This window comes from Giraffa tippelskirchi, chromosome 6 (assembly GCF_054371585.1).
Source record: "Giraffa tippelskirchi isolate mGirTip1 chromosome 6, T2T-mGirTip1v1.2.pri, whole genome shotgun sequence".
Classification (NCBI taxonomy): domain Eukaryota; kingdom Metazoa; phylum Chordata; class Mammalia; order Artiodactyla; family Giraffidae; genus Giraffa; species Giraffa tippelskirchi.
Window position 1 is genome coordinate 36,730,850 of NC_137280.1, and position 144,179 is coordinate 36,875,028.

At 37.5% G+C, this 144,179-nt stretch overlaps 1 protein-coding gene across 7 annotated transcripts; it reads right to left on the reverse strand.

The window, feature by feature from the left end:
• Window positions 1–4,599: 4,599 nt before the first annotated feature.
• On the reverse strand, window positions 4,600–102,936 carry PKIA (cAMP-dependent protein kinase inhibitor alpha). Of its 7 annotated transcripts, XM_081503778.1 has the most exons (5): window positions 102,778–102,909; window positions 51,801–51,919; window positions 42,635–42,761; window positions 12,325–12,502; window positions 4,600–6,047 (listed from the first exon to the last, which is right to left on the reverse strand). In XM_081503778.1, the coding sequence occupies exons 4-5, from the start codon at window positions 12,473–12,475 to the stop codon at window positions 5,968–5,970; spliced, it is 231 nt and encodes a 76-aa protein (XP_081359904.1). In that variant the 5' UTR covers window positions 12,476–12,502; window positions 42,635–42,761; window positions 51,801–51,919; window positions 102,778–102,909; the 3' UTR covers window positions 4,600–5,967. The 7 variants fall into 7 exon arrangements, 4 of the variants coding, with proteins under 4 accessions (XP_081359904.1, XP_081359903.1, XP_081359902.1 ...); XM_081503777.1 differs by lacking the exon at window positions 51,801–51,919; XR_014057521.1 differs by lacking the exons at window positions 4,600–6,047; window positions 51,801–51,919 and adding an exon at window positions 31,483–31,544 and having other exon boundaries at window positions 12,482–12,502; window positions 102,778–102,936.
• Window positions 102,937–144,179: the final 41,243 nt, after the last annotated feature.

Below are 144,179 nucleotides of genomic sequence, written 5' to 3' on the forward strand. Positions count from 1 at the left end.
GGACTGATCTCCTTTAGGATGGACTGGTTGGATCTCCTTGCAGTCCAAGGGACTCTCAAGAGTCTTCTCCAACACCACAGTTCAAAAGCATCAATTCTTCGGCGCTCAGCTTTCTTTACCGTCCAACTCTCACATCCATACAGGCTATCCAATAAGTCAGGTGATTAGGAGTGACCTCTGGGCCAGGGATGAGGACATGGGAATCATCATGGCTATTATGGTGACTAATGATGTTGGAGTGGAAGAGGAGTGTAGAGTGGGGTTAGGTAAGAGGAGTAAAGATGGAATTCTAGGGAGGTAGTGGGGACATAGAAAAGAAAAGAACTCATCAAAGAGAGTAAGGAATTGCCAGAGAGAAAAGGACAAAAGATAACTAAATTAAATACTCCTGGGGAAAAAAAGGAAGGCAAATGAGACGTCTCAAAAAAAAACCCAAAAAAAACATGGTGAATAAGATTAAATTCCATAGGGTTGGCTAATAAAATGTACATAAACTATCCATTATATTTAAACATTTGGATTGATATATTTGTTTAGGAGGTCTAATTCAGAGGACTAGGATGGGACTGGGTACAAAGATGTTAAGTGTTTTTGCATGTATGTGACTGCTGTTGGAGGAACTGGTAATATCACTGACAGTCATCCCAGGGTATAATGAAACAGAGAACTCCAAAATATCACAGGATAATATTGCCCATCTCTGGATGCATGGGCCCCAGGTTAGTGCCTTAAAGTAACAACCACTCCTCTGAAAAAATGGACACTGTAGGATTGGAGGATGTAGCTGAGAAACATGGAGAGAATATGGTCAGAAAGAAAAGACATATACATACGAAGATATGAACCTGGTGGAGAAAACAGACTTTTTTTTGGGATGTGTAGATTCCATCCTCAAGAAGACTTGTATTATATAGCTATAGTGTGCCATGCTAATATCAACCAAAATTATAAAATCATTAATTTTGGTTTTAGATGAAGCTTGAGATCTCTGTAACATCATCACTTTTTAATTTTCACATTGTCCAGGGCTTCTTTGACAGTTACTGAGAGGTCAGATGTCATTAGTAATGAAAAAAACACCAAAGAGCTGGAAGTCAAACTGCAAGAGAATAAGAAATGAGGAGAAGCATGAAAACAGGGAGTGTAGATTGCTATTTTAGGAAACAAGCAGTTAAGGAAAGAGAATTGGAGAACCTGAGCACCTTTGTGGAAAAGCGTAAAGTTGGTGAAAAGGATAACTAACAGACTTCCTGTTAAAGTCAGAAAGAAAATAGTTTAAAAACCTCCGATGAAGGAATAATCTTAGGAAATGGGAAACTTCCTCTGTCCCAGGGACAGGAAAAAAGAGCTGTGCAGTACTCTGTCTAAACTGAGGTTGCAAACAATGAATAAACATTGTTATAAACTTTTCACCGTCATCCAGAAGATAAGCAGAGAGAAGAGATGGTTTGGTTGTATTGGATTGGGCAGGAGAGAAAGACAAGAAAGCAGGAAAATTGAAAACATTGAAGAGAAAGATTGACAGGCATTCCAGGCTAAGAGAAGAGTTGCTGAGAAAATATCCATCTTGATATGATCGGAAAGTAGGTGTGGTACAAATTAGAAAGGTAATGAGTGATAGTCAGATGGTTGTTAATTACAACTTTACAAATGAGATGGCCAGGACTCCAAATCCCCATATCCTGGACTAGACAGATGCAAAACATTTACAAGAGACATGAGAGATTAACGCAAACCGGTTGCACTGTTTGTTAGTATTTTGTCCCAAATTCCTATGTAGTATTTTATCCTGGTGACCTGAGTAAGAAAAACTTAAAGATATACATCCTTTATTGCCTCTTTAGCTTATATCCTTGCCTGAATTCAGGCTGAGTGCTATTTGGTGCTTGTTTTCTCCAAAGCCCTGCCATGTTCTCTGTATGTGGGAAAAATACTTTGAAAAGAAAGCAACACTAAGATAAGAGTTATCCATAATATAGTAAAATCCTGTGTGTCTGTGAGCATTCCTTCTTCCTTCTTGTTGATTCATTTTACTTTTTCAGTGAACAGGGTGGGTTCATCAGAAAACCTTGAACTTCTTCTAGATAAGTGGTTCTTAAGGTGTGGAGGTGGGGGTGGGAGGGAAGCAAAAAGATATGAAACTCTCACAGGGAATGTTCCCAAGGAGAAGAGGGTGTTTGTGCATGAATGTATCTGTGTGTGCGCAGATAGAGGAGGGAGCACTGTAAAAACTTTCAGGAGATTCTGATAAACACCTGTGTTTCTTCTGATTGAAAATCACTGTCCTGCAGGTGAGCAAGTAAGAAGACAGCAGTGATACTGGAGTTTAATATTTGGAGAGGTGGGATGTCTCCGGTAGGTGATAAAGTCCAGAAAGTGGGCTACCAGCATGGGATGGAGGTGAAAATTATTGGCATAGAGGCCAGGAAAAGTGAGGCTGGAATTCTGGGTACATCCACCATAGGATGACTGAGCTTTGGCCTTCTCCTCTGTCACCCGCAGCACTTTCTGGAGCATCATGTACATAACGTGTGTTCAATAAATACTCTTAATAGACTGCGTACATTTCAGAAAAATGTATTATTTTTAATATCAAGTATGTGAGCATGCAACATCGCTAAATACAAGTCATACAAGCTCACAAATGACTTCAGAGACTGCCACTCATAATTAAAGAACAATTTAGGGCCTATTAAGACATCATAACCATAGATCCTTTCCTGTTTTCACTTGATGATTGGACATTTCCACCCTATTACTAGTGACTTCAGTCAGAAACCACTGCCTGCAGTTACATTTCTTTACCTCTTATTGCTTCTCTGAAGAGAACAATATCCTTTCTGTTCTAAACCAGTGCATTTCCACTGTGTCTGAGTAAGACACAGGTGTTGAGCATTTAGTGCACAGCTCTGGGGGTGCTACCTAAAAATTGAAGGCTTCCTGCCTCTTATCTGCTGAAAAACATTTCTATGAATTTATGATATCAATATGTCAGCACAGGATGCTTAAAACTAACAAAAGGTAAATTTGAAAAGTTTACACTTGTTGCACATCAGTTGAAAACCTGAAATTTTCGCATTTCTAGTTAAACAAAATGAATAGCATGGGACATAAAAAAACTAAACCATGCTAAGTTAGCAGACTTCATTTCAGAAAAATGTCTTTTGGGAAGTATAACGCAAAAAATGTTTTAATTAAATTTATTATTTTTAAAAAATACAATTGCTACTCACATCTATGTTATTGCTCATCTAGGTAACCTTGAGAAAAACAAATGCCCTTTTCAGGACTATTTCCCCCTCTAAAATATGGAGACTGATCTAGTCCATCCCTAAAAGTTCCCTTGCAGATAAACATGCTCTGTAACTGGCTTCAGAATTATAGCATGTGTAGCAGAAAACTCCCAGAAGTCAGATAAAAACAGGTTCAATTTTTATTTCATCATTTATTAGCTTTTTAAGCTTGTAAAACTTATACCTTATTCAGTCTTAATTTCCTGATTTGTGAAATGGAATAACAGTACCTCTTTAACTGAATTGTTTGAGGGTTAAATGGGAGAATATGTGCTGTGAAGTGAATAGCATAAAGTCAGTTGGTTAACAGGCATTCAATGTGTATTATCAAATCAATGTCTTAGTTTTCTACTCTTTCCTTCTCTCCTTAAAAAATCAATTCCATGTTTGACTTTCAAGTAAAAGATATTATGATAAAATTTGGAAGATACTATGAACTTTTGCTGAGCAACATTTTAGGATGTGAATCTTTTGGTAATTTTCTGGCTTGGGAATATTTCTGGGTTTGAATATAGCAGACAAAGTAGCAGTAAGAGGTCAAAAATAATTCAAAAGCTCCATATGACTTCACAATTTAGCAACTATAGATATTCAAAGACGAGCATGATACCACATGCATTAATAATAATATATCACACAGGAATATAAATCCTCCACATATACTCAGCACTAGTTCTAAACTTTACAAAATCACATGAAATCAATTTGGAATTCCACAAATTTTAAGAATGAAGAGAACTTTACCTACATTCACCAAAAAGCTATGAGTATAATAAATAAGGATACTGTAAAAGTGATTCTATGGGTTGAATGTGTTAAACGGACTACCAGAAATTGTCTACTATAGCCTCAGGAGCTTCTTTTCCCACATGTGAGTATAATAATAGGTGGATTTGTTTGAATATTAACTGGATATTTTGGATCTTACTGGGTTAAGCAGAAGGAAGTACTCTAAAATTTAATCTTTCCTATTTTCTCAAAGACTTACACTGTTAATTTTTTTCTTTTCTTCTTTTTTTTTTTTTACTATATGCATGAGGACCAAGTGATATCCATGCCCCTATCCCACTCATTCAGAAAGTACTGTAAGGAGAGATGAGGGCAAACTTACCTTTCATCCTTCATGTAACTACAAAGGAGGGCTGAGTTCCTGGTGTATCCAGGTAGATGACCCGTTGAAATGCTGCTTAAACTACTTCATATGGAATGGTATCTAAGACCTTGAGGACAGTTAAGTGGGGTCTTTATTGTAAAGGGTCTTCCTTTTGCCTGCTATGTGTCCAGTAATTCATGAGCCACTGGCATATCACTGGCGCCTTATTTATTACCACTGAGAAATGATTTCATAATACTGACCAGAGGGATTACACAGCTCATAGAAACTTTCCATATAAGAACCACGATGTCAAAACACAGCAGAGGCCATCAACCATATTAATAAGGATTTTGTCAGCTTCTAATGATGATGATTATTGTATCAGAATGCAATTCACACTAATTATTAGTAAAAGTTTACAAACATTAAAAAGTGCATAATAACATTTGGATCTGATAGGGCTGAAAAAAGACATGAAAAATACAACACATGGGCTTTACTTTTGTGATTGGTGTCCACATGATTGCAAGGTTATTTTCTCCATCTTTTTTAGCTCCGTGGAGATAAGCTGTCCTCCAAATGTTAGTAGTATCATACAACACTGTGAGAAAATTGATTCCAGAGAAGAAAATATTTCCAGTATTTAGTATTATTTTCTATTTTCTTTCCCAAGTCCCCAGTTCTCAAAAATTCTCACAATTGGAAATAAAAACATTAGTCGGAAAAAGTTCTCCGTTTGGGAATAAGACAAAATTTGCAGACTGAACTCTGGTCTGTGCAGACACCAAACAGACTGAATTCAGGTAATATTCACATTAATGGATATTTTCAAATGTCTGTATGATAAGCAAAGGAGTCCTGATGAATCTGTTAGACTTAATTCATCAGCAGTGAATTAAGGGGACAGATTGTTTTAAAAAAAAGTGTGTCCTATCTTGTGTACACCACCACACTATGGAGCAGAATTTTTAGGCAGCCCTTTAAAAAAATGAGTGGTATAAAAATTCACAGTAATGTGCATCATTTTTCTTTTTCATAAGCATTCGAAGAAGAGGGGGCAGTGCTGAGCATCTATATTGTACAATACAAAACAGTGTAAATAACAAAGCAGGAACGCACAGATACATAATGCTAAAAACAGTACTTTCTGGATGGTTCTTTTACTGGGTGAATACTCAGGCCAGAGATATTTAAACTCTGGGGTTCAACCAACCCTTTGCTATTAGACACAATTAAATCCTCTGACATTGTGAGGGGCCAGATGCTACAGGAAGAATCATCATCTAGATCACTGCTACTCTCTACAAGCGTTTCATCATATGGTCAAGTGAAAGGATCCGTACAAAAATGACATCCAAACACAAGCCACATGATTTCAACCATTGCTAATGCCAGAGGTAGAGAAAAGTCTGTCTGCAGCCACAGCCTCTGCCCTCACTTTTAAAATAACGAGCAGGTTCCTGCAAAGCAGTACAGCCATTTTCTTCTTCCCCTTTTCACTCTTGGAAACAAACGCATTCCAGCCAGGCCTGGAGATTGGAGACATCGTCAGGTGTTGATGAAGGTCAAAGTGGAGTGTTAACTTTCAGATTTTGCTGCTTCTCCCTGGGCTTCCCCACTTTGTTCTGTTGAATTTCGCTGTGCATCTTCTTCCCCTTCTGTTAGAGACATAAACAAGGATAGAGGCAAAATAAAAACGATTGCTTATATTTACTGACTCTCAACATATCTTATTGGAAATTTTAGAAATCCTCTATTCTGAAATCCTCATACAGACAAGTACATTTTCTTGGTAATCAACGCCCCATCAAGAAAATAGCTTACGACTTCCCTTAGGACTTAGCCACTGGTGGCTCAGTGGCTAAGACTCCATGCTCCCAATGCAGGGGACTCGGGTTCAATCCTTGGTCCAATCCCTGGGCATGTAGCAACTAAAGATCCCACATGCCTCAAATAAGACCTGGCATAACCAAAATATACAAATAAATAAATAAATATTAAAAAGAAAGAAAACAGCTTAAATGTTTCAGTGCCAGTGCTAAGCCGCTTCAGTCGTGTCCGACTGCGACCCCATGGACTGGGGCCCACCATGCTCCTCTGTCCATGGGATTCTCCAGGCAAGAATACTGGAGTGTGTTGCCATGCCCTCCTCCAGGGGATCTTCCTGACCCAGGGATTGAATCCATGTCTCTTACGTCTCCTGCATTAGCAGGCAAGTTCTTTACCACTAGCGCCACCTCAGAACCCCTAAATGTTTCAAGGGCAGACTAGTTCTGGTTCTGGGAGAACATGGCTCAAAAAGGCAAAAAATAACTAAGTTTTTAAAGTGGTTAGTGATGTTCTATGCTTTTGATAAATAGCTGGGAAATCTCATGGCCAGGTCATGGCATGGCACTTGTAATTTCACCGGTTACAGAAAACAAATGTGTCTTTAGGCAGAAATCAGAAGTAGGGAACAAGCTATAACCTTTTGATGTTTGACTGATTTATTTTAAGAAATATTTTAAGATCGTGTTTTACATTATTTTGAACACATGATGATAACCTAGCTGACCTCTCAGAGGTTTAATTAATTAATTTAAATTAAAAACAACAGTGGAAGGACATTATGTCAGGTGGTTACCCCCTAGTTGGATATGATGGCCTCTGGAGATATTCCCATCTGAATGCAGAGTTTCAAAGAATAGCAAGGAGAGATAAGAAAACCTTCCTCAGCGATCAAAGGAAAACAATAGAATGGGAAAGACTAGAGATCTCTTCAAGAAAATTGGAGATAAGAAGGGAACATTTCATGCAAAAATGGACACAATAAAGGACAGAAATGGCATGGACCTAACAGAAGCAGAAGATATTAAGAAGAGGTGGCAAGAATACACAGAAGAACTGTACAAAAAAGTTCTTCACGACCCAGATAATCACGATGCTGTGATCGCTCACCCAGAGCCAGACATCCTGGAATGTGAAGTCAAGGGGCCTTAGAAAGCATCACTACGAACAACGCTAGTAGAGGTGATGGAATTCCAGTTGAGCTATTTCAAATACTGAAAGATGATGCCGTGAAAGTGCTGCACTCAATATGCCAGGTAATCTGGAAAATGCAGCAGTGGCCACAGGACTGGAAAAGGTCAGTTTTCACTCCAATCCCAAAGAAGGCAATACCAAAGAATGCTCGAACTACCACACAATTGCACTCATCTCACACACTAGTAAAGTAATGCTCAAAATTCTCCAAGCCAGGCTTCAGCAATACGTGTACCGTGAACTTCCAGATGTTCAAGCTGGTTTTAGAAAAGGCAGAGGAACCAGAGATCAAATTGCCAACATCCGCTGGATCATCAAAAAAGCAAGAGAGTACCAGAAAAACATCTACTTCTGCTTTATTGACTATGCCAAAGCCTTTGATTGTGTGGATCACAATAAACTATGGAAAATTCTTAAAGAGATGGGAATACCAGACCATCTGACCTGTCTCTTGAGAAACCTGTATGCAGGTCAGGAAGCAACAGTTAGAACTGCACATGGAACAACAGACTGGTTACAAATGGGAAAAGGAGTACGTCAAGGCTGTATATTGTCACCTTGCTTATTTAACTTATATGCAGAGTACATCATGAGAAACGCTGGGCTGGAAGAAGCACAGGCTGGAGTCAAGATTGCCAGGAGAAATATCAATAACCTCAGATATGCAGATGACACCACCCTTATGGCAGAAAGCGAAGAAGAGCTAAAGAGCCTCTTGATGAAAGTGAAAGAGGAGAGTGAAAAAGTTGGCTTAAAGCTCAACATTCAGAAAACTAAGATCATGGCATCTGGTCCCATCACTTCATGGGAAATAGATGGGGAAACAGTGGAAACAGTAGCAGACTTTATTTTTTTGGACTCCAAAATCACTGCAGATGGTGATTGCAGCCATGAAATTAAAAGACACTTACTCCTTGGAAGGAAGGTTATGACCAACCTAGATAGCATATTGAAAAGCAGAGACATTACTTTGCCAACAAGTTCCGTCTAGTCAAGGCTATGGTTTTTCCAGTAGTCATGTATGGATGTGAGAGTTGGACGGTGAAGAAAGCTGAGCACTGCAGAATTGATGCTTTTGAACTGTGGTGTAGGAGAAGACTCTTGAGAGTCCCTTGGACTGCAAGGAGATCCAACCAGTCCATCCTAAAGGAAATCAGTCCTAGGTGTTCATTGGAAGGACTGATGTTGAAGCTGAAACTCCAATCCTTTGGCCACCTCATGCGAAGAGTTGACTCATTGGAAAAGACCCTAATGCTAGGAAGGACTGGGGGCAGGAGGAGAAGGGGACAACAGAGGATGAGATGGTTGGATGGCATCACCGACTCGATGGACATGCGTTGGGGAGACTCTGGGAGTTGGTGATGGACAGGGAGGCCTGGCGCGCTACGATTCATGGGGTTGCAAATAGTTGGACACGACTGATCGACTGAACTGAACTGAACTGAACTGGCCTGCTCTGATGGAACTTATAGAACTGTTCAATTTCAGCTTCTTTAGCGTTACTGGTTGGGGCATAGTCTTGGATTACCGTGATATTGAATGGTTTGCCTTGGAAACGAACAGAGATCATTCTGTCGTTTTTGAGATTGCATCCAACTACTGCATTTCAGACTCTTTTGTTGACCATGATGGCTACTCCATTTCTTCGAAGGGATTCCTGCCCACAGTAGTAGATATAATGGTCATCTGAGTTAAATTCACTCATTCCAGTCCATCTTAGTTCCCTGCTTCCTAGAATGTCGACATTCACTCTTGCCATCTCCTGTTTGACCATTTCCAATTCATAGACCTAACATTCCAGGTTCCTATGCAATATTGCTCTTTACAGCATCGGACTTTGCTTCTATCACCAGTCACATCCACAGCTGGGGATAGTTTTTGCTTTGGCTCTATCCCATCATTCTTTCTGGAGTTATTTCTCCACTGATCTCCAGTAGCATACTGGGCACCTACCGACCTAGGGAGTTCATCTTTCAGTGTCCTATCTTTTTGCCTTTTCATACTGTTCATGGGGTTCTCAAGACAAGAATACCGAAGTGATTTGCCATGCCCTTCTCCAGTGGACCACATTCTGTCATGACTGAGCGACTGAACTGATGGAACTTATGTACAAATCCAATAAAACCACCTTCATAATTGCACCCTTAGCAACAATCTAAACACTAAAATGAAAAAATGCTTTCTCTCCATATTGGGTTACTTTACCTGGGTGCAAGCTGCAGGCAATTCTTGATTCAAAGATTTAAATATTTACATGTGTTTACTAAGCAACCAATATGGCTTAGTAGACAAAATATTTGGAGATCTTGCAAATTTTTCCTAAGAATTTGTTACCATCACTCAAATTTCATAGAGGTAAGTAGGCTGTCCATTATTTAGCTGGAAACGTTGAGGGCAATTTCTTCTTTACGCTTAGCAAGTACATATAAGACACCTCACCATATACCATACTTTGTGATGTGCTTAGTCGCTCAGTCGTGTCTGACTCTTTGTAACCTCATGAACTGTAGCCCGCCAGGCTCCTCTATCCATGGCATTCTCCAGACAAGAATACTGGAGTGGGTAGCCATTCCCTTCTCCAGGGGATCTTCCCGACTCAGGGATGGAACCCAGTCTTCTGAATTGAGGCGGCTTCTCTCTACCATCTGAGGCACCACGGAAGCCCACAGCATACTTTAGGGAAATTTAAAGCAGTTTTTCCACATAAAAATCATATTCTGTTCTAAAGGGGTTTCAAAAATATAATGACACATTATATAGAATGTTCATGTGCTATTTTCATTATTAGAGCAACGAGCAAGCCCCCAAGGTATGCAGATAGCTGAATCTGAGATGTGTAGATCAGCATATGAAATAAGAACTTGATAAACAGGAGAAGCTCTTGGCAGCCAAAAGAATGAAGTCATATTAGGGCAGATGCAAGACAGTAAAATATTAAAGATGAAAGTGACTGCATAAATACAAGATGAGGATCTTGACTCCATGGGGCTTGGGACTTTCTGGGTATCCAGGGACACTACTCAAGGCTCAGCATAATGCTGCAGACACAGAGCTGTGACTAAATAGATGCTTGTTAACAAATCAAGATAAACATGAGACAATAATATTGTTGAACACAAACTTAAAAAGAAGCCGAAATATTCAGAAACTACAAAGGAAGTCCTATACTATTCTCAGCTAGTAACCTTTAATTTGTCACTGTACAGTTGTCATTTTTTTAATATTTTAGACTTTTGGTCATAGTTATATTTTTAATTCTTTGTACTTAGAATAATAAAGTTAGTGCTATTTATGCTTTGCCTTAGTCTGGACTTTGTGACTTTTAAGAGAAACAAAATTCTTTCAGAGCCCACTGAATTGCAATTAACATGTAGAAATATTTTAATATCTGGAAGCATAAGGATTTCTGAGTTAAATTATTAATATTCAATTACAGTATATTAACATCAAGTATAAATGTATTTATGTGTTAATATAAAATTTCAATTTATTTAAATTTTAACATAGTCTATATAGATTATATTGAGACTATAATCTCTGGTATAAGAAAGGTCTTGTGGCTAATGGGTCTTAATTTCAGTGAAAACAACAAAAACAAAAATAGACTACACTATGAATAAAAATATCCTCATGTTAAGGGTGGCTAAATTAATGTAGATTATTTAAAATAGAATATTTATATTGAATACAAATTTAATGAAAAAGATTAGCAAATTCTCAAAGATTGCTGGAAAAAATATATCTACTTCTTTATGCCACCAAATTGGAATGATTCCCTACAGGCTTTCTCAGAGTTAGCAGTTAATTTTGAAAATTAACTCCCAGTAGTAATGATAGAGAAACAATGAAAACTAAAATATACTTCAGTCTGTACGCTCCACAGAAGTGATTGTTATGGTTTTATTTTCAACCTGAATTTAAAAAGACCAATGTATAACTTGCTGACCTGTGATCACTGAATAAAGTTCTGTCCCTAAGCATTTTAAGATAATGTTGCTGAGCTATTTCATTCATATATGTATACTCTGACTCAGTTTTCCAATACTGTAACCAGAAGGCTTTGCATAAAAATTCTAATAGCATAGAAGTTACAACAACAATATCAAGTTGTTATCACGAGTCAGAAATTGATCAGTGTTTTTCATATGTATAACACTGTGGTTCCTTAATCATGAACTGCTTTTTACTTTTAAAGATTTTTTGTACAAGGTTTTTTTTTTTCCCCAGAGAAATAGATTCAGCTTTGATACTTGCAAAAGCTATGGATGGAAGAACTATCAGGGGATTCAGAATTATTTTGACGTGTCAAACTTGTTTTACTTTTTCATTGGTAAAGTTAGATTTGGTGGGTAGGACTTTGGGGCCCAGTAATAAGAAAGCTTTTCAAACTCAGTCTATGATTCAAGGAAAACTAAAAGAACTTCACACCTAAGACTTACTTATGTAACCGACTATTTTACTTCTATTCTCAACAAAAATGGTCCTGGAGACCCTTTTATTTTGAAACGGTTCTTGAAATTGAGGTTGGTCAGACTCAACTGTGAATCTTGTTAAACATCTAATGTTGTTAAATGTTAGAGGTGGCCAGTATTGTCCTAGCTCCAGCTTTGTTAAATATTCTTCATAAGATATTTCAGAGCTTTTATAGAAATGAGGATTTTTTAAAAAACTCGTGTGTTTCATTGATTGCATTAGTAAAATCAGATTAAGGTATCTGCATCTGAGTAGGAAACTCTGTAAAGCAGAGTGGGAGTGTTAAGAGATTAGTACCTGCCTTTCTTACCTTACCTTATATATAAAACTGTTTATGACTCTATTAGGTTACTTCCAAAGGTGTTTTTTTCATGTCTTAATCCTACTTAGTGAAATGCTGCAAATCACTCCATTTTCACAGAGAGATGTCAAACAACTCACCTGTCTTGTTGATATCAAGACCTGCTAATTTCAAGGCTAATTCATTGCTATTGCCACTTGCAGAGGAAACCAGGATATCATGTATTGCATTTCTTCTACCCGTTCTTCCTGAAGCAATAAAATCTGCATATGTAGTTTCCACATCAGTCATTGCTAACAAATATCCACATAGCAGGGGCTACAAAAAAGAGAAAAATTGATAGGTAAATATAATGATGGCCAATGGTAAACACTTACTAAAAACACTTGTTAATTTACTGGCCTATAATATGAATGTGAAATAACTGTCTTGCTTACATGTCCACAAAGCAAGTAATACTTTGATTACTGATAGGGAACATTTTCTGTGAAGAGCCTGATAGTAAGTATTCTAGGTGTGGAGAGTATATTGTCTTTATCCAACTACTCAACTCTGTAGTTGTAGTGCAAAAGCAGTCAGAGAGAATACATTAAATAAAAGTAATAAACAAACTGTATTCATAAAACTAGGCATACAGCCAGATTTGGCCTGCATGCCATAGTTGGTGTTCCCTGGAGTAGGAAATGGCAACCCACTCCAGTATTCTTGCCTGGAAAATCCCATGGAAAGAAGAGCCTGGTGTGCTACAGTCCATGGGGTCACAAACAGTTGGACACGATTGAGCAACTGAGCACACAGTTTGTGGATACCTGGTTTAGATCATAAAATTCTCCTTCTCTAATATCATTTTAGTCAGTCTTCAACCCCAGAGAGAAGAACTTGAGGTCAGTAGCATACCAAGGTAGTGGGGGTGGAGCGGAAGGGTTCCATCCTAGAGGTAAGTAGTGGCAAGGGTGTTGTTTGCAGAGAATCTAAGAATAATGAGACTGGCCAAAATCCAGTTTGCTTTTTATTATCACCACGCACCAGCGATTCTAAACTATGCCAGTGATGAAATACTTCTCCCACCCAATGCAGGAGGATAGCTCCCTGTTGCCTCCTTGGTAAGTCATTCCTTGAGAAGAATAATAATCTTTCTTGATTGAATCTTTTAAACAAAATCTTCAAATTTAAAAAGGAGTCAATGAAAGTGACTTTTCCCAAACAGACATGGTAACACACATACTTAAAATATTTAATGAAAAAATATTTTCAAGGTAGAATATGAGATACATGTAATTACAAAAGATCATGAAATGTAAGTCTTTAAGTTCATTTTCTCTGTAAAAAACCCATATCTTTTCCTGAAGGTCAATGGCAGATGAATATTAAGATATGAATAAAGAATTTGTTGGATTAATTTTGTTTAAACAGAAATTTAAAATAACACAATTTCTCTCCTACTCCTAGAGATTCAAATTACATCTGGCCATAGTTTAAAATTAAAAACACATAACCAATAATCAAGAGAAAGGAAACTTTTCAAAATATATGAAATGTAGAAGAAGCTAAAATTGTGGAACCCATCATAGACATGCACACTGTCACTCAAATAAATTGATGCCATTTACAGTGCAATTCAGGATGGCAGTCAAGCACCTTCCTTAAGACTTAGTTCTTCTTCCAGTGTGTAACTAGAGAGCTATTAATTTAATCTGGGGAAATCTTTTATACTCTCCTGTAAGAGCAAACTGAAAGAGGAAAAAGGGAAGAGCATAATACAAGCTTTGAAATAGGTAATATATGGATACTGTACGCTTTACTCTGACTATATTATGGATAACATTGGTTTCCAATCGCTTGACTATATTTATTATTCTTTTTTATGGCAATGTGATTTAATGGAGATTTAATAAAATCTCCAAATGCTTCTCAGAAGATCCTAGGTTTAGTCCTGGCTTTGCCATTGGGTCATGGAGTGACAGTCAAAAAATGACTTGACCTTCTGGCCTTCCATTTTCTAATAAGTAAAGCAGGATAGTTGGATGACATAATCATTAATGACACTTTAAGTGAGAGTTTACAAAAAATGATCATTCAAAACTATCATTTCTAGAATCTTGAATTTTGAATTCCCTTCTGTGAGCATTACCACGTTTTTGTTTTTTTTTTTCTTTCCCTCTTACTTTCAATGAATCTATTCTTCACACTGGTCATATCTTTAATTTCTTTAACCCTTTTTCCTCTTAGTTTCCTCTTAGCCCAGTGTGGATCAATTGCCCACCACTTCATGTAGCGTCTTATTAGCATCAAGAAATGCCTTTGCTTTACTGTCACCTTGACTTTCCTAAACATCACCCGGAAAACAGCACAGTGCACTTTCTTTGATCTCATTACTGAGTGGCTGAATGTTACCAGAAAAAGCCACAAAATTGTGCCAATTGGCCCAACTAAACATTTTTTACTCAATTATTCGTATACCTTATGAGTTGTACAGAAATTCTTTTGTTTCACTGTAGTTGACTCTTCACTATGCTGCTCTCTGCGGGAAGCATTTCAAACCCTTTCTACGCCACACAACCAGATACTACCTGCCTTAAGAGACGACTGAATCTTTCTTCTTGGAAAAGATTAGGATATCTGTTACAAGTTCTCTTAAATTTTTTCCTATCTCAAATATATTTCTCTGCAAATCACTATTTTTTTTTCCTAGATAAACTAGCTGCTTTCTTTTTTAAGGCATGCTACTGATTCTATGAAATTAAAAGATGTTTGCTCCTTGGAAGGAAAGCTATGACAAACCTAGACAGCATATTAAAAAGAAGAGACATCACTTTGCTGACAAAGATGTGTATAGTCAAAGCTATGGTTTTTCAGGTAGTCATGTACAGATGTGCGAGTTGGAACATAAACAAGGCTGAGCACTAAAGAATGGATGCTTTTGAATGGTGATGCTGAAGACTCTCAAGAGTCCCCTGAACTTCAAGGAGACAAAACAAGTCAATCCTAAGGGAAATCAAACCTGAATAATCATTGGAAGGACTGATGCTGAAGCTAAAGCTCCAATACTTTGGCCACCTGATGTGAAAAACTGACTCATTGGAAAAGACCCTGATGCTGGAAAAGATTGAAGGCAGGAGGAGAAGAGGGCGACAGAGCATGACATGGTTGGATGGCATCACTGACTCAAGGGTCATGAATTTGAGCAAACTCCAGGAGACAGTGGAGAACAGAGGAACCTGGAGTGCTACAGTCCATGGAGTCACAGAGTCAGACACGACTTAGCAACTGAACAACAACAACGACAAATTGATTCTATTTCTTATTACCTCCGATAGGACCTTGCTGAATCCATTTTTTTTTTCCCCCTCAGTAATTTGTGTCTTGTTTCTCCTCTGGATTTCTTCTTTAAGTTTATAAGCATGTTCAAGTGTTACCTTACTTAAAAAACTGAACCAACCATTCAACCCAATACCCTTTCCTCAACCTTCATACATCTTTGCACTACCTTCTCTTTCCTTCATTAAAGTTTTCAGAAGGGTTCAGCTCCTTTTATTTTCCCATTTTTCTTGAACCAACCTTTAGAATTTTTCTATTTTATTGGCCTTTGTATAGGATTTTTTTTTTTACAGAGACTACTTTCTTACAGATCACTAAATGATCTGTATTAACATTAAATAACTGCTTAAAGGTTCTTGTGAGGGTCCATCCTGTTTGAGCTCTCTGTGACATGATACTGCTAGTTACATCCTCCTTGAAACTCTCCCCTAGCACAAATTAAAAGGTATAGGGGCAAAATAGGAATCAGATGTATCTGTATTTGAATCTAGAGTTTCCATTTACTTGTTATGTCATGTCTAATCCCTCTGTACTCAGTTCTTTATTTATAGATATCTATATACTTAGTTCCCAAGAGGATCATGAAAATTTACTTGGATCATGTATCTCAAGAGCCTAACACACTGTTTGGCACATGGTGGGAAAGTGCTGATTAAAAAAGAAAAAAACAACAGCTGTGACTTAGCTTTCATGATACATTGTGGTCCTGGTTCCATCCCATTTGACCTTTGTATTCTTTACAGATTTCCCTTTCTAGGGTCATTTTTAGAAATAAGGACACATTTTGTGGAGATTTAGAATCAGTCATCGACCTTGTTTACTTACTGACTTGAATAACTCATCTAATTTCAATGCTTCTAATTTCTCACTATGGCTAATACAAAAGTAGACATCTCCTATATAGAATGTTCTCCCAAGTTCCTCACACACAAGAGGAAATGGCTGCTGAATAGGGACTTCCACTTGGTTTTGCAAACATTTCAAATTCAATAAGGGAGAGGGCAATGGCACTCCACTCCAGTCCTCTTGCCTGGAAAATCCCATGGGGTCGCTAAGAGTCAGACACGACTGAGCGACTTCACTTTCACTTTTCACTTTCATGCATTGGATAAGGACATGGCAACCCACTCCAGTGTTCTTGCCTGGAGAATCCCAGGGACCGGGGAGTCTGGTGGGCTGCCGTCTATGGGGTTGCACAGAGTCGGACACGACTGAAGCGACTTAGCAGCAGCAGCAATTCAATAAAAAAAAGTTAGACAATAATAAAACACACAAATAGAGAAAATCTCCTTCATTAATACACCATGTTGACCATGTGCTCTGCTGTGCTTAGCTGCTCAGTCATGTCCGACTTTTTGCTACCCCAATTTTGTAGTTATTTCTTTACTTAGTATCTATGTCTAATCATTTGCCAAGTCATGTTGGTTTTTATTTGATGTCACTCATATGTATTCTCTGTAAAACATAAGAAAAACTCTCACCAGGATTAGTGCTGAGTTTTCCCATAATCTGGGAAGAACCCCCTTCTGGTGCATTAACTTTAACCACTCACTCTCACACTTTGTATGTTACAGAATAATAATACATATATCTTCCCAGATCTTCTCTGATGGTGCATTTGTTCAAGTCTGTTAGTCTGCCTTTTTTTTTTTTTTTGGCGGGGGAGGGGGCAGCATGCATGGTCTTAATCATCCTGACCTGGGACCATTGGACCACCAGGGAAGTCCCCAAACTTGCCTGTTGAAATAGATTTAGCCATCAAAATTCAGCCAAATCCCATCTTTTCTTTGTCTTCTTTCCCCTATCTCATCAGTTAGCATTCCCAAGGGCCCTGATTTGTGCCTGTAAGAGCATTAACATTCTAACTAGCATTATGGTTGAGTCATCTTCTAGACAGACGACAAGTTCTGACAAGACAGGAACTGCATTTTGTTAATATTTTAACTGCAAAGTATTCCTAGTAGAGCCATTAGCACATAATCAGTGCTGAATAAAAATATGTTGAAAAGAACTGAACAATGAGGAAGATACATATTGATAACCTTTCATCAGTAGCCACAGAGCATATCCCTACTCCTGATGGAACCTAGGTCTTCTGCATTGCAGGTAGATTCTTTACTGTCTGAGCCACCAGGGAAGCCCTATACTAAATTACCAAATTCTAAGACTCTGGAAAATTTTATAGATGAAGAATTTGAGGACCAGAGAGTTCAAGTAATCTGCCAATTTTCACATAATTAATATTTTGGAATGAAGGTCTGCAAATTCCCAGTCCACTCTTTCTGTTCTACCAGGTTGCTTGTCTATGGGTAAGCTATGAATTTGGATAGTTTTTGACCTTGAAGTAATTCAGTACCATTAAATATAACAATATTTTCATTACTTACTTCACCACCATTAACAAACACAGTACTTAGTTTCTATGTTACTTTAAAGATTTATAAATGGATATCTTTACAGATATCTTTCTATGGTCATGTTTTGAAATAAGGACACATGCTGTAGAAATTAAATCAGTCATTGATCTTCTTATATCCAGCAAGTATATCTGATAAAAAAGAGTTACAGGAATAAGTTAATCTCACATCCATTGTTACTGTCTGTCATTCTTAGTCTCTTTATGACTTTTTAAAACATAGGCTTTAAAAATAGCACAACTGCTATTACTTAACATCTAATAACAATGCTAAGAAGCAGGCAAAAAAATCTTTTTTTAATTGATGAAAGTAAGTTTCAGGGATGTTAAGTGACTGCTAAATGGAGCACAGAACTATGACTTAAACCTAGGTCTGTGAGTTCTGCATAAAGAGTATTGTATTCTGTAATAAAGTTCCTTGTTTTTGTCATTATCATTTTTTCAAATATAGACTGTCATAATAATACTCATGTATGTGGAAGTTTACTTCTAATTCACATTGCTGATAACAGATTTAACAAGATTTGAAATATCAGAGTCAGACACAAAAAAGTGGTGACATTTTCCGTGAGAAGATATGAATTAAAAGGTATACTGTGCTATGATTTATATATCTGGGGATGTTAATTCCTAGGGATGGTGGTAATTCTACTTGTAAGAGGGAAGCCAGTGACTTAATTTGAATTTTCATTAGGGTACCCCTAAAAAATTGAGCTCATGGAAGAAGAAACAGGGTTATGAGAGATGTACTGATACACGTATATTGTGTTCACCTTTGAAATGTGTATGCCTAGTTTTCAATTGGATTGAGTAAAGACAATAATGAGAATTGTAAGAGAGTACTTCTGTAAACTTCTTTTCTCCTTAAGCATTTATGAAATATACTTGCTAGACTGATATGCATCCAATTATAAATCTCAGAAACTAAGTACTGGGCATTCAATTATGGCACCCATTATAATTATTATTATAATAGTTATTATTGTAAAGTAGTATTCCACTCTTCTTACATTTGCTTTCTCTAGACAATAAACTTATTTTTCACTAAAAGAACAACAGCTGACAAATAATGTATATGTAAATATATGAAGGAAGAATATAATTACATTTTGAAATAAAACATATAGATGTTATAAACTGGATCTTTTTTTTCCTCTCTCCACTTCCTTAGTGAGTTCCCATTAGGTGCTCAAAACAGTAATTTTTACATACATAGCAGCTATCTTTTCCACGTCCAACTAAACATTTAGACACAGCTCTTAAATTTATTGATATGACTACCAGAGACTGGAAATAACTTTTACAGCATTATAATCACTGTATAATGACTTCTTGTTTGCTTAGACATTCTGGGGCAACTGTTGCCAAATGTTTTGTCTGACAGATATTCACCCAAAAATGACAACAAAAAATATCTAATAAGTGTCAGCAGCTGGTAGAAGTTTAATAGAGTAGCAATTAGCACATATTCTGGCCTTATGTAAAATAAACTAATTAGAAGAAAATTTGGAAAATTTACCAAAGGTGGGCCTTGATTCTCCATTAGAGCTTCCTGTTTATTTGCTATAATTAGAATTTTCTAGACATGAAAAAATCATAGTATTTTGTCATGTCTAGAAAAGATAATATTCTTTTATTTAATATCTAGAAAAATATAATATGCTTTTTTCTAGTTATACACAAAAGCTAATTATACTAATATCCAAAGTCTGATTAGAGAAAGGAAAAGACATTTTATTATTTAAGTATTGTACTGTTTAAAATTAGATTAAATTTTAAAGCATGTCTCTAAATATTGATATCTAAAAATCCAATCAAAACTCATGACTAAGAAATAATCTTGTTTTCTTTTCCCCCTTCTTAAAAAAGTCTCACTCTCCCTTTTTAACAAAGGAAACAGTATATTGGTATTCTAAATTTTATTTTGTTTGTCTAATGGATTTCTAAAGTGAGATAATTCATGTTGGACTTTCCCTTATTTATGCCCTTTATCCCTTTAAATATCATTTACACAAATTGAGAGAATAAACCGGAAGATTTCATCCTAGTAGAATTTATAGATTTAAATAGATTGTACTTACGTCTCCTATATTAACCAAATTAAAGGCTCCACACAGATGTATCCTAAGAGAAGTTGGGTCTATGAAGCTGCTTAAATGATTTTTATAGTGACATTGAGTCATGAGCCAAATGGTGACCGGATAACATGCTAATTTTACTCCTGTAAATGGGGACACATGAAATGAGACTCACAGACTTGGAAGAAAGAATGGAGAGAATGTCATCACAGGCACTGAGTCTTCTAATATAAATGGTATGATTGCTTTTAAAACAGAAGGAAAATACTTCCTATCTATCATTTATAAATGCAATTCCATGACTTCCCAATTGTTACTTTATAAAATAACATTAAATTTGTTAAAAATTCTTGAGTAGTTTACTATGTGCTTAGGGCTTGGTCTATACATTAGTGTTTCTGAAACATTTTGGTCTCAGATATCCATTATATTCTCAAAAATTATTGAGAACGCCAATGAGATTTTGTATATATGGTTATATGTGCCAACATTTACTACATGAGAAATTAAGACTGAAAATTTTAAATATTTATTAATTGACTTAAAATATAAATAACAAGCCCATTACATGTTTCCATAAATAATATATTTTTAGTGAAATAAAATATATTTTCCAAAGCCAGAAAAAAGTGACAAGAATGGCATTATTTTACATTATGAAATTCTCTGGCTTAGTTTTGCAAATGTCTGGGTTAATAAAAGACATCTGGTTTCTCATATCTGCTTCTGCATTCAATCTGTCTCAATATGTTGTTTTAGTTGAAGTATATGAAGAAAATCTGGCATCACACAGATTTCTCAGTTGGAAAAGTGAGGAGAACTTTAATAGCTTTTTCAGATAATTGTCGATTTTTAAATTTTGCATTGGGGAATCTAAAAACCATATCAATATGCTTCCCATACTGCTTTATTAAAATCTATTGTCTACTTTGCACTTTAAATGGATCTTTTGACCACATATATGTTTTAAAAAATATCAAGCATCTGTCATTTGGAAAAATGTTGGTTCACTGGGTTACGCAAAATTGTCATTATACAATATTTCATTTGTTAGTAATGTCATCTATCTCATCAGAAAAGTTTTTAAGAATTGGGAAACTGACAAGTTCACAAGAGCAGGTAACATATTTTCCGAAATTGTAATTTTTGTTTGAAAGTTCAGCTTTTATCATTGGCAACAGATACAGTTGGATTTTGCCTCTTTTGAAGTGACAAGTTCACTCTGTTCATTTTCAAGAAAGTCTCTGCCAAATACCCAAGTTTGAAAATCCACAGTTTGCTTGTCAGTTCTTCTTTCAAGTAAAAATTGTGATTCATGAGAAAAGTTGCAAATTCAGCTCTTGACCCAAGCAGTGATACAAGTACTTTCCTTAAGACAACCATGAAGTTGGTACCTGCTTCAGTGATGTACCAGTTCATCACACAGAATATTAAAAAGACCCCTACTCAAGGGTGGAGATTGTATATATTTTTAATATATTAATATATCTTTACTGTTTGATCATGTACATTCTTAAGTAAATCTTGCATTTTAAAAATATTAACTCTGAGTGTGTGGTGGTGAAGAATACCAGGCTTACTAGCAGAGTTTGCTGCTGCTGACTTGATTCATGCTAAGGTGTCAGCAGTTTTCCCCACTCACTATGGTTCTGCATCATTACTGTGAATGAACGTCAGTCAGTTAAGTGAAAAAGACAAATGGCATCAGTATTATTATGAAAATTATTTTGAACTTGTGAATCCACTGGAAGTATCTCAGGGAATGACTGAAAGGGTTTGTGGGACATGCAGGAGTTGGGGGACCAAATTTTGAGAACTGCTGATCTACACAGCAACAGAAAGCTGTCCAACCAACACTACAGATTACAGAAGGGAACCCTTTAGTAAAGAACTTAACTAAGCAAGTTTTTGATTGCTAAAATATTTTGGAAATATCAGCTATTTCCTTGCTAAGCACTATCTTTTTTTCTTTTCCTGTATAAGGATATTACTTATTTATCTAATTCAGGCTTATGAAGACTCTAGTAACTTTTTCTAAAAACAACCCCTCAGTCTCACATATCAGAGGGTTTCAAACTAAGTCTCAGGAGCTCAGAACAGGGTGCCAGAACTTGAGGCTACTTTAATTCCCCCTTTTTCTTGAATGGATTTATTTCCCCATGACACTTTGGAGTGAGTGACAGTAAAGAAATCAAGAACAGCACTCTATTAATAGCAACAATTTGAAAATTTCCACAAAAGTCTCCTCTGCTAAAGCATAATTATAATTCCTGCACTCGATTATGACACTGCATACTTTGGAATACCATTTACTATAATGGGACCCTTATTGTTATAAGATTTTGGATGGTGTCCTATCAAAAGTACACTTTAAAAAAGCAATCTCATACACTGAGTTGTAACACACAGTGATGCCGACACCTATTAATGCTGCCAGGTCAAAACCTCTTTTGTTCTAAATCCAAGGCACTGACTTTTTTTAATGACAAAGTATTGGCAGAATGAATTTTGCCTAACATGAGGAAAAAACAGCCAGTCTTTGATGGTTTTTCACAGTAACTTTTTGACTAATACTACTAGAAATACTAACCCATCTACATTTGTTGGGGGGAGGTCTTCACATCGTCCCTGATCTTCAGTGTATAATAAAAATTCTCAAGTTCAAGAATTTCCAACATTTGATACTAACGATTATTCTGTTTTCCCTCTATTCATCAAGTCATCTCTGATCTCCAGTCATGTGATAATTGTGATCCTTATGCCTTCATTTAAGATTATATATATATTTCCTTAAATGACATGGGCATATCTTCATATTGTTTTTGTAAATTCATGACCTAGTTCATTGTATTATTACTTAACTTCTTCTCTCTTCCTTTAGCCAGATTCAAATCCTTTTTGTTTTCTTTCCACAGTACTTAACAAATCAAAACTTTGTAATGAGAAATTTGAGCCTAAAAATGTTAAAAAGCCAGAAACACAGGCTACCTTGCTTGAGGAAACATTTACAGTATCTAATTAGGCAGCAAGTGACCTCAAAGCTACTCATGAATTTCTTTGTTCCTTTCTAGCTGACCTGTTTACCATTCCTAAAAGCAGCAATTTATTGTTTTGCACTTCTTAACTCTTATTTCATCTTCTCACTCTCCACAGAAAATCTTGCCTATTGATTTTATGGAGAATGTCAAGGTCATCCTACATAAATTCCTTCAGTTTCTCTTTCTTTATCATCACATCAAAACTACCATCTCTTTATCTGAGTCCTTTTGCCAACACGAATACTCGACTAGTGCCCTAATATTGTTCCTTGAATCCTCCCTTGCCCTCCTGCCTTTTCTCTACTTCGCCAATGCCTATAAAGTTGCTTACATTTTACCTGTTATAAAATATATTTCATCTTTTAACTCTGTATGTTCTTACAACACTCACCTTTTACTTTCATTTATTCGTAAACTTACAAGAGGTAGATACTAATTTTCCTGCATCCTTTACATTAGCAGTACCCAACCTTTTTGGCACCTTTTTAGTTTTGTAGAAGACAATTTTTCCACAGACCAGTGTGGGGGTTAGGGGGAGAGATGGTTTCGGGACGGTTCAAGCACATAACAATTATTATGCACTTTATTTCTATTATTATTACATTGTGATATATAATGAAAGAATTGTAAAACTCATCATAATGCAGAATCAGTGGTAGCTCTGAGCTTGTTTTTCTACAGGTAGACTGTCCCATCTAGGGGTGATAGGAGTCAGTGACACCTAAAGCATATTGCTTATGTCCAGTCTACTCCATAATCTTGTTTTGGTTACTGTCACTTTGGTAACACGAGTCTTGGGAAGGGGCTGTGCAGCTTGGTTCCAAACAGGTCACAGACTGCTACTAGTCTGTGGCCCGGGGGTTGAGAATCTCTTCTTTACATTGCTTTATTTTAATTCCTCTGAAGTTTAACTTACATATCTATCAATTTACCAGAACTAATCACAAAATTACAGATTAATCACAAAATTCAATGGGCTTTCATAATAATCATCTACATTAAATTACATATAACATTTTACATTGTTATTCCTCTCTCCTTGAAACCTCTTTCTCCCTTGGCTCTGATTGTGATTGTACTCTTGATTCCCTCATAGTCTCCTTATAGTTCTTCTTGCTCTTTCCCTCCCTTATCTATTAAATAGTAGTTATTCTCTTTTTTTTTGTTCTTTATATTCGTTTGGTAATTGCATTTGTCCCAATTGTCTTAATTTTCAACTGTGTATAGATGGCTATGAAATCTATAATTTGGGGGCAACATATTTTTTTGAAGCGTAGCTTGGGAATTTTTACTGCCTATTGGGTATTCCCCCATGGATGTCCTTAAAAACTCAAATTCATTAAGTTCAAATGGAATTGGTTTCCTGCATCTCTACCTCTACTCCCAAAGCTATTTATTATCCTCATCATTTTGGCTCAGACAGTAAAGAATTTGCTTGCAATGCAGAAGACCCGGGTTCAGTCCTTGGGTTGGGAAGATTCCCTGAAGAAGAGGATGTCAACCCATTCCAGTATTCTAGCCTAGAAAATTCCACAGACAGAGGAGCCTGATAGGCTACAGTCCATGGGATCGCAGAGTTGGACACAACTGAATGACTGAACTGAACTGAACTTCCATCTCACTAGTTCTTCCCATTCAATCAATTCTCAAACCTCCTTATTTTAATTTTATCCATTCACTGTTTCTTAAATATTCTTCATTTCCATTCTTTCTTTGGTCACTCCCTTTATCGTTTCTCTTGACTATTGCAATTACAGGCTAACTACTTAGTTATCTAAACTTATTCTTCTCCAACTTACCCTTTACACTATCACCAGAATTAACTTTCTAAAACATAAAATACTCAAAAATCTTCAGTGGTTCCTAGGAACCCACAAAATATAGTTTTAGGTTTTTTGCATGGCCCTCTGAAATTTGCAGCCAGCCTAATTTACTTGCTTTTTTCTCCTATACTACCTCTCCCAAGCATACAAATTTAGATCACAGTAAACACTTGCAATATCGTTGGTGTTCTCTTACTGGTCTTCCCAAGCTGTCTTCTCAACCTGGAGTGACCTTCTCTCCCAATGACAAAATCCTCCTCATCTTTCAAGCCTAGTTTATAAGCCACCCCACTTCCCCATCTCCAGATATTATATAATGAATAATTTTATTATAATATTTATTTGGCTATGGACTGAAGTAACAACACACACATGGAAGCATTAATTATCTTCATGGTGCTCTTCTTATATATTCTTTGAACTCTGAGTCCTTTGAGTCCCTCAGAATGCTTGGCACAAGATTTTGTATATTGTTCTTATATCTGCCAAAAGTATATTGTAGATTTATTTTTAATTATCTTACTCTAGATCTTAATTGTTAAAGTAAAATTGTCAAGGTTATACCACTGTCAATGGTAAAGGCAGCTCAGAAAGCACGTTTCTTTATTCGTATTTATTTCATTTCCTTGTCTCACAATACTTTTCATCAATATAAAGAGATGAACTGTTATTTCCTCTAATATGCTTTTTCTTCTGTGTATTCTTAATTATGACAAGATTCTTAAAAATAAGAGCAGCAAAAAGCACTCCAGAATTGCAAGTAATCTATTCTATTTTCACTTTATGGAAGGCTACTTCTTTTTACATTATTTTATATAAAATATATCAGTTCAGTTCAGTTCAGTCGCTTAGTCATGTCCGACTCTTTGCGACCCCATGAAGTGCAGCACGTCAGGCCTCCCTGTCCATCACCAACCCCCGGAGTTTACCCAAACCCATGTCCATCGAGTCAGTGATGCCATCCAAACATCTCATCCTCTGTCGTCCCCTTCTCCTCCCGCCCCTAATCCTTCCCAGCATTAGGGTCTTTTCCAATGAGTCAACTCTTCGCATGAGGTGGCCAAAGTATTGGAGTTTCAGCCTCAACATCAGTCCTTCCAATGAACACCCAGGACTGATCTCCTTTAGGATGGATTGATTGGATCTCCTTGCAGTCCAAGGGACTCTCAAGAGTCTTCTCCAACACCACAGTTCAAAAGCATCAATTCTTAGGTGCTCAGCTTTCTTCACCATCCAATTCTCACATCCATACATGACCACTGGAAAAACCATAGCCTTAACTAGATGGACTTTTGTTGGCAAAGTAATTTCTCTGCTTTAAAATATGCTATCTAGGTTGGCCATAACCTTCTAAGTAAATGATGGGCAAACAGTGGAAACAGTGTCAGACTTTATTTTTTGGGGCTCCAAAATCACTGCTGATGGTGATTGCAGCCATGAAATTGAAAGACGCTTACTCCTTGGAAGGAAGGTTATGACCAACCTAGATAGCATATTGAAAAGCAGAGACATTACTTTGACAACAAAGGTCCATCTAGTCAAGGCTATGGTGTTTCCAGTAGTCACGTATGGATGTGAGAGTTGGACTATAAAGAAAGCTGAGTGCCATAGAATTGATGCTTTTAAACTGTGGTGTTGGAGAAGACTCTTGAGAGTCCCTTGGACTGCAAGGAGATCCAACCAGTCCATCCTAAAGGAGATCAGTCCTGGGTGTTCATTGGAAGGACTGATGTTGAGGCTGAAGCTCCAATACTTCGGCCACCTCATGCGAAGAGTTGACTCACTGGAAAAGACCCTAATGCTAGGAAGGATTGGGGGCGGGAGGAGAAGGGGACGACAGAGGATGAGATGGTTGGATGGCATCACCGACTCGATGGACATGGGTTTGGGTAAACTCTGGGAGTTGGTGATGGACAGGGAGGCCTGGCGTGCTGCGATTCATGGGGTGGCAAAGAGTCAGACACGACTGAGCGACTGAACTGAACTGAAGTAAATTACTGCATGGAATGATTTGTTCTGTCCTTTTGTTAAGGTTTTTGACATCATTTAATATTTCAATAGGTTTATAAGTCATTTCTTAGCTGATCTTTGAGACATCCCTGCTGAGATAGTCAATTAGCTGAAGAAGTACTGCCGGTTGGCAAGTGACAAGTAATATGACTTGCACATTACAGACGAAGAAACTAAAGCAGAGAGAGGTTAATCGACTTGCCCGTATCTTACACAGTGAGTGGTAGTACTGATGTCAGAATGGGGCCCTGGAGTTATTCACGTCAAAACCACAAAAGCATCAACAGTCTGGTGCTGGTGCTGTTCTTTATTATATAATACTCTCTAAAGCCTTTGTTTAATATCCTTTTCTGGCTCTTTATGAGTCCAAAGAGGAAATATACTTTTAAAGTCTGTACCTTCTCATTAAACTAAGACTATTTTTCTACATTAAATAAATATTTAGCTTTTGAAAGGATGTTTGAACATCAACACATTTCTTCTCAAAATAACTCATTATTAACTTTTCCATCTGATCAAATCAATCTCAGTAATATTGTCTGTTCTGTTCCAAGTTGTAACTATGACCATAACAAAACAGATATTGTTTACTAATTATTTATCAATAATAATAACAAAAATATCAAATATTTGCCAGAAAGGTCACTAAGACATTTATGTGAATTGCATAAATTTATCAACAAGTGTATCAAATAGGAATGCTCATTAACTCAGTTTTAAAGATAGAATAATAAAGGTTTAGAAACACTGTTATGAAACTGACAGGTGATTTAACCAGTTACAAAACCAATTGCCATTTTCCAACATTCATTTTGGAGCACACTATACTTAATTTTTTATTGATGGCTTGCCATCAGCATTTATTTTAAATATGTAAGCAGTTCACATACTGTGTTGAGACTTACTATGTAGGGTGATATTTTATTGACATCCCTATAGAACCCAACTTTTTAATATTATCATCAGATACTCATCATATTCATTGACACTGCAATTCACTTCTTGATTTCTATATTTTTTTTCTGCAAACATTTTGCATTCCCACTTCCACATATCTGGTCTACTTATCCATGTGATGGTCTTTATCTTCAGACATCTTGCTGTAGTGGCTATTCAGCGCTGTGACAGTAAAAGCACATTCACTAGGGGACAGGAGTTTGAGAAGGACTTAGAAAGTTGTTTGACAGCTGAAAATGCCTCTGAAATATGAATAAAAATCTACAAAACTGTGATAAAAACTTGTTTAATTGATATTTCCAACTAATATTACTACAACTCATCAATGGTAATGTTACTTTCATATAGTTATCTATAATTATATAGAATATGAGATTTGGTCACCTCTAACAAAAATAAGGATGATTTTTAGTTTGTATTGGAGTATAGCAGATTAACAAAGTTGTGATAGTTTCGGGTGAACAGTGAAAGAACTCAGCCATACATACACATGTATCCATTCTCCCTCAAACTCTCCTCCCATCCAGATCACTTCATAACCCTGAGCAGAGTCCCATGTGCTATACAGTATATCCTCGCTGGTTATCCATTTAAAATACAGCAGTGTGTACATGTCCATCTGAGACTCCCTAACTATCCTTCCCCATATAGTACCTGCCCCCTCAGCAACCATAAATTCATTCTCTTAAGTCTGTGAGTCTCTTAATGTTTTTAAAGTTCATTTGCATCATTTCTTTTTAGATTCTACTTTCAAGGGATGTCATATTACTCCTTCTCTGTCTGACTTACTTCACTCAGTATGACAGTCTCTAGATCTACCCAGGTTGCTGCTAATGGCATTATTTCATTCTTTTGAATGGCTAATATTCCACTGTATATATATGTGTGCGTGCACGTGTGTGTGTGTCATATCTTCTTATCCATTCCTCTGTCGATGGGCATTTAGGTTGATTCCATGCCTTGGCTATTGTAAACAGTGTGGCAATGAATACTGGGGTGCATTTATCCTTTGGGGCCATGTTTTTCTCCCACATATTTTAATGCATTTGATAACATTTAGGGTGAAGCTTCTAAAAGTACAATTACCTAGGACTGAGAAGGGTTTAAAAGCGGCCCTGCACACACTGAACTAGAAGTGACTTCACTAGGATGCTGAGGCAGAGATGCTGGCCCTGGAGAGTGACAGAGTAAGTGTGCATTAGAGAGAGCTTTCCTATATAGGAAAGTCAGGGATTATTATTGAGTGGGGAGCATGAAGGCAGGGGACTCTATAATGAGAATCCTAGGATTGCTTCCAAATTTCTAATTTGATAAATGACAGGATAGTATTCTTTGGTGAATATTGAAGTCTGCCTGCCAATGCAGGAGGCTCAAGTTGACAGGGGTTCAATCCCTGTGTTGGGAAGATCCCCTGGAGTAGGAAATGGTAACCTGCTCCAGTATTCTTGCTTGGAAAATTCCACAGACTGAGGAGCCTAGTGGGTTGCAGTCCATAGGGTAGTAAAGAGTCAGACGAGACTGAGTGACTGAACACACACAAAGGAACAGCAGTCAAAGTCTGAGAGTGGAACTTCAGCTTATCACAATGCCACATTTAAAGCAAACTTATCATTCTTTTCCCTTCTGAATGAATGAAAATGCATTAATTAAAAGCACACATATTCACACAAATGCTAATATCTGCTCTTTTACAATCATGTACTTTCTGCATAGTGTCTATCTATTCCAGTTGAAGTAGTGCTTGAATACTTCAATATGCCTCTTTTCTGCCAAAAAGAAAACTGTTTTTATGACTGTGTTTCAACATATTTTAAATATATGCATAATCACTGCCAATTTATCTGCTTTGCAGATACTAGTTTCCTATACAATATTCAATAGCTCCCTTTATTGAAAATGTCATCGCTCAGAATTATGATTAATGTTTTTCCCTTTTATTATATGTCTGAATGTTAGGGTTATTGATTAATCTCTTTATTAATGGAATTATCTTCAGCACAATGTTTAATACTCTTCTTATTACATGTTATCTTGAAAATTTTTCATACATTTACTTTAAATGGGATTTTCAGATTTTTCAGGCATTTTGAAATCAGTAGGATAGGCTTCAGTGAGAAAATGAAATGCTGAAGGACAATGTAAATTAAACAAACTTAAGCAGTTAAAAAAGCCATTTTTTATCTAGCCATTGAAAAATACATATTAATATTTATATAATGTATATAAATCAACAGTTTCCAGAGAGATAACTGAACAAAATACCTTAAAATATGAATTAAAGAATGTTGTAAAACTTGTATATGAATAAAGTAAGACAGTTTTTATAAGCTTAGACGATAAATAATAAGTGCATTTTTGCATAGGAGAGAAGTCGTTACCTGGGAAACCTCATGACATTTTGTAGATTATCAAAATCGCTTTCCGATTATTCTATCAACTGTATTATTAGCATTGGAAGTTACAATTATGACTGTATTTCATTAACAGGAACACTGAAGAAACTATTTAAGGTGCTAAAGATTGGTTTTAACAAAGAAAACCGATAAAGATATTACAGTGAACTGAGGAATTAAAAAAATCTCAAAGTAGAGAAGTTTAATTGACTACAGTATAGATAACTTGAAGGTAGAGAGCTTCTGTTTTTCTTGTTTGTCCTCCAAATTTCCAAAGTTTTATATGCGCAGTGCAGGTACTAGGCACATATTTAACAAATGAAAAGTACTGAATTCATTACCTTGTGGTACAAATTAGGATTTCTTTTGTACTGACGTAAGTAGAAGATTTTAATTTCAGCATTATGATTTATTAATGTCTTTACTTGGCTTCCCTGGTGGCTCAGGGGTAAAGATTCTTCCTGCAATGTGGGAGCTGCAGGAGATGTGGGTTCGATTCCTAGGTTGGAAAGATCCCCTGAAGGAGGGCATGGCAATCCATTCCAGTATTCTTGCCGGGGAAATCCCATGCACAGAGGAGCCTGGCAGGCTACAGTGCATAGGATCGCAAAGAGTTGGACATGACTGAAGTGACTTAGGATGCATATAATGTCTTTATTTAATTTCCAGTTTTGTGTCAACCAAACTTATTTGCATGACAATTAGAGAACTTCGTGTTTACCTTATCTTCCAGTATTTCACTTTTACATATCAGTTCATTAATTCACGATTCTGATATTTTTATAGCACAACAAAGACTACAGAAACAGAACAAGCCAAAGAACTCTAAATAAAGCAGATTTCAGGTATGAAGTTAGAGCCATGCTTAGTCATACTTGCATTTAAGTACTTCATCTAAAGAGAGACCTGCAGTCCTGCTACATGTATTAATCACCCAGGGTGACTTTTAAACTTATCAGTGGCTGGCCCCTCTATCGTATCTGATTTTAGTCTAGATGATAATAATTATTTGATCAAGAATTTTATTTTACTGGCTGTAAAGTTATGCACGCAAGCACACACACACACACTCACAAAATCACTAGTACATTTAAAAACTGTGAGACAGAATTAATTATATAACTATTGAATTTAAATGTCATTTACCAACTTATTAAAGTGCAAGGAAGCAGGTAAAATAAGTTAAAAATAAGACTTCTATTTTTTTTAATTTAGTTTTACAGTCTTATAGAAATCTTTATGAAATTAATGTAAAATTATGGTACACAAAAATCTCTTTGCTGTGTTTATTTTCTTGTCTGTGGCAATGCAAACAATAGAAGTTAACCTGGGATTTAAATTAAGGAAAATATATTGTATTAAGTTTAGACGTTGTCTAACTTGCCATTATATTTTTTTCAAACAAATACATTTTTCTTCTCTTCCCCCTCTTCCCATCTCCCGTTAAGGTATGACAGCTCTAACCTCCCCCTGCCTCCCATCCTCTCCACACACATTTTGTTGCCTCTGATACTTATCTCCTCTACTCTATGTGTTTTTTTACTTACTGCTACACAATAATTTAAAAATAAAAGATGGTAAATGCAGGAAGAGGTGTTTCAAGAAGGAAGTAAATTGTCCTCACACATTTTTAACACAGAAATACAATTTTTCAAAAATGAATTACAAAACAGCAAAATTTTAAAAAAATTATTTGTAACTAAAGCTTGCTGATAATATTATCATCCCTCTTAAAGAAGCAAGAGTGATAAGGCACAGAAGGAATGTGGTGTTGAGGGCAATGAAAATAAGCAGTTATAGCAAACTATTATATGCTGCATTCAATGGATTCAGAAGATAGAGGCTTGAGTGCTGTCATTATTTCTTGTCTGCTGTTTGATGCCAGGCGAAATATTTAATTTCACTGGACTTCAGTTTTTATGCCTCTAAAATGTGAGTTCCCAGGCTAAGAAAATATTTCAAATCTTTTTTATGTCTAAAAGTCACTGACTTTAGTGTCTGTATCCTCTTTAAAGGCTACATTTTCACAAAGGTAGCATTCTTGTAAAATGCCTTTGTGGAAAGGAAAAGCTATATTTAGAAAGTCCACTCTGTGTCCAGGGTGTTCTCAAGTCATGCTGCTATTTATAACCAGGTGCAGGCCAGTAGGACAACACATCTGCTTTAACTAATAACCGCCCAGGTTTCTTAGAATGAAAGATAAGCTTTTCATTATTCTAAGTGTTGACCTTAGAAAGTATTGAAAGCAAGAATTGTTTTAATTTACTTCCTGAATTGTCCAGTTACATGGACTGATATGAAATGTGATTTAAAAGGTTGCATGTAAGTTTGAACATATAGCTCCTGTTTCACCACAGACCTCTTAACAGACAAACGTATGCAACCATCTTGAGTTTCTGCACGGGAGTGCTCTGTATAGTTTTTTTCCCTTATAAATTTCATGCCAATTTACTCCATTTCTAAAGGCAGGTAGACATTCTTACATTTCTCTAAGAACTTATTTTCATTTCTATGAATCTTTATTTTACTTTAATACTGATGACTTCACCAAATTCATAGACATTTGATAGAGTGAAAAACAAAATGCATAATTAGGGGAAAATAAAAAAATCTCAAATAGAAAATAAGATATTATGCTGTTAATAACAGAAATCAACACAAATAGACTGAAAAGTTGACCACAATTTTTACAATGGTATAAATGAGCTTTTTAACTTTGCAATTCGCCAAGGAAAAGGATTACCTAACTTAGGGATCTTTTCCTCTGATTTTGTATTTTTTAACAATCTCAAAAATTATACAAAATTTAAAAAGGCAATAAAAACAATTTATTTCCCAAACCATTTGAGAATAGCTGCCAACACAATGCAATGTCTCCCCCAAATCCTCTAGTCTTTCCTACAAACATATATTCAGTATATTCAAATATAATCATAGAAATCAGGAAATTAACACTGACTCATTACTACATGCCCGTCTAATGTTGAGTCCCCTTTCCGTTTTGTCAGTTGTCCCAGTCAAGCCATTCATAATAAAGTGATCAGCCCAGAATAACACATTGCATTTAGTTGGCCTGTCTCTTTAGTATTAATCTCAAAAATTTTCTCAGGCTTCCACTAAATTTCATTAACTAGAAAATTTTAATGACTATAAATCAGTTATTTTATAAGATTTAGTTTGTATTTATCTCATTGGATTCAAGATATGTGTAATGGCAGGAATACACAGTGGTGAAGCTCTTGTTCTTCTAACTGAATCCTATCAAACAATTTTGGCAAACTTTTAACTTGTAACCTTACTGGAATATTATTTTACTCATCTGAGTAAGGGGTATCAGTCAGTCTTCTCCATTGAAAAGTTATTTTTTTCTCCTTCAATATTAATAATTTTGTGGTAAATTACTTTGTAATTATCTAAATATCCTGTTCCTCATCAAACATAATTTGATCCTCTTTCTCTTTTGTCACTTGATCCTGTTTCATCTCATTGGTGAGTTGCATGATAATTAGTACTGAATCTGATCTCCTTTTATCTCAGCAAATACACCAGCCTGTTGTTCAGTCACTAAGTCATGTCTGACTCTTTGCAACCCCGTGAACTGGAGCCTGCCAGACTTCTCTGTCTTTGGGATTTCCCAGGCAAGAATACTGGAGTGGGTTGCCATTTCCTCCTCAAGGGGATATTCCCCACCGAGGAATCAAACCTGCGTCTCCTGCACTGGCAGCTTATTCTTTACTGCTGTGCCCCCAGCTTGGTGTCTCTTAAAGGACTGAATACCATCTGCAACAGAATCAACTGAGGTACTTGCTAAAATTCAGATCCATGGACCCTGTCATATCTGTTCAGAAGTTCTGTAGCGGGTAATGGGTATTTGGAAAAGACCTTAGCTAATTCTCTTTCATGAATTAAATATTGATACTGAAACTATGTCTAATCACTCAAAGTTCACAGTTTAAAACACATAGGTCTCATCAATTACAGTTCTTTTTTGTTTTAGCTTTATCAATTCACATTTGCTATTTAACCAACCTGTAAACTGCTACATGTGTGAACAGTCTCCAAAGTAAAATGTATCTATCTTTTGCAAAAATATCTTCTATCAAACAACTCTCCAAAATGAAATGTAAACACCACCTATGATCTCTGTTGGGAGGATTCTTACCAATTTTCATAATCTTCCAGGTTTTAGGGAATAGCAAGTGCAAAAGCCCTAATACTGGGAAGGCCATTGCAGAAGGAAATTCTGGGTGTGGTTATGTGAGACAATAGTAGCAGTAGATGAATTTGCTGGGTAGGGCAGGAGAAATACTGAATAAAGGAAGTAAACAGGTAAAAATAGTTAAGTTTCTATTCTAAGAGTCATGGTAACAGGTTTTGAGAAATAATATGATATGGTTTTTGCTTTTTAAAGATTATTCTGGCTATTTTACTGGTTAAAGACTATAACGATTGGGATAAGGGGGAAGCAGGGAGATTGTTGAAGAGGCTACCTATTGGATTAGATGAGGCTAGTAGTGATGGCTTGGAGTAAGGTGAAGATGGCAATAGTAAGGTGAGAGGTAGATAGATTCAGACTGTATTTTCAAGTTAGAGCTGACAAGGATTTCTAATAAACTGGATGTAGGAATTGTGGGAAAATGAGAGTTTAAGGATGGATCTAACATTTTTGGCCTGAACAACTGGATGAGTTATGGGGGGAAACTAGAGTGCAGTGGGTGGATCAAAGCAAAATATTTTGCTTTATTTGCTAAGTTTGAAATGTCTATTGTGCATAGAATAGATGCACATGTGCATGCGAAATTGAAATTAGGAGTCTGGAGGCTGGGTGAATGGTTAGGCCTAGAAGTATGAATTTGGGATTCACAGTCACCTTCTCATTAATGTAATGGAACTAGAGTAAAACTTATAAATAGTGACGGTAGGTGGACAGTGATAAGGGCTGGGAATGATCATTAGGGCATTTTAACAGACATTGAGGAGTAGGATGTTCAGTCACTAAGTCATGTCCAACTCTTTACGACCCCATGGACTACAGCTTGCCAGGCTTCCCAGTCCTTCACTATCTCCTGGAATATGCTCAAACTCACGTCTATTGAGTTAGTGATTATCTAACCATCTCATCCTCTGTCACCCCTTTTTCCTTTTGCCCTCAGTCTTTCCCAGCATCAGGGTTTTTTCTAATGAGTCAGCTCTTTGCATCAGGTGGTCACAGTATTGGAGCTTCAACTTTAGCATCAGTCCTTCCAGTGAATATTCAGGGTCGATTTTCTTTAGGATGGACTGGTTTGATTTCTTTTAGGACTGACTAGTTTGATCTCCTTGCTGTCCAAGGGACCTTCAAGAGTCTTCTCCAGCACCACAGTGCAAAAGCATCAATTATTTGGGCTCAGCCTTATTTATGGGCCAACTCTCACATCTGCACGTGACTACTGGAAAAACCTTAGCTTTGACTATATCAACCTTTGTTGGCAAAGTGATGTATGTCTCTTTTTTTAATATGCTGTCTAGGTTTGTCACAGGTTTTCTTCCAAGGAGCAAGTGTCTTTGAATTTCGTGAGGGGTAGAAGGCATCACAAAGGAGATTGCGAATGGCAAGTGAGGAGGGGAGAAATCTAGGAAAGGATGGTGTCCTGATAGCCAATGAAACAACACATTAATGCTGGGAATTCTGAGGCTCATTTTCCAATGTTTCCTAAATTGATGATAGTTTGAAACATATTTTTAAAAAAGAATTAGCAAACCAAAAAAAAGGAATAATTTTCTATCACAAGTGATTGATTGTAGTAGCATGGAGAATAGAAAAAGTTGTGAAAGGGGAATTAAGAATTTAGGTTATAAGAATTTTAAACAAAAGTATTCATTTTAAAAAAAGTACACAATATTTACATTATATTTTGTCTTTGTGTCAACTGCAGCTAAAGCATGCTGTAAGTGAAAGATGAAGGAGTACAGGTTAATGTCAAATAAGGGAAAAAGGTAAAATACTTGAATTCTTTATAGATTCTTTAAATAGATTTCAAACCTTTATTGGTTTTGAATCTTATCATATTTCAAACATAATTTTCTAAATAATCATAACAATTTTAGAATCAGAATAAATCTTATGTACCTTATATAAACCTTACTTGAATACATAGAATTCATTCTTATGGGTGAAATATGACTTGGGTCTTTTGATTACCAAGTATTATTTCTTATTGCAACACATTGTTTAAATGTATAGATGATTGAAAATAAAAGAGCTTACCAGTGACCTCTTATTTTTTTTTTTTTTACAAACTATTTATAGTAAGTATTTAAAGTTAGGGGAAAATTAGGACTGTAGCCTGCCAGGCTCCTCTGTCCATGGGATTCTCCAGGCCAGAATACCGGAGTGGCTAGCTCTTCCTTCTCCAGGGGATCTTCCCAACCCAGGGATCCAACCCAGGCCTCCCACATTGCAGGTGGATTCTTTAGCATCTGAGCCACAGGGAAGCCCAAGAATATTAGAGTGGGTAGCCTATCCCTTCTCCAGCGGATCTTCCCAACCCAGGAATCGAATGGGGTTTTCCTGCATTGCAGGCAGATTCTTTACCAGCTGAGCTACCAGGGAAGCCCAAATAATCATAACAATTTTAGAATGAGAATAAATCTTATATACCTTATATAAACCTTACTTGAATGCATATAAAGTTCATTTTTATGGGTAAAACTACAACTTGGGTCTTTTATTACTACGTATTATTTCTTATTGCAACACACTGTTTAAATGTATAGATGATTGAAAAAAAGAGCTTACCAATGATCTCTTAAATTCTTTTACAAACTACTAATATTAAGTATTTAACATTAGAGGATATAAGCTCATGAGGATTAAAATCCAGGAAGAGCTTACAAGAGGGCAAAAAGGTACGAAATACATTTCCACATGGTTATACAAATATGATATTTCAGGGGAAAATGATCAAAATTGCATTTATAGGGTCATGAATCAAGTGAACACTTGATTCAAGAAGTAGTTTAGAAACATAAATATGGTTCAAGAAATTCATGGGTGGTGAAAGCTGCATGTTGGATTATTTCAAAAAGTTAGAGATGACTGTTAAGTAACTTCTCTTTTTAATAACAGAATAATAGGCACATGAAAAGATCTCATTATGCCACTGACAAAGATAAAATCCCAGGACTGCATGGCTCCACAGTCTAATAGTCTAGAGCCAAATGTCCAATATAGCGTCCCTTATTAACAAGTGGCTATTAAATACCTGAAATGTGGGCAAGTGTGACTCAAGAACTGAATTTTGAATTTTGTTGAATTTTATTTAATTTATGTTAAAATTTTTTTAAAACATATGTGACTAATGGCTAGAGATAAGAACCTGCAATGCAGGAGACCTGGGTTCAATCCCTGGGTTGGGAAGATTTGGAGCAGGGCCTGGCAACCCACTCCAGTATTCTTGTCTGGAGAATCCCATGGACAGAGGAGGGCGGGCTACAGTCCATGGGATCGCACAGAGTCAGACATGACTGAGCAACTAAGCACAAGGACAGCACAAGAACTTTTCCATTATCACAGAGAGTTCTATTATTGACCAGAGCTGACCCATAACATTTTCATTTAATTTTACATTTATTCCTTTTGGCTAAGAAACTTCTCTCTCTTACTAAGAAGCAATATTAGCAAGATGGATAGATGTAAGCTCAAGATACAAAAACCTATTGGATTCTCTAATCCAGCAAAAAGAAAGAGCTTAAAAATTATTTAAAATAGAAAAAAGTTGCCTAGGAATAAATCTAAATAAAGATGTGTGAGACATTTATGGATAAAATGCAAACCCTTATTGAAACATAAATAAATGGAGAAATACATTTTATTTATGGATACAGAGACCAGCATAATGATGTAAAATTTCCCCAGCTTCATTTAAACATTCAATATATTTACAATAAAAATATTTAACAGAGGTTTAGCATACCAGCTTATTATGAAATTCATATGAATGGTCAAAGGTCCAAGAATAGCTCAGACATACCTAAAAAAAAATTATTCCAAAGTGATCCTGGAAAACTTACTTATTCATAAGAAAACAAAGAAATTGGGAAATATGTATATAAGCCAGATAACATTAAAAAAGTAAGAAGGCAAGACATAACTTATTTGTGTCAGATATAGCTGACAAAGGATTATTTGCTTGTATTTGAAGAACAATATCAGGGCTTCCCTGGTGGCTCAGTTGGTAAGGAATCCGTCTGCAAAGTGGGAAACCTGGGTTCAATCCTTGGGTTGGGAAGATCCCTGGAGGAGGGCATGGCAACCCACTCCAGGATTCTTGCCTGGAGAATCCTCATGGACAGAGAAGCCTGGCAGGCTACAGTTCATAAGGTCTTGGAGTTGGACACGACTGAATGACTAAGCACAAAGAACAATATGAAATAAATAAGAAAAAGATAAACAACAGAATAATGGAGAAAAGACATTTTCTGGAATTTCACAGAATAGGAAACACAGGCAACTATTTAAACAAATGAAGGATTCTCAACCTAATATGACCAGTATCCTAAGAAGAGGAAGAGACACCAAAGACGCATATACACAGGAAAAGGACATGTGAAGACATAGCCAGAAGGCAGTGGCCATCTGCAACTCAAGGAAAGAGACCTCAGAAAGACCCCAAACTGCCAACACCTTGATCCTGGAATTCCAGCCTCCAGAACTGGGAGAAGATAAATCTCTTTTTTTAAAAACCATTAAGTCTGTGGTATATTTTTTTAGGGGAAACCGAGCAAACTAATACAAAAACCGGAAGAGAATTTATACTGACTAGATTGCCCATTCTTACTGGTGAGGCTATAGAACGGAAGGACTAAAAACAGACTCTATAGCTTTGGAAAACATTTGGCATAATATTTTAAAGTTGAATATTTGAATTTTCAGCAATTCCACTTTTAGTGGTGTGCTCTTTTTCTTAACGTTAAATAAAATCTTGCACATGTGTACCAGGAAACATTAAAATAGATGTTCATGGAAGTACTGTTCATAATAGGTCCCAATATCATTAACAGACCAATAAATATATTTTCTTATATTTATACAATATGGAATTTTCTCCTCTGCCCATGGGATTCTCCAGGCAAGAATACCGGAGGGGGTTGCCATTCCCTTCTCCAGTAAAATGAAGGAACATGAGTTAAAACAAAATGTACGAACCTTAGAAACATGATGTTAAGTAAAAAAGCAAGCACAGAAGACTAACGTATGATATCAATTTTATAAATCTCAATAACAAGCAAAATCACATAAAGATTAAATGAATGCTGAATAGAAAGCCAAAATGAGAGTGGTTTCTTTGGTGAAAGGAAGGTGAAACCAGGGTAGAGAACAGAGAGAAGGTTCAACAATTTTGATTCTAGTTCTTAATTTTGGTGGTGTGTTTGAAGGAGTTTATTTTATAATTTCTCATAATTTACACCCAATTTAATATATTCTTTGGTATATTACCTAATAATACTTTAAAATCAAAATCCATTAGGTACCAAAGATAAGTCCCAGACATTTAATTATAAAGAGAGTCCACTTTGAAACAACATACATATTTACTCACAAATCTTTTGCAATTGAAGCCTATGAAATTCTTCCCCTTTACTATGAGGACTTTATGTTCCATAATGAAGCCTCCTACTTTGGGATAATTTGCCTTCTTTATTTAAGTGATATTAGTCCTCTGGCTATCTAGAAATTTTACAAACAACTGATAACTACATCTCCTGCCCATAAGATATTACAGGAAAAGGATGGAGTGGAGGAGGCAATCTCATACATTATTGATAACACAGGCAAAGACAATATTGGTACAAAGTTATTTTTCCACGTAGCAACTCTGAATGTTATTAATATATATCTATATAAATATCAAACATTAATCAAAGAAAATCATCAAATATGAGTACATCAGCTATTTTGCAATGAGTTCCAGGGTCCTATTTTAGATTATTACTTCATATCTGAGAGAGTTTGTATATGTGTGTGTGTATCTGTATATCTGTGTGTTTGGTTTTGTGGAAATGGCATTGTGCTAAATTTTACATTTCTTTCTTGAATTGCATGGCTTTTTGTTATCCCTTGGGAATAAAGAAGCAAAGCAACAGCAGTTTACTACCTACCTGTGGAGAAGTATAAACAGCAATTTTAGCTGCTAGTGATTCTGAAATTGACCTTAACTTTGTAAAAATGCTCCAAGAATCATGTTTTGCACATCCAGGGATGTGCTATCTATATTCAAGTCATTTATGTGGACAAAGATGTCACCTGTCATATCAGTAACAAAGGATGTTATAGTCATCAAGCCGCCAGCCACTACAGCCACCCCCAAAGCTGCACCCTGAGGGGACTCAAGATGAAAAAAACAGAATACTGGCCCTAGATACTTAAACTGCATATCAATGGAATGATTCCAATGAGCTCAGATTCTTGCATCTTACCAGATATTGAGAGGTGCTAAATTCATTAACTTGAGATGTCTAATTCTTTAATTTCTTTAATTTAATGTCTAATTTCTTTAATTAACAGTGATCTTTTGATGTTCCAACTACCTGTTTTTTTTTTGCAAAATGCCCTAAATATCCTGGCTTCTTCCTTACCTCTTCAAAACAGTCCCTCAGAGCTATCTGAGAAGCTGTCTTCTGACTTAAGTCTTCAGTATGTCTGCTGAATAAAACAGAATTCTCAACTTTTAGGTTGTGCATTTTTTTTCCAGTCAACATGTGATTGTATGGCTCATGTAGGTAAATGCCTAAATGTAATGGGATGAATTGTAAATTATTAAAACTTGATAGATTCTGTTAACTCTATCAGCAGCTGAGATCCAGGCTTTCATCTCTGGATATTTCTGTCATAGACTGTGACAAATATGAGGTCTGTACTGGTCTTAAAATTATTCTTAGAATTGTGGGGTCTCATTCTTTCAACAAATTGTTCTATGTGTCAGTAATAGCGCTGGGTCCTGAAATACAGAAGTCAACACACAAGAAAATACAAGGATCAAACACAGTTTCTACTATATTAACTTTTTTCCATTCATTAATTCATCCTTAAGTCATTCAACATGGTTTTCTTATTGAATACTGGTAAGGAGTCAAATACACTCAGCTAAACACTGAGTCTATAACTGCAGATGAGACAGATAGGCCCTGCTTTTGATGTCACTACTATCTTTTGTCCTGCCATATAATGGGACATCTTCATTATTCCTTTTACTGTAAGATTTTATCACAAACTCTGAAAAATGGAAAATTTCTTGCATATCAGTAGACAAAGGATGTGACAGTCATCAGTGATTGCAGGCATCACTGATGGTAAACTGGTGAGCCCTGAGGGAACTCAGGAAAGAAAGACTATCTACAATCTAGCAGCCATCAGACTGCAGCCACTCTCGATGGGCAGCCCTGAGGCAGCTCAAGATATGAAAACACAGGATAGTGGTTCCATATAGCTGAGGTGCATATCAAAGGAATGATTTCAATGAGCCCAGACTCTCGAATCTTTACAGGATAGTGGTTCCATATAGCTGAGGTGCATATCAAAGGAATGATTTCAATGAGCCCAGACTCTTGTATCTTCCCATACATGGAAAAGTGCTAAACTACTTAACTTGAAATATCTGGTTTTTCTTTAATTAACAATGATCTTCTGACTTTCTGACTACCTGCCCTTTGTTGCAAAACTTCTATAAAACCTGGCTCCCCATCTCACCTCCTTGGAGTAGTTCTCTCAGGGTTACTTGAGATGCTGCCTCCTGATCTTGAAGTCCTAAAAATTCCCACCAAATAAAACACAACTCTCAACCTTTAGGTTGTGAATATTTTTTAAGTTGACATTGCTAATGAAAATACAATTTTCAGAGGAGTTCTGATGTACCCAGGGAACAATGAACTCCTCTTTCCCATGTCCCATTCTCCTCCTTGTAACTCCTTATGTGAACTCACTTTGTGCCAAGACCAAGAAGATGTGTCCCAATAAGAACCAAGCTGATTTCCTTAGAATGACTGGAACTACACCTCATTTCGGAGACTTGATGCTTAATTGTGATAAGCAACTAGAAGATCATGGAAACAACCTATAAAGACGATTTGTCTTGGGAGAAAATACTAAAAAGGGTTAACTGCTGTTCCACATACCTAAGCTCATGGGACTAAATCACAGGCACCAAGATCACCAAGTGTACTTGTCAACAATGAGCTAAAAATGGAAAAAAGCATCATACTGTTGTTGTACTCATTTTCCCCCAAGGTACTCTCTGATAAACACCACAACCTCCAAGGGAACTGGGGATAGTTTCCTTGTAGAGTAGGTTATAAATCCATCTTTTCCAAGCAGTTGTATCATATCCAGCTAACAGCACACTTTATTTAAGGTGATTGTATGAGATTAAGTGTTCCTACCTGATTGGAAACCTTCTTGTCCTCAATTCATTGGCTATCCTGGATTATTTTTTCTTGAATCAGACCTCCAGACTTCTACTAGAAACTGTTCCTTTGGAGACACTGGCCTTCCCAGAAACTCAGGAAACTGAAATGGATACAGAAAAAGAAATTATTTGTACATATAGACTTCATTTTTTAGTAAGTAAACATCCAAGCATATATCTTCTAAACAGTATAATAGTTTTCAAAACATTCATGCTTTCTAAGTTTGCATGTGGCACTAGTGGTAAAGAACCTGCCAGTGCAGGAGATGAAAACGTTCACAAACTCACAAACGTAACATAAGAGTACAGGTTGCGTCTTGTGTTTTCAACCCAAGCAAAGACTTCAAAAAAAGTCCCTGTTATCCTTTGTTAATTAAGGCACAAAGTGAGGGCAAAAAGGCAGGTTTCTAAGTTGTTTTCTTTAGAATTTTCTTTCTTTGGTTTTCATCAAGATCTTTAGGAAATTATTAATTTTACTAAACTCAATTATTCACAAAACGAACATAGAAACCTGCAGAAGAGTATTTCATGGAGACCTGTAATTTACAGTATCCACTGCATACATTACCATGAGCTTGTCTGTTTTAGCGCTGGCATACACATAAGTGTGCACGTGTAGGTGTTGTACACATGTGTGTCTCTTTGTGATGAAGTTGTGGGAAGAGAATGAATCTGTTGGCTGCTATTCAGTGATTTAGAAAGATACTACTAGAGTTAAGAAAAAGGCTACATCAAGTGAAGCAATAAAGTTGTGAGATTGTGTTTCCATAATAATACTAGCAGTTTCCTTAGTAACCAAGGGGGCAGTCTCCTCAGATTATAGTCACACCTGTTAGACCATCTGCCTATAAACCTCATACTATCATCAATGGAAAACAAATGGCACTGTCTCTCCTTTCCTTTACCCATTGGCCATTCTCATATAAACTGTTTTTCTCTTCAAGGTCATGCTCTTTCCAATCTGTTTAAAAGTATTAGGATGCAGGCAGAGTGACACAAAATGAGCCATGCCTTCATACTTGTAGCAGTGATGGCTCTGTAAGGAGCACTGGGTTGGTAGGATGCTATAAATTGAATTCCCTTAGAAGCAGAACCTGAGGCAAGAATTTGAATGCAAATTGTTCATCTGGGAGGTTCTTACAGAAAACTCAGAAGTGGAGTGGGATTTTAGAGCAGAGATATGGAAAGAAATCAATAGAGGTACATTACTGAACAGATTTCTCCTGCAGGAAACTGCTCTCAGTCCTCCAGGGGAGTTCTCTAAAACTCTACAGAACATGTCTCAGCGTTATTCCAAGACTGGGTGAGAAACTTGAAGTACTTATCTTCCAGTCCCCCTCTGTCCTTAGTTGAGAGCTACACCCAGATGTATTAACTCCTGTGCACTTCTGACCTGTCCTAGAGTGGCTAACTGCAGATGTTAGATGATTCTATCAGTATATACTGGAATGATGAGGCTGGGAAATATGAGTCGAGCACTGATACCATCTGATACAGTCGGGGCAGGAGATATTAGTTACTGGCTTATAAGTCTAAATGGATAACCTTAAATTCTTGGGTTAATGGTTTTACCTGGAGGTATTTAAATGTGATGTGTCAGTAAAAATTTCCTCTATCAAATGAAGTTTAGGATCCTAAGTCCTTAATTTTCTGAAAAACTATATCTTTGAACATATTTTTAAAAGGTAAAATGATTAAGATTTCAAGCTGACAATTCATGCATTCTTTCATTCACTCATTCAACAAACATTTATTGAACAGCTAGAGTATATCATGGGTTAAGCTAACACTAGTGTTACTGTTACTAAAATCATTATCTTGACATCTAGAATTAAATGTAATGTGACATCCAAATAAAATTCATAATTACAGTAAAAATTATTACAGAATGCTATAGGAAGACACAGCAAGATTTTAATTCATGCTGTGGACAGTATATGGGAGATATCAGCAGAGCTTCTTATAGAAGTTAATGAAATGGATATGTAACAGGAAGGAGGGGTGCATTTTTAAGGAAAAGAGAAGATAAATTCAAGAAATGGTTGAATAAAATGGTTAAGAATCAGAGCAGAAGGGAGATCCATTTATAATAATAAGAAATGCTCACTGGAGTGTAAGAAACGAAGACAGTGGAGAGAGTGTCAGAAGCAAGATCATGAATGGTCCATGTATGTATAGTAAGTGCTACAGTCGAATCTCTGTGTACCCCTCCAAATTCATATGTTTAAATCTTAATTTCCCATTGTAGGTGGGGTCTTTGAGAAAGATTAGATCATGAGAGCACAGCCCACAGGAATGGTATTAGTGCTCCTACAAACAAAAAGACTCCATAGAGCTCCCTAGCCTCTTCTGCCATGTGAAAGTACAATGAGAAGTCTGACTCAGAAGAAGGCCCTCACCTGACACGCCATGCATGAGTGTGAAGTCACTTCAGTCATGTCCGACTCTTTGTGACCCTATGGACTGCAGCCCACTAGGCTCCTCTGTCCATGGGATTCTCCAGGCAAGAATACTAGAGTGGGTTGCTATGCCCTCCTCCAGGGGATCTTCCCAACCCAGAGATCTATGCCATGTCTCCTACTGTTCCTGCATTGCAGGCAATTTTTTTACCACTGAGCCACCAGGGAAGCCTCATCTGACCATACTGGCACTCTGTTCTTGCACGTCCGGTCTTCAGAACTGCGAGAAATAAATGTCTGTTGTTCATGAGTCACCCAACCTGTAGTGTATTCTTATAGCAGCCCAACGGACAAAAAAAGAGTTAGGATGTGAGATTTCTACTCCAAGGATATGGAAATCCATTGAAAGATTTTAATTGAAAACTTAGAAGAGAAGAGAGAAAAGTTCCACAACACAATCAGGTATTTTCATAAGATAAATTTGCTTATTTTAGTTTTAGAAAGATCATTCTGGAACTACTGGGTTGGATTTCTGGAGAAGGGTGATATTAATCCTGGCTATAGAAAGATGAGTACACTTTCACTGTTGGTGGGAATGTAAATTGATACAACCACTATGGAGAACAGTATGGAGGTTCCTTAAAAAAACTAAAAATAAAACTACCATATGACCCAGAAAACTGGGCATAAACCCTGAGAAAACCACAATTCTAAAAGACACATATACTCCATTGTTCATTGCAGCACTATTTACAATACCTAGGATATGGAAGCAAGCTAAATATCCATCAAAAGAGGAATGGATAAAGAAGATGTGTGTACAAACACATATACATACACACAATGGGATAGTGTGTGTGCATGCTAAGTTGCACACACATTATTTTCCAGTAGTCATGTAAGGATGTGAGAGTTGGACTATAAAGAAATTTGAGTGCCAAAGAATTAATGTTTTTGAACTGTGGTGTTGGAGAAGACTCTTGAGATTTCCTTGGACTGAAAGGAGATCAAACCAGTCAATCCTAAAGGAAATCAGTCCTGAATATTCGTTGGAAGTACTGATGCTGAAGCTGAAACTCTGATACTCTAGGCACCTGATGTGAAGAACTGACTCACTGGAAAAGACCCTGATGCTGGGAAAGATTGAAGGCAGGAGGAGAAGGGGACGGCAGAGGATGAGATGGTTGGATGGCATCACCGACTCGATGACATGAGTTTGAGCAAGCTCTAGGAGTTGGTGATGGACAGGGAAGCCTGGCATGCTTCAGTCTACAGGGTCGCAAAGAGTCAGACACAACTGAGTGACTGAACTGAACTGATGCTAAGTTGTTTCAATCATGTCCGACTTCTTGCGACCCTATGGATGTAGCTCTCCAGGCTCCTCTCTCCATGGGATTCTCTAGGCAAGAATACTGGAGTGGGTTGCCATGCCCTCCTCCAGGCGATCTTCCTGACCCAGGGATCAAAATCCATGTCTCTAATGTCTCTTGCACTGGCAGGCAAGTTCTTTGCCACTAGCGCCACCAGGGGACCCCCAATGGACTATTACTCAGCCATAAAAAGGAATGAAATTGGGTCATTTGCAGAGATGTGGATGGACCTAGAGACTGTCATACAGAGTAAAGTAAGTCAGAAAAAGAAAAACAAATATCATATATTAATGCCATATATGGAATCTAGAAAAATGGTATAGATGATGCATTTGCAAAGCAGAAATACAGACATAGACATAGAGGAAAAGTTATGGATACCAAGCGGGAGAGGGAGGGTGACTGGGAGGGCAGGAGTGGGGTGACGTGGAAGATCATAGCCTCACTTGGCCCAACCAAAATCACAGAACGTAGGGAATGGGTGCAATATTTCCATTGGCATTTGGCTTGAATAGTGTGAAAAGTGAAAGTGTTAGTCACTCAGTCACATCTGCTTTGTGACCCCATGGACTAGACCCCGCCAGGCTCCTCTGTCCATGGGATTTCCCAGGAAAGAAATGGCTGGAATGGGTTGCCATTTCCTTCTCCTGGGGATCTTCCCCACCCAGGGATCAAACCCAGGTGTCCCGCATTACAGGCAGATTCTTCATCATATGAACCATCAGGTACCCTCCACTGAATAGTGTGTGTATTGCCCAAACAGTTTTTTGTTTTTAGCAACCCTTTTCTTCATACTTTGGCTTGGGAGAACAGGTTTTTTTTTTTAAGTTGTTGTGTGTTCTGTTGGTGGTTATGGATTGGAGGCTCCTGTAGTACCCTCTACAGGAATGTATAGGAAGTGATAGGAAACACAAGGGACTCATCACCATATCATTCCCCAAGTCCCAAAGTCCCTAGTAACTCTGCCTTCTCATTTCCACCTTTCAGTGTCTTTCTTTGCTTGTTTGTTGTTATGTTCAGGGTTTTAGTTTCAAGTGAGAGAACCTGGGAGAAATGAGCTGCTTCACTTCTTGTAAACAGAAGTCTAGAGACCTACTGATGTTAAAAAAGCACTGCTGACTGTAAATTAAAATTTGATGACGCACACCTTGCCCTTTAAGAATTATATTGCTAGATAATGTGGCTTCCCAAAGTTGCTACAATTTGATTTTCTCACTTCTAAAAGTCAAGTGCTTTGCTGCAGTTGCAATTTAAAGATAAGCAAGAAATGGGGCTAAAATGATCTATGTGATAACAGATTAGAGTTGGAAACCTCAATATACATTCATATTTAGTTTAATATTCATATTAGCTTAATACACAGTTATGGAGAGAGATATTTATAGATATGTGTATATATATGGTTGATATACACATATATTATCTCTTTGCTCTGTCAGCTGAGAAGACCTGGAAGCAATGACATTTGAGTCACAATTAGCATACTCCAAACCCAGATCCTTGTGTCTAATACTATTCTCCAATAAGAAGATCTACTTATCCTTGAAGAAATAGCTGATTTTAGGACTGGGGCAGTAAATATACAAGATGAGCTTAGACCATCTTATAGGGTATGGAAGTGTAAAAACAAACAAACCATCCAAATAGGGATACATCAAAGTGGCACAAAAGCCAAGTGAAAAAGTTCATAAGGTTCAGGACTAAAGCAACTTGAGCAACAAATAAAGTAGAATTAGATGATCACCCAAAATATAAAATAAAAATCCACGAGTTATTCTGATATAAATAATTGGGTACCTAAATAAATGAGAATAGACAAAACTCCAGTGAAAAAGAATTCCAAATAGTTTACGTAGATACTCCATCGTAAGCACAACTTCCTATTCCTTAGTTGTGGGCTGAGCATACTCACTTCCTTCCCAAAAGTATGAGAGAAAAGGGGAAAAAGAGTAACTCTACAATGAAGAAACCTGGAAAACACTACCTTAGCCAGGTGATCAAGATCAACCTCAGCATTCGTAATGCATGCTGATACTATGTACACTTGATGTGATCTGACAAAATAACCCTTCTATGCTATGGTTTTCTTCCCCAAAACACATAATAATAATCTTATCATGAAAAATGCATCAAACAAATCCCAGTAACGGGCATCCTACAAAATTCTGACTACTCAAAATTGTCCAAGTCATCCAAACCAAGGAGTCTGAGAAACCATCAATCTCAAGAGGAGCCTAAGGAAACATGGCAACTAAATGTAGTGTGATGTCTTGAATGAAATCCTGAAACAGAAGAAGGGAATTAGGTAAAAACTAAGGAATTTGACTAACGTATGGACTTTGGTAAATCATAATGTTTCAAAGGGCAGAAATTATTACATTTTATGGGTAGGCAATTGATTGTAGGCAATGTCTAAAGTACAGTGAAATATAATGTACGATGCTCTACCAACTTTAATGTATTTTATGTTTTCAAAATGAGGAAACATTATTTCAGTCAATAAATGATTCACTTTTATACATTTCCTACCCATAGTTCCCCAAAACACTCACAAGGAAATGATATTATCATTTGATAATAGTTTCACTTAAACTGGAGTTTTTGGTACTTGTGGTTGCCAATAGTACTGGAAAGTGTGTTACTTCTACAAATCCTCTCCATGGCAAAACCTTATTATCTTTACAGGGTAAATCACAATAGGTGCCTAAAGCCAAATGACATATAGCTATGTAGCAAGATGATGAAGCATTTTACTCAAAGGCACAGTAGAATGTAGAAAAAGCCATTTCTCTCTATCTTTTCTGCTCAAAAGTCACTCACCATCTTTTTATCAGCCATCTCAAAAGTTTTCCATAAATTTAGACTATATAATGTCACTCAGGGGCTTCCCAAGTGGCTCAGTGATAAAAGAATCCATAAAAGAATCCAGCTGCCAATGTCGGAGACACAGGAAACACAGGTTCGATTCCCGGGAAAATACTTGGAGGAGGAAACGGCAACCCACTCCAGTATTCTTGCCAGGAATATCCCATGAACAGAGGAGTGTGGGCCACAAAGAGTCGGACACAACTTGTTGAATGAGTGCTGGCACAATATCACTTAACAGAACTGTAGCTCAACATTCTATTTTAGTATGGTTGATACAACATTATTTTTATTAGTGCTAAATAAGTTATTTGACACATTTTTCCATAAAAAAAAAAAAAAGCAATGTTTCCTAGGCTGGTGGGTACATATGTGAGTTTGCCATTTTTTTCCATAGACTATTTTGTTTGTTCCACTGTGTCATATTTTTTCTACCTTCTCAAAAATAAGCATTTAATCATTCATCTACACATTCATGCATTCATACATTTATTAACTTAATCTGTTGAACACCTACATACGGCACAGAAAAGAGGCAAAACACTAATCTGAGTTACATAGAAAATAATGAACTCAGTTAAAACTTTTGCTGATAACAGGTGTTACTTGATTTACTGGAAATTGCATTTCATTAAAGGAACTCACTGACTCAGTTAAAATTAAATACAGAAACAACAATAAAGTAATAAAAGCACTAGTCATTTACTGAGTGCCTGCTTTGTACCTGACTCTGAAAAAGAAACTCTGAAATCATTACGGATGTTTTGAGGACTGTCTGATATAATTGTAATCTCCATTTTAGAGATGAAAATAACAAGATTCAGAGACATTAGGTTACTTGCCTAAAGAGAAGTGGCCCAGATACTGTAGAACTGGAAATAGAACCTTAAACTTTATAATGCCAAAGTCTGTGTTTTTAATCAAAATGTGTGTGTGTGTGTGTGTGTGTGAGAGAGAGAGAGAGAGAGAGAGAGAGAGAGAGAGATGTTTAATAAAGCACTTTTGAAAAATGGCAAGAAAACTGCCAGGTATTCATCAAATCATGATTTAGGAGCTTCTTACTGTACAAACAATTGTGAATCATATGGCTGAATTAAGGATCTCTTACTTTTGAACTAAGAAATCAAAAACTTCCAGAAGTTGAATCCAAGTTTTGCACTTACATAAGATACTTCCTACAGAATGCTGAAGCACAAAAACTAAAGAGCTCTGAAAATAATGAAAGCATTCTTACTAGTATGATTTTGTAATGTGGATAATAGGGGATTTAAGAAATTGGCAGATGCACCTGCAGACTCATTTGTTATCATTTCTCTGAAGGGCAAGATAAATGAATAAAAAGGAGAAAAATGAAAAAAAGTGGCTAGCAGTTTTAGGTAATTTGCTTAATCTCCAGACTAGGCAAGATTAAGCCAAAAAAATGTCTTCAAATTATATTTTTAAAGAACTTACAAGTGTGTATGGTCTTTTTATACCAAATAACTTGGAATTATGAAACGTCAAATTAAGTCAAATCTTCTCTGATGATAAAACCACTGATTTTATCTGAAACTATGAAATGGAAAAATGAAGTAATAATCAGAAATTCTTAACAAAAGGAGCAGAAAAAACCCATTATGACTCTAAAAAAAAACTATAAAGAAGAGCTATGTTAAAACATGTTGAAACAAACATAAAATCCATATTACTGTTACAGAGCTTTCAAAACCTTGTTTCAATTTTTAATAAATATTTTGTTTACATAATTACTGTCACAAGGTAGACAAAATTTTAAATCAGCTTTCTTCATTCTTCCCTCATTAAGCATTATTCTATTTTGCTTCATAGTCTTGTAATAATAACAACTGTGTAATTTTCTAATTAGTGGGTATAATTTTCTAAATTATTTTCCTATTAACAATTAAAGGTGTTTCCAATTTTTGTTATTATAAATGATGTGATAATGAGAACTTTTATTTATATAATAGTTTTCTGGATGTAAATTATTTATTGGTGTAAGGGTCCAGAATTAGAATTAATGTGTAAAACACTATTAACACTTTTATCTTGCTAGACATTGACAAATTACTTGCTGAAAGATCAAAGTAAATTATACTGCAAAAAGTTTTGCCAACCAAAGATATTATGTATAATGTTTGAGTTTGCTAAATTAACAACCTGGAAATCTATGTTCCATTTCTTTGAATTTTTGATAATGGAGTGCTGCCTCATTGGGGTACTGTGACTGGGAGGACAGCTGTGTCTGTGAAGGCTCCCCAGCTTGTGACTGGGAGGACAGCTGTGTCTGTGAAGGCTCCCCAGAATGGGAGTGGGGTAAGCAGAAAAAGTTTTAAAAAACACTAATTGAATTTTATGTCGATTGTTATCTCTCATTCTTTTCTACCTTTACAACATAGCCAGGAGGGTGAAAAAAATCTTTTGTCAGGGCAAATTGGTATTCCAATAAATTAATGACCAAACCACCTTCAAATGGGTTTTCAAGACTGGAAATACTGCTCAGACTTACCAGTAAGTTCTTTCTAATTCCCCTTAGGACCATTTTCTTTAGAAGCTTTACCAACTCTCCTCAAATTTTCCTCCATCCTCTGCTTCCCTCAGTCTCAGCTGGTGAGTTGATTCATACCTCTTTAAGAAAATAGAGGTCAGTAAATAGTCCACTGCCAAACCCATTAATTCATTAGCATTGATCTTTGTATTGCCTTTGAGAGTGAAAGAAAAGTGAAAGTGAAAGTTGCTGTCCTACTCTTTGTGACCCCATGAACTATACTGTCCATGGAATTCTCTAGGCCAGAATACTGGAGTGGGTAGCCTTTCCCTTCTCCAGGGTATCTTACCAAACCAGGGATAGAGCCCATGTCTCCCACATTGCAGGCGGATCCTTTACCAGCTAAGCCACAAGGGAAGCCCAAGACTGGAGTGGGTAGCCTATCCCTTCTCCAGATCTTCCTGATCTAGGAATCGAGCCGGGGTCTCCTGCATTTCAGGCAGATTCTTTACCAACTGAGATATCAGGGAAGTCCTAATAATTAATTATGTTGTTCAGTAGGTCAGGTGTATTAAATGCATTTTCAACTTACAATATTTCCAACTTAACAATCGGTCTATCAGGACATAACCTCATCCTAAATCAAGGAAAATCTCTCTGTTCTCTCTGTGTGCTTGTGTGTGTGTGTGTGTGTGTGTGTGTGTGTGTGTGTGTGTAGAGAAAGAGAGAGAGCAGAAAACCAGATATACATATACTTGGGCAAACTGATCGCAAAGAGTCGGACACGACTTAAATTGATTTTAAAGAGAATGCCAATAAGCCATATGGATATGGTAATTTAGAGGCTAAGACCTAACCCACAAACCCTCCAAAATGAAGGTGTTCAGGCTATTGAGAAACCAAGCTCCTCTCTTAGGTACCCAGGCACTGCACTGAACAGAGAAGGAATGTAAAAGGAAAATCTAGTTCAGGGCCAGACTTGGGTTTCCTGCATTTGCAGGCACATGCTTTACCATCTGAGCTACTACGAAAATCATTAATTAATAACTTGTAAAATATCAGAAAAAAATGGAATGGAACATTTTGTATTGAATAGGAACTACTAAGTCACGTATCAGTACTAAGAATGATTCTTACTGAATGAAATTTTTTCATTATTTTTTGGAAAGAAAAATATTCTTGTGTTAGTGTTTCAGTTTCTATTCATTCACATATTTATTCATTTATTCAACAAACATTTCCTAAACACCTTCCATGGGCCAGTGTCTGTTGTAACCCTTGGAAGACTCAGAGGTGAACAAAGCAGTTTGCAGGTAGTAAATTTTAAAAGGCACAAACGAGTTCATAAGCAGTTTATGAACTATAATCATTTATTTTAACTAGACTGCATTAATATACACCTGGTGACCTTGAGGTCCTGGGACATATTGGGAGTGGGTTGCCATTTCCTACTCCAGGAAATCTTCCCAACCCAGGAATCGAACCAGCAGGCATTGGCAGTTGGATTCTTTACCACTAGCACCACCTGCTGCTGCTGCTGCTAAGTCACTTCAGTCGTGTCCGACTCTGTGCGACCCCATAGACGGCAGCCCACCAGGCCCCGCCGTCCCTGGGATTCTCCAGGCAAGAACACTGGAGTGGGTTGCCATTTCCTTCTCCAATGCATGAAAGGGAAAAGTGAAAGTGAAGTCGCTCAGTCGTGTCCGACTCTTCACAACCCCATGGACTGCAGCCCACCAGGCTCCTCCATCCATGGGATTTTCCAGGCAAGAGTACTGGAGTGGGGTGCCATTGCCTTCTCCGAATAGCACCACCTGAGAAGTCCATTATTAGATTAGGGAAGCCCAACCATTTTCAAATAGTGTGATTTGAAGAATTCTCTAACTTGTTGGGGTTCAGGAATATTATTTTATTACTGGGGCTGGATGGGAAATTTAGAGTGAGAAAAGATGATGACTGGTTTGCATCTATTCTCTCTTTCTGAGGACAAAGTGATGAGTAGGGGTGTCTACTCTGCTGTTGGCCCATTGCTTAAATATCAGAACTAGTTTTATCTAGTAAACATGTGTTGAACAGCTATTATATATTAGGCAATGAGTTGAAACTGGGAATATAAAGTGAACAACTGACAATAAGAGCAGGTATGACTAACAAAGGCCAGGCACTGTGCTAATGCTTAACATGCACTATCTCACATTCCATTAATTTTCACACTAACCGTATGGGGTAGATGCATTTATTATACCATGTTCCGCAGAAGGACTCTGATCTCTTACAACTTCTCCAAGTTTGCACAGCTAATTAGTGGCATAGGCAGTATTTGGACTCTGGTCTGGTTGTTGTTATTGTTCAGTCGCTAAGTCGTGTGCGACTCTTTTGCAAAATCAGTGCCAATTCTCTCAACCATTATGCTCTACTGACTTTAAGTTGTAGACAAGTTCAAAATTATACATGTATGGGGACAACCAACCCTTTGGCAAAAACTGGCTGATTGAGAAGGTTTATGTAAGATGCATTCGGAGTGGAACAGACTGAGGGAGGGGCCCCAAAACACATTCTCTGTATTAAGGGGCAATGGAAGAGAGAAAGAATTAGCCTACAGCAACATGATGTTGCGGATCAAGAAAAAGTGTTTCTCTCTTTTGTGAATAGTTACCAGATTATTTCTACTTCAAAATATCAGGAAGAAATCATAGAGAAATGAATAGTTTGTGGAGGAACCTTATTTAAGTTTGAATCCTGGCAGATGTAGAGTTCATAATACCTACCCTGACAGGAATTATGAGATGTAGTTAAGTAAGCTTTCATTTTTCTTTAGCTTTAAAGCAAAACATTTTCTGATAGCTATAATTTAGAAAAGCCTCCAGAGAAAATATTTAAAGTCCACTATCTCAGAGGAAAGCAATTTTGCAAAAAAAATCTGTCAGTGAAAAGCAAGACCAAATACACACCAATGGTCTAGTGAGATTACTATTTTATCATTGCTCATGTTGTTTCTCCACGCATATTTCTGGAAGAAGGCTCTTAATGTTCATCAGTTTTCAAAGAGATAAAGACCCACACTGATGTGTCAGAAAGATCTTTGCCCTGGAATTAGATCAGTTTAGGTTTTGCTACTTACTAGGATTAGTTATCATTCTCAATCTTTCTGAACCTGTTTCCTATCTGCAAACAGGATAACGCTATCAATTACAGAGGGATGTAGTTAAATTAAATGACATATATAAAGGAAATATATACCTACAGACTGAGAACATGCTTCATAAATGTTAAGTGATCTACAAGTATTTTGCTTCCCTGAAATGGAAGAAACCTGTTCTCACGTTTTAACCAATATTTAGTTGAAAATTAAATTTGTTCTTTCACTATCTGCATTTTAATATATTCTAACATATTCTCCTTAGTAAATTGTATCAATATAAGTAATATTTGTCATTTAAGCTATTACTGTTCATTTGTTTTAAGATATTTCAATGGCCTGTCAATGTAGGAGATACAGGAGATGAGAGTTCAATTCCTGGGTCAGGAAGATTCCCTGGAGGAGGAAATAGCAATTCACTCTAGTATTCTTGCCTGGAGAATCCCATGGACAGAGGAGCCTGGTGGGCTACAGCTCATGGGTTCACAAGGAGTCGGACACGACTAAGCACACAGGCACGGTGGGATATGTCATTACTCAAAGGGATGCCAAGGTTTTGTCAAAGATTTCAATGAGATATAAATACATCTTAACCAAAACTTTCAAAGAAGAGGAGAACAATGATTCAATATGTGGAGAGGAAAAACTTTTCTACAAATTCTATTTTTATTTGCTCTGGTGGGAAAAAAAGACAGCTTATAATTAGTCTAATTTACATTAGCTTAAAAGAAAGTGCCATATAAATTTAGAATGCAAAATAAATCAGTAATTCAGATTTACAAATATTCTTTCCAAAAAGTGCCAAAAGGAAGCACTATTTTGCCTGCAAATCTCCAGCCACTGTTGTATTGCAAAGGTTAATAACTCAAAAATACAAATAGAGTCATGTGGCAATCAGGAAATGATTTATGTACCAGCTATTTTAACAAAAGCCTTGCAAATATAATAAATAAATACTGAAAGTCAAAAGAATGCCAATGTGTATGAAAGCAGAGCATACAGAATTATAAACTATCTTTGGAGATTAATTACAATATTCTTTCAGAAAGATTAGTGTGATTTACTGTTATTTAAATGGAGAACACAGAATTAGCTGATCTAGGTTATCATGTTGATAATTTGTGTGATTTACTGTTATTTAAATGGAGAACACAGAATTAGCTGATTAAGGTTATCATGTTGATACTATGATATGACCAAAAATCATTATGTGATATGCGGTAGAAATGAGTAAAATTCTATAGGAAGAACTAATTAAATTAACTAAATGCCACCCCACACCCATTAGAATGGCTAGTATCAAAAACACAAGTGATAACAAGTGTTGGTGAGCATATTGAGAAAAGTGAAGACTATGCACTGTTGGTGAGAATGTAAATTGGTGCAGCCACTATAGAAAATAGTGTGGAGGTTCTTCAAAAAAAATTAAAATACAACTAACATATGATCCAGCAATTTTCCTTCTAGCTATATATCCAGAGGAAATGAAATTACTATCTCAAAAAGATATCTGTACCTCCATGTTCACTGTAGGATTTGTGCAGTCAAGATATGGAAACAAACTTACTGTTTTTTGATGGGTGAGTGGATAAATAAAATGGGGTGCAAAACAACCTACTATTATTCAGCCATTAGAAAGAAGGAAATCTGGCTATTTGTGGCCACGTGGGTGGACTTGGGGCATTATGCTAAATGAAATAAATCAGACAAACATAAATACTTTATGACCTCATTTATATGTAAAATCTAAAAAACTGAACTTATGATAGAAAGAATGGATTGGTGGTTGCCAGAGCAGGAAGCTGGAGATAGGGAAAATGAGTAAAGATGGTAACTTCCAGTTATAAGATAAATGAGCAATGGGGATGTAATGTGCAGCTTGGTCACAATAACCATATTAACGACACCATATTGTATGTTTGAAAGTTGCTAAGGATCTTAAAAGTTCTTGTTACAAAAACAGAATTTATAATTATGTGAATTGAGGTTAACTAAATTTATTGTGGTAATCATTTCACAATATATATATATATGTGTGTGTGTGTGTGTGTGTGTGTGTATACACCAAATCATCACATTCTATTTCTTGGACAAATACAATATTATAAATCAATTAAATCCCAAGAAAACTGGGGAAAAAGATTTCATTTATACTTTGGCATAAATATATCAAATTGGGTTTCTTCACAACATTATTAATAATTATAGATAAAAGAAAATACTACAAGTTTGTTGTTGCTATTGTTTGCTTTGCAAGTCCATAGATACTCATCTCCCACACTAAAAAAGAGGGCAGTTAAGTTTGGACTTGCAAATGCTGCCCCATGGGCCCTAATGCTGTGATATAAACCTTTAGTCCAGACCTGAAAGACAGCTTAAGTCATTTCAACACATCTGCAAAACAGTCATGTTCAAACATGAAGAGATGAATAGATACTGGTTATTAATTTCTTTCACACTACAAAAAATATGCCTTCAGTTTTCACCAGAACCTGTTTTCAGGTTATCAGGTCACTGTTCTTAAGCAAGCAGTACAAGGCTTCCATCAGTGCTTTCTCCCTACAATGAATAACTTTCCAGTCTCCCCACTACTGCTCATCCCTTCTCTCCTTAATATCTTGGCCAAAATTTAACTATCAGCCCAGAAAACTCTTTCTCAGTTTCACTGCCTGTATATGATCATGCTATCTTAATCACCTGGGCACATTTATACTTATCTATAGGGCTCAAACCTAGGTATCCCGCATCGCAGGCAGATTTTTTACCATCTGAGTCACCAAGAAAGCCCAAGAATATTGGAGTGAGTAGCTGTCACTTCTCCAGGGGATCTTCCTGACCCAGGAATCTAACTAGGCTCTCCTGCATTGCAGGTGGATTCTTTACCAACTGAGCTACCAAGGAAGCCCTTGAGATTAAAGAATGCTTGTAAAGTACTTAATGCTCAGCTCAGCACAATATAAATTATTCAGTAAGTACTGACTAGCATTATTGTTATATCATTTACATTAAAACTAATCTGTACTGGCTTTACAATTCTACATTACTTTCACATACCTGTGTTCTTTGTCCCCAACTAGGGTAAAGGAAATAAATCAACATTTATTGATTATCTACAGTGAGAGTATAGAATGCAGTGTAGGATATAAAATTCATCATGTTCAAGACTGAAACTGACCTGGATTTGAATTCCAGCCCTCTCACTTACTTAGACTTCTCTACTTCTCAGTTCCCTTGCTGATAATTAGAGATAATAGCTATTTCAGGGACCATGGTAAGGATTAAAAATAATTATAATGCTTGAATCAGAAGGGGAATTAATTACCTCATTTAATGTAAACTATTAGATAGTTTGAGTTCTTAGAATCTGATAACAGCTCTGCATCCCTTCTCTAAAAATAATTAGATAGGTAGATAACTATTCATATTCATATAATTCCAGCACTTTGCTAATATGAAAATCAATCAAAGTCTTTAGTTGGCACAAACAACTCAGAGAAATTGTTACAGGGGCAAGAATGATAGTTCCTCTTGAAACATAGGCTATCACCCTGTAGAAGAACAAACAACATTTCAGTGTGGTCAGATGTGAGTCTAAGCTATGTGATTCCATAATGGTGTCTCTACTAGGTCTTGATTTGACTGAGATTGAAATTTCTGACTGTACTGTCCCCATCACAGACTTGAAAACCTGGCAGACAATCAAGTGCAATCTACGGTTAAAGGTCGCTGGTCTAAAAAATGGGTATGTTAATATCATTCTGACAAGAGCATTATGAAGATTAAGAGAAAGCAAAATGAACTCTCCTAGCACCTGATAGCCAAGTAATACATCTTTCAGCTCTTTCATTTCTTTTTCCTTCTTACTTATGCATTTCCTTCCCTGCCTTTAGTTCTTACTGTGTTCCTGTCCCACAAAGCTGAAGTCATTGTAATGCTTTTACTCAGATTATCTCATGTAACCTCCAGCAGAATCAACAAAGAATGCCTAAGAAATTATTGAGGTAAACAGTGCCATTATTACATCTTTTTGATAACCTGATTTGTCCAGAAATGTAACTATGTGATTCTCTTTTACTACTAGTTGCTCACCATCCATAGGCACGCATTGGATGTATATCAAATACATTAAATTCCTGGAAAATTATCTGTGGTGTCACTTTGTGTTCTATTTATATACTACAGTTTTCCTAAAATTAAACTATTATCATTTCTACCCCTCTTTTGTTTTAAAACCCTCAAAACATAACTTCTAAGTAATAGTTATACTAGCTGGCATTAGATTAATTCTTCTTTGTTTTTTCTCTGATTGTAAGTATCATCTGACTCAAGTTAATGAACTGGGTTCTCTACATGTGAGGAAGTTTGAAGAGGAAAATAGGATGAGTAGGGTAAGAAGACACTCACATACAGAAACAGTAGAAGCCTTAGCAGTAACAAAACTAGTGAAATTAGAGCTAATTAATTAGTTGTCAGGAAAATTTTGTCAGTTTGTTGCCATTAATTGGTCAACTAGAGTAATTAGGCTCACAAAAAATAGAAAGGAAAGAGTGGAAAATCTATTGTCCCTGTCAGCCTCTCCTGCTTGTTATCAGACCAATTTTCTCCTAGTTTGTGAAACAATAATAGTTTAGTATTAGAATTTAAACTAGAGCCTGTTATGCAGAGTGAAGTAAGTCAGAAAGGCAAAATCAAATATCATATATTAATGCATATATATGGAATCTAGATAAATGGTACAATGAACCATTTACAGGCCAGGAATAGAGAGGCAGATGTAGATGATGGTCTTGTGGACACAGAAGGGGAAGGAGAGGGTGAGAAAAACTGAAAAAGTAGCATTGACATATATACACCACCATGTGTAAAATAGCTAGTGGGAAGCTGTTACATAACATAGGGAGCCCAGTCTGGTGCTGGCGCTATGTGACAACCTAAAGGAGTAGAAAGGGGGTGGGAGGGAGGGAGGTTCAAGAAGGAGGTGATATATGCCTGATTAGCGTTGTTGTACAGCAGAAACCAACACAACATTGTAAATCAATTATCCTGCAATTAAAAATTAATTTAAAAATGCCATCAATATAAGATATGGAGATATGTGAATTCTACTACACTTTCTTTATAAATTCAGTATTATAAATTCACCTAGATCACACATCATAAATTCCAGAGTAGAACGATTTAGTTGAAAGAAAAAATTCATGCAGAGTACAGTGACTGTTTAAACTTCAAAAATATTTAAAAGGATTGCTATATCTTGTCACACTTTTCTTTGTAAAATATGTCAGAGCCAGACTTCTCTTTGGTTAAGAGCTACTGTTCTATAGAGAACACGCCTGTTAATATTCACAATCATCAGGCAAATCAAGAAACTGACTTCTTTAGATCAGTGCTGTTTATCGTCACTTCTAACAAAGAAAAGAACATCTGATAAGAAAAACAAAACCCCCCTTTTCTACTAAAGTATAGACGATTTACAAGAGATTCAGGAGTACAACTTAGTGATTTGATATTTTTATAGATTATACTATGTTTAATTATTATAAAATAATGGCTACAGTCCCTTGCGCTGAGCAATAAAATCCCTCTTTTGTTAAAAAGTGGAAAATGATGACATGTTATAAAATTAGTTGGCTTGCCCTCATTAATGATCAATAACTACGGGATCTGCCCACAAAAGTTAAATAGAGGCTTCTTTTTCCCCATGATTCTGAATACAAAATGAATGTATCCATATTCAGGAATCATTTTCAAAGTGAATTTTTTTGGGGGTAACTGAATAACCATAATGGGTAATATAATCAGTTTGTTTTAATTTACATAACTACTAAATATAAAATAATAAAATGTAGGGTTTTGCCACCTTTTAACTTTGTATACGAGACAAAGAAAACTAACTGTGCTTTCTATCATATTGTAGTTTTTGCTCAATTACTACTGCCAAAATTGTTGAAAGATAGTATTACCTGTTTGTGTTAAGAGCAACCCCTTTTCATACCAGTGCCATAAAAAAATCAATAGCCTAAGAGACCTTTCAAGTAAATCTTGTTATTGATTCATCCTTCAAATATGACCCAATTTTAGCAATAAAATGATGTTGAAGCTAATTGTTTCTCCTCAATGAATTAATAACTTTGGAAGGTTTAAATGTCTTTTCCTAGGTGACAGAGGTGGCTTCCACATACATACAAAATGGACACATGCACACAAATAACATCCCGGTATCTGCTTTAGCTGACCATCTAGTGATGTCCATGTGTAGAGTCTTCTCTTGTGTTGTTGGAAGAGGGTGCTATGACCACATGGACATATATGGACATCACCAGATGGTCAGCACCGAAATCAGATTGATTATATTCTTTGCAGCCAAAGATGAAGAAGCTCTATACAGTTAGCAAAAACAATACCGGGAGCTGACTGTAGCTCAGATCATGAACTCCTTATTGCCAAATACAGACTGAAATTGAAGAAAGTAGGGAAAACTACTAGACCATTCAGGTATGACCTAAATCAAATCCCCTATGATTATACAGTGGAAGTGACAAATAGATTTAAGGGACTAGATCTGATGGACAGAGTGCCTGATGAACGATGGACAGAGGTTCGTGACATTGTACAGGAGACAGGAATCAAGACCATCCCCATGGAAAAGAAATGCAAAAAAAGGAAAATGGCTGTCTGAGGAGGCCTTACAAATAGCTGTGAAAAGAAGAGAAGCAAAAAGCAAAGGAGAAAAGGAAAGATATTCCCATTTGAATGCAGAGTTACAAAGAATAGCAAGGAGAGATAATAAAGCCTTCCTCAGCGATCAATCCAAAGAAATAGAGGAAAACAACAGAATGGGAAAGACTAGAGATCTCTTCAAGAAAATTAGAGACACCAATGGAACATTTCATGCAAAGATGGGCTCAATAAAGGACAGAAATGGTATGGACCTAACAGAAGCAGAAGATATTAAGAAGAGGCAGCAAGAATACACAGAAGAACTGTACAAAAAAGATCTTCACAACCCAGATAATCACGATGGTGTGATCACTCACCTAGAGCCAGACATCCTGGAATGTGAAGTCAAGTGGGCCTTAGGAAGCATCACTATGAACAAAGCTAGTGGAGGAATTCCAGTTGAGCTATTTCAAATCCTAAAAGATGATGCTGTGAAAGTGCTGCACTCAATATGCCAGCAAATTTGGAAAACTCAGCAGTGGCCATAGAACTAGAAAAGCTCAGTTTTCATTCCAATCCCGTAGAAAGGCAATGTGAAAGAATGCTGAAACTATTGCACAATTGCACTCATCTCACACGCTAGTAAAGTAATGCTCAAAATTCTCCAAGCCAGGCTTCAGCAATACATGAACCGTGAACTTTCAGATGTTCAAGCTGGTTTTAGAAAAAGCAGAGGAACCAGAGATCAAATAGCCAACATCCGCTGGATCATCGAAAAAGCAAGAGAGTTCCAGAAAAACATCTATGTCTGCTTTATTGACTATGCCAAAGCCTATGACTGTGTGGACACAATAAACTGTGGAAAATTCTGAAAGAGGTGGGAATACCAGACCACCTGACCTGCCTCTTGAGAAACCTGTATGCAGGTCAGGAAGCAACAGTTAGAACTGGACATAGAACAACAGACTGGTTCCAAATAGGAAAAGGAGTACATCAAGGCTGTATATTGTCACCCTGCTTATTCAACTTATATGCAGAGTACATCATGAGAAATGCTGGGCTGGAAGAAGCACAAGCTGGAATCAAGATTGCTGGGAGAAATATCAATAACCTCAGATATGCAGATGACATCACCCTTATGCAGAAAATGAAGAAGAACTAAAGAGCCTCTTGATGAAAGTGATAGAGGAGAGTGAAAAAGTTGGCTTAAATAAAGCTCAACGTTCAGAAAATTAAGATCATGGCATCTGGTCCCATCACTTCATGGGAATAGATGGGGAAACAGTGGAAACAGTGTCAGACTTTACTTTTATGGGCTCCAAAATCACTGCAGATGGTGATTGCAGCCATGAAATTAAAAGACGCTTACTCCTTGGAAGGAAAGTTATGACCAACCTAGACAGCACATTTAAAAGCAGAGACATTACTTTGCCAACAAAGGTCTGTCTAGTCAAGGCTATGGTTTTTCCAGTAGTCATGTATGGATGTGAGAGTTGGACGGTGAAGAAAGCTGAGTGCCGAAGAATTGATGCTTTTGAACTGTGGTGTTGGAGAAAACTCTTGAGAGTCCCTTGGACTGCAAGGAGATCCAACCAGTCCATCCTAAAGGAGATCAGTCCTGGGTGTTCATTGGAAGGACTGATGTTGAAGCTGAAACTCCAATACTTTGGCCATCTCATACGAAGAGTTGACTCATTGGAAAAGACCCTGATGCTGGGAAGGATTGGGGGCAGGAGTAGAAGGGGACGACAGAGGATGAGATGGCTGGATGGCCATCCACTGACTCGATGGCCATGAGTTTGGGTAAACTCTGGGAGTTGGTGATGGACAGGGAGGCCTGGTGTGCTGCGATTCATGGGGTCACAAAGAGTCAGACATGACTGAGTGACTGAGCTGAACTGAACTGATATGCTTTAGCATCTGTAATTCCACACTGACTTTTGTCTGCTATTAACCAACACGAGTGCCACATTGTTCAACTCCTTTGCCCTGCTGGCTGGTTTTGGGGCTCAGGAAACAGCGCCATTATAATGTTTTTTTTTAGTAGACCTATAGCCTATTTATGAACTAAGAAGAAACAGTTTTGTTTCTATTTTCTGGTATATTGAGCCTTTCCTATGATTGCATCTCTCCAACTCTATAGCTTGCAGAATGAGTATTATGACTGGAGAGACAGAAAAGTTCTGATGCCTAAAAATGTCTTCCCATCTACTAACTGATGGTTGGCAGTCAACTCTCATCCCTTCATCTCTGAATCTCATCCCTTTACCCACAATCTTTCTTTCCCATTGAAATTCAAATACTGGTTGTGCTTTAAGACCTTAGTCACTTTTACCTCAACCTGAATGATTCAAAAGCAAATTTTGATGCTGTGGAGGAGAAATGAGAACCTGAGGGCATAAGAGTTCCATAGAGAGTATTAGGGAACAAAGGGGACAGAGTAATAAATAGATTCACAGGGGAAACTTGGAAAGTGGAGCATGATGAAGCAAGCAAACATCACAGTTTTACCTAAAGTCTATTCTAATTAGGTGGAAAAGAAAGTTCTGAAGGTGACTGTTATTCCTGTGTATAAGTTTGCCTGAAAAGCGTAATATATGAGTGATTTGTGCCCCTGCATATTATAGATGTACTGATATAAAATTAAAACAATGCAAGGAATGCGCAGATTAGCACATGGCCTCCGCCATTCTCCATTTAGTAGCCTGCTCACTTTGAGCATCTGAAAATGGACTGTAGAAATCTGGTTCATCTTATTTTAAACTTCTCGTTCCCTAAATCTGAAACAATATTTATTTAAAATGAGTCTTTTTAAAAAGACTGCAAAAAGACTATACAGTATTCATTGAAAAGAACCTAACATTTACTACTGTAATATATTATGTACAATTTATTGACTATTTCTCCTGAAGATACATTTAATATTTCAAAATATAATATTAAGTATAACTATAATATGATCCTGGTGTCAACCATGTCAAAGCTGTGAAATCCTTTGCTACAAATACGTCTCTGGCTTATACTATGGCTTCAGTGTTAGTTTCCACATTTGCCAGCAAGTTACTTTTCATCCTAGTAAACTTCTAATGAATTATGGCTAAAATACAAATGGCAGAGAATTCTCCATTTCTGTTCATAATTTTAAAACATCAACTAAAAGTGTAAAACTTTAATCATTTTCTGTAGCTTTGCTCTTCCTAAACCTACCTGCTTCTTTCGTCAATATTAAGTTTCTGGTTTTAAGTATCTGCGACTCTCCTTTAATGTGTTCTCTGTTAAAGGCTTTCTCTCCCTTTTGGAATTGTTAGTAGAAGTGGTATTTTTGTGGGAAGAAAACAGCATCTTCTCTACTACTCACCTGTCAGGGCTATAGGGCTACATCCTCCGTTGCATAATCAAAAACCTGGCCTGGCATCAACTAGTGGGATTAAAAAGCCACCTTTTCACTTCCTTGCAATTAAAATATTTACATCAACTTTTCTTTGTTTTAACAACAGCATACAGCACCCAGTGTGGGTTGTGGCTCATGATTCTGCTTCTCTGACTCATGATCTTAGACTTCTTGCTTCCAACTTCCTGATGAATGAGCCTTTTACCAATTGCTGGGGGCCAGGTCTGTTTGCTGCTACTGGTTCCCAACCGTTCAATGCCATGAGGTGTCTCTTGAAAGTATTTCTTTGCTATGCCTACAAAGTATTTCTCTCCCCTGCCCTCCCTCCACTCTAGGGTTCTGTTGCTTCTTTATAGTTAGCATCTGTAAATAGTCCTTTGGGTTTGTTTTCTTGGTGGACTGGCTGTTTTCCAAGATTTTGTTGTTGATCTTATCTGACATTTTAAGGATGACCTTTTGGTGCTGTTACAAAACTTCTCAAGAAAAGGAAAACAGATCTGTTCATCTAACCCTATTCTGAATGCTGTGAAAAAAAAGCCAGTTGTTTTAAAAACAGAATGGCTGGTGATACAAAGGGCTGCCCATATTGTATCTGCACCTGCCTGTTTTTAGCTTCCAGAAACTAAAAAGCAGTTCAACAACATGTAATTAGGCACAAAGAGAAAAACAACAAAAGAAAGCCAGTATTGAAAATCTTCTGTCTGATACTTGAATGTATTGGTGAACAAGCCTGCTACTTCTCATACTTAAATAAAGACAGTAGTCCAATAACCGATTCAGTAAAACAACCAGTTTTGCCATGAGTAAAATGAATGATGCTACTTAGAGTTGATGGCTATGAGCTTTAGGAATTTTAATGTGGAAATAATCTTGGAGGTCTCCTTTTGTACATGAGGAATATGAGGTCTATGGTGGTTAAGTGAATTGTCCAAGCCAGAGATGAGACTAGGGTCAGAGTAGAGGTTTTCTGCCAGGATGTTGAGCTTATTCTTTGAGCTTCTTAGGTGTTTACGTATTACATCAAGAGAACCCATATGTGTTGGATTTGTTTCCATTTACTAACAGGAGCAAGTCAGTGCTTTTTCAGGTATTGTAGTATAAAATCAGTCCATTCAGTCAAACTAGTCAAAAATTAGTCAGACTTGGAATCCCAAAGAGATAATGCTTTGCAGGATTTTTCTTTCTTTCATTTTTTTTACTAGAAATGGGAACTAGATAGACAATGCATGTTTGTGTGTATGTATGTATACATATATACATGTATATATATTTATATGTTGTTCAAATTTAAAAGAATATAGCTTTGCTTTTTATAGTTGAATTACGTATGATGACATAAAATAAAATACACCATTAATCAAATATATTTGAAGTATATATTTTTTAAGTATCTTTCTTTGTTTATATCTCTACAGCTTTAAAGAAAATGGGACAGCATAGAAATATTTTGCATTTTTAAGCTAACACTGATAAGTACTGTTTTGTAAGTACCCTAAATTACATAAAGACTAAAAGTACCATTGTTCTATCTACTCTGTGGAAAGTGGTTGATGTTTAGCTATGAAATAATGTTGTACCAATCTCAGGAAACAATTCTTAGGTTAAAAAACTCATTCTCTCTGTGATATCTTTTCATAAAGATTTAATTCAAAGAATTTGCCTTTATAAGATCTCGATCACTTTTCTCCATTGTTCCCATCCACGTTCCTGTTAAGCGTGCCTGATTCTGTTGCTAAGCAACCTTGCAGTCTTGTCGGGGCATAATGATGAACTAATTATTTTAAATATGCCTTTTGAATATGGTCTCTTGAAGAATATCCTGATACATTTGTCTCAGAAGCTGTGTGAGAGGGTTCTTCATTTCAGCTGACAGTTCTATAGGAATATGTGATAGAATGATATTTTCCAGAAGAGTTGGAAGAATACCAAGAATGCACTGGAAAAGCACTAAGTCTTACTTCCTCCCAGTAAGCTTTTTTTCTGGAAAAGGGTAAAACTCGGTCAGATGACAAGTCAAGAAATTTACCAAAGCATTTCAAAGAAATATGACGATCATCAGTATTCCTTTTATCGACTAAATTATTTTTTCCTTTTCATCCCAAATTCTTATGAAAAATAGACAAGCCATATTATGTTGAAAAAAAGGTCCATATAAGCCAGACATGAGTATTTGAATTTTATCAGACTTCCAGATAAGACCAAATGGTTGATTAAATTGTCTCCATCTGGCTTGCTCTTGTCCCAGACATCCCTCCCCAGTTCAGGAATATCCTCCTTTAAACAGCTTATTTAACCAGATGGGACCAATATCAGAAGTCTTAACATTTCCTGTCTGATACACAGGGATATATGAGAGGACTGTCAGCATAACTCTAGCACATAGTGAGAGTTAATAAATAGTATTCCCTGTGTGTATCTGAAAAAAACAAAAAGGGTGTTCCTTTAAACAATCGTTTTGGTGATAAAGCAAAGAAACAAAGATATTTCAGAGAATGTCCTAAGTATAAGAGAAGAGCCCTTCTGATGTTATCTCAGTATCCATCCAACTGTGATGTGCAGAGCTGATGGTGCTACAAGAGACAGTCTCCTCGTGTTGACACCGCTTTCAAAAGTTTTAGAAGGTTCTCCAGGCACTCCTCCAGTGCTTTTGTTTCAGCAGAGTTGAGTTCAGTCTCTCTCCAATTGCAGTAGTTTTGAATAAACGTCCCTTTTTGCCTGGTTACTTCTGTCCTTTGATAAGATGCATCCAGGTTTTGTACAAGGAGAAAGAAACAATGTTTGCCCAGTAACCTACTCACTACTGCCTAGCACTTGGGTCAACTTTTGTAACTGCTGATTAAAATAAGTTCATCATATCAATGTCTAGAGGGAAATGTTTTCAATGGCTCTAAACTCTTTCACCAGTAATAAAAGAAACTTCAGAGTTCACCAACTTCTAACTGTAACTAGAATTATTTTTCCAAGAATATATTTCTTTACACTTCTGCACAGAATGTGCCTTTGCCTCAAAGAGACTGTGAGAATAGGCTCAAGTATTCACTCTTCCAAATAGTTTTATACTCATTATTTTGGTATTTCAATGATTTCAAGGGTTCAGAATCATAAATAAAGTTGGGAGCAATTCCTAATGATGTTAACCATCTATAAATTACTCAGCAAGAGCTCTCCTTACTATAATCTCCATGAAGCTCTCTAGAGGATCAACTCAGGCACTGGCCTCATGGGCAGTCTAGATTGAGAGAGGATTTCAAATAATTGACTATTGTTGTGTTTAGTGGCTAAGTTGTGTCTGATTCTTTTGTGACCCCATGGACTATAACCTACCAGGCTCCTCTGTCCATGGGATTTCCCAGGCAAGAATACTGGAGTGGGTTGCCATTTCCTTCTCCAGGGGATCTTCCTGACCCAGGGTCAAACGACATCTCCTGAATTGACAGGCAGATTCTTTACCACTGAGACACCAGGGAAGCCACAAATAATAGAATTTAGCCAAAATATCAAATTTCAAAAATGGATGTAAATCTGGAAATTTCTAAATCACTCATAGAAAATTACAAATTTCTTCAAGAAAGATTGCATAACAAGTTTCCCTGGTGGTTCAGATGGTAAAGAATCTGCCTGCAATGCAGGAGACCCAGGTTCAACTGCTGGGTTGGGAAGATCTCCTGGAGAAGGAAATGGCTACCCACTCCATTATTCTTGCCTGGAGAACACTTCATGGACAAGGGAGTGTGGTGGGCTACCGTCCATGGGATTGCAAACAGTTGGTACAACTGAGCGACTAACACATACATTGTAGAAATTAATCTTAAATTCAAATTTAATACTAAGGTAAATAAAAAATGTATTCCATCTTCATACCTCTTTTTCATTATAAAATTTAAAAAGCCAGAATCTTCCTTCTAATGTGCACAGTTGCTGTACTTGCTTTTTCTCTTTCCAAAAACAGTTTTACTAACTTAAGGACATATACAACATATGGCACCTCAGAATTAAGGAAATATGGGAGAATGATTTTGATTACCTCCTCATGGTACATGAAAATTCATTACTTTAAACTTTCTTGGACAGTTTTTAAAAAGATGTCAGTCATTTAACTCACACAAACACCCATATACATATGTACAACTTTCTTGTTGGGGCACAGACTTCTATTAGTGTAAATAAGTGGTAATTAAAGTTAATGTGTGCATTTTATGTAGCTATACTTTATGATATCTAGAAATATGGTTTGAACATAATCATATATGCCTTTCTAAAATAAATTAGAGACACATATAATGACCTCACAGTTCATATATTTGTCCATTATGAGGTTTAGAATATATTTTACTATTTAAATGAGTTGAGTATGATAATAATCACACCTTTGCTTTTATCATATATTGTGGATATAGAGTCTTTGGTCAGAAATACATCCTCTGTGTTATAATAATATCATCATAGGAAAATGCAGTATCATTTTAATATAAAATTTAACATGAAACTAGGACAGATTTTCAGCAAAAGAAGGTAGTTGCATATATTTGATTTTTATTGGCAGCCCTGTTTCTGCCCAGTAATTACCCAGTCTGTACATACACATTACAGTTTGGTGTTTTTAAGAAAATCTAGCTTTCTTTGTGCTTTTCTCCTCACAAAATACTTAGCAAACACATAGCTGTTAGCTCAAGGTGAAGTGACTCTACACATGAAATATTTTTCACAAGCTCACTTAACCAAAGTACCAAGTAATTTGCCCAGAATCCAAAACAAATTAGTTTAAGAGCTTCCAGGCTCCTCTGTCTATGGAATTCTCCAGGCAAGAATACTGGAGTGGGCAGCCATTCCCTTCTCCAGGGGAATTTTCCCAACCCAGGGATCAAACCCCGGTCTCCTGCATTGCAAGCAGATTCTTTACCACCTGAGCCACCTGGAAGCTCTTAGTTTAAGAGCTAAGCGTGCAAAAAAAGGGCTTCCCAGATGGTGCTACTGGTAAAGAACCCACCTGCCAATTCAGGAGACATAAGAGACACAGGTTCGATCCCTGGTAGGGAAGATCCCCTGGAGGAGGGCATGGCAACTAACTCCAGGATTTTTACCAGGAGAATCCCATGGACAGAGGGGTGGGCTACAGTCCATAGGGCGCAAAGAGCTGGACACAACTGAAGTGACTTAGCACCGTGCAAAAAATTCCTATAACACACTAGATTCCAATAAGCCACAGTTTTATTAACACTGTGCAAACTCAGCAAACTCAGATGGGGTCTTTGTGTCTTTATATTGAGTTTCTTTAGTTAGCAAATGCTTAGGAGCACACTTTAAATGATATACAATGAGATTATGATAACAAATCCAACAGGAATATAGGGGGAAAAAAAAAATCACTCACATATGCCCTGATCATTTTCTGCTGAAGAGAAAATCCGAATTCCATTATGAGGGTATTAATATATAACAAGTTTCTGATATTAAGTTCATATCATTTGAGAAAGATCAGTAAATATTACATCTGTGCAGCTTAATTCTTAACTTGAGATATACATTTAGAAAAAATACTTTATCAGTTTGAGAAAATGCAGCTATTACACATTTATCTAAATATTTAGATAAATGCAGCTATTACAGTTATTTATCATAATATTTTCATGATTATGAAAACATTTTATCAATAATTTTATGAAGTCACGGTAAAAACGATTTAGTCTTAGAATTTTAGAAAACAAATGGACCCATGAAGGTACTTCTTCTGGTTCAATCTGTACAAATGAAAATTCTGAAGATAAGTAAATTAGACAAAGTATGTTGCTATTTCATAAGTTAAAGAAATTTATTTAACGATTATATTTTATTGGTTTATGACACGTTTCATGTGTACAATATTAAATTTTGACATTCATATACACTATACTGTGCTCACCATTAAAGTCTACTTTACATCTGTCATATTTTTACCCCCTTTGCCCATCTGGCCCTCACTCCACTCTCTTCCCTTCTGGTAATCACTACTCTGTTATCTGTATCTACTTGTTTGTCTCAATTTGGCTTGTTCATTTGTTTGTTTCATTTGTTTTTATATGCCACATATAAGTGAAATAATAAGATATTGGTCTTTTTCCATCTGAGATTCATTCTAATTAACATATACTCATACGGTCCATCCATGCTGTCTCAAATGCCAAGATTTCATCTTTTTATGGCTAAGTAGTATTCTATTGTGTGTATGTGTGTGCCTTCTTTATCCATTCATCTATCAGTGGACACTTAGGTTGTCTCCATATATTGTCTATTGTAAACAATGCTGTGACGAACACAGAGGTGCACATAACTTTTCAGATTAGTGTTCCTATATTCTTTAGGTAAATACAAGTGGATAGCTGAATCATGACAGTTTGAATTTTTTGAGGAATCTCTGTATCATTTACCATAGTAGCTATGCTAATTTACATTCTCATCAAAAGGACAAGAGGGTTCCTTTTCCTTCATTTTCTCTCCAACACCTGCTATTTTTGCCTTTTTGATAACAGCCATTCTAACGAGTTTGAAGTAATATCTCTCTGTGGTCCTGATCTACATTTTCCTGATAATTAGTGATGTTGAACATTTTTCACATGCTTGTTGGCCATATATATGCTTTCTTTGGAAAAACATCTATTCAGCTTCTCTAATCATTTTTTAATCTATTTGCTTTTTTGTTTTTGAGCTGTATGAATTCTTATATATTTTGGATATTTAGAAAAAATGATTTGCAAATATCTCCTCCCATTTGATAAGTTTTCATTTTGTTGATGTCTCCTTTGTTGTGTAGAAGCTTTGCAGTTTGATAATAGTCCCATTTGTTTAGTTTTGCTTTTATCCCCTGGCTTGAGGAGACATATCCAGAAAGATATTGCTAAAACCAAAGTTAAAGTAAGTACTGCCTGTATTTTCTTCTAGGAGTTTTACAGTTTCAGGTCTACCCTGGAGTCTTCAATCCATTTTGAGTTGATATCTATGTATAGTATACGATAGTGGTCTAATACCATTCTTTGGTATGCGGCTGTACAGAGAAACTAAATTTAGGTGATCTCCATCCTTTCATCACTTGGAAACCAATTCAGATTAACCTGGAAAACTTCACCAAGAGGTTGACAGTAGAGGACTTTTTACTGCCTAGCTGAGTTTTACAAGTGATTAGGGCAGAGTTATAAATCAAATTAGTGCAAACAACCTCCTAGGTAGTCCATGTCAGGCAGTTTCCTAAATTTCAAGGTTATTAATTGCTCAACTTAGTATATGACTTTAAAAAGGGAAAGCCTCAAATTAGCAACAAATTTTTGTATGCCTCAAAGTAGTAGGGGTTTACAGAAAAAAATCTGTTAAACTGTCCCCTCATTTGAAATATAAATGATTAAGATATATATTAATTTATTCAGAAAAGTCATATTTTTTCCAATGGAAAAAGTTTTCTTTTCTTCTATGCTCTCTGAGTGAAGTTGCTCAGCCATGTCTGACTCTTTGCGACCCCATGGACACCAGGCTCCTCCGTCCATGGGATTTTCTAGGCAAGAGTACTGGAGTGGATTGCCATTTCCCTCTCCGGGGAATCTTCCCGACCCAGGGATTGAACCCAGATCTCCCGCATTGTAGATAGTCGCTTTACCATCTGAGCCACCAGGGAAGTCTTCTATGCTCCCTAGGACTATTTATGCACAAAACTTAACAAATATTGGTTCAACTCTTTTTTTCTGATTCAAAACTTCAGTATGAGTGAAGATCAGCTGTATGACTAACCAGACAGTAATCTCCTAAAATATTTTTTAACCCACTCATTCAGTCTTTTATATGAAGCATCAGCTCAGTAAATGTTGAATGAATGAGTGGACAGATTCCATTCACATAGGAGACAGAATTCTTTAAGAATCTGAGGTTTAATTTTCAGTCAAATGCTTAGAAATGGAAATAGAAATCAAAGTTCCATTTGATTTATAACATGACCTCTGTCCTTAGCAGATGGTTAAAAAAGGTTAGTTTTACCATTAGCTTCAGAAAAACATACCAAGTGGGTTCCTTGTAAGGGTGAGCAGGCGCCAGTTTCCATGATGAGTCCTGAACGGTAGGGGTTTCAGACTTGGCCCTGCTCCTTGCTCGTATGGCTTAACACTGATGCTGCCACCCAGCTCCTTATTTTGAGGTAATAGGGGATTTGACTGTGCTTTGTTGGTTTTTGTTTTTAATGTTACACAGAAAGCTAGAGTCAAAAATCTCTATGTGTTGTGAGAAATACGATATTTTGGACATATTGCTATCTATAATAAACCCGTATTTATAAAAATCTACCTTGAACTGGAAAAAAATTACTAACTAGAAGTTTCCTCTTAAATGTAATTACTGACAGTGTCTTCCTCCTTAACCATGTGGCCCTATATCAGGACTGCTTATTTGTGCAAGATAACAAAGTTGATACCACAGGATTATGTTATCAGAAGCAGATTTTCTGAATGCAGTCAAGAAACCACTCAAAGTTTTAGCATGATCAAAAAATTAGCAGTTTGAGGACATTAGTTGCTATATTGTACAAAGCCACATATTTGATTTGCTTCAGGAAACTTTCATTGTATAACGAGAACAATTGTACGGCCAGTGGGCTGGACCAGCTTTTGAAAACTATAGGAAACCTGGGATTTATAAAATAATCTAAAGGACATTTCTTATCTAAACTCAGAGAGAATAGGGTTAACACATAAATTCTTGCAGGAAGTTTGGACACTGAAAAGATTTGTCACTTAGGATGGAAATTCAGCTTAACAAATGAGGCAATGAGACTGATGGAAAATGCCCTTTCCAAGGAAGAAGTTACAATGATTTCCCCATTGATGCTACCACAATTTCTACAGGCATCTGTTTCCAGGAAGTTATAGATATTATCCTAGAAAAACACTTAGAACAGAAAACCGAGCCTTTACAAAGAATCAGAAGGGCTTTCCTGGTGGCTCAGTGGTAAAGAATCTGCCTGCCAATACAGGAGACAGAGGTTGGATTCCTGGGTTGGGGAAATCTGGAGAAGGCAATGACAACCCACTCCAGTATTCTTGCCTGGAGAATCCCATGGACAGAGGAGCCTGGTGGGCTACAGTCCACGGGGTCACAAAGAGTTGGACACAAGTTAGCGACTAAACAAAAACAACAACAAAGAATCAGAAAAATACATTAAATGTCTCTGGATAAGGAGAATTGAACACTTTAACTTATAAAAACCATTACTATCATTATAGAATTATTATATTATTAAAAGTTTACTATTAAATAAATACTGTTATGCGCAGGGAAGGCAGATTGGCATCACGTTAAGTGTTAAATCACTGAACATTAATTAACAAATAAAATGTGCTAAGGAGTCTACACTAGGGAGTCTCACTTCTGATCTCAAGGTTAGGCCACTATATCCCAATCTCAAAAAAACTCTTTATCAAACATTGTATCTTATCCCTCACTACATCAGAACTGTTTCAAAAGAGATCTTGTTAGTCACACTCCTTAAAAAAAAAGAAATCCAAGCCATGCTTTTCCTATGAAATCTTTGGAGGTTGCTATGACAATGTTATTTCTAGCTCAGCCTACAATTCATATTCTTCAGCTCTTACCCAAAGTAACCTGGTTCTGCTTGCTAGGTGCCGTCTTCTGAGACTCAAAAAGATATTGCTGAAGTTTTCTCCAGAGATTGGCCTTGGAAAATGATGGCATTATTAAATGCTGAACTTAAAAAAAAAATCATTTCTATTTTGAGCACCCTAACATAGCTGTCTTCGTTTTGCATAATCCTTTTTTTTTTAAACAAGGATGCACATTTTTGCATGGCTGCAATTACAGCAAACATAGGGTTTAGCATTATTCCATCACCATTCCTAACAACAAATGCAGTTTACATATATTACTGTTTGGGGAATTATTTCATATTAAAGAATATATGACATTTAGTGGATATGATCTATATGTAATTTAGTCAGTTCCCTATTTTAGTTATTTGTGTTCTTTTTTTCCTTATTACAGTTAGATTCACAAATAACATTATTACAAATTATTTTTTAATTTTTTTTCTCTACAGAATTATTTCTCTAGAATGAGTCAGAGGTTATGTTTTTTTTTTTTTTTTTTTTGGCTTGTAAATCTGAATGTGTTCAGGTGAGGCAAGTACAGTAACCTATATTCTCCATTGCCTTCCCCCAGGCCAACAGTACACATTTAGATTACCCGTCTGAACCTTAAATCATTTGAGTTTTTGACTCCTGGATTACTGGGTCAAAAGCATAAATATCTTTATGAATTTCAATGACAATTATCATTTAACTCCTCTAAACCAGTTATATGTATATTTCAATGTCACCAGCTTTCATTCATTCAAGTACTTTCCATATGCTAGGTGCTGTACAGGCATTGGCGATACAGCGATGAACTAAGACAATAAACAAGGAGTTACAATGCATTGTGAATAAAGAGAGCTTAGAACAGGGACCTGGGAAACCCATAAGAGGGGTGGAAAAAAATTTTCTCCAAATAGGGTTATTACATGGGGAAGTTGTGGCAAGTAGAAGTACTGAGAAAAGAGAATTCCAGGCAAAGAGAGTACTACATGCAATGGCCTGGAAAATAAAAAGTAAAGCACAGTTTAAGTCATGAGAATGTAGAGGGTGAGGTTAGTGTCGAAAGACATGAATATATATGGAAAAACACATATATGTGTCCTTATATGTTGGTTTTATAACATCATAGCCACTATTAGGTGTCACTTAATACTACTCTTGGTCTAACTTATTAACTATATAATCATGTTATACATGTAAAGTAGATTTAATATGCATCACATCTAAGAAAATCAAATCCTGGCGTAATCTTGGCATAATCAACAGAACGAAAGGTTCCTCAGAGATTAGAAAAAACTCCCCAGCACCGGAGCAAAGAGAGGTTTGTGCAGGTTGATGACAGCATAGGCTTATATGTAGGAAAAGGGGAGATGATGAAGCTGTAGTGATAGGTTAAATAGCTGAAGTGTCTAGAGAGCCAGGCAAAGGAGTTTACTTTGGATTTATTCAGTGGTCAATGGAATTATATAGGAATTTTAGAGGAAACATAATAGCAATTGAAGGAAACACTAACTCCTTTCAGGACAGCAAAATTCAGAACATCCTAGTTTTAGCACTGGAAAACAACCCCCAGGTAATTGAAGTAGGAAAACCCATCTACTTAGGAGTTCTCTCATTTTGATTGTCACTTCTGCCACCATGGCAGCCTCTTAGCCTCCATTCTAACAATTCTGTCCAAGTATGGAGAAAACAAAAACACCCTGCTTTGTTTCACTTCAGTACAAATGATACAGAAGAGACATCAAAAGAATTTATTAAATGGTAAGAGGGAATAACTGTGAAACAGTGAGCGTTAATAAATACATAAACAGTCTAGTTTACAAAGAACTAGTTTATCCTTTATAGAATAGTTAGCCTGTAGCCCATGAAACTCTATACTGGACACCAGGTATCTGTTAACCCTAAGAAATAATATGTAAGACACTACGTGCATTTATATAGTCTTTGTATAAAGGATGCAATGGAAGATGGAAAAATTCTCCTAACTGTCTGTTATGCAAGCCAAAAGAAGATGGGGCAATTTGGCAGAAATAATACTATAAGGGATATAAGTCATTTGGTCCGAGTGCACAGCTCTCTGGATTGCATTATTGCAAATTTTGCATTATTGTAAATTTTAGAATGTCTGGAAACGGAGTTCTTACCCAGTGTTCAAGACATACAGGGTATCTGAGGTTCTCTTTGAAATCACACTGGACATCTTGTGTAGGTGTATGTGTGTATGCATATTTTCTGAGAAGTCATTAAAAGGCCTATAAGCTCTTCTGTGGCACTTCTTCATTTTACTTCCGTGCTGGGTATCCCCGTTTCTGAAAGAAGTTTCATCCTCTGAGACACTGGGCTCAAGTCAGCGGGTGGTGATAGCATTTCCCCTCTAAGACTCTGCATCTTTTAAATATTTCTAAGAAAGCAAGCAGCCATCAGTTGTGAACATCATTCAGATGATGTTCTGTGTGTATGAACTGTGTTTGAGGAAATTAACAAATGGAGAAGAGATGGGAAGTGGAGACTTCCCATAATAGGAGACTATTATAAGGGCTGAACTGAAAAGTGACAGAATCTAAACTATGACAGGGGATTTTCCTGGTGGTCCAGTGGCTAAGACTCCATGCTCCCAGTGCAGTGGGCCCAGGTTCCATCCCTGGTCAGAGAACTAGATCCCACATGCCACAACGAAGAATGAATATCCAGTGCGCTCCAGCTAAGACCCGACACAGCCAAATAAATGAATTAAATAAATATTTAAACTATGATGGGATAAATGGAAACAGAAAAGTGAGGACGGAAAGAATGCACATCTTAGCATTTGGTATATACCACAGCATGTTTTTTTTTTTCTTTCTTTATTTTTTTTTATTTGTTTTGCCATACATTGACATGAATCCACCATGGGTGTACATGTTTTCCCCCTCCAGAACGCCCCTTCCATCTCCCCCCCCCATCCCATCCCTCCGGGTCATCCTGGTGCACCAGCCCCGAGCACCCTGTATCATGCATTGAACCTGGACTGGCGATTCGTTTCACATATGATAATTTACATGCTTCCACGCCATTCTCCCATATCATCCCGCCCTCGCCCTCTCCCATACAGTCCATAATACTGTTCTATTTATCTGTGTCTCTTTTGATGTCTTGCATACAGGGTTATCTTTACTGATTGACTAAATACCACAGCATGTTTTTAAACCAAGTTATCATTCTGTGTTTGGAAAACACAATTTTCCAAACTTGTCACCAATTGGGACAAAAATGAAATCAAAGAGTCAGTCAGTGCTTGGCATATAATAGGAAAGTAATAAATGTTTGAAAGAAGCACACTGCTGCTGCTGCTGCTCCGTCGCTCCAGTCGTGTCCGACTCTGTGCAACCCCACAGACAGCAGCCCACCAGGCTCCTCCGTCCCTGGGATTCTCCAGGCAAGAACACTGGAGTGGGTTGCCGTTTCCTTCTCCAAAAGAAGCACACTACCACTTGGAAACTACAAATTTTAGTATTAACTATCTATTAATTTACAGAATAGACAGTAGTTGGACTTTTATATTGCTAATGTTTACAATACTTTAACTTTCGGTTATCTTTTACAAGTTCATTTGACCACCACTGATCATTGTTGCAATGGAGTTCTGAAAGTTTAATTTTGAAATGTGAATCAGAGATAAGGTCATAGTATAGGTGAAGATAGGTGATAAAACTATAAAAACTAGAGAGCTTGGTGAACTATAGTTGATGTCATTTGGAAATGTATACGTAGGCACTGGTTCTGGAAGCTACAGGACTGAGTTGACTAGAAAAAGGGCCAATATTAGTTTCTAACATTAAATTAAAATTAGGGGAATACAGAGATTATAAAATAATAATCAGAAAGGGACATAAATGTATGAAGCAGATAGGCTCTTCTTACACTAGAGAAAGAGAAAGCTAAATTTGTGGTGGAGATGGAAGAAGAATCATTTGAAACAATCCAAATTTTGACTGGCCATAAAATATTAAGAATAAAAAAAAATCTTAGTTTATTCTTTAGGAACATGGGAGTTAAAGTCAGTAAAAACCAATCTGGAAATGATAATTCTCTAATTTGATAATTCTGGACTAGTTGGAAAAAAATATGAATTATAGTGAACATTTAAGTCAATGTTAAGGAAAATTATATTTGAGTACAATTTAGCTGTTATTTCACAAAGTTTTTACAAAAATACACATTTAAAAAATATATATATATATACACTTCTATATACAGTATAGTATATAGATAGGGCTCCCCTGGTGGCTCAGACGGTAAAGAATCTGCCTGCAATGCAGGAGACCCAGGTTCAATCCCTGGGTCAGCAAGATTCCCCTGGAGAAAAGAATGGCAACCCACTCCAGTATTCTTGCCTGGAGAATTTCACGGACAGAGGAGCCTGACTGGCCACAGTCCACGGAGTCACAGAAAGTTAGACACGACCAAGCGACTAACAGTGATTATTCATTTTAATGCAGTGAGAGACAGTAAGTACTATGACAAGAATATGCTTATCAGTTCCGAACAGATTTGAGGAATGAAGGTAAGTTGTGTAAAACGAAAATCAAAATGGAGTCGGTATTGCTAGGAGAGTTCTCTCAAATGGATCCTCTGAGGAGGCCACTGAGCAAGTGTGACAGCACATCTCAGCTGACGTGGACTCTGAACTTTGATCACTTATTGTTTTGACGTAAGCATCCAGAGCAGGTTCCAGAAACTCAAGATACTTATCAAACCCTTACCCTAAAAACTTGTGACAGAGAATCCCTTAAGGACAAATATTTCCTTTCCTGCGTCAATCATAATTCCTGGCAGATAGCTTTAACAACCTTGTACCTTTTATCTTTATAAGCAATGACTCTTTCTACAGAGCACTCTTTAGATTTTACCTGAATCTGTGTCTCTAGAAGTACAATTCTTGTTGTTGTTCAGTCACTAAGTTATGCCTGACTCTTTGTGACCCCAGGGACTCTAGCCCGCCAGGCTCCTCTGTCCATGGCGATTTCCCAGGCAAGAATACTGGAACGGGTTGCCATTTCCTTATCCAGAGGATCTTCCCAACCCAGAGATTGAACCCATGTCTCCTGCACTGCTCTTTACCACAGAGCCACCAGGGAAGACCAGCCCCCAAATAAGTTTGTTATCTGCAGCCTCCATACTAATTATTGTTCGACAGTTGTGCACCATAGTTTATGAATATGGGATGCAAGTTCTTATCTCTGGATCATGCCTGAGTATCCTTTTTCTTATTCAATTTAAATGCTATTTCCTAACAATGATTCCCTCCTTACATTGAGATAGAGTTCTAACTTTCACCTTAGATCTAGTCATGTGACAAAAGAATTATTACATTTTCTCAATCCTTTATGTGCTGCTTTTTATTCATATTTTGATATAGAAAAAATGTTACTGTTGAGGAAACTGTTTATTTTGCCTATTAATTTGATCTCACCAATTTTTCTTGTACATTTTCTATGTTACATTTAATCAACTTAAAGTATTCACAGTTGATTTCCAGACCTACCAGTATACCACTTCTGCCTTTCAATACTCACTCACTGCATTTCTATGCACTTCCTTATTCTTTTGCTTCCAACTGCTCATACTTTAAAGTCCTCTTGTAATATCATGCATAATTCACTCACAGATGTAACATCTTTCTGCCAAGGCATACACTCATTCACAATGCCCAATGGTTTTTTTCTTAGTTGTGTGTAGGATCTTTCTGCTGGGATGGGTCTTTGTCATCTTTAAACATGCAAATCTGTCACATACACTACCTTAACATCTCCAAATTCTACCAGTCTCCATGGCTATAAAGTTTAGAACAAGCTTTGACTCCTAAAGATCTGCTGTGTTCTGAGTGTTTCATATGTTGAATTCCTATGTTGAAATTCCTCTGTTGAAACTGTGATGCCTGAGAGTGTGTGTGTTATTCGCTCAGTCATGTCCGACTCTTTGCAATTCCATGTCCTATAGCCCTCCAGGCTCCTCTGTCCATGGGATTCTCCAGGCAAGAATACTGGAGTGGGCTGCCATTCCCTCCTCCAGGGGACTTTCCCCACCCAGGGATAGTCTGGAGAACTATTCCAGTTTTTACTAGGCTGATCTTCAAGTTAGTTATCATAAGTGCCCACTCTCTTGATTTTTATTATTTTTATTTAATATTTTATAATTATTTTTATTGTCTTTTATTTAATATTGTTAAATATTTTTATTACCATTACTCTCATATCCCTCAGGGAAATTTTAGAAGTTTAGAGAAATGAAGAGTAGCTTCTTATGATAAGAAAAAGATTAAGGTGGATTATTGTCCATTTACTGAACATTTACGAGGAGCTGTCGTATGCCAGGCATTTGAGCATTGTGCTTTTGACGTCAGAAACCGTCTCTGCTTTCAAGTGGTTTGTAGTAAACTGGAAAGAGTCTCAACTGGACCGAAGAGTATAACATAACTACTAGATAAGTACCAGGAGAGGGAACCAGGGTGGGAAGGAGGGCACGGAGAAAAAATGAGTTTATCATGAAATATTTTGAAGAACAGGACACCTGAAATGTGGTTGTTGTTTTTTTTTATAAATTTATTTATTTTAGTTGGGGGCTAATTACTTTACAATATTGTAATTGTTTTTGCCATACATTGACATGAATCAGCCATGGGTTTACATGTGTTCCCCTTCCTGGACCCCTCACCCACCTCCCTCCCCATCCCATCCCTTTGGGTCATCCCATTGCCCCGGCCCTGAGCCCTTGTCTCATGCATCGAACATGGAATGGTGTTCTGTTTCACATATGATAATATACATGTTTCAATGCTATGTGTTTTGGAGGAAATGAATAAATGTGAAAGACAAAAAAAAAATTTTAGAAATGAATATTCTAGGCAGAGGCTACAGCATGATTTAAAGAGCATAAAGAGAAATAGTGGTTCTAAAGAACTGTCAATAGTTAAGTATGACTGGAGTATAAGATCCTTTGAGCAGGTAATGCAAACAATGCCAAAATTTTCATGGATAATCTATGGTAAGGATATATCACTTTTCTTTTTTCATCCTAGAAATATTTACTGAGTGACTCTTATGTATCATTGATTATTGTAGGTTCTGCAATGAAAAAATGCAAGACTCCATCCTTCTGAAATCTACATTCTACCTAAGAAAGAGACAGAAGATAAACCAACACCAAAATATATACTGTTTGGCAGATGGGACCAAACATTCGGAGAAAAACAAATCAGGGATGGAATAGAGCATGTGTGGGTTAATATGTGCACCTGCATGGCGATGCACAAAAGTTACTTTTATAGGATGATCAAAGCCTCACTGATGTTGTGACATATGAGCAGAGACGTCAAGGTAGTCATAACCTATCTGTTATCATACGCTCTGGTATCATAATCTACGTATGTGTGTATGGATTACTTTTCTTAAACATTTCCAGAAGATGAAATTATAAACGCCTTGGGATGGGAGGATGTTGAGAGTGTTGAAAGCACAAAGAGGCGTGTGTTCCTGGTATGGAAAGAGTGAGAAGAACAGTGGATTAAGTGGAGAGCTGGCGGTGATGAATGCGGTGTGGATTAGACAGGGTTTTTTAGAGTCTCTTTTAGTACTTGTTCCCGTGTGGGTTCCCACGTCTTTGACAGAGTCAAGGAAATAGCTAGCCCCAGGCAGTGGAGAATAGGTATTTAGTAACTTTTGCTAAAGAGTTAAACTTAAAAGCCTAAAACTTTATAGAGTGAGAGAAATTTTGCTTCATTTCTTCCTTCCTACATCAGAGTGACTAATAGATGGATTAATCCAAAGAAATTTTTCACAAAGGGAAAGCACCATCGAGATTTTTGTTTTGTCTTGTTTTTTAATCACAGGGAAAAGAAATTACCATTACCACTTTCAATCTGAGAAAGAATGGAGCAAAGAGAGGTTAAATGGTCCATTAACTGGCAACCTGGGTTTAAAAGGGGGAGGAAGGCCAGGAGTGTTCTATCCTGCTCCCTCAGCCTCCACTCAGAGGAGGGCCATTTACTTTCAGTGAGCTCCCTGGGGCAGTCATGGCGATCTGCCCCAGAATTAGGATGGCGTGGTGACCCAGAGCAGAGGCTGCCGCAGCTTTTCACAGCCCTCAAACTTGCTGCTTCCTAAATTCCCATTCCTTTTACTCGAGCAATGGTTCATCAAATATGTTAACAGCAGCAGATGTTTCTCCTAGAAACTTGTTAGAAATGCAAATTCCCAGCTGAGCCTTCGGAAATCACTGTTTTGACAAGCCTTCTGATTCTCACTAAAGCTTGAGACCCACATTGCTCTTCGTCTGGGTCTGAGAGAGGAAGAGAGGGAGAGGGAGAGAGAGAGAATGCCCAGGAAACTACACTGCAAAGTAAATTCTGATCGCTTTTTATGCGGCATTTTTCTGTGGTAATTTACAAATGATTGAAGAAAAACCACAAAGTGAAACATGTAGTTACTTTAAGGTCTCTTTAGCAGAAATCAATCTTATTTCATGGCAGGTCTCCTATACTCAGATCTATTACTTAATAGGTCACTTCCTCATAGAGATGACTAATAGCAATTCAATAAAAACTGCTGTTTATATTTAAATAGCACTTTCTGTTCCAATATATCAGAATGCTTGCGCTTGACAAGTAGTCAAAATGCAGCTCACCAATATTCTCAAGCCCATGGCCGTAAATAACACACACCTACCATCACTAGTAGATTTCTTGTCTGGGAAACTTGAAGTGCCTCTGCTATCTCTGTAGAAAGTCAATGACTAAAGGAGAAAACATCATTCAACTTAGTTCCCATAGGGAACCAAACTGATAAATTACTCGGTTCTATCATTGTAACTCAAGGATAGATAATGATGTTCATCAAGGAAAAATTCCAAAGAACATTCTTGCACTACCTCTGATTCAACCCGATTTTGATAATCACCAGTCTCAATCTACATTTAATTATGATATGAATGCTCCATAATTCCCTCTTACTTCTGATTGTACAGGATCAATGCCACCTGAAGAATAAAGAGCAAAGGGTCACTACATTCACAGCCTTGGCATTTAGTTGCTAAGTCATGTCCAACTCTTTGCGACCCCACGGACTGTAGCCCATTAATTATTTACAAGATTAATGACAAATTGCTATTTATCATTAATCTTATAAAACTCCTTGTGTTAGATGTCTTTTACCGCCAAAATGCCAACCATGCATATTAGACCAACTTCTTTTTGTTGTTTTTTTGTGTATGATTTCTGTACCTCTTCCTTATTTCAATTTTAACGTTAACTACCCTTTCTGAGACTGTTGATTATAAGTGCTCAGTTTAACACTTTATCAAGAGTACCTAGAACAGTGCCTGCCACATAAGAAATGTTTAATAAAATTTCTAAATTAGCTTGTTTAAAATCTACAGTTATCCTAGTTTGAAGCACATAAACACAGATATAGGTTCCAGTTGCATGAGTAGTGTAAAAGTGTCATGTCTGACTCTTTGCAACCCCATGAATGGTAGCCCACGAGGCTCCCCTGTCCATAGGATTTTCCGCGCAAAAATACTGGAATGGGTTGCCATGCTGTCCTCCAGGCAATCTTCCCGATCCAGGTATCGAACCCGAGTCTCCCGCATCTCCTGCAATGCAGGAGCCACAACTGCATGGGAATATGTACAAATTATCTGTTGATTAAGATAGAGAACATGTCAGAGATTTGGAATTCCTGATAACCTTGAGTAGAGCTGTGGTAAAAGCTTACCCAGGGCATATTACCATTTCCTGAGTGTATACTGAAAGAAGAAGTTGATGAGAGAGCATGCAAGATTTTCCAGGCTCCAAATGGAGCTTGACTCATCTGCATGGAAACAGCCAGTGAAACGCAGAGAAGCTCACTGTTCTGCTTGATTAAGCCCACCCTAGTGCATGAAACAAAACAGACACTGAGGCCTCGGTTCTGAGGCTCTTCACTCCACTTACCTGCTGTAATAGAACCAGGCAACAGACAGAAGAAAATGTGGGAATTGCTGCTGTGTACCTTTAAATAAACACAGTGACCCTATGTAACAGAACAGGGTTCAGTGAATGCTCAAATAAGTCTGACCAATCAGAATAATTCCTCCTTTCTTGGAGGAATAGCTCTGATAGAAATGGACAGAGCTGGACTTCGGAGTGCAAAATGGGTGCTTTCCGTCTTTTACAGGCTCTAAACTTCTTCAATTTTCCTATGATTTAAGCCTAATCAGAATTTATGTACTTTTGAAAAAGGGTAGGTATTAAAATTAAGTAAGCTGAGAATGTTAAGTGTGGAAAAAAAGATAATAAACTTAAGAAAAGGTAGAATTATTACTATGAGAATTACCAGAACTGTTTTTGTTCCAAAACTGCGCCTGCCATAGCATTTTAATTATGATTAGAATTAGATAGAAACTGACTTGCTGTCTCCATTTGATATTACCAGAAACTTCCCTTGAGGAAATTTAAAATTATTTATTCTATGTACATCTCTTCAAGTCCTTAATTTGAACCTTATTATAAGATATAACATACAGTATCTACAAGCTGGCAAAATTTTGACAATTCTTATGCCACCCTCTATTCTTCCGTCTTTTCCTCTTTCCCTCCCCCTTCCTTCCCCCACCTCTTTCCACAAAGCTAGTTAATGGGCATAGGACAAATAGTAGGTATCAAACCCTTATATTCATTATAGGGGTTGGGAATGTGGAGTCTCACAAAAACAGAGACTTGATTTTAAATACTTATCTGCACCATACTAGCTGTATGACTGTGAATAATTTAATCTTGCTGTGCCTCAGTTTGTCTATACGTAAAATACGTAATAATAGTGCCTGCCATTTAGAATTATTTTGAGGGGAAATGACAATTTTTTTTTTTTTTAACACAGACCAGTCTTTTTTTGAATTTGGTGTAATACTGCTTCTGTTTTATGTTTGGGTTTTTTGGCTGTGAGGCAGATGGGATCCTAGCTCATCTACCAGGAATTGAACCCACAGTGGATGGCGAAGTCTTACTGGACTGCCAGGGAAGTCCTTCTAATTGGTTGTAAAACAGTTATTTAGTATAGAGAAATCATAATAAGTATTATTTTTCACTTCTTTGTATATATAACATTTAGTATTGGGATTTATAGTCTCAGAATCTAAAAAATATGTTTAGCTAAATGGAGAAAAAACAATTGTTACAGTAATTATTTCTTTACTTCCTCATTTTGTTTTTTTGACTGAATACAAGAATCACAATTTCTTGACATTATCTATTGTCAATGAACAGTGTAAGACAATAATATTATTTTTGAAAAGGCACTGAATATTTGAAATGAAGAAAACTAAGAAATAGTAGCAAATAAACTTTTTATTTTACCAATCCCAAGTGAAAAATGAAGTTAATGATGATATATGTGAAAACTCTGGAGAAGTCATACAGAAAGAACCCCAACTACTTACAGCACACTTGAAATTCAAATGACAGTAAATGACTAATTCTTAAATCAAGAACCTTTCACTGAAATTAAAAACATAAATGCTTTCTTTTTCTTGCTTTCTGTAGGAGGTGAAAGAGTATTCAGTAGGTGTCAAGACTATTTTAAAAAGCAGGTTATAGTGATGATATTTCAGGAGCATAAAAATGCTAAGGCAGATCTCATAAAGATCTGTTTAAACTATGCTTAACAGAAACTTAGTGACTGAATGACTAACACACACACACAGAAACTTAGTGAAATACATTTCAGTTGACCAACGTAGTTATAGGAGAGAGTTTTCTGTGAATTTTAGATTTTGTTGTTGTTGTTTAGTTGCTCACTCGTGTCCAACTCTTTTGGGGACTTCATGGGCTATAGCCTACCAGGCTCCTCCATCTATGGGTTTCCTGGCAAGAATACTGGAGCGGATTGCCATTTCCTTCTCTAGGAAATGTTCACAACTCAGGGATTGAACCTGGGTCTCCTGCATTGCAGGCTGATTCTTTACCGTCACAGCCATTAGGAAAGATACCAATGTCAACATTCGGTTCAGTTCAGTTCAGTCGCTCAGTCGTGTCCGACCCTTTGTGACACCATGAATCGCAGCACGCCAGGCCTCCCTGTCCATCACCAACTCCTGGAGTTTACCCAAACTCATGTCCATCGAGTTGGTGATGCCATCCAGCCATCTCATCCTCTGTCCATGCAAACTAGACTGGTATGTTACTTAACTCAGCATCAGCACTGTCAATGTTTGTTCATTAAGCAATGCAGTCCTTTAGGTAAGACGCATGGTTCTCTGAAGAAGCTTATAGACACAAGAGACACAAATGGGAATAGGGTGAAAAACAGTATAGATTAAAAAAAAAAATTAAACCTAGGAACTTATCTAATATGGCCATTTCTTTGGATTGAACAAAGAAATTCATGTAAGTTTTCCTGGTTCAGGCTCCAGTGAGGTCTCTGGGCAATAGAACAAAATTCAGGTCTATTTCCACTTTCATGCTTACCTCTTAAACGAGTCCACTTCCCACAGCACAGAGGAAAGCACTAGACTGGCCATGGCATGAAACAGGTTTGAAATCTGGCCCTGATACTTAATAACTGTGCACTTCTTAAATGGGCACTTTGCTAAATTTCATGAACTTTAATTCCCTCCCATACCTTCTGCTATATGAGCATAATCCTTTTTCTACCAACTCTAGAGAATTAGGGTGGTCTGAAGAGAATATGTATGTAAAAAATATTCTGAAGATTATTTAATGCTTTAAAAATATTATTTATCATTATTATTTCAGAATGAGGGAAATCTCCCCCTCCTCTAATACATTCAGTGTTTTTATGACCAGCCTAGGTCTTCCACAGAGCCATGTAAAACTTGAACATTTTAACGATACCGGACAATATATAAATATTAAAAAAAAAATTATCCAAGCTGGCACATTTCTTCTTAAACAGTTCCAAAAGTGATGCATATATATTGCAATGAATTTGGAAATACAGAAAGAGATTTAAAGGCAGTAAGAGTCACCTTGACTCTGTTTCTTTAGTTAACCGTTGATAAATGATTTTTTAAATTTTCTTTAGGTCTTTTTTCTCTATGTATATGACACTGAAAACCAAGCTGTAAATATGTGTTGTGTATTATTTAACATTATCTTCTCACTTAACATACTACAAAAGACAATTTTATTAGTTTCTGTATTGTTTCCTATTCTAAGCATTTAAAAATACTTAATAGTGAAGGGTACCTGTGAGCTATTATGTAAGGTTCAACATAGATAGTATAAATATATTAGAATTCATATGCTTTACCCCTATGTTTATAAGTTTCATAGACAATTCCAATATTTCTAGTTAAAGACCGTGAAAAAAATTTAGCATTTTTAAATAAAAATAGTTAAACAGAGGGGATCTTCCTGACCCAGGGATCGAACGCGTGTCTCCTGCACAGCAGGCAGATTCTTTACCATCTGAGCCACCAGGGAAGCCCCAAATAAAGACTACTTTATTTAAAAGATGACATGAAACCTCTAGAAAACTTCCTTCTACTTAAGTGAGGTGGTAGATACACTACCAAAACACCACCGAAATATAGGATTACAATTGAGTTTAAATAAAAATCTGAATACATACCACAGAATTGTTGTCTACCCATTATACTATTAATAATTGGTAACAGGAATATTATAGAGAATGATTGAACATTAATAGTCATATGTCAATTACTAAGATCATATTTATGTGATACAATGATTTTGCAAAGGTAGAGTAGCAGACATCTGTGCATTTTTATTGTCAAAGGCTGCCTGCCAACTGGCAATTCATTTCATAGGCTATGGTCTAAAATATATCATTTACTGAGAGCAGTTTTCATCCCAATCCCAAAGAAAGGCAATGCCAAAGAATGCTCAAACTACTGCACAATTGCACTCATCTCACACGCTAGTAAAGTAATGCTCAAAATTCTCCAAGCCAGGCTTCGGCAATACGTGAACCGTGAACTTTCAGATGTTCAAGCTGATTTTAGAAAAGGCAGAGGAACCAGAGATCAAATTGCCAACATCCGCTGGGTCATCGAAAAAGCAACAGAGTTCCAGAAAAACATCTATTTCTCCTTTATTGACTATGCCAAAGCCTTTGACTGTGGGGATCAAAATAAACTGTGGAAGATTCTGAAAGAGATGGGAATACCAGACCACCTGACCTGCCTCTTGAGAAACCTGTATGCAGGTCAGGAAGCAACAGTTAGAACTGGACATAGAACAACAGACTGGTTACAAATAGGAAAAGGAGTACGTCAAGGCTGTATATAGTCACTCTGCTTATTTAACTTATATGCAGAGTACCTCATGAGAAACGCTGGGCTGGAAGAAGCACAAGCTGGAATCAAGATTGCTGGGAGAAATATCAATAACCTCAGATATGCAGATGACACCACCCTTATGGCAGAAAGTTAAGAACTAAAAAGCCTCTTGATCAAAGTGAGAGGGGAGACTGAAAAAGTTGGCTTAAAGCTCAACATTCAGAAAACTAAAATCATGGCATCTGGTCCCATCACTTCATGGGAATAGATGGGGAAACAGTGGAAACAGTGGCAGACTTTATTTTGGTGGGCTCCAAAATCACTGCAGATGGTGATTATGAAGTTAAAAGCCATGAAGTTAAAAGACGCTTACTCTTGGAAGGAAAGCTATGACCAACCTAGACAGCATATTTAAAAGCAGAGACATTACTTTGCCAGCAAAGTAGGTAAAGTCTAGTCAAGGCTATGGTTTTTCCAGTAGTCATGTATGGATGTGAGAATTGGACTGTGAAGAAAGCTGAGCACTGAAGAACTGATGCTTTTGAACTCTGGTGTTTGAGAAGACTCTTGAGAGTCTCTTGGACTGCAAGGAAATCCAAGCAGTCCCTCCTAAAGGAGATCAATCCTGGGTGTTCATTGGAAGGACTGATGTTGAAGCTGAAACTCCAATCCTTTGGCCACCTCATGCGAAGAGTTGACTCATTGGAAAAGACCCTGATGCCGGGAAGGATTGGGGCAGGAAGAGAAGGGGACAACAGAGGATGAGATGGCTGGATGGCATCACCGACTCGATGGACATGGGTTTGGGTAAACTCCGGGAGTTGGTGATGGACAGGGAGGCCTGGCGTGCTGCGATTCATGGGGTCACAAAGAGTCGGAGACGACTGAGTGACTGAACTGAACTGAACTGAAGAGACATCTCAGTATGTCATTAATCGTGCAGAAGCTCTAAACCAGGCATATTTTTGTCTCTATAATTTACTTGCAACAGCAGCTATTAGAAACCAGAATAATAACACTAATAACTTTCAAGTTAATTTTGACCCTACGTCGTAGCAATTTCAATGGAAGTTAGTATATTCATATATGGAATCAAAATTCCTAAACTATATAGTATTACAATTGATGCAGTGTGTTTTTATGAAATATTACATGTATAATACTTCATTAAAATGGTTAAATGAAAACAATATAGAAATGTCATCCTAGAAAGGATGCAGAAGGAATTTCTGATAGTATAGATTAATACATGATTAATCATATTACTTTTATTTATAAAGCATCCAAACATTAGACATCTATAAGATATGTCTTTACCATCAAGAGAATATATTCCAGAATTAATTTGAAAAACTTTGCTTTTACTGTGCTTGTTTTCTAATTGAGAAGTCTGTTCTTTAAGCATCTTTAAACCACAGAACTAATCAGACATAAATCAAAAGGAAACCAATAACCCAACTCACAGATTTGTTAAAACTTTGCATAAAAATGTTATGAATCTAAGAATGGAAAAAGCAGAATTATTAATCAACAAGTGGCTATTTTTAAAAAATCTAGTTAATAGTAAACTACCTGGGTTAGGGTGGTGAGGAAGATCAAAATGAATGTCAGACCAAGTTTGCTTCTTTCACTTGAAAGAAAATTACAGGATATTGGGTTGTCCTAATTTGGGACTATGTAACTGCCAATCTCATGTTTCTAATTTTACTATGAGTGAATTTTTTTAGGTCCAAGTGTAGAAAGAAACTAGAAAGTTCCAAAGTGCAGTTTCCTTCCTCCCTTTCTCCAACAAAAAAAAGTGAGAAATACCTAACCAACAGATCTGATGGTTCCAAAAGGGGCAAGTCTCTATGCTGAAACACAATTCAAGTGAGAACATTCCAAATTAGGATTCTGTGAGACACTGAAAATTATGGTGTGAAATATAGAAGAATAAATTTCTAATGCACCATAAAATGTATTCCTCAAAACAAAAGAGATAATGGAAGCCCAGAGCATTTAATGGATAAAATATAATCAAATGAAACAGAAACATGTCCCAAGCTGAAAAGCAGCCATACTGCTATTCTCACATAATTGTACAGTAGTTACAACCCAGTAAGGTCAGGTTTAAAAACACTTAAATATGTATAAATCTACATATATATAGACATATGTAGAAATAACATATGTAGTACCTGAAATATATCATATTCATATAGTAAAGAATCACTTTAAAATTTCCAAAATATTCAAGTTTTGAAAAATATACAGTGAGAACATAAATTTTCTTTGCAAAACTTGACTCTGGAAGCAAAGATTCTTCAAATGCTTCTCCAAGAATTTGTTTATCTTAAATATAATCAAATATTTGAAACAAAAGACAGATGTTCATGAAAACAGACATGTATAATCCATACATATGTATATATATTAATAGACACATAAGTGATTAAATATAATTAATATTTAATAAATACTTAACACATAAAATACTTAAATAAATAACAAATAAAATACTCAAATAAATACTTGAGTAACATGCTTTGAGTAAAATACTCAAATATTTGAGTAATAAAATACTCAAATACTTAACACATAAAATACTTAACTTACTATATAGCATTACATCCTGATAAACCTACTGCTAACTGAAAATATTATAAATTGCAAATACTTATACTACACCCAGGGCTTCCCTGGATGCTCAGATGGTAAAGAATCTGCCTGCATTGCGGGAGACTGGGGTTCAACCCCTTGGTCTGGCAGATCTACTGGAGAAGAGGATGGCTACCCAATCTAGTATTCTTGCCTGGAGAATTCCATGGATAGAGGAACCTGGAGGACTATAGTCCATGGGTTCACAAAGAGTCAGACATGACTGAGCAACTGACACTAATGATAGTATACCCACAATCCACCAACCATCCTAGTTTAGCACAGCATTACCTTCAACGTATTCAGAAGACTCGCATTAGCCTACAGTTGGGCAAAGTCAACTAATACAAGCCTATTTTATAACATGTTGAACATCTCAGTTGTTTTATTGAACACTACTGAATGTGAAAAACAGAATAGTTGTAAAGAGTGTCAGTTGTGACGCATGGCTGACTGGGAGCAGAAGCTAGCTGCTGCTGCTGAGCATCACCAGAAAGCATCAAGCTGCATATTTCAAGCCTGGGAAAAGATCAAAATTCAAAAAATATTTTTTCCACTAAGTGAGTATCACTTTCGCACCATTGTAAATCTGAAGAATTGTTAAGTTGAACCATTATAAGTTGGGGAATGTCTATATATATAATTTCTGTATAATATTTGTGTATACATGCATGCACATGTATATTTAAAACAGGAATTTTCACTGTGTGCAACGTATCATCTGAAGATCAGATTATACACAAAATCTATGCATCAAGCTTTTGGTGACTAGCTAATGAATTCAGCATTCAAATGGGGATTAAAAATATTGGTTTAGGAATTAAGGACAAACTTTTAAAAATGTTTTATACTTTTTACTTACAAGAATAAGGTTAGGTACACATGATTTGGGGCTTCCCAAGTGGCACAGTGGTAAAGAATCCGCCTGCCAAAGCAGGAAACATGGGTTCGATCCCTGGGTCAGGAAGAACTCCTGGAGTAAGAAATGGCAACCCACCCACTCCAGTATTCTTGCCTGGAGAATTTCCATGGACAGAGGAACCTGGTGGGCTACAGTCCATGGGGTCGCAAAGAGCTGGACACACTGAGCATGCACGCATGCACATGCTCACATGCACACACACACACATGATTAGACTCTACTAATAGAAATAAATTATTGCCAATTTGGCAAGAGCTATTTATCACCACAAAATGCTAACTTGTTGAACAACTATGGCTCATATATTAAATGGAAGGTTTTAGGCACTTTTGTACTTGTTTGCTTAAACCAAAATGGTTCATATAAAAGTCATATAAAAATATAAAATTATGTGTTTTTTAAGCTAAACAAAATTGATATCACACTAAAGCATGTCTGTGTACTAAAAGTACCATTGTTATAGGCAGGTGTTTCTGGCACTAGTTTTCATATTAATTGAGGCTTTATTTTTTTATTTCTGTTTAAAGGTGTTGTTAATGATGGAATCTACTCAGTAGCACATAGTAATGAACAGTATTCCATTAAAATTCTGACATGTACACTCTAAATTCTTTGAGATTCAGTAAAATAGAAAGATATCATATACCAAGAAGATTTCTTTGCATATGATGTACAGTAGAGTTACAGATTAATTTTCCTTTTTGGACAACTTAATGATATTGATTAACATTTTAAAAAACTTCAATAGTTACACATTTAAACAAAAGGTTGGGGTACAAGGCAGATAGTTAGCAGGATTATCTTTAAAGGCCTTTGTTAGAGAAAGTGAATGTTAACAAGGCTTTAGTTGCCCTCTCCCCAGAGTTTCAACACTGTATTACAAAAAAAATTAAATTGTCAACTGTTGCTTTCAAGACAGAGAACAATTCCCACTTTCTATAACATTAGCTTCTGAAATCAATACCCATATTCAACAACGTTGATATCATGTCTTATAATGAGTCAGTGAAGAGTGACTAGACATATGGTACAATTCAGGAAGGGAGTAAGATGCCAACTGAGTTTTCCCAACTCATCCAATCAACTACTTGCAGAGTTAAAAATAGAAGCGAAGTCTAATTCCCACAGCTTCTGCCAGACCAGAGCCTGACAACTTTGCACTGCAGTAGCTCCAACCTCTCCTGCCTCTCGGATTACCTTTATTGAGACATCTTCCCATTAACTTCAGTCATTTCAAGGCTTGGTTTAAAACAGAAGTAGGAAGAGGTTGACAAATTTGGGGAACAATTGTGGTAATGAGATCTCATTGTAAATTGCTCAGAAAAATCAAAAAGATAAAAGCTGGAAACATTTATTAACCCTTACTATGTTATAAACTCTTCTTTATGGTACCTTCTTTAATCTTCATGACAACCCTATGATTTTCCTGTTTAAACGTCAAGAAACAACTCACAGTGGTTAAGTAACCTACCCTAAGTCATAAAGATAGAAAACAGTAGGGGTAGGAGTCAAACTAGATGGGGTTCAAGGTTCAAATTCACTTTCTGAAAGACAGAATTTGGACATAAATGATAGCCCAAACTCCCCAAAATAAATAAAAAATTAAAGAGAGAAAGGGAAGAGGAGGGCCTAGTGATCAGCAAGCCTTGAAGATAATGTTTAGAACTTTTTGATTGATCTTAAAAGTGACCAAAAGCTAGCTGCCTGAGAGTTTCAAGAATAAAATTGTTAAATTAGACAAACAAAAAAACTCATTTATCTTACACTCACACACTTTGAAATCAACCAGATTGCTTTCCTTCCATTAACGCTGTACTGTCATTTTATTTCATTTTCCATTTTATTAAGAAGTAATTCAAGCACAAGTATTTTACCTGAACAGTTTACTGATTTTTTTTTTTTTTCACTATGACCAAGATGCCGATCTTCCTCCCCTTATTGAATGGACTTTTTAATATCAGCTTATTTTAGTGTCAGATTTTAATTTCTGTAGTGAAATAGTGACTTCACAAATACTGAAATCTTTATAATCTTTAAAATTTGACTCGCTTTAAATCTGAATTTGGATTTGGTGAGTCTGATGGATTATTCTCAGTGACTATTGCGTACAGGCAATTTAAATTCAACATTATTTCTGCAAGTCCCACAAGCATTAAATTTTGTGAATGGAGAGAGAGCATTAGCACCCTGGTTGTTTCTCACTACACTTTGATTACCAGGGAACCCAAGTGTGAAACCTCATGGAGAGAACTGTAAAAAATGGCCTAAAGACATCATTGACTTCTATTTATTCACATTCTGCAGTATACAACAAAAGGAACAAAGCAGGTTGTGTTGCTGTTACTATTGCAATATTGCAATGACCAAGAATCCTCAGTCTCATAGTCATCGCAGTCCATTAAGATATGGGCTTGTTGATTACCTAGGCCAAAGTTAGAATGTTTGTTTTATATCTGTTTTTTAATGAGCACTTGATTAGACAGCAATAAGGACAAAAGTAAATAGGGGAAATATTTGTTATTAGGTTCCTCCATCCCAATCAACTAAAGAAACAGTATACTTTAAATATTGTTGTGAAATGTCTATGGTGTGTCTGCCTGTATTCTTGCAACCCTTCACCTTTACTTAGCTTTTCAAAAATATGTTACAACATGTTGTTTCATCCTTGTCCTTTTAGCATGTTGGTGTCTAATTAAGTAAAGCATGATGCAATCCCCAGCAAGCTCTCGGTTTCTCCTTTCTGGGACAACGCAAATCAAGACAGCATTCTTCTAAGGAAGGTGGTTAAAAATTTTGCCAATTGTGTTCACACTTCAGATATTCCAACAGTATGTAGTTTAGCTTAAATAAGACACTCCCATCTTTGGGATTTAATTATTCTGTTTCAAAATAAAGTCTAAAAGACACTCTAAAGAGAAACTAAGTAAAAACAACAAAAGCAGGTACATAAATATGAAATAAGGTAGTTTTAGATTAAAAGTTCATCTTTTTATTTTTAAAATTAATTAATTCTATAAAATAAAAATCTTAGATTTCACTTAAAATTGGCTAAAATGGTAAACTTTATGTTATGGGACATTTTGCCAAAATAAAAATAAACTATAAAATAAAGTAAAAATTTGCCTCATATTAGGCATATTATGAAGTTTCCATAAACTTCCATTTATTTTAGGAACTTATACAGCTATTATCATATTTTGGGACATATAAAGAAAGCAAAGTTCCAATAATTTGGCCATCTGATGCAAAGAGTCGACTCATTCGAAAAGACCCTGATGCTGGGAAAGATTGAAGGCAGGAGGAGAAGCAGATGACAGATGACGAGATGGTTGGATGGTATCACCGACTCAATGGACATGAGTTTGAGCAAGCTCCGGGAGATGGTGGAGGACAGGGAAGCCTGGCGTACTGCAGTCCATGGGTCATAAAGAGTAGGTTGGACATAACTAAGTGACTGAACAACAACAAAGAAAGCAACAGTTTAAGTAATCTTCTTTTGAGTTCTTTCTATCCATCTTTCCATCTCTCTCTGTTTTTTCTAGGTTAATGGTCTTCTCACACATGTCTTTGAATACTAGCATAAGTAGGAAGCAGCTAGCTTGTACTGGTTTCCTTAAGTATCAGCTAAAAATCTTAATGTACTTTTATATTGGTAACTGTTTTAGAACCTGAGGGGGATGTCATTTCTTGGCAAAAGCAAATATATTACTGTAGATAGCATTATTAGAAGGAAATAGTAACTTTCAGGCAGACATAACATCCATCCTAAGGAAATTGAATATATTTCAGAGTAGACTACACCACTCAGTTGCTGGCAATGCTCTTCCACATATTTGGCAGTATAGTACTCCAAGTCTGAGAACTGTTTCTTTTTCGTAAAAATGATTTTGATTGGAAAATCCTAAATAAATCATTTGGAATGTATAACATTTAAAGCTCCTTCTGGGATTCCTTTCCTATGAATCAAGGTTCTTTGACTCAGTATCCTCCTTGGCACTTGCTTCCTAGTCATCTCAGCTGCCTTTGTGCCAATGCTAGTGAAGAGTTCTGATTTTAGGTCCTAAAGCTGGGATAACAATGAAAGGAGAACCTCATCTCAAATACCAGAAATATCTGGGCTATAAAGGACATACATGTTGTCAAAGTAAGCCCAGACTGTGGTGACATCACCAAGGTCATTCCTGGCTCTACTCGCCCTCAAAGGAGGAACAACCAAAAATTATTTGGAAATAGGACACTATTTGAGAGAATCCTAGAACACAGAGGTGAGGCTGAAGCACCTTTGCACCACAGAGACCAAGACAGACTGTATTAGACTGCACTGCTCCTCTCCCAGGCCAGTGGAGCACCACTGAAGGTCTGGTTCCTCCAGTAGGAGAAGAGAACTGGGGGAGAGCCAGCACCGCCCCTAGCATTGGGGTAGCTTTGTGGGAGCCACTACTCTGATCTGCTCCACTGGGTTTGCAGGGGAATCTGCAGGGCTTGACCACTGACAGTTGGACTGTGATGAAGGGGTAAGGGGCGTGCAACAGCCAGCACATGGATTGTGACAGACAGAATTCATACCTGCAGCACCCAAGTAATGATCACAACTAGTGTCTTTGTTCATCTATAGAGCCAGGTTAGGGTACACTACAACCAGGGAAATCAGAGGGGTACAGATCAACCTGATTTTCATATAGCCCTAGAGCCTGGTTTGCCTACCCCCAGGGAAAAGAGCACAGTCACAGCCTACCAGTGTGGAGAGTGTCTTCCAGCCATCTGAACAAAAGGGCTGGCAATAAATCCTGGAAGCTGTGTGGCCCAATGGCACTCTAACCAAGAGGCAGGCAGGCAGAGCAATCACCCCTAAAGCAAAGAGTACCAGGTGTGGAGGATTCCTATACTATGCTTAGGCAGGGAGATTAATTCGTAGCCAAGGCTGAGAGTAGCTCCCAGCTCCTCCCAACTGGGGAGCCTGTTTGAGAAATTAAGGGCAACTGGAGTGGCCCTTCCCCAGTTCACCCCTCCCCATCTCCACTCTGTGAAGAGTCTTCCTGCCCCAACAGACTAGAAGGGTTGGTGACAACTCCTAGAAATTTTGTGTCCCAGCAGTGCTCAAGCCTAGAGAAGGCACAGCTGATAGTTTGCAAAGCAAAGCCAGTGGCCTTGTACAGTCAGAGAATCTGGCATGTGGGTCAGGTTGAATTAAGAGAACAAAGAGCTTTACTAGCTTTAAAGTTGCTTCTCCCGCTGCTGTGCCTGGGCAGGGAATTTAATTCATAGCCCTACTCATCACTGGAAAAAAGACTTCAGCCTGACCAACCAGGAGCCAAATCAGAGCACATGGGACGCTGTATAGCCCATTCAACAGCCCTGGATACAGTGGCACTTGACCCCCATCTGCAGAGCAAAACCAGTGTCTTCACCTGACCAGGGAATTCAGTGCACACTCTGGCCTGACTTGGGTCCCTAAACAGTGAGCTATATATACAGGTTCTGTGTGTTATCCTGCTGTCCTGCCAAGAAACTAATTCATAGCCCCATATACTACTGAATATAATTACCAGTAAAGTCTGGAGGAGGAGCCAAATTAATCAAGTATCCAGATACCAATGTAAGGAATCAAGGATCACAAAAAAATTGGCAAATATGACACCATCAAAGGAAACTAATAAAGCTCCAATAAATGACCTTAAAAAAGTAAAGATCTAGGAACTGTCAAAGAATTCAGAATAATTCTCTTAAGGAAGTTTGCTGCTGCTAAGTCGCTTCAGTCGTGTCTGACTCTGTGCGACCCCATAGACGGCAGGCCACCAGGCTCTGCCATCCCTGGGATTCTCCAGGCAAGAATACTGGAGTGGGTTGCCATTTCCTTCTCCAGTGCATGAATGGGAAAAGTGAAAGTGAAGTCGCTCAGTCCTGTCCAACTCTTAGCAACCCCATGGACTGTAGCCTACCAGGCTCCTCTATCCATGGGATTTTCCAGGCAAGAGTACTGGAGTGGGGTTTAGTGAACTACAAAAAAAACACAGACAGCTAACTGAAATTAGAAAAATAATGGTGAACAAGACAAGATGTTTGACAAGGAAATAGAAACAAAAAAAAGGAATACTAGAATTAAAAAGTACAATAACAATAACTGAACTGAAGAATTCAATAGAGTATCAAAGGTAGATTCAACCATGCAGAAGAAAGGATCAGCAGACTAGAGGATAAGACATTAGAAATTACCCAATGAAAGGACAAAAGAAAAAGAATAAACACTATACATGTTATGGGAATTCCAGAAGGAGAAAAGAGAGGAAGGGACAGAAAGTATATTTAAAGCAATAATGGTTGAAAACTTCCCAAACCTGGAATGATAAATGGATATCCAGATCCATGAGGCCGAAATGACCCCAAATAGGTTGGACTCAAATATGGCTACACTGAGACACATTGTAATTAATTTGTCAAAAGTCAAAAAGAAAGAAAGAATTTTAAGAGCAGCAAGAGAAAAGAGAAAAGGTACATATAAGAGAACTCTGGGGTAATTGGATATTCACATGTAAAAGAAAGAAACTGGACCAATAAATCTTATAACACTCACAAAATTAACTTGAATTGGATTAAAAACTCAGGTGTAAGACCAGAAACTATGAAACTGCTAGAAGAAAACATGAGCATAAGCTCATTACATGGGTCTTGGTAATGACTTTTTGGATAAGTGGAAGTTTTGTTTTGTGATGCTTAATGTTTTTTAATATGGATGAGCCAATATCCATTTAAGAGCATGTAAGTTCACAATAACTTTTGCTGAATATGACTATTTGAATGTACTTTCACTATTTATTTATTATATAAGGATTTTTAACAAGTAAAGTGGTACTTGCAGACATTATTTAGAGCCTAACTTGGCTTTTGTCTTCCAAGGTAGCAAGCACAGTAGCAAAGAATCTGCTTGCCAATGCAGGAGATGCAAGACATGCAGGTTTGATCCCTGGGTTGGGAAAATCCCCTGGAGGAGGAAATGGCAACCCACTCCAGTATTCTTGCCTGAAAAAAATTCCATGGACAGAGGAGCCTGGTAGGCTACAGTCCATAGTGTTGCAAAGGGTCAGCACAACTGAGTGACTAAACATACACACACTCACAACTTGGCTATTAAAGTAGGTGGATATATACCCCTAGAAAATAATAACTCATTTCTTCACCAAAATCAAGTTGCTGAACATCTAGTTTGTATATACATAGCTAAGCACTGTATTATGAGTTGCAGGTAATAAAAAGTTATTAGTCACAGACTCTGCTCTCTAGGGCTGTTTTACAAGAGCAGATCATGTTTAAACTAAAGGGCAGACCAAAATGGAAAATGCCATAGGAATTTAGACAAGGGAGAAACACATCTGAGACATGAAGGAAGGTGAGTAGGCTTATGGAGAAGGCTTCATGGAAGAGGCAGTATAAGATGTGAGTAAGTTATCAACATGTGGCAGGGTGAGTGAATGGAACAAAGAAGACATACGGGTGTGACGTCATGGGGCACAAACTGGAATAAAGACTACTTGGTCTAGGCTGGTCATGGGGTAATTTAAGGGAATTTGTGAGAAACTAAAAAAAATTCCATGGTCAGAGGAGCCTGGCAGGCTACAGTCCACGGTGTCATAGAGTCAGACTTGACTGAGCATGCACGCATAATGACAACAAGTTACTGATAACACTGACCACCCACCAGACTAAACACATTTTTACTTGATTGGAAAGCAACAGACTGATTCCAAATCTTGTCAAAACTACAAAACATTCCTAGAGTTCATTTAACATCTAATAGTGCACGCCCTTCTATTTGGTATTCCTCCTCCTTAATACCAGGCAATTAATTTTTCCTTTCTCTGGGAAACATTTAAAAAAAAAGGAAATAAAGTCATAAATCAGTTTCAGTCAGGATATCACACAACTGTTTCTTCCCAAGGCTTTGAATTTAGAGACTTTCCTCAGAAATTGTTTAAACATAACAAGGTCTAAGTTCAGAAATCCCTTAAATTTATTTATCTTACTTAGTTGCACTACAATAGGAAAAAATATTTTCTATCCGGTTTTCTTTCTTCCCTAAAGGCTTCTTCAACCGTAATCTATAACTTAGTGCATTCATCTCACCTGTAAAATCACTGGCAGGTAAGATGATTTTAGGCAGCACCAGTCCCCTAGTCCTGACCCACTTCTTGACAAACAATTCAGATTCTTCAGAAACCAAGTAAGAGACACTTTCAATTTCCAACCATCATTAGCATATTTTCATGTACTATCTTCAACATAAATATGCCTTTTAAAATTATAGAAATTTTTATTGTACTTAAGATCAATTGCACTAACCTGTATTTCATAGATTGTGGGCTATTCTTTTAAAAATGAAACATTATTTACTATGCTTTTCACTTATTACTCAGAATAGTTATTCTTATGGTTAAATATTTTACGATTAAGTAAGAAATGTGGTAAAAGAAAGGGTTTTACTGTTTTTGTTCTTTGTTTCCCTGTCTAGTTGATGTGCCTGTGTCAAAATTTCAGAATCTTGAAAATTTAATATTTCAAACCCAAACCACGTTCAGCGGATAATAATAATAACAACAACAAGCCAAAACATTTCATGATTCAGAGGAACAGTTCCTGGAGTGGACCACTTGGAGTGAAATTCCACCCTTCACTCTTACTCCTTCTGCCTCATATACTGAAGGTAGGAACAAAGAAACCAACTCAAATCTTTCCACAGTGTATTTATAAATAGAGAATCTGTAATCAGAAAAACAATAATGATATATAATAGAGGTAACATGATTTTGCAGAACCAGTGTCTTTGTCTAAAAGCCATATTTAAAAAAAAAAAAGAAGGTAAGCAGAGGTCAATTTTTTAGCTAGAAAACCCTGGTCCTCTTTTTCATTGATCTCCTCTCTCAGTATGTTAAAATCGCAGGGCTTTGGAGTCAAACTATCTCTTTAATTTCAAATGTAAAGAGAATACATGTCTTTCTAAATCGAATATTATTAACACAGAGACACGACAGTTCGGCTTATTGCAACTGTTCTCTGTTGGGGAAGTGGCACATTTGCAATTCCCATCACAGCCATCTTAACCATTTCACAGAATATCACTCAAATGCACGTCCTTAGGTGGGCCACAGGAATTTGCACTTGAGCTCAGTAGCAAGGCGTCTGTGGGGAAATCCGAGGTCATAACCCCTAAAAACTTGAGGATGCCCCCAAAACCCGAGGCTTAGATTGGCCAGCTCCCCGGGCTTTCTCACTACCTATGGGGAAAGCCTCCGGAAACTCTTTTGAGGTATTGGGGGAATCCTAGGACAAACGCATTGCTTGCTTTGGCAGGAGGACTTGCCCCATACCCTACCCAGCTAGGTGTCTCACAACCTTCTAAAAAAGGCGTCAAGAAAAAAGGGGTAGGCTGGCATTCACATCCCTACTTCCACCAATCTTAGGCACAGGAACAAAATATGTTAGGTATAGCTCTCTTTCTCACAGCCCGAGGGATTCTGCTGTCCCTGAAACCCGTCTAGGGTAGCTGCAGTGACTCCAACGAAGCGAGTTATCGGAAACCATGTTGGTACTCAGCTGAAAGGATTTTTTTTTTTTTTCATGCCCTGTATTTGGGGGAAGGACACAAGTAACAATACAAACGTGGTGGAGGGCAATGCCCTTTCTGAGTCCTTGACAAAATCAGTCATGGAAAAGAGATGGTGGACAGGGGCTGACAAGAGCTGGCCGGGAGATAGCCACAGCATCCACGGGGGAAAAAAAATCAACTAAATGATTGACAAGAGAAATGAAGGGAGAAGTGGAGACAAGTGTTGCACAACCCAAGCTGAACTCCAGAAGGCAAGTTTCACCTCTAATCTGAGACTCTTTCTAAGGGTTACGTGTTGAAGCGGGCGTTTGACGTCGAAATGTGCACAGAACACATTCTGAGCACTTTAAAGGGAGAAGACGGAGGAAGGCAAAAGAAGAGGGAAGATTTTCGATGACTTCTCCAGGCTCCTGCCAAGGACCTGCTGCTCACAAACCAGAAAACACCCAAGCGAAGGTTGAAGTCAGCAATGTTAAAAGTGCAACTCAAAATTATTTTACATTTTGAATACTCTTCAATATCTAAGTGAGTCTGGCATTGCAACGGTCGATTATCTTTAATAAGAACATAGAGGCTGACCGCCTTCTTTGTCTGCCCAAAAACACCGCTCCTCCGATCTCAGGCACTTGATTAACATTTCCAGTTGTTGCTCCTTCACCTCAATACAGAATGCAGCAGGGACAGTCCCCTTCTTCCCAGGGTATCACAAACCCCATTATTAACCGAGCGCAGAGCACCGCGCAGCGTGGCCGAGGCTAATGATAGCCCGGTAGCTTACCTTCTCTGGCGCGATGGAGTCAGCGCAGTTCCGAGGCGTCCGCTGCCCCGGGCCGCAGTGCCGCCACGCCGGTCTCTGCGTGGTCAGCTCGGCCAGCCCCCACCCCACCTGCCAGCTGCTGCAGCCGCTCCCGCCGCCGAGCTCCGGCCGCATGAAGTCATCCCACGCCCCGGGCCGGATCGCCACACTCCGCGCCAGCCGCGGGGGGAGAGGGACCTCTCCCGGCTGCGGGCACCCACGCCCGGAAACTGCGCCCGACGATCGCCTGGGTTCCTGGCTTTGGGATTATTTTCTATGAATGCTTTTTACCGAAGAAGCGTCGCCGGAGGGTGGACCGAGAGAAAAGAGGCCGAGAGACTCTCTCTGCAGAGCGCCTCTACCCCGAGCGCTCCCCTGTCACTGCCGCCGCATGGACAGCTCCATTCCGCCGTGTGGGTTTCCCACCCTCTTCATCTTCCTTATCAGTATTGTTCATTTTGCTGAATTTGAGAGCGGGATTCGCTTTGGAGCAAGCGTTCAAGCACTCCGAGAATATTTTAAATTGGCAACTAGATTTCTAAGCCCCTTGTACCAGGCTCCACTTTCCCCCAACACACACACACACACACACACACACACACACACACACACTTACTCGCGCACGTACACACATCGTCAAACCACTCACAATTATGAAAGCCGGGACTTCTCGCTCTCTTACCTACGTAATGGAACAGGAAACTCCCAAAGGAGTGGAGAAGTAGGACCGGCTAGAGAAAGCACTCAAGGAAAGAGAGGGTGGCCCAGCATTTTGTTGCTGTTCAGCAGAGTACTTAGTGAACAGATGTTTCCCCTCTAATACCTCCCATACCAGCCCTACCTCACGTGGGATGGCTGCTCTGGTGAGAGCTATAACATTTGAAAACAAAGAAGCTGAATCCCCATTAACAGATGGCTGTATCTCTTTCTTTCCTGAAGGATTTTTATCAGAATTGCTTTGGGAATAATATAAGCATATATGCATATAAGCCCTTCTTTCTTTAAATTGACAGGTATCTCTGTCTCTCCCTTGGTCTTCCGTTCTCCCTCCCTTTCCTATGCTGTTCAGATCAACAATTTGGGGATTTAGAAGAAAAAAGAATGCCAAAGGGACTTCCCTGGTGGTCCAGTGGCTAAGACTCTGCGCTCCCAACGCAGGGGGCCCGTGGTCGGGGAACGAGATCCCACATGCTGCAGCTAGAGCTTACATGATGCAACTAAGACCCAGTGCAGCCAAATTAAAAAAAAAAAAAAAATGCCAAAGAGATGCCCTCTTTACAGCTAAACCAGGATTTCTTTTCCCAATGTTGAGCTAGTCCCAATGAGAGAGGCTCTTGGACACTGGGGTTCTCTGTGAATGAAGTTCTTATACTCAACTTCCTTTTGGAATTGCCCATCACTGCAAGGAGATCAAATCAGTCAACCCTAAAAGAAATCAACCCTGAATATTCATTGGAAAGACTGATGCTGAAGCTGAAGTTCCAATACTTTGACCACCTGATGCGAAGAGCCAGCGGACTCATTAGAAAAGACCTTATTGTTGGGAAAGACTGAAGGCAAAAGAAGAGATCAGCAGAGGATGAGATGGTTAAATAGCACCAAGACTCAATGGACATGAATTTGAGCAAACTCCGGGAGATAATGGAGAATAGGAGTCTGGCATGCCAGAGTCGGTCCATGGGTTTGCAAAGAGTCAGACTCAATTTAGTGAATGAACAACAACAGTAACAGGTATAGGCCAGTTTTATGCTTGGATTTGTCCAGAAACCTAAACAGTATAATTGCACAAGGCCAAGGCAGTACCTTGATCTAGGAAGAGTTCCCAAACCTCTGTATAGCGGCTCCAAAATTAGGAGGTAGTGTAGCAAACAGAATCCAGCAAGACTCAGAATTCTTGACCCTAGAATGCAAGCTAAAACAATCTAATTCATTTCTCTGAGCTTTCCTTTCATAAAATTACACCATGAAGACCACCAAAGAGCAGGGGATATGTATCAAAAGGTGTGTGTAGTCTGGGTGGAAATATTGCATCTTTAATTTCACTAATTTCTAGCTGAAACAGTGTTTAGCATTTCCTTTAAGTATAAATGCGGACATCAAACCACAATAGTATTGGGATGCCTGTGACTTTGTCACTAGTAGATGTCACAGATAATTTCCTATTGCAGTTTTGATAGCTATCTCAAAGTACCACTGAAGGAGGAAACAGAACAGGCTCTATCTTGAAAGCAGGACTCCATCTTGGGTGGAACTGTGGACTTTGAGCTCTATGCCCAGTACCTATGGAAATAACACACCAACTGGAAAACCAGGCCCCGGGAAGGAAGAGCCCCAGGGCTCTCCATCACCTAAAAGAATACCCTAATTATCTGTATAACTGAATAGAATCATACATTCTATTATGCTTTTGGGGATATGACCAGAGGCCTATTGATAATTGTCTACTGTTAACTACCTAGGCTTAAGGCCTACGAATCATGGGTTAACTTAGATTGTATCTTTCTTTTTCATTTGTTCAGGCTAGTTTCAGGGAATTTGGGGAGGCGGGTTTGTGCACATACACTTAGGGTATATAAGAAAAACTGGTTGGGGCCCTTGACTAAGAAGAGACTCTGCCTTGGGCCTGCCAGTGTAATAAACTGCACTCCACTACCTGCATTGTCCTTCTGAGTGAGTTTGTTTCCCGGAACACGTGGCTACAACATCACTAGCCTGATGTTACAGTCAAATCATCATTATGTTTTTTATTTTACTAAATAGACTATGTATTTTTAGAATGGTTTTAGAAATACAAAAGAAATTAAGATAGTGCTACTGAGTCCAAGGTCAGTCTGTTCACTACACAGCGGATCAGTAAGTTGGGAGATGAAATGTTGAGGAAAGGAGTAACAACTTTATGCAGAAAGCTGGCAGACCATGAAGATGGCAGGCTAATGTCTCAAAATACCTATCTTGTCAGGGTCTAAATTCCAGGTTCTTTTATAGAACACAAAGGGGGAGAAAGTGAGGAAGTAAAGTAAAAAGGCTATTTAGCTCACAAATATCTCCTGGAATGACCAGCCTTGGAGCAGGGATGCATTAATTTCTTATTTCTTGCATCTGTTCTCATTTGGGCTTCCCTTGTAGCTCAGTTGGTAAAAGAATCTTCCTGCGAAGCAGGAGTCCTGGGTTCAATTCTTGGGTCTGGGAAATTACCTAGAGAGAAAATGGCAACCCAATCCAGTCTTCTTGCCTGGAGAATCCCATGGACAGAGGAGCCTGGTGGGCTACAGTCCATCAGGTCCCAAGAATTGGACATGACTTAACAACAAAGCCACCATTCTCCCCTGTGGACACAGTCAAGATGTTTCCCTGAACAAACACACTTTGGTTTAATATTCAGGCAGAAGGGCAGGGTTCCCTGAGGCAGGCTATTATGTATAAATAGTAGCCTTTTAGTAAACAAAAGCAATGGGAAACAGAGGGTAAAGTAACAGATTCTTCCCTGTAACAATAGTTTGAAATTCTCCTGTAGTCCATTCCCAATTTCCTCCATTATTAACACTTTCCACTATAATAGTAGTTTTGTTACAAGTAATGAGCCAATATTAATACAATAATATTAACCAGAGTTTGTACTTTATTCAGATTTCTTCGGCTTTTGTCTGACGTCCTTCATTCTGTTTCAGGTTTCCATCCAGGACACCACAGTACATTTAGTTATCAAGTCCCTCAGGCACCTCCAGGCTGTGACAGTTTCTTAAGCTTTTCTTGTCTTTGATAACCTTGACAGGTTTGAGAAGTAGTGATCAAGTATTTTGTAGCATACCTCACTAATGTAATCTGTCTAATGCTTTTCCATGATAAGACTGGGATTATGGTTTATTGGGAGAACACTCAGATAAAGTACCATGTTTATAATGTCAGATCAAGGGTACATACTATCAATGTGATTTGACTGCTGATGGTGACCTTGATAACCTGGCTGAGGTAGTGTCTCCGATTTCTCCTCTGTAAAGTTACTCCTTCACCCCCTCCATACTACACTTGTTGGAAGGAAGTCACTATTTGAAGCCCACACCCAACGAGTGGGGAGTTTTGCTTCACCTCCTTGAGGACAGAGTATGTACATAAACTATTTGGAATTCTTCCCCATAGGAGATTTGTCTGTGTGCTAAGGCACTTCAGTTGTGTCCGACGCTTTACAATGTACTACTAATGCACTGTAGCCCATTAGTCTCCTCTGTCCATGAGATTTTCTAGGCAAGAATACTGGAGTGGGTTGTCATTTCCTCCTCAAGGGTATCTTTACAACTCAGAGATCGAACCCACATTTCTTATGTCTCCGGCATTGACAGGTGGGTTCTTTACCACTTGGAGCACCTGCTGCTGCTGCTAAGTCGCTTCAGTCGTGTCCGACTCTGTGCAACCCCATAGACGGCAGCCCATCAGGCTCCGCCGTCCCTGGGATTCTCCAGGCAAGAATACTGGAGTGGGTTGCCATTTCCTTCTCCAGTGCATGAAAGGGAAAAGTGAAAGTGAAGTCGCTCAGTCGTGTCCGACTCCCAGCGACCCCATGGACTGTAGCCCACCAGGCTCCTCCGTCCATGGGATCTTCCAGGTAAGAGTACTGGAGTGGGGTGCCATTGCCTTCTCCGCTTGGAGCACCTAGGAAGTTCTATTTTCCCCTAAATATTAATTAATTCAATTGTTTATTTATATCAGTATAGATACATGAATATTTATTTTATACTTTGGGTTATAATCCAATAGTACTTTATTTTGTTGTTTAAATTGTTCCAGCTCTCACCATTGGGAACTTTCTCTAGTGGTGCCTATCTTTTTGTGGTATACACCTTTCGGATGTATTTGTGTGTGTCTGTGTCTGTGTATGCGTGTGTACTTTTGTTCAGCATGTGTGTGTGTATGGGTGTGTTTAAGTCACTTCCTGACTTTCTGGTACCACAAAATGCTCCAGGCTCATTTTGTGTATTTCCTGCCCCAGTTTTCTAAGGAATACTGATTCCTTTTATTGGGGAGTAGTAATAGAAACCAAAATCTGGGTTCTAGATATGCTGATTGTTAATGGGATATTATTTCTTTAGGTTCTCTTAACTGAGAGAGCAAAGAAATATATGTCTATACTAACCCATGGATATACACATATCAATAAATACTTCTGTATATAGCTATTGATATATCCACTTCCCTGGTGGCTCAGTGATAAAGAATCTGACTTCTAATGCAGGTGATGCAGGTTCAATCTCTGGGCTGGGAAGATCCCCTGGAGAAGGAAATGGCAATCCACTCCAGTATCCTTGCCTGGAAAATCTCATGCACAGTGGAGCCTGGTGGGTATAATCCAGGGGGTCACAAAGAGTCCGACACGACTTAGTGACTAAATAACAAATTGATATACCTATATTGAGCTGAGTATATACTAATATCTACACTATAATCCATTAACAGATTATTTTAGCTTTCTCTTCTTATTTATCCATAAATTCATATTTCAGTATTGAGAAATGTGGCTTCCACCATCCACCATCTATTTATTTAATTATTCAGTTCCCATGCACATGTATCAGAATTGTTAACCTGTGCCCACAACAACTATTTTTAAGTATAGTAGTTAATAGAATCTCTGTTACATCTTGTTATTTAATGAGTTTAAATGCCCATACATTTCCATATCACAAATTTGGTTTGTAAATTATTCTAATAACTGCGTTTAAAAATTAGTAATTAGGGACTTCCCTGGTAGCCCAGTGGTTAATAATCTGCCTGCCAACGCAGGGGACCAAAGTTTAATCCCTGGTCTGGGAAGATTCCACATGCGGCGGAGCAGTTAAGCCCAAGGACCACAGCAACTGAAGTCCACGTGCCCTACAGCCCATCCTCTGCAACAAGAGACATCACTGCAATGAGAAGCCTGTGCACTTCAACTAGAGTAGACCCCTGCTCATCGCAGCTAGAGCCGGTAACAGAGACCTAGCGCAGCCAAAAATAAATACAAATTTTAAAATATTTAAAATAATAGCGATTAGTTTCATTTGAAATTTATATATTACATTTTACAAATTTAAAAGTGTTATTTTAAGAAGATTTAAATGGGCTTCTCTAGATTGTCAAAGGGATTCACAGTAAAGAGAAGGTTAGAATCTCAACTGCAGGAAGATTATTGTGAGGTTATAATGAGATGATGTGAAGTTATCTGGTACACATGTTAAGAAATAACAAATAATAAATACCTTGAAAGAGAGAACATGCTAAGCCTTAATAATTTATAATTTAGTTGAAGGACTTGCTAGGTATCAGGTATTGGAGGTAAAAGTTCATGTAATGTTAAGGGAAGGATGAGAAGATAAGGGAAACCAGAAGACCAGGAGGACTGTGAAGATAAGGGGTTTTGTAGTTGAAGAGACTAGGGCTTGGATCCTACCGTTCATAGCCTGATTTTGTCTCATTTTTGAAATAAGGAGAACAACGCCTATTACATAGGCTTGTCCTTAAGAGCCAAAGTAGATGTTTAATTGTGTCTTTTAATTTGTGTGAGGCAGTGGGGATTAAGTGTGGTAATTTGGAACAATCCCATAACATACCATATTGTCCTTTCTCCTGTAGTTTTAATTCTATGAAGTCGGACTTCCTGGAGTTTCTTATACTAGTTTAGTTTCCTTCATCCATCAAAGTACTCTTGCCAGGTGCTTTTTTAAATTTTTTTAATTGGAGGACAATTGCTTTATATTATTGTGTTGGTTTCTTCCGTACATCAACATGAATCAGTCACAGGTATGTCCCCTCCCTCTAAAACCCCCTCCCATCTCCCACCCCTGTCCCACCCCACAATGTTGTCACAGAACACTGAGTTGAGCTCCTTGTGTCACACAGCAAATTCCCACTTGCTCTCTATTTTGCATATGGTAATGTATATGTTTCCATACTATTCTTTCAATTCTCCCCCCCACTCCTTGCCCCACCATGTCCACAAATCTGTTCTCTATGTCTGCATCTCCATTGCTGCCCTGAAAATGGGTTCATCAGTACCATCTTTCTAGATTCTATACACATGTGTTAATATGCAATATTTGTCTTTCTGTTTCCAACTTACTTCACTCTGTATAACAGGCTCTAGTTTCATCCACCTCATTAGGACTGACTAGAATGCATTTTTTTTTTATAGCTGAGTAATATTCCATTGTATATATGTACCACAATTTCTGTATCCATTCATCTGTTGATGTACATCTAGGTTGCTTCCATGTCCTAGCTATTGTAGAAAGTGCTGTAATGAACACTGGGGTACACTTTTTGACACACATCACAGCAAGATCCTCTTTGACCCACTTCATACAGTAATAGAAATAAAAACAAAGGTAAGCAAATGGGGCTTAATTAAACTTAAAATCTTTTGCACAGCAAATGAAACAATAAGCAAGATTAAAAGACAACCCTTAGAATGGAAGAAAATAATTGCAAATGAAACAACTGACAAAGGATTAATTTCCAAAATATACAATCAACTCATGCAGCTCAATACCAGGAAAACAAACAACCCAAAATCAAAACATGGGTGGAAGACGTAAATATACATTTCTCCAAAGAAGACATACGGATGGCCAACAAACACATGAAAAGATGCTCAATTCGCTCATTATTAGAGAAATGCAAATCAAAAGTACAATAAGGTATTACCTTACACCAGTCAGAGTGGCTGTCATTAAAAAACCTACAAACAATAAATGCTGGAGAGGATGTGGAGAAAGGGGAACCTTCTTGCACTGTTGGTGAGAACGTAAATTGATATAGTCACTCTGGAAAACAGTATGGAGTTTCCTTAAAAAACTAGAAATAGAACTACCATATGACCCAACAATCCCACTACTGGGCGTATACCCTGAGAAAACCATAACTGAAAGAGACATATATATGCCAGGTTCTTTTTACTCATAGAAGTCAGTAAGTGTTGAGGGTGCTAGGGGAAAAGCAAAAATTAAAGCTATCAAATGGCAGGAATTAACTGCTTCAGATACTATACCATGGCGAGAGACATAGGGGTAAACAGAAAGTTACAAAGTGAACTGAGAAATGTCTTACATCAACATGTAGGGTTTGCATCTGTCTGCTTGGAACTTGACATACACCAATATGCCAGATAATTGAAGTTAATGAGTAATGTCTAAGGTGAGGTGAAATAGATCAATTTTTTAATTTATGACTTTTTTTGCACAATCCTTTTTGTTTTATTTTGTTTGTTTTTGAAAAAAACAATCTTCAGATTGTGACTTTGAGGTCTGCAATGCTTCCTTTTTGATATCCTGGAATTAGAGGTGTAATAGCGAATGATACCACGAGTTTTCACAATGGACAGACAATATGAAACATGAGCCAGAGGCCCTCCGTGCCTGAAGCTGTCAGCATTAGACCCACTGCTTTGGGTTGAGTCCTTCCAGAAAAGACTCATTAAAATGCAAATATGCTATCTTAAGGAGTAACCCTGTATCCAGTATCTCATTAGCAGGCATTAACAATTTAGTAGAGATTAGCCTCTCAGAGTTATTATGGAGAGGAGTTGCCAGGGTGATTTGGCCCACGCATCTGTCATCCACTGACTGCCAGGTCTCCTGCCCTCATCACTACATAGGGGTCTGCCCTAACTAAGCTAGGAACTTAGTTAATTAGGAAAGAATTGAGCACTTAGTCCAAGACAATCAATTTTGTTTTATATAATTGACTTATGAGAAAGGATAGGAGAATTTCTATAATAATAGTACTTTTGTGTGTGTTGAGGGGAATAGCTGCTCAACTTAAGTTGATTAACTATGTTCTACAGAATTCTAAAATTTTGATGACAAACATCTGCTTTTTCAATGAGATCAGAAAATATATCATGTAAATTATGCACAAATGTAGTTCAGGGATAGCATATCTATAGTAACAGAAATAGAACTGTTTTCAGGTAATTATAGGTAGGTTTGATTTCCTGCATTAATATGAAAGCACTGATATAGGAGTATTAGAAAATGATCATTGTCCGAAGATTGGTATTTGATATTGAATATCTATAGCAGAAATAGGAAAATGAGAGAAGGGAAGTGATTACAAACAGAACAAAAACTGTTTCTTTAGACATTGCTAAAAATTCACCTTGTTTTTACTGGTAAGGAGTTGCCAGATAATACCATATCTATATAATACAGGTAGTATTCTGTAATTGGAACTCTAGATTTAACTGTAAAATGTATATGTTTACTTAAGCGAGATGCTTGGTAAATGGCATATGATATATTCAATAGTGTGGTATAACTAATTCTTGAATAAACTCTTTTTTAAAAAAATTATCTTGTGAAGTCATGAAATAAAACAATCTAAGCAATGCTTTTTAAATTTCTTAACCTCAAGTTTTTAAAGAATCTGACAAAACTAAAACCAAAATCTCTTCTGGAGAAAAAAAAAAAAGTACGCTTTGAAGAAATTCTGTGTGTGTGTGTGCTCAGTCACTTCCCTCATGTCCAACTCTTTGTGACCCTATAGACTGAAACCCACTAGGGTTCTCTGTTCGTGGGATTCTCCAGGCAAGAATACTGGAGTGGGTTGCCATTTCCTTCTCCAGGGGATCTTCCCCACCCAGGGATCGAACCCACATCTCCTGCAGATCTTCTGCACTGCAGGCAGATTCTTTATCACTAAGACACTGGGAAGCCCCAATAAATAGATTATTGAGTAGTTTTCATAAATAATTGTCTCTATTTTTCAAATCAAATTTAAGCTAATAAAAAGAGGAAATTTAAATTTAATTAGAAAGCAATTTTCAGTAAAATGAGCTTGGTCATCAGGCAAGTTGATATCCATTTATTCAGCAGATATTGAAGGAGTGTCTAATTTGTGCTGCTGTTTTAGACACAAGAGAGACAGGAGTGAACAAATAGATCTCTTCTTCATGGAGCTTACTTTTCAGTAGAAGGAAATGATCATAAATGCATAAATACAGCCTACTAGCTGGTAGAAAGGACCATGAAGGAGCAGCATAATGATGCAAGGGTTGGGTCAACTATACAAGGTGTTTAGGGAACATATGAGCAGAGATTTGAAAGAAGTATGAGAGAAAGCCATATGAATATGTTGGAAAAAGAGGCTTGGCATATGTAGGTGGCTGGGCTTATACTATCTGTGTTTCAGAGACTGGGAGGGTAGTTTGTCTGAGTGAAATGAGCTGGTTATGGCATCACTGACTCAACAGACATAAATTTAAGCAAGCTCTGGGAGATGGCAAAGGGCAGGGAAGCCTGGTGTGCTGCAGCCCATGGGGTCGCAAAGAGTTGGACATGACTGAGGGACTAAACAACAACAAAATCAAAGGGGAAATTGCTAAGAAGATGGCATTAGAAAGTTAAGTGAGTAAAAAAATCATTTAGGGCCTTTAAGGCAGTGGTCACAAGAGAACTTTAGAGGATTAAAGGTCTACTTTTGAGCAAACTAAATTTGTGATACCTATCAGATCTTAGTGAATATGTGAAGTAGACAACTGGACATACTCATCTGAAATTCAGTAGCAAGAGACATTATGGCTGTAGATGAGATTTTGTAAATCATCATGGTATGTAAATGGAGAAGGAAATGGCAACCCACTCCAGTATTCTTGCCTGGAAAATCCCATGAATGGAGGAGCCTGGTGGGCTACTGTTCATGGGGTCATAAAGAGTCGGACATGACTGAGTGATTAAGCACATGGTATGTAAAGTCTTTACATTTAAAGATGAAATCACTTTATAAGTAGGTGTAGGCAGAGAATAGATGATGTTGAAGGACTGAATCATGAGACACTCCAATATCTAGAGGATTCGCCAGAAGATATAAGAAGTGAGACGGGAAGTAAGAGGTAACAGGAACCCATGAGCCGAGTGGTAGGTGTTAGAAGGAACAGAGTGACTATTAATCCTACTAGTGGGTTAAGATGAGAACTGATAATTTAATATAGGACTTGGAAACATAGATATCACTAATAACTTTGGAAGAAAATAGTTTTTTTATAGTGGAGAGGACAAAAACAGATAAGTGGGAGAAACAGGTAAGTGGGAAAAAGAACTACCTTTTTTGAATAGCTTGCTATAAAGAGGAGCAGAGCGATGGGGCAATGATTAGAACTGGATATGGGAACAAAGAAAGAATTCTTTTCCCTTTAAGATGGAAGATATTAGATCTTTGTGTGCTAATGAGAATATCTGGTACAGAACAACTAATAGAAGATTCAGGGAACAGGAGATAACAGTAGAAGAAAAATCCCTGATTAGGCAAGAGATGAGAGATCCAGTGCAGGAGAGAGGGTTTTGCCTTAGAACAGAAGACATACATGTCTTATGCTAAAGTAGGAGGGAAGGCAAAACATGTAGTTTCAGGTGGACGCAGGTAGGGAGGCAGACTGGGTATTTGGAGTTCATAGATGTTCTATTCTGATCCCTCCTGTAGTCTCAGTGAAATGAGAAGCAGCTGAGAATTTAGAGAGAGGAAGACATGTTATAAACGTAAAGAAAGAGGAGTTACAAAATTGTTGTCTAGGACAGAAGAAAAGAGAATTGATTAAGCAGTCAGTTTTCTAATAAGTGCTAAGAGTTCACATAGGGTAAACGAATGTGAATTTAAATGAGACCAATTAGCAAGGTTGCTATTTCTTTTTTTTTTTTCTCCAGTCACGTTTAGGTGTTTGGCACAGATGCTGAATTGGCATAAAGTTCCATTTCACTGGGGCTGGCATTTTGCACAGCCAAAACCAACTGGAAGTGAAGGTCAAGGAACTTCAGAGAGTCTACATGGAAGAGTGATTCTAACAGCGGACCATGCGTTCTAACCATGGTGAGCAGAGAACTTAGGAATTAGGCCTTGAGCGCTACACTTATTTTATTTATTTATTTTTCTATACTTGATTTGAACTGTATGTTGGATCACAAGAGCAGAAAATGTTGACTGATAGTGGGATTGTAAGAACAAACATAGTTAGAATCTCCACAGTTCACTCTGTTACACAGGAATTCTCCTTGTTTCTTTCTGCTAAATTCCTGACTGCAATTTCTTGACCTTTACGTCAATGACATTATCTGAGGTGAGGTATGCATTTTTGATAAAGTCTGTTAGAAATGCATTTTGCAAGACTACTTTTAATCTTAAAGGTGTTAGAATAGAAATAAGTATAATAGAACTTGCAGTGTTTTCAAGTGTTTGCTTATCTCTAAAGAGACATTTGTCCACTTACATCTAGCTCCAATCTGCAGGTGTCCTTCCTCTGGCACTGAAAATGAGAATAAAATGTAAAAGTTCAGCAAATATATTATCTTCAAAGAGATATGTAGCATATTTTCTTTCTAATATAGGTCAAATCTCTCTATCGATACCATTTTCATTTTTTTTCTCAATATAGCAAGTTTATTACTTGCCTCCTGGGTCTCCAGCATTGCAGGCAGATTCTTTACTGTCTGAACCACCAAAGAAGCCAGTTTGTTACTTGTTTTCTCTTCCTTGTGTGTATATGAGGACTGTTTGCCCCCTCGTGGATGATTCTGGAACTGTCACTGTGAATTTTTTCTTGTTTTTATTAGAGAAAAAAGACAGAAAGGGTAGATATTGTGGTCAATGGGAATTATTTTTGAAGAAATGTTCGGGTTAACCAAAAGAGATTGAAATCACTAGATGTTTAACCTTATTTCATTAATTTTAAAACTTGGGGTTATGTTAAGGACCACACTTTAACTGAATCTGGAAGATGATTGTCAAATGTGTTTAATATTTGAGAACACAGAATTGTGAAGAAAGCTAGTCTCACTCTTAGTTAAATATTTAATAAGCTTAATGTTTTTAACTTAACTCAGTAAGATGAGATGCCTTTTCCTAAATTATTTTAAGATTATATACATATAAATAAAGGAAAGTCTGCCATTGATTACTCTTCACTTTCTACATACAGAATTATACAAGTTTATAAGAAAGTCCATTCTTAGGAATGTGTGAACATGGAGTCTGATTTTCCCTTCAGTGTTTTCCTTAACATACTAGGAAAAAATAACTTCAATGTGCTGAACTAGACATTTATGACTTACATGATTGGCACTGTTTTAGTTTCAAGGAATAAGACCAGTTTCTTTCCTCAAAAGAGCTACAAGTTGATTGAGAGACAAAGACTGAAATTAAATTCCACTGCAGAAGTTAGTACTTAATGTAAATTGATGTAAGTGGAAGCAACATATTTTAAGTTCATACTAGAGGAGTAGTTCAGAATAACTTCATAGAAGAGAAGACCTGAGCTATCCTGGGAGATCTTTAAACAGATGAGGAGTGGAGCCAGAGGGAAGGCAAAGGCAGTGTAGCTTTAGAAAGCAAATGTGCACAGACATGATCTTGTGCCTTATTCAATATTCTTACGGGCCTAATAAGAACACCTGCTGGTAGCTTCATCATCATCATCATCATTATCACATCATGTTAATAATGAATGGATATTTTTCCAGGTAGTCAAATAAACTTTTTGTATGTAGCACCTAGATGTTTTCTATCATCTGCCTTCTGAGTTCAATGTTGTAATTATTCTCATTTTACACGTACAAAAATGAAGACTTGGAAGGATTAAGTAATTTGTTCAAATCTAGGTGTGTGTACTTTCAACTCCATACTCTGTCCCTCTGTGCTTAACAGCCTAGATGATTTTCTCATGTTAAGGGCTCAAATATTGGTTGATAAGCATAATAATCTCATATAGGGTAAAGTGAAATAATCTACTTTGAGTTTATGATGCAGTTTGGTGAATGCACTTAAGTGCCAATAGATAAATAATAAGGCTGAGAAACACAACAATAGAGAGCAAAAATTTGTATATATATATCTATATATATATATGTCTTTTGATAACAAAGAATTCTTTTGAATTTCTAATTTCTTAGTAAATATAAGGATAACTCACACACATCATTAGGCAGCATCAATGAAGCTTCTCCTGCACTCTGCAACAGGGCAATAATATTATAGGTGCTCAAAAAGAAAAAATTCACATTTCCTGTACATTATAGATAAGTGCGTACTCTAATCACTCTTTAAGAATGAGTAATTTGGGGACTTCTCTGTTGGTCCAGTGGTTAGGACTCCATGCTTCCACTGCAAAGGGCATGGATTTGATCACTGGTTGGGGAACTTGGATCCCACATACTGCATGGCACAGCCAAAAGAAAAAAAAAAGAATGAATTAATTTGAATTTTTAATTTCCCTTATCAATTAGTACATATGAATCATGTTAGGTGAAGAATTATTGGTTGATTGGACCCTTTACATTTGAATTCTCTGGAGAGAATAGTAAACAACTCCTTTTAGGCTTGAAATACCACATTCAGCAAATGAATGATAATATTAGATTGAAAAAAGAGATCGGTTCAGTAAACTGTCTGGAATCTAAAATATATAAGAAGTAACTGAAGGAACTGGGAATAGAAGAGATGAAGAAGTGAACGTGACCATGGCTCTAAACTATGATAGGAGTTGTCCTATGAAAAAGAAGTTAGACTGTCCTACACTGAAGATTTTAGACCAGTTAGACAGATTTAGGTTGATAAAAGGATGAACATTTTGATAACTGGAACCCTTCAACAATAAAGTAAACTATATTTTAAGAACATGAACTCCCTGTCACTGAAGTGTTGTAACAGAAGTTGACCTTAAGAAGTTGGAAATGTAAGAAAGAAACTTTACAGCGAGAAAATTCTATGATTCTATGATTTTTCAAAGCCTCATAAATGTGTATAGTTCATGCATTTCATTCATTGTGACACTTAAGTATATGATGCCTTGAAATGGCCAATCAAAGATGTCTCCTGTGCCACATTGCTGCTGCTGCTGCTAAGTCGCTTCAGTCGTGTCCGACTCTGTGCGACCCCATAGACCGCAGCCCACCAGGCTCCTCCCGTCCCTAGGATTCTCCAGGCAAGAAGCCTGGAGTGGGTTGCCATTTCCTTCTCCAATGCATGAAAGTGAAAAGTGAAAGTGAAGTTGTTCAGTCGTGGCCGACTCTTGGCGACCCCATGGACTGCACCCTACCAGGCTCCTCCATCCATGTGATTTTCCAGGCAAGAGTACTGGAGTGGGGTGCCAGCGCCTTGTCCGGTCCTGTGCCGCACTACATGAATGGTTTTTTTTTTTTTTCCATGAATGTTAAGACTTGTTGTTTTGTTGCTAAGTTGTGTCTGACTCTTTTGCAACCCCTTGGACTGTAGCCCTCCAGACTTCTTTCCGTGGAATTTCCCAGGCAAGAATATTAGAGGGTTGCCATTCCCTTCTCCAGGGGATCTTCCAACCCAGGGATCGAACCTGTGTCTCCTGCTTTGGCATGTGGATTCTTTACCACTAAGCCACCAGGGAAGCCCTACTGTTATGATTGGTCCTATATAAATCTTATCCAGATTGAATTAATATTATTCCTAAACAAGCAGCTTTATTCCACAAGGAAACAGAAAAAAGGTTCAGAAATGTTCAAACTGTAAGTTTTTATGTGTTTGCAAATAGTTTACCAAAAAACTTCAAACATTACAGTATAAGTTGCCATGTACCCTTTACTCAACTTCCTCAAATGTTAACACTTTTATATTACTATACTATGATTGTTAAAACCAGGAACTTTACATTGTCACAATGCTACTAACAAATTTATAGAATCATATTCAGAGATGGTCTATTGCCTTGTAGTACTGATTAAAATCCAGGATCCCATATTGCATTTGGTTGCCAGATCTCCTCTTTCTTCTCTAAATCTAGGATAGTTCTTCAGTCTTTGTCTTTTATGACCTTGAAATAATGGAAAATCCTAGTCAATTATTTTGGATAATTTTTCCAAAATACATTGGATTTGTTTGATATTTTCTCTTGGTTAGACTGAGGGTATGTATTTCTTGATGCAAACACTTTAGGAGAGATGTTTGCCCGTTTCAGTGTACTACATTAGAGGTACCAGAAATCGGTATGTCTCATTACTACTGGTGATGTGAATTTTGAAGACTTAGCTATAATAATAGCTGCAAAGTTATTATTCCTTTTGTATTTATTTGAAATTATTCAAATATTCTCTTTCTTGTTTAATTTTCCCACACTAATTTTTAACATATATTGATAATTCTTGGCTCCTACAATTACTATGGTGTTTGATGAATGATCATTTTCTATTCCTGTCATTCCCTTTACATTTATTAACTACAATTTGACTGAAACGAAGAGCTGTTCTTTCTCCTTCATCTATGTGTTTAAGGAAGAGCTGTTCCTTCTCCTTTATCTATGTATTTATTTGGTTACTTGCATATATATATATATGTATATTGATATATATCAATATCAGTGTGAACTTGTGGATATTAATTTTAGTCTATGAGTTACAATCCATCATTATCATTAACTATTTTGTTTCTCAAAGTGTTTCATATATGATTATTGGTACTCCTTTAAGCTGTCTCATTTTTCCTACAATTTTTGGAGTAATATCTTACTTTCTGGGATTATAAAATGCTTCAAATTCATCTTTTACTTTTCTCTGTCTAAGCCTTGAATTAGTCATTTCTCCATGGACTTCTTGTTCCTTGCATTAATAATGGTATTTAGAAACCAGAATCTTAGTATGAGGTGTACTCATTGCTGTCTAAGCTACCTCACTGCCCCTTCATTATACAGAGCTAAGAACATACATATGAATACATAAACATATACAAATATCTCTGTTTTCATATTATCTATGTGGGTACGTGTATACATACACACATATCTATCTATCTACCTATCTATCTGCAGATAGGGCTTTCCTGGTATCTTAGTAGTAAAGAATCTGCCTGTAATGCAGGAGTCACAAGAGATGCAGGTTCGATCCCTGAGTCAGGAAGATCCCCTGGAGAAGGGAATGGCAACCTACTCCATTATTCTGGCCTGAAGAATCCCATGGAAAGAGGGTCCTGGCAGGCTACAGTGGGTCGCAAGAGTTGGATTGAAGAGACTTACCACACACACATCTGCAGATATTTATATATATATGTGTGTGTATATATATATATATATATATGGTCAAATTGATACCTTTATTCCAGTGCAACACCACCACAGGGTTTATTCTATCCTCCGTTACCCTTTCATTATTTGTAACTTTTTTCTTTAATAATTAGAAACCTTATTATCATCATCCACAATCTATTTATTTGCTGAATTCCGGAATTCACTATTGTGGTTCAGTCACTCAGTCATGTCCAACTCTTTGTGACCCCATGGGCTGCAACACATCAGCCTTCCCTGTCCTTCACTAGTGCCCAGAGTTTGCTCAAACTCATGTCCTTTGAGTTGGTGATGTCATCCAACCATCTCATCCTCTGTCATCCTCTTCTCCTCCTGCCTTCCATCTTTCCCAGCATCAGGGTCTTTTCCAATGGGTCCACTCTTTGCATTAGGTGGCCAAAGGTTGGAGCTTCAGCATTAGGTGGCCAAAGGATTGGAGCTTCAGCTTTAGCATCAATCCTTCCAATGAATGAATATTTAGGATTGATTTCCTTTAGGACTGACTGCTTTGATCTTGCATTCCATGGGACTGTCAAGAGTCTCCTCCAACACCACATTCAAAAGTATCAGTTCTTCAACACTCGACCTTTTTTTATTATCCAGCTCACACATCCACACAAAACTACTAGAAAAACCATAGCTTTGACTATACAGACCTTTATAGGAACAGTAATATCTCTACTTTTTAATATGCTGTCTAGGTTTTTCATTGCTTTTCTTCCAAGGAGCAAGTGTCTTTTAATTTCATGGCTGCAGTCACCATCTGCAGTGATCCTGGAGCCCAAGAAAATAAAGTCTGTCACTGTTTCCATTGTTTCCCCATCTATTTGCCATGAAGTGACGTGACCAGATACCATGATCTTTGTTTCTTGAATGTTGAGTTTTAAGCCAGCTTTTTCATTCTTCTCTTTCATCTTCATCAAGAGGCTTCTTAGTTCCTCTTCACTTTCTGCCATAAGGGTGGTGTTATCTGCATATCTGAGGTTATTGATATTTCTCCCTGCAATCTTGGTTCCAGCTTGTGCTTCACTCAGCCCAGCATTTTGCATGATGCACTCTGCGTATAAGTTAAATAAGCATGGTGACATTATACAGCCTTGAAAATGATCAACCTGTACACGTCTGAAAAATAAGTTTGCGAAAAATTCCAATATTGGTGGACAGTTCTTTTTGCCTTTTGTTTTTTAGTATGCATTAAATGTATGTCTAATTATAGTATATTAAAATATTATTTTCCAAAGTTACTTAGGCTGGTTCTTGCCCACCTCCTTTAGTGTGATTTGGTTGTTTGTAGTAACAGTAATTTCATTTGATACTGTTTGTGCTCCCTTTTAGGATATTTCAAAATTCTGGATGATTTTCATTATTTATTTACTTGGATATTTTTAAAAAATCTTCATTGTTTTAATCATAATTATACAAAAAGGTGGGACTTCCCAGGTGGTGCTAGCAGTAAAGAACCCACCTGCCCATGCAGGAGACATAAGAGACTTGGGTTTGATCCCTGGGTCCAGGAGATCCCCTGGAGAAGGGAATGGCTACCCTCTCCAGTTTTCTTGCCTGGAGAAATCCATGGACAGAGGAGCTGGCCGGCTACAGTCCATGGAGTGTCAAATAGTCCGACACGACTGAAGCTACTTAGCGTGGGCACGGGCATACAAAAAGGTATACGTATCTTCCTCATCCTTTCTATTAAGTATCCCATTCACATTCTTCCTTTCATTTTGTCCAGTTTCCATCTGCTTCCTGAACACAATCAGTTAGCTACACTAGCCTCTGGTTTATACTTTCCGCAATTCCTTTTGAACAGATGAGCAGATACATGGCAATTTTTTATAGTCCCTTCTTTCTTACATTAAAAACAGCATACTACAGATACTCTTTTGAACTTTGTCTTTAATATGTGTAGGAAGTCACTCTGTATCAGTTGATAGGGATTGTCTTAATTCTTTTTTTTTCCTTCTGTAGTGTGAAAAATCCAGTACTTTATGCTCAACTCAGACTACTGAATCAGAATTTCTGGCAGAAAAGCTGATAATTCGTATATTCAATAAGCTTGCCAAGTGATTCTTTTCAATGGAGAAATCTGAGGAACCTTGCTCGACATCTCTATAATTAAGATGTCTAAAATGAAATTTAAATTATTTCTTCCTCCAAACTGTCCCATCCTGCAAATCTTTTCTTCTTCAATGAATGGTGTCATGATTCACATAATAGTTAACTCAATGTAAAAGCCTAGGATTATTGAAACTAATCCTCAGTTTCTTACTTTTCTTCATTTTCTGTGTAGATTGTATCATCAGGTCCTCTGGAATCTCATTTTATCCCATCTCTTCCCATCTCATTTCTCTCTCTCTCAATACAAGTAGAATGCTTCTCTTCATCTTCATTGCCACCGTCTTAGCCACTGCCATTTCTCCTTTGTTCTACTTGAACAGACTAGTATCTACAAATTTTGATTATTTCAAATATCTTTTCATTCAATTGCTTTCTCTTTCATCTATGATAAAGTCAAAATCCTTAGCCTTACAGATTCTGGCCTTGCCTTTACTTGTAAGTTGTATTTTCATACTTATAAGCACATACACACTCACACACATGTGCACACACGTACATGTATAATTGGTATTGTTAGTTAAGGCTTTGTTTTCCCTCTCATTCTAGCATGAGAAAATAAAGAATCAAAGTAAAAAAAAAAATACTTTAAAAATAAATTTGAACAATTTCTTTTCCCTCCAGAACATTTATCTAAAGTGCTCATGTGCTCAGTCGTATCCTACTCTCTGCAACAAGGCAAAAATAATAGAATGGACTGCCATTTTCTCCTCCAGGGGATCTTCCTGACCTAGGGGTAGAATCCAAGTCTGTTTTGTCTCCTGTATTGGCAAGCAAATTCTTTACCAGTAGTGCCACGTGGGAAGCCCAAGTAGTATTATCATTAGTGGCAGTATAGACCCTTTTTTTTTTTCCTCTTAGACGTCAAGGCATGGTGAAGAGTCTCATTAGAAACTGGAATCTAAGCTTTCAAGCCACATCTCTCTCTACTTTTCTGCAGTATGCCATAATGATTAAAGTATAGGAATCTGAATCACAGGTCTGGGTTGAATCTAATCTTGTTTTATACAAGCTTTGTAACTTAGACATGTCATTTATCTCTCTGTCTTAATTTGTTCAGCTATAAATGGAGATATTAAGAATATTGATACTCAAGGTTAGTGAAAGAAGAATGCATGTAAGTACGGTATCAAACACTCTAAAAAGTGACCGGTTCAAGTTCTCTGTTGTTGTTCAATTGCTAAATCATGTCCAGCTCTTTGTGACCCCATGAACTGCAGCATACCAGTCTTCCCTGTTTTTCACTATCTTCCTGAGTTTGCTCAAACTCATGCCCATTGAGTTAGTCGTGCCATCCAAGCATCTCATCCTCCGTCACCCCAAGTGATGCTAGTGGTAAAAAATCCACCTGCCAATGCAGGAGAAAAAAACAAGAGACTCTGGTTCAACTCCTGGGTTGGAAGATCCCCTGGAAAAGGAAATGGCTACCCACTCCGGTATTCTTGCCTGGGTAATCCCATGGACAGAGGAGTCTGGCAGGCTACAGACCATGGAGCTGCAAAGAGCCAGGTTCTCTGCCCATTTTTAAATGAGAATGTTTGGAGATTTTTGATATTAAATTATATGATTTCTATACAAAATTTGTATATTAATCCCTTATCAGATATATCATTTTCAAAAATCTCCTATTCAGTAACCTATGTTTTCATTTTGTGATGGTTTTCTCCACTCTACCAAAGTTTTTCAATTTGATATAGTCACATTCATTTAATTTTACATTTGTTGACCTTGCCTGGGCTGGAGGAAGCACAAGCTGGAATCAAGATTGCCGGGAGAAATATCAATAACCTCAGATATGCAGATGACACCACCCTTATGGCAGAAAGTGAAGAAGAACTAAAGAGCTTCTTGATGAAAGTGAAAGAGGAGAGTGAAAAAGTTGGCTTAAAGCTCAACATTCAGAAAACTAAGATCATGGCATCTGGTCCCATCACTTCATGGGAAATAGATGGGGAAACAGTGGAAAGAGTGGCTGACTTTATTTTTCTGAGCTCCAAAATCACTGCAGATGGTGATTGCAGCCATGAAATTAAAAGATGCTTCCTCCTTGGAAGGAAAGTTATGACCAACCTAGACAGTATATTGAAAAGCAGAGACATTACCTTGTCAACAAAGGTCCATCTAGTCAAAGCCATGGTTTTTCCAGTGGTCATGTATGGATGCGAGAGTTGGACTATAAAGAAAGCTGAGCACCAAAGAATTGATGCTTTTGAACTGTGGTGTTGGAGAAGACTCTTGAGAGTCCCTTGGACTGCAAGGAGATCCAACCAGTCCATCCTAAAGGAGATTAGTCCTGGGTGTTCAATGATAGGACTGATGTTGAAGCTGAAACTCCAATACTTTGGCCACCTGATGCGAAGAGCTGACTCATTTGAAAAGACCCTGATGCTGGGAAACATTGAAGGCAGGAAGAGAAGGGGATGATAGAGGATGAGATGGTTGGATGGCATCACTGACTCAATGGACATGATTCTGAGCAAGTTCTGTGAGATGTGAAGGACAGGGAAGCCTGGCATGCTGCAGTCCATGGGGTTCCAGAGTCGGACAGGACTGAGTGACTGAACAACAACATGTATGTAATATCATTAAGAAATTATATACTTCTTTGATTAGGCTCTCTGTAGTTACGTGTTTCTTCTTCCTTTTAAGTACTGATTAGTGATAGTAATTTTTAATTGAAGTGAAATAAATGACTATGCATATCACAATACTCTTCAGGAACTTAGAGGAATATTAAAAACTTAGAATTTAGGATCTTGATTACTCATTGACTGTTTTCATGAAGTTATCAAGATTACTTATTACTAAAACTCCTATTTTCTGAGTATTGACAAGGTTCTTGTGACATTTAAGTAGATTTAATGACTTTAAGAGTTAGAAGTGATGCTCTTTCCCATAATTGGCAGATAATATTAAAAAAAAAACAGTTCAGTAAACAATAGTTTTATTTTAAATATATGAAACTTCTTAAATTAGATTCCAAGTAAGTAAAGCCATTAGGTTTGAGGATTGACCTATTTTTAACTTATCAGTTAGTGCCGTTTGTTGCAAATCATCCACATTATGCTAGAAGTAGGGACTCTTTCTCTCCTATTTTTAGGATACTGTAATAAGTTTCCATGGAATGAATGGATATTCTCTGAAAAACAAGAAATCTAGAAGACTATTTTCAGAAGAATCATTTATCATCACTATCACTCACTTTCATCTCTTTGCTGAACCCAGTCTGTTCTCAGAACTTATTTTACAATCTGTTATGAGCATTTGACATAATCACTCCCTGCTTTAAGCACTTGCTATCTATGGATTCACTGCATCCACCCATCTTAATTTTCCACTGGCCTCACTAACCTTTCTTCTGGGTCTGCTGTATTGGACATTTTTCCTATTCCAGGTGCTAAGATTTCATCTCTTTGCACAGTGGTCTTGCTCTGTGTAACCCATAGGGTCTTCTGGAGAGTTGGTGATATTTGCTGTGCTGAGCCAAAATTGTTGGTAAAACTATTGCTACCCGTATTTTGAAGGGCTACCAGGGGCAGACCTAACCCACATCCTATATGGCAGGAAATAGTCAGAATGTTGTATTGCTGCTTCTTGCTGCTATCGGTATATTCTAAAGAAGAGAAATGAACTCAGGCTAGAGTTAGCTAAATTGCAACTCTAATCAGGGGTTAGATCGGATAGACAGAGTTCCTGAAGAACTATAGATGGAGGTTCTGAATGTTGTACAAGAGATGGTGATCAAAACCATCCCCAAGAAAAAGAAATGCAAAAAGGCAAAATGGTTGTTGAGGAAGCCTTACGTATAGCTGAGAAAAGAAGAGAAGCAAATGGCAAAAGAGAAAAGGAAAAATATACCAATCTGAATGCAGAGTTCCAAAGGATAGCAAAGAGAGATAAGAAAGCCTTCCCCAGTGATCAGTGCAAAGAAATAGAGGAAAACAATAGAATGGGAAAGACTAGAGATCTCTCCAAGAAAATTAGAGATACCAAGGGAACACTTCATGCAAAGATGGGCAAATTAAGGACAGAAATGGTATGGACCTAACAGAAGCATAAGATATTAAGAAGAGGTGGCAAGAATACACATAAGAACTACACAAAAAAGATCTTATGAACCAGATAACCATGATGGTGTGATCACTCTCCTAGAGCCAGACATCCTGGAGTGAGAAGTCAAGTGGGACTTAGGAAGCATCGCTACGAACAAAGCTAGTGGAAGTGATGGAATTCCAGAGCTATTTCAAATCCTAAAAGATGATGCTGTGAAAGTGCTGCACTCAATATGTCATCAAATTTAGAAAACCCAGCAGTGGCCACAGGACTGGAAAGTGTCAATTTTCATTCCAATCCCAAAGAAACGCAATGACAAAGAATGCTCAAACTACTGCATAATTACACTCATTTCACATGCTAGCAAAGTAATGCTCAAAATTCTCCAAGCTAGGCTTCAGCAGTACATGAACCAAGAAATTCCAGATATTCAAGCTGGATTTGGAAAAGGCAGAAAAAACCAGAGATCAAATTGCCAACATCCATTGGATCATAGAAAAGACAAGAGAATTCCAGAAAAACAACTCTTTCTGCTTCATTGACTAAAGTCTTTGACTGTGAGGATCACCACAAACTGTGGAAAATTCTTCAAGATGTGGGAATACCAGACCACCTTACCTGTCTCCTGCAAAACTTGTATGCAGGTCAAAAAGCAACAGTTAGAACTGGACATGGAACAACAGACTGGTTCCAAATTGGGAAAGGAGTACGTCAAGGCTGTATATCGTCACCCTGCTTATTTAACTTCTCTGCAGAGTACATCATGCAAAATGCTGGGCTGGATGATGCACAAGCTGGACGCACAAGCACAAGATTGCCGAGAGAAACATCAATAACCTCGATATGCAGATGACACCACTGTTATGGCAGAAAGTGAAGAGGAGCTAAAGAGCTTCTTGATGAAGGTGAAAGAGGAGAGTGAAAAAGCTGGCTTAAAACTCAACATTCAAGAAATGAAGATCATGGAATCTGGTCTCATCACTTCATGGCAAATAGATGGGGAAACAATGGAAACAGTGACAGACTTGATTTTCTTGGGCTCCAGGATCACTGCAGGTGGTGACTGCGGCCATGAAATTAAAAGACATTTGTTCCTTAGAAGAAAATCTATGACAACCTAGACAGCATTTTAAAAAGCAGAGACATTACTTTGCCAACAAAAGTTGCATAGTCAAGCCTATGGTTTTTCCAGTAGTCATGTATGGATGTGAGAGTTGGACCATAAAGAAGGCTGAGCACCAAAGAATTGATGCTTTTTGAACTGTGGTGTTGGAGAAAACTTTTGAGAGTCCCTTGAACTGCAAAGAGGTCAACCCCATCAATCCTAAAGGAAATCAATCCTGAATATTCATTGGAGGGACTGATGCTGAAGCTGAAGTTCTAATACTTTGGCCACCTGATGTGAAGAGCCGACTCATTATAAAAGACCCTGATGCTGGGAAAGATTGAAGGCAGGAGGAGAAGGGGACGACAGAGGATGAGATGGTTGGTTGGCATCACTGACTCAATGGACATGAGTTTGAGCAAGCTCTGAGAAATGGTGAAGGACAAGGAAGCCTGGGATATTAGAGTCCATGGGGTCACAAAGAGTTGCACATGACTAAGTGACTGAACAACAATAGCAACGACAACAGCAATAACCTGCAAACAGAGATGGGATGAAATGTCGCTTTAATAATGGAGGTGCTATTTCCTTATGGCCTATTAGCTAAAGTAATTGAGACTATGGTGAATTAGGACCATGCAGAGTAGAAAACTCCAGCTGTTTCTCTGCTTGAAATGGAAGTGGTTATAAAACATGACTGCAATGCAGCAACCTTTGCAGGAGATATGACTGTGGATGTAAGTCTTTTCCCAACATCTTGCTTTAAAATGTAAGGAAAGGCAGCAGAAGCCATTCCAACATCAAAGACTGGGTTAAGGGCAATACATTCCCAAGTTGATAGTCCTCCTATACTTTGCCTCACTTTCTCTCAACTTCACCTCTGACTCCAGCCAAATCTATAGGGTAAAATGCTGTGCAAGCTTTAACTCTCTTTGCCCACGAGTACCCCACCTCAAAGCACATTCTAGATATTTTTCTTTTCCTGCCCTTGGACATTTCTAACTCTTGGGCATGAAACCTCAGTCTCAACCCCCTCAGACTTGTAACGTGGAGAAATTTGGGTGACTTTAAAACTAACAGGGGTGTTTCCAAGGTGGTTCAACAGGTAAAGAAACTGCCTGCAATGCAGGAGATGCGGGAGACGTGGGTTTCATCTCAGTTGGGAAGATCCCCTAGAGGAGGACATGGAAACCCACTCCAGTATTCTTGCCTGGAGAATCCCATGGACAGAGGAGCCTTGTGGGCTATAGTACATGGGGTTGAAAAGAGTCGGACATGAGTGAAGTGCCTGAGCACACATGCAAACTAACAGGAGATGTGAGAGAGTTAGTGAATGCCTTCCCAGTTCTCCTTAGACTGAAAAGTTTTGAGAATCATCTCATAAGGTTCTTTAGAAAGTCACACATAAAATCAGTCATCAGCCTTGTCTCTACCGACGCCACTTTCTTTTGCCCCCTATTCAGTGTCCAATCCTCATGTCTGCTCCCTGACAGCAGACTCCCAAATAAACTACTTGCGTACAAGAAGAATAAGAATCTTGTGCTCTGTGTTGAGTACGAGAGAGACCTCAGCTAACGTGTGTGCATGCTAAGTTGCTTCAGTCATGTCTGACTCTGTGTGACCCTATGGACTGTAGCTCATCAGGCTCCTTCATCCAGTGGATTCTTTGGGCAAGAATACTGGAGTGGGTTTCTATGCCTTCCTTCAGGGGACCTTCCTGACCCAGGGATCGAACCTGTATCTCTTACATCTCCTGGATTGGTAGGCAGGTTCTTTACCACTAGTGCCACCTGGGAAGCCCCAGACCTCAGCTAAAACACCACCCAAATTCATACCTTGAGAGAGCTTCCTGAGAGCTGAGATAGGATGCAATGAACACAACACAGAGATCAGTAAGTGCAAAACCACAGATGTGAGGTGAATAATTGTTGCTAGATGAAAACTTTGCCTGTGATAACTCATACATGGAGTTAGCAGGAAGCAAATCTCAACTCTACCAAGTTTTTGACTGGCTTGTTTCACAAAAAAACCCTCAAGCCTAACTCAAAATTATGTCTGGTCCCTAAATTTGCATCACTAGAGAATGGTCTATAAAAGTTTCTAGGATATCCTTCTCTTTCAAGTTCCACTCATACAGATGAACCTATTTGCAAAGCAGAAATAGAGACACGGATGTAGAGAACAAACCCATGGACACCAAGGTGGGGAAGAGGACAGGGATGAATTGGGAGATGGGGATTGACATACATGTATACTACTATGGCCTTTCCTGGTGGCTCAGACAGTAAAGAATCTGCCTGCAATGCAAGAGACCTGGGTTTGATCTGTGAGTCAGGAAGATCCCCTGGAGAAGGGAATGGCTACCCACTCTAGTCTTGCCTGGAGAATTCCATGGACAGGTGGGCTACAGTCCATGGGCTCGCAAAGAGTTGGACACAACTGAGCGACTGATACTGTCACTTTCATGTATAAAACAGACAAATAATGAGAACCAACTGTATAGCACAGGGAACTCTACTCAGTGCTCTGTAGTGACCTAAATGGGAAAGAAATCCAAAAAAGAGGGGATATATGTATAGTTGATTCCCTTTGCTGTACAACAGAAACTAACACAACATTATAAGGCAACAACATTCTAGTAAAATTTATGAAAGATAAAAAATAAAGTTTCTGCCAAATAAGACTATGGAAGATAATGCACAAAAAGTTCTTTGCAAAGAAAAAAAAAAAGTTCTTTGCCGAGAAGAGAATCAATGTAGAATTGATTCTACTTACAGAGAAGAACATGTTTGTTATCAGTGCCCAGCAGGATGTTAAAATTGCCGTGGAGCTTTTCCAAATGTGAACTCTTACTGTGTATTATTTGTTTTGGCTTCAGACAGCTTTAGTTTATAGATTACTGGCCCATGAGGAGTTACATTTGCACGTGGTACACAGGACTGAATCACTATGGGAGCCTAGATTTCTTGGTGAGTGCTCTACTGTAATAGGGCTTGGTGCTTGTATCTCTCAGAAAAAAAGTGCAAATGTTCTTTTCAGTAGAAAGAAGCATGCTTATTAATATTTGAAAGGCTAAAGACTGGCTGAAACCTAATCGTTTTCCTACAGACACAAAAATACAGTAAGGAAATCTTCCATTGCCACTCTTCTTAAAGAGACCGTGTGCTTATGTTCTGACCATCTGTGCGTAAGCAGAAATGATTTGTACAACTGCTAGGATGTGTCCTTAAAGTGGGGGCTTCCTCGGTGGCTCAGTGTTAAAGAATCCACTTGTAATGCAGGAGCCATGCTGCAGGTTCGATCTCTGGGTGGAGAAGGTCCCCTGAAAAAGGGCATGGCAACTGACTCCAGTATTCCTGCCTAGAGAATGCCCATGGACAGAGGAGCCTGGCGAGCTACAGTCCATAGGATTGCAAAGAGTCGGACACAACTGAAGTGACTTAGTACACAGGCATACACATCCTTAAAATGAGCTGATGCTTGTTCCACTTTCACAATCCTCTGACTATATGGTTGTGAAAGCTGGAGTGTCATCTCAGATTATGAGGATTAGAGCCACATCCCAGGTATAGGGACGTAGAAAGCTGGACTAGACTTTGTTTTGTACAACACCAGAGCCACTGTACTCCACCTGAACTGTCCATATCTGAATGCTTAAGTGAAAGAGAGGAAAAAAGACTGTTTTTAGAGATAATATTATTTTGGGCCCTATGAAGGGCTATCTGGTATGAGTTTTCTGGGGAAAAGGGCTTCACTACTAAGAGAGCTGGCAGGAAGGGACAATTTTATTATTATTATTATTATTGTGAGCATTGTCATATCTGGAGTGATGCCGGGGACTGCTCTTTTCATCTTGCTCCTGTCTACCAGCCTAAGGACAAAGTCATCGTTGAAGCTGGCTCTATTAGAGTCCAGTCAGGAAAACAGAAGAGACCCAAGGTGTTCAAACAGGAGAGGATTTAATGCAGGAAATTCATTAGCAAGTCTTTGGAAGGGCTGGAATAGCAAAGAAAGACAGAGCAAGGATGGAGGAGCAAAGAGAAGAAAGTGTGAACACATGCCACAGTGCTGCTCTCATCCTTCGCCTGAAGCCCTTGACCTTGCACTTGCCGGCCACTAGCTGAAGGCAGGGCTCTTGCCACAAGAGCCCTGTGCCGTTGACCTTGCTGCTGAAAACCCCGTGATTGCCAATAGAGCCTCCAATTCTTTGCATCAGTCGCTCAGTTGTCTTCAAATCACACTCACAGATGTTGCAACAGCAAAAAGTATCATCAGAAGACACATAAGTTTCTTTCTCCTCCAATTTTACAATCTCCCACCGGGGTCTTCATTGACATATGAACCTTAGAAATGTGGTTTGCGGCCTCCAGCCTCCCAAAAAACAGAGTAGAGTACAGAGGTGGTACAGAGGTCTACTGACAGTCAACAAGCAACAACTGACTGAATGGCAGAGTCAAAAAATGGAAAGGACTACATTCTTTTATCACATTGTTACTTCACATGTTCAGTCACCAAGTCATGTCTGAGTTTTTGCGACCCCATGGACTGCAGCATGCCAGGCTTCCCTGTCCTTCACATCTCCCAGAGCTTGCTCAAACTCATGTCCATTGAGTCGGTGATGCCATCCAACCATCTCATCCTCCGTTGTCTCCTTCTCCTCCTGCCCTCAATCTTTCCCAGCATCAGGGTCTTTTTCAATGAGTGGGCTCTTCACATCAGGTAGTCAAAGTTCATCCACTATGTTAATCAAATCAGAAACCTGCCATATTTCTAGACTTACTATTAGGTAAAATAATTTATTTTCTTATAATTTAAGATAGCTGAAGTTGAGGTTTCTACAGTTTATGGCTGAATCTATATTAAATTTTATACAGAGATATGTTAAAATATATGAGATTATGTTTCCTCTGTAGTTTCCATAATATTTTCAGCTGACATTATGCATTTTCCACACAAAAATTATTTGTACCATTTTATTATATTTTAAAGAGGTTTGGTATATTTTGGAGACAAATATTTTTTAAAAGCATATCATATGAGTGTCATTTATTAAAATACATATTTATCTGAAAAATTTTATTACCTGTTTCCTCTTTTTGGTTCTAGAGGGGTACCACAAAGTGGTTTTAGGACATGCTAGGATATGTCAGCAAATTTTATATTGAATACATGTCTACACTGCAGTGTTCCACAGTGTCTTTAACAGGACTTGATACATAATAGACACTCTATAAACATCTGTGAATGAATGAATGAGTATATGGATGGATGATAAAAAGAATGACTATGACTAAAAGAAAGAATGGGTCTCTATTTTAAAATATTTGGGTCATGTTGTATTCTCATTAGTGAAATGAAACTGTAAATGCCCACTAGTTGACTATTATCAATCAGGTGTTTGATATCAATATTTATTTTAGCCACCAGTCTTTTAAGACTGGAGTGATTAATGCCACTGTATGGATGATGAAAATAAATAAAGTTAAGAGTTTATTGTTCTGCCCAAGGGATGCTTAACAATATGCCCTGATGGATTGAGATTCATGTATATTCAATTTCCAATCACTAAAATAAAATGGTATATAACATACTCTTTATGATTGATTTGTAAAATGTTAAATTTTTATGAGGTTATATTATGCTTTGTTTATATTCTTATTTATATTTGCATCATTTATATTATCATACTAGTGTCTATGTTGCTTTTTTGTGTTTACTTGCTTTCTTAATAAGCACTAAAAAAGTTTCCTAGTCAATATGCAATAATTAATGGAAGATAAAACTCATAGTATAATTGTAGACAATTTTTACCGTCTTTTGTCTTTCTCTTATTGTGCTGTTTCAAACTATGCTTATCTATATGAAATGTATGTAATTTAATTGTGAATATCTGCATAAGACATATTTTATTCCTACCTATTCTAATGGGCGAGCAGTATATTATTTAGATGAATAGTTGCACTGGCCTTAAGAGCATTGAAAATAAGTTTAAATTTTAATCTGAAGTAGCTTAGTTTTCTTTGTCAATTCAAAATATAAATTTTAGAGAACAATTCTTACATTTAGAAGCTTGTCAATATAGCAGAAAAGCATAAATGCATTTGTCAATGAATCCTTCATAGGAAATTTGCTTTACATTCTGAAGCCATAAGGGAACTCATTACTGTCTTGATAAATAGATGAATAAAAATCTTTTGTTTATTGTTTCTTTTCCAAATTCACTATGCCAGCAAAGTAAAAAGCTATAACACACAATTACACAAATCAAGATTGATTCAAAAGAAAACAGAGTTTAAAATTTTTATCAAATTTCTTATCATGCCCTTTGATTGTCTAATAGTTTTACTGTAATTTAATTACTTCTTGGTGACCGTGTGAAATAGGTTTGCAAAGTTTTTTTGGCTCATATAAATACAAGTCCTCTGAAGACACATGGAGGAATGTAATATATCCACAGAGTAAGTCATTCACTAATAATATGATTTTGCTGCTTTTGATTTTCCTCAAATATGTTATAGTTTATAGATATGTAGTATCCACTGTTTAGCTACAAGTTCTTTCAAGAGGAATATTTAAAAAATATATATTTCACAAATATATTAAAAAGTATTCCTAGGATTGAAAAGAGAAAAAACACTGGAAAGAATTAAGAAGATATAATATCAGAGATTCTTTTTTAAAGTTACATGTAAAGGTTTTAGTATGCAGATAGTTATTGTAGCATATAACAAAGGAATAAATAACTGTATACGCAGATTTCTTACAAGTGCCATTTTATGGGGAAAATTTGTCCAAGAATAATTTTGGAAGCATTTAAGTGATTAATCTCATTATTGTTTTTCACTGCATTATTTCAAAATGAATACTTACATATTAATACATTTTTTAAAAAGCAGCAACAGTATTGAAACCTGGAATATCGCATTGTGTCTTGACAACTCTGAGACTTTATTATTGTCAATATTCTCAGAAACCTAGATACTTTCCAGCATGTTTTATTTAGCTATCAATTTCTATTGGCTAGGTAGCTCTGTCGTGCTTTTATAATTTTTCAAGTATATACATGTGATAGTTATTTTGATTGGTCTGCAGGATGCCCAAGTAGCTCATATAATATTATTTCTGAGTATGTCCGTGAGGGTATTTCCAGAAAGGACTGTAATTTAAACTAGTAGATGGAGTAAAGAAGATCTACCTCGCAAATGTGGGTGCCATAATCCAATTCATTGAGGGCTTGATAAAATGAAAAGGCAGAGAAATTGAAAATTTGCTGTCTGCTTGAACTAGGATATCCATCTTCTCCTTCACTCACACATTTGTGCCTGGTTTTAGGGGGCTTCCCTTGTGGCTCAGACAGTAAAGAAACCGCCTGCAATGCAAGAGACCTGGGTTCAGTCCCTGGATCATGAAGATCCCCTGGAGAAGGGAATGGCAACCCCTCTACCATTCTTGCCTGGAGGATCCCATGGACAGAGGAGCCTGGCAGGCTATAGTCCATGGGGTCGCAGAGTCAGACATGACTGAAGTGAGTAACACTTTCACTTTCATTTGGGCATTCAGACTTGGAATGGGACTTACCCATTGGCTCCCCTGTTTCTTAGGCTTTCACATTTGGGCTAGAGCTACACTGTTGGTTTTCCTGGCCTCTAGCTTGCAGGTTACAGTTTTTGGGACCACTCAGCCTCCATAATCACATGAGCTAATCCCTTGTATTCTGACAAAGCATGGTCCACTGGAGAAGGGAATGGAAAACCACTTCAGTATTTTTGCCTTGAGAATCCCATGAACAGCATGAAAAGGCAATAACAATATGACACTGAAAGATGAACTCCTCAGATTGGCAGGTGCCCAATATGCTATTGGAGAAGAGTGGAGAAATAACTCCTCAAAGAATGAAGAAATGGAGCCTAAGTGAAAACAATGTCCAGTTGTGGTTGTGACTGGTGATGGAAATTAAGTCCGATTCTGTAAAGAACAATATTGCATAGGAACCTGAAATGTTAGGTCCATGAATCAAAGTAAATTGGAAGTGGGCAAACAGGAGATGGCAAGAGTTTACATCGACATTTTAGAAATCAGTGACTAAAATGGACTGGAATGGGTGAATTTAATTCAGATGACCACTATATCTACTATGTGGGCAAGAATCCCTTAGAAGAAATGGAGTAGCCTTCATAGTCAACCAAAGAGTCTGAAATGCAGTACTTGGGTGCAATCTCAAAAATGACAGAATGATCTCTGTTGGTTTCTAAGGAAAACCATTCAATATCACAGTAATCCAAGTCTATGCCCCAGCCACTAAAGCCAAAGAAGCTGAAGATGAACAGTTCTGTGATGACCTACAAGACCTTCTAGAACTAACACCAAAAAAGATATTCTTTCATCATAGGGGGCTAGAATGCAAAAGTAGGAAGTCAGGATATACTTGGAATAACAGGTAAGTTTGGCCTTGGAGTACAAAATGAAGCAGGGCAAAGGCTAACAGAGTTTTGTCAAGAGAATGCACTGGTCATAGCAAACATCCTCTTCCAACAACACAAGAGATCACTGTACACATGAACATCACCAGATGGTCAATACTGAAATCAGACTGATTATATTCTTTGCAGCCAAAGATGGAGAAACTCTATACAGTCAGCAAAAACAAGACTGGGACCTGACTGTGGCTCAGATCATGAACTCCATATTGCAAAATTCAGACTTAAATTGCAAAAGTAGGGAAAAACCACTAGACCATTCAGGTATAACCTATATCAAATTCCTTACAATTATACAGTGAAAGTGACAAATAGATTCAAGGAATTAGATTTAATAGACAGAGAGCCTGAAGAACTATGAATGGAGGTTTGTGACATAGTACAGGAGACTATGATCAAACCATCCCCAAGAAAAAAAATGCAAAAAGGCAAAATGATTGTCAGAGGAGTCCTTACAAATAGCTGAGAAAAGAATAGAAGCTAAAGGCAAAGGAGAAAAGGAAAAATATACCAATATGAATGCAGAGTTCCAAGGAATAGTAAGGAGAGATAAGGAAGCCTTCCTCAGTGATAAATGCAAAGAAATAGAGGAAAACAATAGAATGGGAAAGAGTAGAGATCTGTCAATAAAATTAGAGATACCAAGGGAACACTTCATGCAAAAATGGGTGCAGTAAAGAACAGAAACAGTATGGACCTAACAGAAGCAGAAGATATTAAGAAGAGGTGGCAAGAATACACAGAAGAATTATACAAAAAAGATCTTCATAACCCAGATAATCACGATGGTGTGATCACTCACCTAGAGGAGACATCCTGGAATGCAAAGTCAAGTGGGCCTTAGGAAGCATCACTACAAACAAAGCTAGTGGAGGTGATGGAATTTCAGCTGTACTATATCAAATCCTAAAAGATGATGCTGTGAAAGTGCTTCACTCAAAATGTCAGCAAATTTGGAAAACTCAGCAGTGGCCGTAGGCCTGGAAAATGTCAGTTTTTCATTCCAATCCTAAAGAAAGGCAATGTCAAAGAATGTCCAAACTACCACACAATTGGACTCATCTCATATACTAGCGAAGTAATGATCAAAATTCTCCAAGCCAGGCTTCAACAGTACATGCACTGAGAACTTCCAGGTGTTCAAGCTGGAGAAAAGGCAGAGGGACCAGAGATCAAATTACCAACATCTGTTGGACCATAGAAAAAGCAAGAGAGTTCCAGAAAATCATCTACTCCTGCTTTATTGACTACGCCAAAGCCTTTGACTGTATAGCTCACAACAAACTGTGGAAATCCTTAAAGAGATGGGAATGCCAGCCCATCTTGCCTGCCTCCTGAGCAATCTGTATGCAGGTCAAAAAGCAACAGTTAGAACTGGACATGGAACAACAGGCTGGTTCCAATTTGGGAGAGGAGTACGTCAACACTCTGTACTGTCAACCTGCTTATTGAGCTTATATGCAGAATGAAAGTGAAAGTTGCTCAGTCTTGTCTGACTCTTTGCGACCCCCATGGGCTATACCCCCAAGTTCATGGAATTCTCCAGGCCAGAATACTGGAGTCGGTAACCTTTCCCTTCTCCAGGGGATCTTCCCAACCCAGGGATCGAACCCAGGTCTCCCGCATTGCAGGCGGATTCTTTATCAGCTGAGCCACAAGGGAAGCCCAAGAATAGTGTAGTGGGTAGCCTATCCCTTCTCTAGGGGATCTTCCCAACCCAGGAATCGAACCAGGGTCTCCTGCATTGCAGGTGGATTCTTTACCAACTGAGCTATGAGGGAAGCCCAAGTACATTATGAGAAATGCCAGACTGGATAAAGCCCAAGCTGGAATCAAGACTGCAGGGAGAAATATCAATAATCTCAGATATGCAGATACACCACCCTTATGGCAGAAAGCGAAGAGGACTGTGGAACTGAAGAGCCTCTTGATGAAAATGAAAGAGGAGAGTGAAAAAGCTGGCTTAAAACTCAACATTCAAAAAACTAAGATCATGGCAGCTGGTCCCATCACTTTATGACAAATAGGGAAACAATGGAAACAGTGACAGACTTCCTTTTCTTGGGCTCCAAAATCACTGCAGATGGTGACTGCAGCCATGAAATTAAAAGATGCTTATTCCTTGGAAGAAAATCTTTGACAAACCTAGACAGCATATTAAAAAGCAGAGACATTACTTTGCCAACAAAAATCTGTCTAGTCAAAGCTATGGTTTTTCCAGTAGTCACGTATGGATGTGAAAGTTGGACCATAAAGAAAGCTGAGTGCCAAAGAATTGATGCATTTGAACTGTGATATTGCAGAAGACTCTTGAGAGTCCCTTGGACTACAAGGAGATCAAACCAGTCTATCCTAAAGGAAATCAGTCCTGAATATTCATTGGAAGGGCTGATGTTGAAGCTGAAACTCCAATACTTTGGCCACCTGATGCGAAGAACTGACTCACTGGAAAAGACCCTGATACTGGGAAAGATTGAAGGCAGAAGGAGAAGGGGACAACAGAGGATGAGATGGTTGGATGGCATCATTGACTTGATGGATATGACTTTGAGTACACTCCGGGCATTGTTGATGGACAGGAAGCCTGGCATGCTGCAGCTCATGGGGTCACAAACAGTCAGACATGATTGAGTGACTGAACTGAACTGAGCTGTATCCCTTATAATAAATCTCTCTCTCAATATATATTTGTTCCACTCTTCTGGAGAACCCTGATTAATACAGATTTTGGTACCAAGATTGGTTTTAGAGGACATGATTTTAATGATGAGTTTTCTGAACTGATATTAGAGTTTCTAGAACTGATTCACTTCTCTGATTAGGCGCTATTGACTCTGACTCCAGAAGCAGAGAGCAGTGAGTTTACTGGTGTGAACTGTTTAGGGATGTGCAAAATATCTGCTTTGATTACTCCTAATCCACCACTGATAAGAAGCAAGGAACAAAGTAACTCCATATATGATAATTTTGAGCATTTTGGAAAGCTAAGTGATATGGTGACATTAATTGGTTGCTTCTAATGCCACTGGATAAATGGTGAAATCAAAGAATGAGTTCAGGTATTTCATTTCCCAGTTCAAGTCACAGAAATGACCTAAGAGGTTCCATAAGTACTCTGAGGGAGACCCTTATCTCTTATAACCACATGGCTGAAATTGCTGAAAATCAAGCTGAGGTCTCAGCCTCCTAGGTCACCTACTGATAATGTGAGGGCATTGATTGATTGGGAAAAAACGGGATTCTTCAAGCTGTGCTGGGGATCTGTGTGAAGATCCTCATGAAGCTGGGGACATTGAGCCCTAAATTATGATCAGTCTTCTGTGCCAGTGAAGAGGTCTCCCCATCCTCAATGTCAGGGGAGGGACATCTCCACCCCAGTGGTTTGCATTTTTCCATCTCTGCCTGAGAGGATTACCCGAGCTGTTTCCATCAAAAACAATGCTGATTCTAATCAGAACTACCCACCCCCCCGCCACACACCGTTTTGCTTCTAGACGTATAACTAGACTTCAGTCCCAACAGACCCCTGATGGTGAGGTACAGAGTGAGACCCATGAGGAGGTAGCTACCCTCCAAAAGGACTACTTGTGTTTTCTAATTTATACAAGCAGAAATCTGGGGAACGTATGTGAACGGGTGTAAGGGTAAGGGCCTCATCTGTCTTGTGTATGGTTTAATTATGGATATCTAGTACTGTCTCTAGCACATAAATGTTACTTAGTAATTATTCTGGAATAATTGAATGGTTGCTAAAAACAAAATCTATTTATTCCTCTTTTTGACAATTTTCATTTATATAATATATAAATATTTATAAACAACACAAAAACCTTTATAGAGTCATATTTATGTATATATTTTTCACTGGTTCATATACACACCGACACCAAAGAAAGGAGGAAATATTGGCACTTTCATTTCTGCCTGTTCAGATCGAGGGCATAAAGAGAAGAGTGGTCCGTCTTGAAAGCTGTCAGTGATCAAATATCAAAAATAAAGTCAGAATCTGTATTACACATATTTATTTTTATGATAATTACTTTAGTATCTGTCTCCATCACTTGACCTACATTACTAGAAGGGTAAATACCATTTCTCTGTTTCTGTATGAACACGAAGCACCAATTATAGTGTGTAGCATAGGCTAGTTTCTCAGTAATGTCAAATAGATAAATAAACTATTTAATAGTCGGAGATTTACACCTTCTAATAGCAGAAATGGCTTTAAAGCAATTTTAGAGGAGTTTTTTGAAGGACAATTAATAAGATAATTCCATGGCAAAGGAAGCTTTTTATCACTGGTGAGGAAATTGTTGTGAATATGTGAATATATATATATATACACTCACACATATATATTCAAGTCAGGAAAAAAACACACAAGCAAATGCAAATAAAAGTAAAAAATTATTTATTTATTTATTGTGAAACAGTATTTTTTTCCAGAGAAAGTCCATAGAAGTAAAATATGCTTGCTGGGAAATCAAGGGACTTTCTATTTGATTCCATTTCTATCACTTATTATTTGGTAGAACTGAACAAGTGATTTAATATCTTAGTTACTGTTTACTTGCCTATGAAATGAAAGGAGTGGAATTAATGATTTCTAAGAAATGTTGAAATTCTCAATTCCTCTGAATCTATCTGACTCTTGGGTAAAACCCTTCATTTATAGTGGAAGACGTAGAGGGGCCTTGAGCTGTCTAGGGTCAGTAAAATTGTTTTTATTATATTCAGGAATAAGTGGTTCTTATCACTGACCCATGCTGAGGCTGTCCCATGGGGCAGAGGGGCTGTGATGGTTTATGAATTTATCCTGTCTAGGGAGATTTACTACTGTATATTTTATTGATTTTTCAATTCAGTAAACTTGATAAACCAGGTTATTGCCCACTCAGAATTGCATAAAGTAAGAAAACTTCACATGTTGAAATCAGAGACTAAAAGGAATACAGAGTTAGAATGAATAAGCCTCTTCATGAAGAAGACAGGCTTGATGAAAAGCAAAACCTCATTTCAAAATTCTTGTTACATTAAAAAAAGTTTTTGAAATTGAATAGACGTTGAATTGAATAAAGTGCTAGAATTTGGTTAGGCAGTGCGAAGGATTCTGTGTTCCAACTATTACCTTAGTTCTCAGCTTTCCAAACGAGCACTGTTTAACAGTGTGGGCTAAAAACTAGTGGTGTAGGGATTTCTATCCCTCATATTTATTGTTGTTCGGTTGTTAAGTTGTGTCCAACTCTTTGGGATCCCATGGACTGCAGCATGCCAGGCTCCCCTGTCCTTCACAGTCTCCTGGAGTTTGCTCAAGTTCATGTCCATTGAATCAGTTATGCTATCTAGCTATCTCATCCTCTGCCACCCTATTCTTCTTTTGCCTTCAATCTTTCTCAGCATCAGTCTTTCCCAATGAGCTGGCTCTTCCCATCAGGCAGCCAAAATATTGGAGCTTCAGTATCATTTACCTGTTACCACTCATGGACCTGTTCCCAACCCCCTTGAAGTTCTCCACTCCCCTGCCAGAAACATCAATTTGAGTAAATATCTGCTCAAGGAAATACCTTCACAAGAGCTAAGGATTCCAGGCAAGGGATTACAGCACCTGGGTAAAGCACAGAGAGTAAAGCAAGTACCAGACATTACTCTGGACCCAGAACTGGTTGCCCAGGACCAAGCTGACTCCTGCCATATAATCTACCAGTTCTCCTTCTAAGTATATAGCTGAAAGTAATGAGAAGACTATCTTGAAGTGACATCTGCAATCCCATATTCACTGCAACGTTTTTCACAATAGCCAAGATATGGAAACTACTTACATGTCCATCAATGGGATGAAAGGATAGAGAAAATATGGTATCTATATCTATGCATGCATAGAAGTTGCTTCAGTCGTGTCTGACTCTTTGCAACACTATGGACTGTAGCCCACCAGGCTCCTCTGTTCATGGACTTCTCCAGGAAAGAATACTGGAGTGGGTAACTCCAGTATTCCCTTTTCCAGGAGGTCTTCCCAGCTCAGAGATTGAACCCAGGTCTTCTGCATTTCAGCCAGATTCTCTTCTCTCTGAGCCACCAGGGAAGCCCTAAGATTTATGTTAATAATATCTCAAAACTGGGGAAAAACTTGGACCATTTAAATGTCGCTATTATATTAAACCTATAAAAGGTTCTTGAAACAGTGGTGATATGTAAATATCAGAGACAATGTGGCTATAATTACCATAATGGGAAACAAAGCCAGAATTGTACTTTGACTGAAGACTTCTTTGGTGTTTACTAATAAAACATCATGTTCCTAGATGTGAGATAGATGGGGAGTAGAATACAATATTTCATGATTTATATGACAAAGAAAATCAAGAATTGACAAGCAAAAAGGTTGAAGCTATCCAAATAAATATGAAAACCTTTCACCTAGCTTCCAGATCTGAGTCATTTCTCACATTCAATGATTACCAATTGAAAGGAGTCTAGAGTCTCTTGAGAAAGGATTCTATAAAGCTATTTGGCAAAAGGAAAATTAAAATACAGCATTCCTCTACCCAAAACCTTCATCATTCTTCACCTGCCTTAGAATAAAACTTAAACAATTCACCATTGTCCTAATGTCCAGCTTCACTGAACTCTTCTACTATTTTCCGCTTCTCTGAACCTATTCCCTGCTATTCCCTACTACTCCCTCCTGATTTAGCCTTCTTTAGCCTCGTTCTTACTTCTTTCAAAACTGAACCAAACTTGTTCCAATCTCAGGGATACTGTGCTTACTGTTCTCGTCTGGAAACTTTTGCTCCAGATTTTGCATGATTTGTCTCAAAAAGAAAGCTTGAAAAATCATCAAATTAAAAAAAAAAAGGTAATTTATTTTTATTTTGTTTTAATTGGATCATGTCTATTTTTGGCCAAATTTATGGGTTGTAGCCTGACATATTCATATATTTGTACACTCTTCATATATTTCATCACTTTTTGTCCTCTTACCATACTGTTGAAGTGATAGTATATATTCACTAATTTAAAAAAATCAAATTTACCTCTGGGCTTCCTAGTTGGCGCTAATAATAAAGAACCCTCCTGCCAGTGCAGGAGACATAAGAAATGCGGGTTCAGTTCCTCAGTGGGGGAAGATCCCCTGGAGGAGGGCATGGCAACCCACTCCAGTATTCTTGCCTGGAGAATCCCATGGACTGAGGAGCCTGTCAGGCTACAATACGTACACAATCCACCTTCTAGAATATGAGTTCCACGAAAATATGAAGGCATTGTTGATTTTGTGGCTCATCACTGTATCCTAGGTCCCAAGGTAAGGCCTAGAGCAAAGTAGGTGCTCAGCAAATATTTGTTGTGACAGAATTTTCACAAGTGATAGAGTTAAGGTTATTCTGTAACAAAATTAAAACAGTAGACTTAAAAACTTACATAGGCTCATATTCAACATAAATTTGGACAAAAATAAACGTGATCCAATTAAAACAAAATAAAAACAGAATTACCTTTTCTTTTTACTTTGATGATTTTTCAAACTTTTTCTTTGAAAAAGTTTTGACATACATAAACTCTCCATTATTCAATCTTATTATCTTCTCACACTGGTTCAACTTCTTATTTCCTCCTAGTTTTTGACAGCATGCATATGGCATATTCAAGAAATGAGTAAACTGATATTTTTTTCCCATGGTAGGGAAATTATTTCCCTGTTCAGACTCTGCTGTAACCCAAGCATTGCCTGGAAACTCTGAAGGGCACTAGAGTGGTTTAAGAAAATAACAAGCATCTTTTTGGTAAGCTATTCGAAGTCTTTCCCTATTGGCTAGGAAAAAGGAGGCTCTGCTCTAGCAAGTGAAAAAAGTATTCCAGAAGGTTAAAGAAGAGAATCCTGGGTTCAAGATTCTCATACATATTGATCTAATTTCATATGCCAGATCTCTGAGTTCTACTGTTTTCCTACCAGTATTCTAATTTTTTTTATAGGGCACCTGTTGAGGCAACGTTCTCTTTAAGTCGTGCTATAACAGTACACATAAGCCAACAAGTACTTTGCCACGATGATGCATATGGAAAGAAATCGGAGTGGATGACTATTTATACATAGAGTTATATTAAAAAATAAGTAAGCATGTAAACAATTTTAGAGTTCAAATAGAACACAAAACCTTGAATTTTTTAAAAGGAGAAGAAAGTGTCTATAAAGAAATAATTTTGTTCCTAAATATAGAAAATTATTCATTCCATCTTGTTTTATTGTTTTGTAGCCCTAACCAATTTCAGGTGACATCTTTCATCTTCTGTGTCTTTTTTTTTTTTTTTTTTTTTAGCATTATTTGTTTTTAATTCACTTAAAAAATAATTTAGTTGATTTGTATCCAGGTTGCCTAGGGAAATCCTAGAACTGTATTTTACTGTTGTCTATAGTGTCAAGTGCTCAAGTCGAAATAGTGTCAAATGCTGTTTTGGCTATTAATAGTAAAACCACAGATAAGGGTTGGATAGTAGGGGGATGGTATATTTTCCTCTCACAGAGATGATGGGAAAATAGATTCTTCTCTTCTTATAGATGATAATCCTGTGAAACTATGTGATAATAAGTGACCGGGAAAAA

Bases quoted from the DNA above. Each gene is read 5' to 3' on its own strand.
- PKIA (XM_081503775.1), bottom strand. From the start codon at position 102,930: ATGCGGCCGGAGCTCGGCGGCGGGAGCGGCTGCAGCAGCTGGCAGGTG. The intron at 42,762-102,777 runs GTAAGCTACCGG...TATCCATTTCAG, and splicing joins ACTCCATCGCGCCAGAGAAG to TTTCCTGAGTTTCTGGGAAG.